Genomic DNA, 144,179 nt, shown 5'->3' with positions numbered 1-144,179 from the left:
GTCATACTGACTCACAGTATTGTTCCACTACCACAGTAGACTCCCTATGCGTGTTACTTCAAGGCACAGTGTTTTACACCATTATAAAGGCTCTCTGCAGCCAGGAAATAGCTGGTTTTAAATACGATTTGCCACAAATAAATTTGGATTGAACCAAATGTTTTTGATGAAATTCACTCATCTCTAGTAGTAGTAATTGTATTAATGGTAGTAGTAAAAGTGGTAATGGTGGTAGTTGTTTTAGTGGCAGATGCTTTGTGTTAATAGTGGTTCCAGTAGGGATTAGCAGCAAGAAGAAGCAGCAGGTGAGGCGGCAGCAGCAGCCATATGGTACATGTTGGCAAACAGACAGCAGCATAACAGAGGCAGCAGCCTTACAGAAGATGATGGTAGGCAGGCAGAAGTGCAATGAGCAGGACACTAGTACAATCCAGTGGGTCAGGATATGTGTATGAAAGTCTATGAGTAGTTTGTGACGCCAATTGCAGCTTGCGCAGGAACTGTAGCAGGGCCCTTTAAGATGTTATTACTCACGTACCAGGTAAGGAATGCCAGAGGGGGATAATGTCTCTGTATAGCAGATATGTTAGTGTCAACGGTGTCTCCTACCTTGGTGCGGATGGACTCCTGGATCCTGGCTTGCTTGCAATAAATTGAGTGTTGTTAATAGGAGGAATGATTGAGATCCAGACAGGAGATATAATCCAACTTGCCTTTACTGTATAGCAACAGGTATCCATACGAGTTACAGCTTTAGTCTTGGGTCCCAGCAGGTATTAGCAATATGGGGCAGGAATTTATATATATTCTGCTTCTTGTCATATGCCTAGTGAATCTGGCAGGTATCTATCTTCTGCTCTGTCTGTCTTCTGCTTGGTTTGGGCCTGACTAGCTGAGGAGGAATTTGACTTCTCCTGGACTCTGGATAAGTACTCACAGCACTGCTCGCAGGGAATGATGTCGTCCTGGAGATCTGTAGTTCTGGAGGGTTGCTTGCTTGTCACCAGCTGAGGTAGATGACTCAGGCTGGGAAGAGTGATCCTTGGCCTCAGCCGAGGCTGGATCCTAGGTTGGGATCCCTGTAACTGGGAGCTCCTACTAACACAGCCTTCCCCTAGCAGGGGTAGCTGGAACACTAACTTAACTTTCTTCTCTTCCTTATGAGACAGGACATGGGAACAGACCACTTCTGCTCAGACAGGGGAGACTAGGCTGGAATAAACTATTCCAGGCCTAGATATACTAAACTAACTATATACCTGATCACACATTGCCGCCACCTGCTGGTGTACAGGGAAATTCCAGCGTGATATATGAAACAGGCATAATATATATATATATATATATATATATATATATACATACATACAGGAAAATGCAATTTTAGATTACACAAGATGACAATAAATATACACCTGACATGTTGTAGCAGGGAAACAGAGTTTAGTAACATACTCTGGGATGTTACAGAAGCAGTGGCATGAAGGTGGTAGTGACATGATGGAGGCAGCAGTAGCCTTATAAAACATGATAGTTGGCACTCCACACCAGTGGCAGAATGGAGGCAGGATGGCAGGAAGGCAGCAACAGTGGAATTCAGTGTCAGCAAGGCCAGATCTATCCATCGGCCTCAGCTGGAGGAGTGTGAAAATCCTCTCTAATCCAGGCTTGGTTCCTTTTGACAAAAGTGATGTTTTGGACACTGGCAGAAAACAATTTGGTCCATTTGCGTGTCACCATGCCCAATGCAGCACTGAAAACCCTGAAATCCATGAGGTCATGGAACTGGGTATGCACCAGAGACTGGCCAAAGTGTACTTAGGTCTGAACCTGGCCATTGAGGCAGGAGCTGTCAGCTTAATGATTTGCCTTAGCCTGGAACAGCACCTAGAAAAACTTCTCCATCATTTTGAGGAGATGGAACTGTCTGCTGCTAGTGCAGCTGCACTTCTGCTTGTGATAGCAGGAGGGGGTGATTTTGTGGGTGATTGGGTGTCCTGGATGGTGTGTTAGTCATGCTCCTGCTCCTCTTGCTGTGGTAGCTCCTCCTCCATGCCATATTCTCTTTGTAGATCCCCAAAAGCTACAGGTGGAGAGCAAGCATTAGTTGTTCTTCTGCCATCATCCTCTGCTGCATGAACATCAGTGTTTGTTCCAATGAGAGGGATGACATTGTTCATTGTCCTCTTTAAAGGGCTTCAGCACCCGACTAGCGCCTCAGATGAGCTGTCTCTGCCTGACCTCGAAGGAACACATGCTCCCTGCTTGAGGCGTTCTGGTGCATGACAAAATTGTTCACCGCTTTCCACTGCTTGTACAGATGTTTCAACATGTGCAATGCTGAATTCCAGTGAGTTTACACATTGTAGATTAAGCAGTGTACCGACAGGCCGTTCTGTCGCTTCAAGTCCAGGAGAACATTTCTTGCCACGTAAGAATGTCTGAAATGCTTGGACAGTCTCCTGGACATTGCCAGCACCTTGTGCAAGCCAGTGTACTTATTTAGAAAGCATTGCATAACTAGGTTGAGTATGTGTGCTATGCAGAGAGCTTTAGTTATTTCCCCCTTGCACAACATCGTCGCTGACCATCTTGCCCAGTTGGAATCGGTGGGGTGGCAGCCAGTGGGATCTTTTCTGCTTGATGCAATTTAGCACCTGCTCGCTGGTGTGGCTACTCTCGCCATTGCTGATCAGCATCATTTGACTTGACACATTTGATAAGAAGGAAGGGTAGTACAAGCAAGGATGTGCCCTGCTGCTGTTTTGGATGGGCAAGCATCCATGGCGGGGGAGGAGGCAAATAAGTTCTTAGTGTGGGAGCCAGGCAGAAACAATCATGGGGAGGTCAAAAGAACCTGGCCTCAATGCCAGGGTGCTGCCTCGCCCCTGCCACAAAAAACATTGACCCAATGGGCCGTGAAAGACATGTACTGTCCCTGCCTGTAAGATCTGCTCCAGGTGTCTACCTTGGCATGAAGCTTGCCGCACAGTGAATCGCAGGGAGCAGGGCACAGTCACTTGAAAGTACAAGACAGGGATGGCTCTTTGGGAGAAATAATGTAAGCTAGGTATCGTGCAGTGAGGCTAAGCGTAAGCCATCAGCTCCCTAAAGGCAGAAGACTTGACTAAACGGCAGCAAGTGCCCTGCCATCAACTTGGCCAAGTGGGAATTAAGCTTGCTCACCTGCGGATTGTTGGGCGTGCATAGTTGTTTCCTGCCGTGCATATCATTATCAATGGCTGACGATGGAGCGGAGGAGGAGTAGTCTAAGCAGGAGAAGTGGAAAGAAATGGTGATGATGCGAAAGAAAACGTGTTGCCCGTAAATGTGACTTGACTGCAAATCCTCCTGATGAAGCATTAGCAAAACGTACGTCGAGGAGTACTCCAGATAGAGACAGCCCACACGCACACCACTGAATATCGGGTAAGTGAGTAATTCAGATCGGTCCGATATATTCACTATGACAGTGTATGATGAACTAAATTGTTTGGATGGTTAGGATCAGAATATATGGATGCTATGTACACTCCATATATTAATTTATGCTTGATTCGCCTCACAATTGAGATAGTTGTGCTTTTATGGCTAGATATAGCTTTGAATAATATATGCTGATCTAGACCCTGCACTCACAACATCCTCACTGTGACTGAGGGGATCAAACGATCTAATATCTGCTAGTGGTGGATTTATTGTGGACTGCCCCTTGAGGCACGCTGTATGGTCTCTACATTTATGTTTGTATGTGGTTTTATGTCATAATAAAATTTAACTTCATTGGGTAATACATTGTACCGATTCTCTTTTTGTTGATATGCATATTAAGGAGGTACACCCTTGCTAACACAAGGCTGTTTTGATCCAGTTGAAGAATAGGGAACAGGAGAAGGGGGGAAATCCTGTTGCGGTAGCTGGCTGACAAATTTGCTTGCCCATGGGATGGGGTGATGCCGCTTCATGTGGTTCGGTAGAGCTATGGTTCCTTTCCCATGTCTTACTGTGTGGTGGAGTTTTCTTGCCACTTCTTAGGAAAAAAGAGAAAAAGGAAAAAAGAAGGGGCAGCGAAGACTAAGAGGACTCCACTGAAAGCCTTCTCTGGGGATGCAAGAAGAAAGGGAGCAGAAGGAATGCTGTGACCCCTGGCTCTATGACACGGTGTCAGACTCCGAAGTAACCTCCATGTCATTCTGCTGCAATTCAGAGGAGGAGTTAGCTATCCAATCCACATTCTCATCTTCTTTCTCCTCAAAGATAATGTTACACCTTTCTGAAGCCAGCAGGTACAACTGTGGCCTACAACTACTACTACTACTTCTGGCCAGATAGCTGGTGCTGCTTAGAGATGGCCTTGCGGATATTCGCGCCTGCCATATTCTTTTACATTGTGAAGAATTTTGACCCATGACACATCCATCAGGTGGTACAGGACAGCCAATTGAGACGTTTCAGCACATGGACATACCCCCTACCTTATAAATAAACCTGATCTGGCTGCCATTTTACATTCTGTGTTTTGCCAGTGTAGGGAGAGGTTGCTGTGTGGAGCAGGGACAGGCTGTTAGGGACACCAAACGCTAACTAATAGGGCCACAAAAGTCCTTTTAAGGACTGGTATAGATGTGCTATCGATAGGTGTGATACACAGAGGGGTGCGATATACTTATAATATACTTTTATAATGAGTCAAAAACGCATAGATCTATATAGTGATCACCTGGAAGTCAGGGTCTAGGGGCTAGGGGCTTACTAGAGCCATTTGTATATAGGGTAAGGTTCCGAATGGGGTCGCTCTTATTAGGCCGGTGGTCTGTGGTTAGGCTATCAGGGCCAGAATGGCACCCCCCTGTAGGGCAATATCAAAGACAGTTCTTTGCCCACCCTGTCCTTCAATACCACATCATCATCTAGCCCAGGGATATATGTTTTTTGCTTTCCCTCCGGGATTCATGGATGTGCAATGGAACCCCCCGAATTGTGGTAGGACATATGGTTTCTGATTTGGTGCCACCGAGCACCTCATTTAGTGCCGCCGAACACTTGTTATTGCCTACCACATCTATGCCTTTTGCTTAACTTTATTAATTTAATTTCTTTTCATTTTGAGGGATATCTTTTCCATTCACACGTCCGCAAAATGGTTCCGCATCCGTTCCGCAATTTTGCGGAACCGATGCAGACCCATTCATTTTCAATGGGGCTGAATTGTGCTGTCCACATCAGCATTTGCGTATCCGCACTTCCGTTTCTGCAGAAAAATAGAACATGTCCTATTTTTGTCCGCAATTGCAGACAAGATTAGGCATTTTCTATTATAGTGCTGGTGTCCGTGTTTTGCTGATCCGCAAAACACTTATGGACGCGTGAATGGACCCTAATAGTAACATTATTAAAGGTTACGTTTTATCTTTATGTATATTCTAATGGATTGCCTTCCTTGTACAATGTTATCATATACTTTCTATATTAGAAAGTATATTATAGTGCATTTGTATTGTGCGGCAGTTGTGTGCGGTTCTGCTGCGATACTGCAGGTATATAGAGGGACAAGCGTTATTAGAACAAATAATTTCTACTGGTGTAATATACCAGTCGCCCCCCAGAAAAACTGATTGAAGCGGGGTGTTATATATCAATATACTTTATAGTGCATTTGGGTACTGTATAGTGCATGCGCGTACGTGAAAATTATATTGCCAATATTGAAAAAAAAAATTTGAATGGAGATCGCAAATTCGAATAATACATCTGGTATGTCACTTTCCATGTTGTGGGACTATTTGTGCACTTATAGTAATTATTTCTTGGCTGCAAATATGAGCTGAAGGTTTTTCAGGTTCGCCTGCCATTAAAATGAATGGGACCCGCCGCAAACTTGCGGTTCGCGAACATTTGATCGTGTTCTCGCGAACTGTCCTGGCGGATGTTCGTCCATCACTAGTGCTGATACTACCCACATTCTGGCTCTGGGTCTTTTATTTGGAACCCCTCTGTAGCCATGACATATTGGGCCTCACAGATAATGTTGCGTGTCACCCTGTGTATTGGTGTAATAATCATGTACCGTATATGCTGGTTTGAATATATTCAACAAACCAAATCATAAAAATTGGAACCGCGAGGAGACAAAAATAGCCGAAAATGGATTTAGGCCTACATTCATTTTTACACACAAATAATTTTGTGCGCTACCCTGTGTATTGTAAGACACGTAATCACCTACATGCTGGTTTTAATAATTTTAACAACCCCCAAAATAATTTTAAACTGTGTGGAGATAGAAATAGACAGAAATGGAATAAGAACTAATACCAAGTTATTACATACAGATAATTTTGTGCGCTACCCTATGTATTACAAGACACATAATCACTTATATGTTGGTTTTAATAATTTCAACAACCCAAACCAAAATTTGGAACTGTGCGTAGATAAAAATAAATGGATTTAGCCCTAATATTACACTATCAATCCTGATGTTTTTGTCAGCTGCCCTGCGTATTTTATACAGTTTTTCAAACTTGAACAAAAAAAATTAACTATGTGGAGATGCCCAGATGTGGAGTTTGGACTACTATTTCAGGTGTTTTCACAAAGATTTCAAATGCTACATTGATGGTAGAACACTTGTACAGTTTTGAGCTTATCCAACCCCCCCGCCCCCCAAAAAAATTGTGTTAAAATGGGGAAAAAAATGAAAGTAATGTCCTTGTAGGTAGCTGCTTTTGAGGTTTCAGAAGCTTCAGTTGTGCTAGGAGGCAAAACCAGTCTCAGCTCCTCACTTCTCACTTCCTGACTGACAGATTTTCCTGCCTGTCCCTATTCTAAATCCACAATTCTTCTTCTTTGTGATTCCAGCCTTTTCCCTCAATGTCCCTGGCAGTAGAATACAAGCTTGATTGTGGATTTTGATTGTCTCTGACTCCCTAAGATAATTTTTCTGGCATACAGGGAGTGCAGAATTATTAGGCAAATTAGTATTTTGACCACATCATCCTCTTTATGCATGTTGTCTTACTCCAAGCTGTATAGGCTCGAAAGCCTACTACCAATTAAGCATATTAGGTGATGTGCATCTCTGTAATGAGAAGGGGTGTGGTCTAATGACATCAACACCCTATATCAGGTGTGCATAATTGTTAGGAAACTTCCTTTCCTTTGGCAAAATGGGTCAAAAGAAGGACTTGACAGGCTCAGAAAAGTCAAAAATAGTGAGATATCTTGCAGAGGGATGCAGCATTCTTAAAATTGCAAAGCTTCTGAAGCGTGATCATCGAACAATCAAGCGTTTCATTCAAAATAGTCAACAGGGTCGCAAGAAGCATGTGGAAAAACCAAGGCGCAAAATAACTGCCCATGAACTGAGAAAAGTCAAGCGTGCAGCTGCCAAGATGCCACTTGCCACCAGTTTGGCCATATTTCAGAGCTGCAACATCAGTGGAGTGCCCAAAAGCACAAGGTGTACAATACTCAGAGACATGGCCAAGGTAAGAAAGGCTGAAAGACGACCACCACTGAACAAGACACACAAGCTGAAACGTCAAGACTGGGCCAAGAAATATCTCAAGACTGATTTTTCTAAGGTTTTATCGACTGATGAAATGAGAGTGAGTCTTGATGGGCCAGATGGATGGGCCCGTGGCTGGATTGGTAGAGGGCAGAGAGCTCCAGTCCGACTCAGACGCCAGCAAGGTGGAGGTGGAGTACTAGTTTGGGCTGGTATCATCAAAGATGAGCTTGTGGGGCCTTTTTGGGTTGAGGATGGAGTCAAGCTCAACTCCCAGTCCTACTGCCAGTTTCTGGAAGACACCTTCTTCAAGCAGTGGTACAGGAAGAAGTCTGCATCCTTCAAGAAAAACATGATTTTCATGCAGGACAATGCTCCATCACACGCGTCCAAGCACTCCACAGCGTGGCTGGCAAGAAAGGGTATAAAAGAAGAAAATCTAATGACATGGCCTCCTTGTTCACCTGATCTGAACCCCATTGAGAACCTGTGGTCCATCATCAAATGTGAGATTTACAAGGAGGGAAAACAGTACACCTCTCTGAACAGTGTCTGGGAGTCTGTGGTTGCTGCTGCACGCAATGTTGATGGTGAACAGATCAAAACACTGACAGAATCCATGGATGGCAGGCTTTCGAGTGTCCTTGCAAAGAAAGGTGGCTATATTGGTCACTGATTTGTTTTTGTTTATTTTTTGAATGTCAGAAATGTATATTTGTGAATGTTGAGATGTTATATTGGTTTCGCTGGTAAAAATAAATAATTGAAATGGGTATATATTTGTTTTTTGTTAAGTTGCCTAATAATTATGCACAGTAATAGTCACCTGCACACACAGATATCCCCCTAAAATAGCTAAAACTAAAAACAAACTAAAAACTACTTCCAAAAATATTCAGCTTTGATATTAATGAGTTTTTTGGGTTCATTGAGAACATGGTTGTTGTTCAATAATAAAATTAATCCTCAAAAATACAACTTGCCTAATAATTCTGCACTCCCTGTACACTGACAAAACAATTCGAAAATACGTGCAATACAAATAAATAGTAAAAGTCCATTGATAATCAGGAACGTTGGTCCCTCCAAACCATATGGTGTGTGGGTAGGTACAAAAGAGTTATATTCGGATCCTTCCAAAAGTACATGAAGCTGTCTTCAATATTCAAGAGTGAATCAATGTTCATATATATCCATAAATTCGTATAGTTAACGGTTATTCGTGTGCGTTAGCGGCATCCCTAAGTAGCTCTAAATACACAAGCGGCGTCCCGCTTTCCAGGAACTTGATAAAATAGACTCTAATTGCTGGTCTTATTCTTGTATAATTTTGAATACAGTCTTAACTAGAATATCATGAGATATCTATTAATTCGTGAGAATTATTCCACTTTAGTGCGATTGTTGAACTCATGATTTGGCGTCCTCACCACTTTTCTCTCCCACTCTGACCTCTGTCTGTGTTCCTGTGCCGTTTCACGTATAACCGATGCTTTCTTACATGCAGGTAAATCTGTGTTGAGAAGTAAGGATGGTTTTTCAATGTTTTTCAATAGCAGAAAGTTCTCATTGAATTGGGTTAATAGACCAGCAATATTGAACAGTAAGAGTTTTCCTAATCTTTCATGGGGGATTGCACCAAACATTTCCCAGGGAGCATGGGTCTGAAGGAGTACACTGTGACACAACACTTCATCAAGGTCACTATCACTCCAATCCTCTACACAGGCTCCTCCAGGACTCTCTCCCTCTCTAGAGGGCCCAACATTCATTGCACAGATATCTCATTGAGTTTAATGGGAATAATCTATTTCCCCTGTGGCTGCACTACAGAGGAATTACACACTTGCTGCTGTTTTTTTTCATAGATTACAGTTTACGTGTGGGCATCCCAGAGTGTGAAAAACTCAAGACTGGGTTATCTTTATGCAACTTTTCTAACAGGAAAGAGATTATGTTATGTTCTGATAAAATCAGAATCAAACAAACTTTATTATTTACATTTTCACCCTTGTTTAGGATCACTGCTAACAGTACTAGTTACAGAAGACATTTCCTCATTCACATCCCTACTGGTCTTACATGCTAGACGAAATTCCTTATCACTCATCAGTGTGTACACTACAGTGATGCTAATGTCTGTAAAGCCCTGCAGAATATACAGTAATAAAATGTATTGTTTGAAGCCAAGGCGCCCGGTAAAATGTATAAGGGACTCGTCTACGCAGATGTTTTGCTCAGGGGTATACAAATCTGCAAATTTCTAGTTGAAGTGGTCTATGAGGGGCCGAATTTTGTGGAGCCGGTCAAAAGCTGGGTGGCAGTCAAGAACAGCTCAAAAAATCCCAGGGCCAAACCGATCTGAGCTGTCTCAACCCGAACTCCAGACTGGGCGGTGAAAGGGGGAACTACAGGTGCGGCTGAAGTTGGGGACTGCCAATCAGGGTTTGCCAGCACCTCAGGGATTCTAGGGGGTCTACGGGCCCGTCTTTGCGGTGGCTGCGACGGGGTAACTAATGCATGTGCCACTGTACCAGCTTCAACTGCCCTTCTGGTGCTCGCCACTTCACAATGTTGTACGGCAGTGCTGGTACTAGGTCCAGGATGGGCTGCGCTGCTGGTGTATGCCTCACCACGTAATCCGACAGCGCCAGCCCCACTCTGCTGCCCTTGAAACGGATCCTGCGCAACCTGTGGTCTAGCGACACGGGGCCGGGTACGCCTGGTGCTATCAGGGACCTCAACCTCCTCATCCGAACTTTGGGTCAGACTGCCACTGCTTTCTACAGGTTCATATTCTGACCCGCTAGATTCATCAGATGAGGGTTCCCATTCCTCATCCGACTGGGACAGAAGCCTGTAGGCCTCTTCAGAAGAATACCCCCTGTTAGACATTTGGGCAACTAAATTTAGGGGTAATCCCTGTGACTACCCAAGAAAAAAAGCAAGCCTGTCTTACAAATGGGAGGCTAGCGAAGTACCGGAGGCCGCTGCGGTTGATAAAAAAATATCAAAACAGATTTTTTTTATCGCCGCAGCGCAAGTAAAGTGAATGTGCAGTGATAAAAAAATAAAATAATTTTTGTCACTGCGGTGGGGCGGGCGTGGGTGAACGCACGTGTGGGCGACCGATCAGGCCTGATCGGGCAAACACTGCGTTTTGGGTGGAGGGCGAACTAAGGTGACACTAGTACTATTATAGATCTGACCGTGATCAGTTTTGATCACTTACAGATACTATAAAAGTACAAATGCTGATTAGCGATACGCTAATCAGCGAATCAGTGACTGCGGTGCGGTGGGCTGGGCGCTAACCGATCGCTAAACTACCTAACCAAGGGACCTAAACTATACTAAAATCTATCAGTCAATACCAGTGAAAAAAAAAAAGTGACAGTTTACACTGATCACTTTTTTCCTTTTCACTAGTGATTGACAGGGGCAAGAAGGGGTGATCAAGGGGTTAATTGGGGTGCTGGGGGGTGATCTGGGGGCTAAGTGTGGTGTTGGTGGGTACTCAGTGATGTGTGCTCCTCTGCTGGAACCAACCGACCAAAAGAAGGAGCAGAGGAGCACAGCAGCCATTTAACACATCATATTTACTAAATATGATGTGTAAGGGCTCTTTCACACTTGCGTTCTTTTCTTCCGGCATAGAGTTCCGTCGTCGGGGCTCTATGCCGGAAGAATCCTGATCAGTTTTATCCTAATGCATTCTCAATGGAGTGAAATCCGTTCAGGATGCATCAGGATGTCTTCAGTTCCGGAACGGAACGTTTTTTGGCCGGAGAAAATACCGCAGCATGCTGCGCTTTTTGCTCCGGCCAAAAATCCTGAAGACTTGCCGCAAGGCCGGATCCGGAATGAATGCCCATTGAAAGGCATTGATCCGGATCCGGCCTTAAGCTAAACGTCGTTTCGGTGCATTGCCGGATCCGACGTTTAGCTTTTTCTCAATGGTTACCATGGCTGCCGGAACGCTAAAGTCCTGGCAGCCATGGTAAAGTGTAGCGGGGAGCGGGGGAGCAGCATACTTACCCTCCGTGCGGCTCCCGGGGCGCTCCAGAGTGACGTCAGGGCGCCCCAAGCGCATGGATCACGTGATCGCATGGCACGTCATCCATGCGCATGGGGCGCTCTGACCTCATTCTGGAGCGCCCCGGGAGCCGCGCGGACTGTAAGTATACCGCTCCCCCGCTCCCCGCTACTACTATGGCAACCAGGACTTTAATAGCGTCCTGGGTGCCATAGTAACACTGAAAGCATTTTAAAGACGGATCAGTCTTCAAATGCTTTCAGTTCACTTGCGTTTTTCCCGATCCGGCGTGTAATTCCGGCAAGTGGAGTACACGCTGGATCCGGACAACGCAAGTGTGAAAGAGGCCTTAGCTGGCTTCTGATTCGTTTTTTTTGAAAATCATCAACCTTCCAGCAACGATCATTGCTGGCAGGTTGATGACGAACTTGTCTTTTAAATTTTGCCGGCCCGCGATGCGCATGCGCGGGCCGGCTTTACCCGAAATCTCGCGTCTCGCAAGAGGATGCACCAGCGCGTCCACCCAGAGAAACAGGACCGCCGCAAAGACGCAATCCTGCGTACGGCGGTCCTGAGCAGGTTAAACACCCTTAATGACCAGACCACTTTTTACAATTCTGCACTACACTACTTTCACCGTTTATTGCTCGGTCATGCAACTTACCACTTAAATGAATTTTACCTCCTTTTCTTCTTACTAATAGAGCTTTCATTTGGTGGTATTTCATTGCTGCTGACATTTTTTCTTTTTTTGTTAATATTCGAAATTTACCAAAATTTTTGCAAAAAAATTTAATTTTTCACTTTCAGTTGTAAATTTTTTTTTTTAAAAAGACATCTATATATAAATTTTTCTCTAAATTTGTTGTTCTACATGTCTTTGATAAAAAAAAATGTTTGGGTAAAAAAAATGGTTTGGGTAAAAGTTATAGCGTTTACAAACTATGGTACAAAAATGTGAATTTCCGCTTTTTGAGCGGCATTGACGTTCTGAGCACCTGTCATGTTTCCTGAGGTTCTACAATGCCCAGACAGTAGAAAAACCCAACAAATGACCCCATTTCAGAAAGTAGACACCCTAAGGTATTCGCTGATGGGCATAGTGAGTTCATAGAAGTTTTTATTTTTTGTCACAAGTTAGCGGAAAATTATGATTTTGTTTTTTTCCTTACAAAGTCTCATATTCCTCTAACTTGTGACAAAAAATAAAAACTTCCATGAACTCACTATGCCCATCACGAAATACCTTGGGGTGTCTTCTTTCCAAAATGGGGTCACTTGTGGGGTAGTTATACTGCCCTGGTATTTTAGGGGCCCTAATGTGTGAGAAGTAGTTTGAAACCAAAATGTGTAAAAAATGCCCTGTGAAATCCTAAAGTTGCTCTTTGGAATGTGGGCCCCTTTGCCCACCTAGGCTGCAAAAAAGTGTCACACATGTGGTATCGCCGTACTCAGGAGAAGTTGGGCAATGTGTTTTGGGGTGTCATTTTACATATACCCATGCTGGGTGAGATAAATATCTCGGTCAAATGCCAACTTTGTATAAAAAAAATGGGAAAAGTTGTCTTTTGCCGAGATATTTCTCTCACCCAGCATTATTCGCGATAATTAGAATAATTACGAATATTCGATTTCGACAAATATAACACGAATATTCATTCGAATATTCGCGAAATATCGCAAAATCGAATATGGCACCTCCCGCTCATCACTAGTAGGTATATTAGATGCTTTTATCAAAACAGCGTCTAATATACCTGTTAGGGGTTAAAAAAAAACGCATCTACAGCCTGCCAGCGAACGATCGCCGCTGGCAGGCTGTATATCCACTCGCTTACCTGCCGATCCTGTGAACGCGCGCGCCTGTGTGTGCGCGTTCACAGAAAGTCTTGCGTCTCGCGAGATGCCGCGCCAATGCGTGACTCTGCCTGAGACAGCCGCCTCCGGACCACGATCCTGCGTTAGGCGGTCCGGAGGCAGTTAAGATGTGTGACATCCTCATCGCTGTCACTGCTTGCTCTGGTGCTCTCTACAGCTGCAACTTCGGCAGAAACTTAATCTGCGATCTGGTGGCCTTCTGTGGCAGAACTTGGAATTGGAGGATCACCGTCTTCTGGAGGATCGTCTGTAAACCTTGGGCTTTTCTTGGAAGGTGACAGGTTCACCAGACTGCAATAAAGGATAGACCCTTGGTCTTTCATAGCAAGAAGCTCCGCATTCGGTGGTGATTCCGGAGTGCATGGAGCAGTATCAGTGGACTCCTTACCAGTGAATAGGTCACTTTCAGTGGTTGGAGGCTCTGGTAATGTCATACCAGTTGTGTTGTCTTCAACAGGCGGCTGAGAGGAAGTCTTGAAAGCTTCATGCAATTCCCTTTCTCTGCGCTCTTTCTCCTCCACTATTTCTAGATCTTTTTATGTGTTTTCTTCTTTCTGTTAGGTCACCTTTTCCACTAAGCATCCTCTCTTTCTTTTTCCTTTCTTCCTCTTTCTTTATCAAGTCCCGTAATGCACTCCTTCTGAGGGTCTTCCATCGGGCAAGGTCAATCTGCCATGTGTCATCCTTCTCTCTAAGTAGATCACTGACATACTGCAGATGTTCTTGGTGGGCTTCTCCTGAATAATATGAGAGCCAAGGTGTTGCAAAGTATTAGGGCATAGTAAGATGCATGATGCATTTGGCTGCAGCTGCTGGTGGATCACTGCAGTCCCAGTGAGTCTAGTACCAGACTAGAGGGGTCAGTGTAAGCTGAAATGTGATTTGCTATGGGCAACGGCAGCAGAATTGGTGCATGGCTCCTTTAAGAGTCGCTCCAACTGCTCAATTTTGGGGAGAATGATGCTCCGGCAGGCATATTATACCCACTAACAGTCTCTAGCAAGGTTATTTTCCCCAGCAGTAGTCACTCAGACCTCTGGACATTGCTTCTCAGGATCCAGGGAAGAAGGAACTGTATTTTCTCTTTTCTAAGATGGCCGTCGCTTCTATTTCCTGTAGTGGGTACAGTTGGTTTCTCTGTCCTCCTGGAACTTTTACTGAGCACTTTAGTTCCTTCTGCTGTAAGAATGGTTCCTCTGTGGAGGCGGGCTGTTTGATTCCCTCCCCTCTGCTGGGTGGATGTCTTCCTCTCAACACAGAATGCCCAAATCCAAGATGGCCGATTAACCCCTGTTTTGCCACAGTGCTGCAACTTATGCAGATTCACACTCTCCAGCAGTAAGTAGATGCTATAAAGTCTCTTGTAGGGGGTTTTACATATAGAGGGGGCCTTCCAGGCGCAAAAGTAGATCCTGTTTAGTGACACCAAAATTGCAATGGGCGCCTCCACCTAGGGCCCTCTCTGTAATGCGACCCAGAGGGCCCGAAGCAATAAATAGGGGGAATAATTGAGGGATTTGAAAGAAAGATTGAGTCCAGAACTTGTATGTAGTTGAACAGCAGCTTCACTTTGCATAGACGTTTGTCAGAAACAATCTTCAAGCTTTGTCTTGGTCCCAGCAGGCTATAGCATGAAACTAGCAGGCAAACTCAACTCTGCTACATCTGTTTCTCTCTGGCTCTGCTGTACTGACAGACTGACTGTATGACGTTGCTTTTTCTTGAATGCTGCACTTCCCTCTGTAGTCTGACTCTTAAGTTATGCCAGGGAACTATGTTCTTTGCTTCTGAGGCTTTAATCTTTGGCCTCCATGGCCAGCAGAGCTAAGGGTGCTCTGGCTGGCTTGGGCACGTCTAGCAGAGACGTGCCCTGCACACCTGTCCCCTAAGCTAGACTACCTGGACTTCTGCCCCACCCTTCCTGTAGGACTTGCCCACTTCTCTCCAGGGGGTAGAATGGAATGGAAAGCTCCATTCTACCTAACTGTAGCTCTGCCATGATTGCTGCCACCGGTGAGCCAGGCACATTACATGAGAACATAACAGTGTATAGGACCTGAACAAAATACATAAGATTACGCATTCTTAGCCCATTAGAGATAAAAACAGGGTGCAGAAGTAGTAATGCCACTCTGGGGCATTACACATTGCATTGCGATCCAACAAACATTTCAAATCATAATATGAGTTCCCGACTCACTAGAATTTCCATCACATATGGAGTAAGGAAACGTTAAGGATTACAAAAAAAAAAAAGTAGCAGTGATGTTTTAAAGGAGCAGGAAACATTGATTGTGGCACATTTATTAAGACTAGTGTTTTAGACGCCCATCCTAATAAAGCCCTATAGCTAGCAGAAGATCTGCTGAAGTTATGAAGAGGCGCCGGCCTCTCTATTAATTTGGCGCATCTGGCGGCAGTCCAAAATGTAAGACAGCTTCCTTGCTGTCTTACATTTAGACCATTTCTACGTCCCCTTCCCCACCCACACCACGCCCACAATTTTAGACCTGGCGTGAGCGGGGAAAAGTCGTAGATAGCGGCACAATGTTTCACTGACGTCTGCGCCTGAAAAACACCTAATATAGGCGCAGTTCAGAATAATAAATGAACCTCTATGTACACCTTTGGGGGCATTTTTATTTATTTATTATTGTATTGTACTCATTTTGAGCTAAAAATCTTTTTTTCAACAGGTCTTTATTAAAAATCTTGAACTATTTTCTCTGTACAGCCTTGAGATTCTCTAGAAACAAGCTCTGTATTTTTACTGTTTCCCATCAGTTAGCTTCTGTCCATCAGGCAGCCTTTGTCTCTGATCTCTGACCTTATAAACACTCAGTATAACTCAATTCTTATCTTACGTATCAGAATGTGGCTTTAATAAGTGTTTATGACCTTTTAGTAATTTAGAGATAAGGTTTATTAGATGACTGTCATGGTCTTACCTTCTTGCTGTTCTCCTTCGTTTGACATGTGCTGGCGGCCATCTTGGTTTCTGGGTTTCTTGTAGCCTCCCACCCTGCGGCTTCTCCTTCCCACTGGGAGGAGCTGGATGCCTAGCTCATATATATAGGAGGTCTGTGGCTTCAGTTCCTTGCTTGGTCCTCCTGTGTTCACATGCTTCTAAGACTGCTGCTGCTTCTGGTTCCTGATCCTGGCTTCGTCTGACTACCCTGCTGGTTCCTGATCCAGGCTTCGTCTGACTACCCTGCTGGTTCCTGATCCAGGCTTCGTCTGACTACCCTTCTGGTTCCTGACCTCTGGCTTCGCAAGACCCTGCTTCGGTTTAGCCATCCGTTTGGACTTTTGCCTCACAGCTTGATTTTCAATAAAGCCTTCTTATTTCCACTTATCTCTTGTTGTACGTCTGGTTCATGGTTCCATGACAATGACAGGTACAAATTGAAAGTAGGATTCACACAGCTAGACAAACATTTAAACCTTTGTGACAAAAAAGGATGAATGTTTGTAATAAAGACCAATTTAGGCCCCCTGCACACGATCAGGATTGCGTGCGGATTTTCCGCGCGGATTTGCGTGCGGAAAATCTGCACCGTAGGTCATGTACATTGTATTCTATGAGAATTTGAAATTCTCAATGCACATGATGCAGATTTTTTCCGCGCGGATTTTGACCTGCGGTGCGGATTTTAAAATCCGCGACATGTCAATTAATTTTTTTTTTCCTGACCGGATTTTCTTCATTCACTTAGTGAAATCCGCATGTGGAAAATCCGCACCGAATCCGCACCAAATCCGCACGCAAATCCGCATGCAAATCCGCACCAATTAATGCGGATTGACCGCACAGATTTGCCTGTGAACACCTGCGGATTTCAGTGCGGATTCTCCGCACATGAATCCTGAACGTGTGCATGTAGCCTTAAAAAATTATTTTTAGCTCAAAATAAATAAAATGTAATTATAAAAAGAATTCCCCCCCCAAAGGTTTACATAGCCTTTAATGTTCTCTTATAGCATTTACACTACGTGCAGAATTATTAGGCAAATGAGTATTTTGACCACATCATCCTCTTTATGCAAGCTGTATAGGCTCGAAAGCCTACTACCAATTAAGCATATTAGGTGATGTGCATCTCTGTAATGAGAAGGGGTGTGATCTAATGACATCAACACCCTATATCAGGTGTGCATAATTATTAGGCAACTTCCTTTCCTTTGGCAAAATGGGTCAAAAGAAGGACTTGACAGGCTCAGAAAAGTCAAAAATAGTGAGATATCTTGCAGAGGGATGCAGCACTCTTAAAATTGCAATGCTTCTGAAGCGTGATCATCGAACAATCAAGCGTTTCATTCAAAATAGTCAACAGGGTCGCAAGAAGCGTGTGGAAAAACCAAGGCGCAAAAAAACTGCCCATGAACTGAGAAAAGTCAAGCGTGCAGCTGCCAAGATGCCACTTGCCACCAGTTTGGCCATATTTCAGAGCTGCAACATCACTGGAGTGCCCAAAAGCACAAGGTGTGCAATACTCAGAGACGTGGCCAAGGTAAGAAAGGCTGAAAGACGACCACCACTGAACAAGACACACAAGCTGAAACATCAAGACTGGGCCAAGAAATATCTCAAGACTGATTTTTCTAAGGTTTTATGGACTGATGAAATGAGAGTGAGTCTTGATGGGCCAGATGGCTGGATTGGTAAAGGGCAGAGAGCTCCAGTCCGACTCAGACGCCAGCAAGGTGGAGGTGGAGTACTGGTTTGGGCTGGTATCATCAAAGATGAGCTTGTGGGGCCTTTTTGGGTTGAGGATGGAGTCAAGCTCAACTCCCAGTCCTACTGCCAGTTTCTGGAAGACACCTTCTTCAAGCAGTGGTACAGGAAGAAGTCTGCAAGGTAAGAAAAACATGATTTTCATGCAGGACAATGCTCCATCACACACGTCCAAGTACTCCACAGCGTGGCTGGCAAGAAAGGGTATAAAAGAAGAAAATCTAATGACATGGCCTCCTTGTTCACCTGATCTGAACCCCATTGAGAACCTGTGGTCCATCATCAAATGTGAGATTTACAAGGAGGGAAAACAGTACACCTCTCTGAACAGTGTCTGGGAGGCTGTGGTTGCTGCTGCACGCAATGTTGATGGTGAACAGATCAAAACACTGACAGAATCCATGGATGGCAGGCTTTTGAGTGTCCTTGCAAAGAAAGGTGCCTATATTGGTCACTGATTTGTTTTTTTTGTTTTTTGAATGTCAGAAATGTATTTGTGAATGTTGAGATGTTATATTGGTTTCACTGGTAAAAATAAATAATTGAAATGGGTATATATTTGTTTTTTGTTAAGTTGCCTAATAATTATGTACAGTAATAGTCACCTGCACACACAGATATCCCCCTAAAATAGCTAAAACTAAAAACAAACTAAAAGCTACTTCCAAAAATATTCAGCTTTGATATTAATGAGTTTTTTGGGTTCATTGAGAACATGGTTGTTGTTCAATAATAAAATTAATCCTCAAAAATACAACTTGCCTAATAATTCGGCACTCCCTGTATACAATAAATATATTGTTCTATTTTTTCATATACATTACAGTTTTCTCTCTGGCGCCCCCTGCTGTTTATCCTTCTGGTCCACCTTCTCCTGCATTCAGAGGTGTACTAACAGTAGCTTCCCTCCCTCTTCTTAGTACTGGCATGGTGATTTCATAATAAATAACGTGAAGTGGCCCAGACATCGTTTATTCATTCATCCCTCTAAATTTATAGGAAAATAGGGGGTCATTTACTATACTGAAATTCGCCCCGCTCATGCCACGTCTAAAATAGTCGGTGAGGTGTCGGCAGGGAATGGAACGGGCCAGCAGGCCCATCTCATTCATCATTTTCTACTCCTGGTTTAGGCATAGAAAAAGGTCTAAATGTTAGACAGCCTCTATCTAACTATGGTGGATCCACCGCCTTCACAGGGCCTTTATTAAGACCGGCTTTCCATACGCTGGTTTTAAATTGGCTGTCCAGGTTCAGAGCTGAACCAGGACATATCCCCATTTTCACCCAGGCAGCCCCCATGACTTGAGCATCGGAGAGGTTCATGCTCCGATGCTCTCCTTTGCCCTTCGCTAAATCGCACAGGGCAAAGGCATTCTCAGGAGTTCCGGTGACAAACTGGGCTCTCCATGGGGCTGCCAGGAAGCCTGATGACGTCACCGACACTGATGTGCGGGCCTTAGCGCTGGCTTAGCCAGTAAATCGGCTAGGGCAGCGCTAAAGCACACCCATCAGAGCCAGTGACGTCGCCAAACACACTGCCGGGTAGAAACCTCCTCCCGGCAGTGTTTTATTGTAAGCAAAAGAGCCCATGCCCTGCGCAATCTAGTGCAGGGCAAGGGAGCGCATCAGTGCATGAGATGCTCCAATGCTAACATCAGGGGTGCTGCCTGGGTGAAAATATGGGTATGTCCAGGTTCAGTTCTGAACCCGCACAACCCCTTTAATAAATGTGCCCCATATAGTTTAGTAGATATGTCTAGCAATAATAGCAGCAAGTAGTTAGTAGTTACAAATCAATCAGGGCTGCCATTCTGAGTACAAAGCCTACATTTCATAGAAAATTCATATTGTGTGGAACTCACTATAGGATGGTAAAAATAAAAAATAAAAATTTAATTATGTAAATCACTTATCCATAGCAATGTAGTACATAGGAAACCCTTTACCTTGAACTCTGTGTATCTCTCTATCTATCTCTATCTGTCTATCTATCTACTTATCTTTTTCTCTAACTTTTTTCTCTCTCTCGCTTCATCTCTAGTTCTCTCTTCTCTCTTTTCATTTCTCTATCTCTCATTCTCTATCTCTCTCGATCACTTTTTCTTTATTTCTGTCTCCATCTTGGTGTCTTTACAGTCTCTCTCCCTCTCTCTTTCTCTATATCTATTACTCATTTGGTGATGAAGGTGCAGTATACAGTGTAGCATAACACAGAACTAATGATATATTACCTGAAGGCATTTATATCATACATTGGGTATAAGTGATGAGCGGCAGGGGCAATATTCGAATTCGCAATATTTTGCAAGTATTTGGAAGAATATTCGTCACATTTTCGCGAATTCGAGATTATTTTCTTGATCGCGAAAAATCGGCAATGTAATATTCACTTAATGCGTGCAAAATACAGGCGTGGGTCACTATAGCTACATTTTTCAAGTGGCTAGAAAATGGTTGGCACTTCAGAGCATTACAATAGCTTTATATGCAGATAGAGTGCTCCAATATATTTGCGATGCAAATATTTTGGCGCAATACGTGCAACTTCACATTTTAACAGGTCTGACTACATATTAATGATTGGCGCACTAAGTATTGTTGTGAACTTGTGACATCACAGCACTATGTATGTAGCATGTATGTATGGACAGAAGAACCAGCTACACTATATCACTATCTAACCTACACTGACTATCTCCCACTAACTATCTGTATTATATATAAGCTAACTAACTAATAACTAACTAACTATCTCATGTAATGACACAGGAAAGCACAGAGCACAGCAATGTCACTGCTGTCTCTCTGAGATCTTCAAAATACTGCATAGGGCTGCTGGGGAGGTTCTTATATAGTAAGGGGTAGGCAACGTTCCTATTGGTTGCTAGGGATGTTGCTAAGCTCAGACAAAGATTGCAGCCTTCTCATTGGCCCACAAGCAAGAAGGGAGGTTACTGATGAAAAAAAAAAAAAATCTACAATATTCTAAATTACGAATATATTTGACTATATTCTAAATATTCGCGAATTCTCGAAGTGCTGATATTTGCGATTAATGTTCGCGATTCGAATATTCGTGACCAACACTATTAGATATTATCAATAACATGAACACAATTGATGTATTAGGTTAACAAGATCACACTCTATTGCTACAGACCATCAAACCCATATCCCTATGAGGCATGCACATAGTCAGACACAAGCGTAGACTATACATTCCACACCTAATTCCAGCATCCTTCTGTACACATGTAGTAAGAGGAAATACCCGCAGCTCCTCCCATGATACCTATCTGGAGAAATCCTGGCACAGTGCCAAGCTGTGTGACAGGTGTATATAAGACTGACCATCCTGTTCCCTGCCTACCCTCCACTGAACTGTCACAGCTACTGAGAAGATGGGGGTTCTACTGTGGGCCCTACTAGTCCTCTTGGCCCCATTGAAGGGTAAGTCATCTGTCTAGATACAAATAGCAAATATTCTTTATAACCGAAGCTATTGACTGCAAATACTGTATTTTTTCCCAATCATCAATTATAGCTGATGTTGATTTTATTTGATAGTAAATAGATCATAAATCTTCTGATATATGTCACATTAGAAAATTCATACATTTGAAATTTGTTAAAGGAATGTCTATATAACAGCTTCAGTTTCCCACATACGTATAGATATGTCAAATATGGGGTGCTTGTATACATTGGATATTTTCTGATATATGTGCTCCATTTTGTTATACATTACTTGGTACATGACTTTTAAATGTTCATCATGTATGATATTTAAATATTGCTTGTATAGTTTGTATAGATATAAAAGGATATTTTTATATTTTTTTAATGACCACCAGTGAATATATGCAGGCATGGACTGGCCCACATGGGTACAGATGAATCCCCGAGAGGGAGCAAGGTGGGCCGATTGTCTTCCACCCCCTGCACAAAGTGGCACATAACATAGTAAACTTGCTGCACTACATATAGATTGGCGGTATACAGCATCTCAACCAGCCTAAGTTCATGTAAAAAACTGGGTAGAATATTTAACCACCTCCCGTCCGCCCAGAGACTATAAACGTCCGGGAGGTGGTCCTCTATTTCTGAAGTTCAGAAACTGCAGCTGCACGCTAATCGTGCAGCTGCTGATCGGGTTGCCCGCTGTCAGTGACAGCAGAGCACCCCAGAGAGAAGGCAGTGACAGTGCCCAGGTGTCCCTGCCTTCTGGATAGCTGCATACACCGCTATGCGCTTCCCGTTCCGGCCCGGCGGTCAAGTGACCGCCACGACCATAAAGTGCAGGAGCTGTGTGAGGTCTTTCACAGACCTCGATCAGCCCTGCACTGAGGCTGTACAGTGCTGTATTGCGCTGTACAGCCTCTCTAGGGGGTTCATTTCTCCTGTAACTGGGGCTACTATGTCAGCCCCAGTTAGGCTACTTTCACACTTGCGTTAGGAGCGGATCCGTCTGGTGTCTGCACAGACGGATCCGCTCCTATAATGCAAACGCTTGCATCCGTTCAGAACGGATCCGTTTGCATAACTGTTTATTTCAGATCTGATTTTTCACTTCGGAAAACTCAGATCCGACAGTATATTCTAAACACAGAAGCGTTCCCATGGTGATGGGGACGCTTCAAGTTAGAATATACTGAGAACTGTGTACATGACTGTCCCCTGCTGCCTATTATGACCAGTGAGGCCTCCCCTCTCCCCCCCCCTAATTAAAATCACCCCCCCCCCCATCATTGGTGGCAGCGGAGAGTACCGATCGGAGTCCCAGTTTAAATCGCTGGGGCTCCGATCGGTTAGCATGGCAGCCAAGATGCTATTGCAGTCTTGGCTGCCATGGTTACTTGGCAATAAATACAAGCATTATACTTACCTGAAGAGCTGCGATGTCTGTGTCCGGCCGGGAGCTCCTCCTACTGGTAAGTGACAGGTCTGTGCGGCGCATTGCCTATAGCACAGACCTGTCACTTACCAGTAGGAGGAGCTCCCGGCCGGTCAGACATCGCAGCTCTTCAGGTAAGTATAATGCTTGTATTTATTGCTAAGTAACCATGGCAGCCAAGACTGCAATAGTGTCTTGGTTGCCATGGTAACCGATCGGAGCCCCAGCGATTTAAACTGGGACTCCGATCGGTACTCTCCGCTGCCACCAATGATGGGGGGGTGATTTTAATTAGAGGGGGGGGGAGAGGGGAGGCCTCACTGGTCATAATATTTGGAATCCGCACTGGCCACCAATAAATATAGAGGGAGGGGGAGGCCGCACTGGTCATATTTAATACTGGGGAGGGAGGGGGAGGCCGCACTGGTCATATTTAATACTGGGAATCCGCACTGGCCACAGATGAATATAGAGGGAGGGGGGCCGCACTGGCTACAATTAATACTGGGGAGGGAGGGGGGGCCGCACTGGCCACCAATAAGTTAATTACAGGAGGAGGGGGGGTCTGCCCACTGCTACCTGGCAGCATCTGCCAGGCAGCAGGGGGCAGTCATGTACACAGTTCTCAGTATATTGTAACATGAAGCGTCCCCATCACCATGGGAACACCTCTGTGTTAGAATATACTGTCGGATCTGAGGTTTACGATGTAACTCAAATCCGATGGTATATTCTAACATAGAGGCGTTCCCATGGTGATGGGGACGCTTAAAGTTAAAATATACCATCGGATCGGAGAAAAATCCGATCTGATGGTATATTAATAGGGACTCCTGATTTTACATTGAAAGTCAATGGGGGACGGATCCGTTTGAAATTGCACCATATTGTGTCAACGTCAAACGGATCCGTCCCCATTGACTTGCATTGTAAGTCTGGACGGATCCGTTTGGCTCTGCATGGCCAGGCGGACACGAAAACGCTGCAAGCTGCGTTCGGGTGTCCGCCTGCTGAGCGGAGCGGAGGCCAAACGGTGCCAAACTGATGCATTCTGAGCGGATCCACATCCACTCTGAATGCATTGGGGCTGTACTTAAAAACCATGTGGAGTTCCTTTTCTTCTGCGCCCTGCCGTGTGCCCATACAGCAGTTTATAACCACATGTGGGGTGTTTCTGTAAACCGCAGAATCTGGGTAATAAATATTGAGTTTTGTTTGGCTGTTAACCATCGATGTGTTAAAGAAAAAATTGGATTAAAATGGAAAATCTGCCCAAAAAGTGAAATTTTAAAATTTGATCTCAATTTTCCTTTAATTCTCGTGGAACGCCTAAAGGGTTAACAAAGTTAGTAAAATAAGTTTTAAGTAACTTGAGTGGTGTAGTTTCTACAATGGGGTCATTTATGGGGGTATCCACTATGTAGGCCCCACAAAGTGACTTCAGACCTGAACTGGTCCTTAAAAAGTGGGTTTTGGCAATTTTCTTAAAAATTTTAAAAATTGCTTCTAAACTTCTAAGCCTTCTAACGTCCTAAAAAAATAAAATGCCATTTCCAAAATGATGCCAACATAAAGTAGACATATGGGGAATAGCTAACTGTTACTTTTCTAAAAATCTGAAAAAGTACACAGAAGGCATATAGAGCAACATCTGGTATAACCAAAAGGACCGGGGTATAAAAACCCCTTACCTTGGGGCATTGTACTAAGTACAACCCGATGGGCCAAACAAAAACTTTTTGTGGGTGCTGCTTGTTGAAAAAACTTTCAACTGCGTAGTCTTGGTTTACACATTTATGTAGAATATGTAGCTATGGCTATCAACCAAGACTACGCATTTTATTTTGAAACTCTTCTTTTTTTGGTATTCATAGTTTTGAAATTAGCTTTTCATGTAGACCAAATGCATACATTTCCTTTCTTTTCCCATTTTGTTAAACATATACTTAGGGCTCTTTCACACCTGCGTTCTTTTCTTCCGGCATAGAGTTCCGTCGTCGGGGCTCTATGCTGGAAGAATCCTGATCAGTTTTATCCTAAAGCATTCTGAATGGAGTGAAATCCATTCAGGATGCATTAGGATGTCTTCAGTTCCGGAACGGAATGTTTTTTGGCCGGAGAAAATACCGCAGCATGCTGCGCTTTTTGCTCCAGCCAAAAATCCTGAAGACTTGCCGCAAGGCCGGATCTGGAATTAATGCCCATTGAAAGGCATTGATCTGGATCCGGCCTTAAGTTAAACGTTGTTTCGGCACATTGCCGGATCCGACGTTTAGCTTTTTCTGCATGGTTACCATGGCTGCCGGGACGCTAAAGTCCTGGCAGCCATGGTAAAGTGTAGTGGGGAGCGGGGGAGCAGCATACTTACCCTCCGTGCGGCTCCCGGGGCGCTCCAGAGTGACGTCAGGTCGCCCCACGCACATGGATGACGTGATCACATGGCACGTCATCCATGCGCATGGGGCGCTCTGAGGTCACTCTGGAGCGCCCCGGGAGTCGCGCGGACTGTAAGTATACCGCTCCCCCGCTCCTTCTATGGCAACCAGGACTTTAATAGCGTCCTGGCTGCCATAGTAACACTGAAAGCATTTTGAAGACGGATCTGTCTTCAAATGCTTTCAGTACACTTGCGTTTTTCCGGATCCGGCGTGTAATTCCGGCAAGTGGAGTACATGCCGGATCCGGACAACGCAAGTGTGAAAGAGGCCTTAATCAAACCATCATTGTAGTAAAATTCATTACGACAACATGTCAGAATGAACATTTGCATATACTCTGTCAATAGTGCTGATATTAACATTGCTCTCCTAACTTTTCATTAATTGTTTGCAGTTTCATTAATTGGGCCTCCAAAAATATCAGTGATCTCTACAGCAAACCCTGTAGTAGGAGGTAAGTCAATAACATTATTAGTAGGAAAGGTACATTATGCTAGAAGATCATTGCCATATCCTCTCCCAACATACAGATAGTCCATGGGACTTCTCTGGAACCAATTCCAAGAGAGGCCAAATCAAGGTTGGCCCCATCCTCCCTGATGTTGAGAACCTGTAAAGGATGCCTTTCTCTCTAGGAGGGCAAAAAAAGCACCAGTCTCAATTGTCCTGGCTGCCAGCACCCAGCACCGTAAGGGTTGGCCCCATATATTGTTGTTAAGTCTCATTCATACGTCAGTGTTTTTGTCAGTGATTTCCATCAGTGATTATGAGCCAAAACCAGTGTTATGCAAGTTTTATGCAGACTGACTGGCTATACTCTGGAGGGACGTGACTAAGCAACTACCTGTCTTCATTAGAGCCTCTGATGGTGAGGATAGGATTAGGCCATTAGGGTAAGTTGCCAGGTGCCACTCCAGAGCAGTCCCTGAGTCAGTGGCAGCTGGCCAGGGGGTCAGAGATACCAGTGCAAGCACTGAGGGGAAGTACGTGGTCAGGAAGTCTGGGGTCAGGGCAAGCCGAGATCAAGCAAGGTCCGTAAATGAAGTCCGAGGTCAGAGGCAGGCGGCAAACAGGCAAAATTAATAATTACAAAAGCAGGGTCCGGTAAACAACTAAGCAGAACTTGAAAAATACCTTCACACTTGGAACTAGACAAGCTAGTGACTATGAGTTGCTCAGGGATCTTCCTGTGGTAGGAAGCGCCTTTAAATACTTCCTGCAATCCAGACATAGGCTGGTGAGACAGAAGACGTGTACGTGCTGCCTCACAAGTGGGGAGAGACACACCCATGCAAGCCCTAACAACAGTACAGGTCTCCAGCAGGAAAAAAAAAATTATTGCATGAAGCAAAGATGCAACAGTTAAGCTACCTGCATCCATGCGCCATGCTGAGGGAAAGAGGGAGCCCGGCGCCCGTGCCTGCGGTAGGGGCAGCAGCACCATCACAGACCGCTGAGCTAACAACCAGGATTGCAGCCTCCATAGAAATAAGGTATAAGGAAATATCTGACCCTGTTCTGTGTTTAGAGCTGCACCTGGTTTTGGCTCAAAATCACTGATGGAAATCATTGACCTTAACACTTACATGTGAATGTGGTATCATGTGCCCTCAATCCTCTGCGTATGTCCATCCTGATATTATGTAATAGTAGTTGTCAGATTGCCATTGATACTGAGGTAATGCACTGTACAGTACCTGTTTTTGCCATTTTTCAGCTTATTGGTATTGTGCTATTAGCCACAAGCAGAGTCACTTTAGGCTTTTTTACTTGCAGCTATCGACACAGCTCACAATAACAGAGTTTGCAGCACCTGGGGCAACTTTCACTTCAAGAACTTTGATGGAGACATATTCTACTTCCCCGGTACTTGTAACTACGTCTATGCATCTCACTGTAAGAGCGCATATGAGGATTTCAACATCCAAATCCGTCGTACTGTAGTGGACAATGTTCCAGTCATTGACAGGATCTTCATGAAACTTGATGGAGTTCCAGTGCAAATCAAAAACAACACTGTCTCAGTAAATGGAAAGATGTGAGTTTGTTGATTTATACATTGTATTAAATAGTGTTTAGCGAATCAAAGTGAAACAAATTGACTTCGATCCAAATTTTAGGAAAAATTAGAGGAGAATTTTGTTGTGCTTCATGGTAACAATTTTTTTCTGGAATGGTTAAAAAAAAAAAAAAATCAAATAACCAATTTGCTCGTGTAGAGGCCGTCGTGGCCATCTTGATTGAAAAGCTCACACATGCTGAAGTGTTACGTCATCAAGTCATCATGCTGGCGGGGCATGGTGACCGTCCTCACTGATGAGGTCGCACGCTCAGCGAGCGTAACGATGTGGTGATGTCACATGTCAGCATGTGTGAGATTTGGAGCATTTTCTTCAGTCAAGATAGCTGGGACAGCCTCTCTGCGAGCAAATGGATGATGTATTTTTTTTATTTTTAAAGCCTGCTTACTGTCTGATGTCACAATCAGCATCTGAGGGGTTTAATGACGACAGGTGGCACGATCGCTATTTCCCATCATTGCGCCCGCTGCATACAATGGAATGCGATTTGCGACAAAGTAATTTGTAACAAATCAAATTTCTGTGGGAACTTTTGATAACTTCTCTCATCTCTAGTATTAGTAAACAAAATTGCAAATGTGTTTTATTAACTGATGTTTCTCCTCAGTGTCCAGCTGCCTTTCAGTGGTTCTGGCATTCAAATTGCAAAACCTGATGTATATCTCTCAGTGACCTCCAAACTTGGTCTTGTCTTCATGTGGAACGAGGATGATAGTCTTCTGGTAAGATCATAGAATCAGTATCTTTACCATTATGGAAGATTGACCAGTGAATAAGATTTAGCCTTGGTTTCTTATATTTTACATACAGTAAGACTTTCTTTTTCTCTTTTTGCACAGCTGGAACTGAATGAAAAGTATGCCAACCAGACCTGTGGGTTGTGTGGGGACTTCAATGGCATCTCAATCTACAATGAGTTCATTTCCAATGGTTAGTTTTTATGTCTTCTATGTCAATATTAATCGTTTTGCATACATTTTATTCATTTTCCAAATAAAAAAAATAAACTATCAAAAAATTAATATATATATATATATATATATATATATATATATATATATGTATATACACAATACAGACCAAAAGTTTGGACACACCTTCTCATTCAAAGAGTTTTCTTTATTTTCATGACTAAGAAAATTGTAGATTCACACTGAAGGCATCAAAACTATGAATTAACACATGAGGAATTATATACATAACAAAAAAGTGTGAAACAAATATGTCATATTTTAGGTTCTTCAAAGTAGCCACCTTTTGCTTTGATTACTGCTTTGCACACTCTTGGCATTCTCTTGATGAGCTTCAAGAGGTAGTCATGAAAACTTTCCTAGTCATAAAAATTAAGAAAACTCTTTGAATGAGAAGGTGTGTCCAAACTTTTGGTCTGTACTGTGTATATATATATATATATATATATTCGTGTCACCACCTATCCCTTGGTTGAACTTGATGGATTTATGTCTGTTTTCAACCGTATTAGCTATGTAACTATCCAATATACTGTATGTAAGTATGTAGGTTGACAATATCACATGTATTCCTGCTACCTTATTCCAAACTCCTCTTACTATTACACAAACCCACCACATGTGGTTTAATGTTCCTTAACGTTCCTTACTAACCACACCCTCTATAATATTTGTCCTCTTCAAAACTTTAAATCCGAGCTGATTGATCTGGAGCCCACAATCCACAATAAGCTAATTTTCAATGATTAGTTATTATGTCTTCTGTAGTATGTCAATTTTACACTACATTCACACAACCGTATGTGTTTTGTGGTCCACAAAACACCGATCCACAAAAAATACAGATTACTTCCTTATGGCATCTGTATTGCATCCGTTTGTTTTGCGGATCCATTGTAACAATGCTTATCCTTATAATCAAAATGGACAAGAATAGGACATGCTCTATATTTTTTGTGGGGCTGTGGAACGGACATTCAGATGCAGATAGCACATGTTAAAAAAAACAAAAAACGGAATGGACACGGAAACAAAATACGTTTGTGTAAATTCAGCCTTAATCGTAAATCAAACACAGTGGGGGACATTTACTAACCTATTTACAACACTTGTGGTGTATATAGGTTGCACATTTTGCTGCATGCCATTTGTGAGTCAAAATGTGCAACATTTCTTTCTTCATGCTACTTTTTAGAAGTAGAGAGAAGCGGGAGAGTGTCGCTGACGAGGACGAGCCCGCCACATTTATCTTTCTTTACACCAGTTTTCTGGTGTGAAGAAAAACTTAACTCAACAGCAGCTAGGAGACTGCCATAGATTTAACACAGAACGGTGGAAAGATGCGCCAAATATATCAAAGGTGTACACCTCGGTAGAAATGTGGCCTATCCTCCAGCAGCACAGGGGAAATCAAGCCTGGCAAACAGTCAGTGATATGTTCTTAAAGTGGATTAAATACTTGATGAACACTCTAACATTCCTTAGTAATGACTTCCATAAAAATTGTAAGTTCCTTCTAACAGAACATTTGGATTCCTCTTTTCTGTAGGGATCCAAATCACAGAAGCTCAGTTTGGAAATCTACAGAAGTTGGATGATCCCACAGAACTATGTAATGATATGCCTCCTATAGCCAAGAGCAACTGCACTGATTATGTAAGCAAAAAACTCATGACTTTCACCTTTATTGGACAACAGCATATCCACTACTAGAAGAAGGTCTGCTATGACACTTCAGAGTTAAACCATAACCCATTTCATCAAAAGATCAGCTTATATATATATTTAGTGATATGACAAAGTGTATAAAATATAATTAGGAAATGACAAAACAGTTATAATGATTTTTTTAGAAGTCTAAAAGCCTCTGTTTGCTTACAATAGGAAAACATCTGTGCGTCAATCCTTCTGGGTTCGGCATTCTCCAAATGCCATTCATTGGTGGCTGTTGAGCAATACATTGAAGCTTGTGTGCAAGACCTGTGCCGATGTGATAGCAAAAATACTGCTCTATGTATGTGTAACACATTTGCTGAGTACTCAAGGCAATGTGCTCATGCTGGAGGGGAACCAGAGAACTGGAGAACTAATGATCTGTGCCGTAAGTATCTTCAACAGCTGTGTCTACAAAGTGGTACAACGATGTTCTACAATGTAAATAAATAAGTAATATAAGACCTATGATTACTGTAGCACAGTGTATGTAAGATCAGAGTGGTGGTGGTGGTGGTGGGGTGCAAGCAATTAAAGGGGAACTAAAGCCAGAATACAAAAAAAAAATAACATAACATAATCTCCTTATGTGTCTTTCTTACCATATGTGCCCTTTTTTGGTCAGTTATCACAATTGCAGATGCCAAACCTATGCATTTCTACCAATATATGGTATTAATCATGGTTTAGGGGTTGACACCCACAAATGATACTTTTATACAGCATCAATTAAATGAAATTAGCAACAGACGTCACATTAACCCCTTCAGGACCTAGCCATTTTCACTTTTTTTTGTTTTCATTTTGTACTCCCAGCCTTCCCAGAGCCATAACTATTTTACTTTTCTATTCACGTAGACATATGAGGGTTTGTTTTTTTGTGGGACAAGTTGTACTTTCTAATGGCACCATATAGTGTAGGGAAACTGGAAAAAAAAGTTTAAATGGGATGGAACTATAAAAAAAAATAAAAAAAACAATTCTGTCATAGTTCTATGGGTTTTGTTTAAACTGACCTGTTAACATTGTGCTCTGGGTCAGTATGAGAATTATATATATATATATATATGAAACTTGTTTTCTTTGCATCGCCATATTAAGACCTCCATTTATTTTTATGTCTATGGAGCTGGGTGGGTGCTCAATTTTTGCGTGACGATCTATAGTTTTTATTGATACCATTCTGGAGTGTCTTTTCATAAATTTTTTGGGGGAAGTGAAGTGACAAAAAAATGGTGGAAAAAAAGTGACAAAATTATTTTTTTTCCATTGCACCATTCACTGTATGGGCTAAATATTCTATATTTTAATAGTACAGGCATTTTCACATGCAACAATGCCTATGACTATGGAGCCCTGCCGCAGGATTATTCAGGAGGACCGAAGCTGCCGCACAAACCATCCGGCTCCCCCAATCCCCACTAGGGGGATCTGATGCTTGCCCCTTGGGCATGCACTTCCGGGTTTTTAAGCTTCCAGATGCCGTAGTCACATATAACCATGCCATCTAGGGGGTTACATGTGTGCAATCAACGTTATCTTCGATCGCATACATTAGACCTGGGTGTCTGCTGTTTAAAACAACTCCCAGTATTGGAGAACTTATAGAAGGAAAATAATAACATGCCATACACACAGTACAGGAGCTCCGCCCACATGGTGACATCACTAGGGTCTTTAAAGATCCTTCATCACTTCTCTGCACTGCTGAGCTCTCAATGGGTAAATGGGATGGAGTGGAGTGAACAAGTTGCAAAGACTAGAGGATTTTGTGAGAAGCTACTGAAATTTTGCAGCTCTCATACTGTTTCAGAGTGTCTGGCAGCCTGTTAAAGTGAACGCAGCATTAAGACTCGCCCCCGGCTGAACTTCCTTTCTGCCTATGAGTCGGTCTCCTGCCAAACATGAAGCTGGAGGGATTAATGATACTCTTCACTGATTGTAGGATACCTGTTCAACTGGTTTCTGCAGCAGCTTGACATGACAAACAGGGTTTTACGGTTTAGTGGCCCTTTAGGAAATGTATCTGCCATTTAAAACCAGATAGTAACACATATCCTTTATTTCTAATCTGTTTTTATTTTCTGATTACGGATTTATTAATTCTATTTCCTGAACATGATTATTGGGGAAGCCATCTTGCCTGAGCTGTAAAATTGCTTTTCGGCAGCCACATGTGCCATAGACACAATAGTCTGGAGGGGACCTCATTGACTTCTAGGGCAGAGTTTTCTAGCCATGCTCTGTGACCTGTGCATAGACCGTTGTACAAGGAAAGAATAGATAAGCTTTGACAATCACCTATTGAATGGTGGATCCTGTCTTATCTATACACAGAGGCACTATCATTACAGACAGGATTAGAATAACATAAGCAGATAACGGCAGTAAAGTGATCTGCACAGACCAAGAAGTGGCGTCTATTATTATTCTTAGTAGCCAGTGCAAAAACTGCAGGAATTTTTTTGTTTTTTTATTTAGTTTCAAAAACCATTTATTTGGGTTTTTTGCATAGTAAAGAAGGAAGGCAATTACATGAAAAAAGTTCACATAACAGGTGACATATTACAAGTACGTCTCTTGGGTTTACACATAAAGCATGGTACATTAAGCAATGCATGTTATTGCAGATTATGCAAGAATATATCAATCTGACATACAGAAGCTCAATTTATAGGGAAATACTATATCTGACGTCTGGTAGTTTTTTTATTTAAATATAGATATTGACATGGAAAAAAAAATGATTTAACACATTTCCTTTAAATCTTGATTCTACATTTAGATAATATAATCTAGCAATTTCATAGCACTTTCAGGTGTAATAGATAAAGTATTTACACAAGTGTTTTACGGTAGATTCTAAAAAGGGCTTTACAACTAAGAAGACGATTGTCTGAAAGGTAGTGTTCCTATAGCCATACTATTAGTACTGTGGATGGGGTCTAATGTAACACTTCTTTACTTTCAGCTAAAACTTGTCCTTACAACATGCAGTACCAGGAATGTGGATCTCCATGTACAGACACTTGCAGCAACCCAGAGAGAAGTGCTTTATGTGTAAATTACTGTCTAGAAGGATGCTTCTGCCCTCCAGGTATGTATTTCTATATTTTGGTTTACTTTATGCCACCATTTTGCACCAAAAGTTGGTACATTTTTAGGAATATATTATTGCATTGTAATCCACATGCCTTTCTATGTAAGGCATGCCCCTTGTCAGGTGAGGGGAAAAAAATTAAAGCACAAAAAAAGCATGCATGCCATTTTTTTGCAACAGCATTGACTAATTTTGATTAGTAAATCTTCCTCAGTAAGGTTGTGTTCACATCTCAGTTAGAGATGATTCGGCAGCCTGATCCGGCATAAATGACGGCCGTCAGCTGGACAAAAATCTCTGCGTGCAGTGGTATTTGTGCAGCTGAAACCCGGCATTTATGTTGGAAAGCAGCCAGAACACTGCCCGATTCCAATAGAGTTAATATATTGTTCTCTGCTGGAACAGTCTGCCAGAAATGTTCACCGAGAATGTGAATGCAGCCTAACTCCAAACCAGTTTATATCATGGTGGGATCCCTAAAAAAATGTTTGCCCTACTGAGGAAGCCCTGTAACTACTTCCTGCCGTTGTCTACTGATAAATTGACAGTCACTGTTGTTGCTGTTAATCGAAACCTTTATTTAGGTTCCTCTGAATCCTGTTTGAAAACACCTGAAGCCTTTTTTAAGAAAAATCAAGTCATTTTGCTGTTTCTTGCAGGGACTGTGTTTGATGACATTAACAACTTCGGCTGTATTCCACTTGATGAATGTTCATGTACTTTCAATAATAACAGTTATGCTGCTGGGACATCTTATAGTACCACCTGCAGCACATGGTGAGTAAATCATTTTGATAAAAAAAAAAATTATTGGACTTGTATTTAAAGGGATTTTTTTTTTTTTTTTGTTAGGGTACTTTCACACTTGCGTTTTTCTTTTCCGGCATAGAGTTCCGTCACAGGGGCTCTATACCGGAAAATAACTGATCAGGCATATCCCAATGCATTCTGAATGGAGAGTAATCCGTTCAGTTTGCATCAGGATGTCTTCAGTTCAGTCGTTTTGACTGATCAGGCAAAAGAGAAAACCGTAGCATGCTACGGTTTTATCTCCGGCGAAAAAAACTGAAGACTTGCCTTAATGCCGGATCCGGCATTTTTTTCCATAGGATTGTATTAGTGCCGGATCCGGCATTCAAAATACCGGAATGCCGGATCCGTCCTTCCGGTCTGCGCATGCGCAGACCTTTAAAAATGAAAAAAAAAACAAAAAAAAAACGGATCCGTTTTGCCTGATGACACCGGAAAAACGGATCCGGTATTGCAATGCATTTTTCTGACTGATCAGGCGTTTTTCTGACTGATCAGGATCCTGATCAGTCTGAAAAATGCCTGATCAGTCTGAAAAAATGACATCCGTTTGCATACAGTTTGCCTGATCAGGCAGTCAGTTCAGGCAACGGAACTGCCTGCCGGAATCAAACAACGCAAGTGTGAAAGTACCCTTACTGATAAACTATCCTCCATGACATGCTGTAAGCATGTGTCTTCTTGCCAAAAGCTGTGGCAAGATACATACACAGTATTTCCTGGAAATAAAGAAATGTGTCCTCCCTTTTGGCAGGAGGAAAATATTCCCCCATTTTGCTTTCATAGGGTCTAAAAGTATGGCTATCCAGTAGTCATCAGACTGCTTCATACAAATGATACGACTGTCATCGCATCAAGCATGCAACTATACAGCTTGCCATTGTGGACAGCATACTTTAGGAGGCGGCTGCACCCTTCACTGAGACGATTGGGTGTCGTGGCCAGTGCCATTCTCTTCATCATCCTCCTGCTCCTCCACCTCCAAATCCTCCTCCTAAAATGGTAGCTCTTCATTAGCCTCCTCAGTAGGAATTTCTCCTTGTGGGTCCCCAATGGCTACAGGGCAGACAGCAAGATGCATTAGCTGGGTGGGTGAGCCAGGGGGTCAATAAATAACCGCCATTGAAAGAGTCTAAGGGTGTGGACCTCAAAAGATGGGAATGAGAGTGATGGTACTGGGGGAATGCCCTGGAAAGTGCATTGTGGGGAAAGAAGCACACCTACTCCACCTCCATGGCTGTTGTCTGGGGTATGTGAAAAATGTAGGCCACCGTAAGAGAGCAGCAGAAGAAGCAGTGTCAGAAAGGTGAATTCAAGTTTCAGTGAGAGCCAGCAGGTTTAGAGAATTAGTAAGAAAGATGTTTTGAATGTATGGAAGCTTATTAGACACTAACCGCAGATTCCAGAGTGCACAGTTAGGCCTCTTTCACAGGAACATATTGGTTCAGTTCTGTGCATTGGGGACCCCAATTTGTGGTCCCCAATGCATGGGCAACGTCCGTGCGGTGGCCGGGACAGATCCAGACCCATTTAACTTGAATGGGTCCGTGATCCGTCGGTTCTGCAAAAAGATGGAACAAGTTCTATTTTTTTCCAGAACCATAGTGCAGTGCCTGTAGGCTGGATGTCTGTGGGCATCCCTTGCCCCTTAGGAGGTTTCTACAAAATATGTTCCTCTTAAGTAGTTGTGGTACCAGTGGCAGTTAAGCAACGAAGACATGTAGTCCCCTTTATAGGTGGTAGTGTTTGTACCCAGGGTGGGATTGCCAGAGTGGTGTAGAGTGGCCTACAATGTCTCTGTAAATGTTGTATGCACGTGTCACGGTGCTCCTACGTGTATCTCTTTGGATCCCAGACACGGTCGGGCAAAGTAGTGCAAAAAGGGATGAATAACTGGATGAGGGAGGAATAATTGAGTCCAGACTTGTAGTAACGTTGAACACAGCTTTACCTGGCATAAACTTCATCAAGTAACAAACTTCCAAATTGATCTTGGTCATCAGCAGGCATTGGCTTAAATCGCAGGCAAACACTTCTGCAACAATCTCAGCTCTGCTATACTGTAGCTTTCTCAGCTCTGTTCTGCTAGCTGGGTTAAATATGAACTTTTCCTCTTCTGCTGGAACTTAGCTTAGCTATAGTCTGTCTCTTACTTTATCTTTAGTCCTAGGAACTTCTTTCTGGCATCAAGCTCACTTTAGCTTGGGGTTAAGGCAATGCAAGCCCGGGAGGGGACAAGCAACCGTATACATATCGCAGGCAGGGCCTGCAGGCCTAGCAGAGCAGACAGTGGTCTGCTAGCCAACACACAATCTTTCCCCAGGAGGGAGTAGGCTTGACTGACCTCACTAGCACTGGACTCCTCCCTCTTTAGAGAGGGGAATAGAATGGACGGAAGTTTCCGTCCTAGTTAACTCAGCTCTGCCAGAAATGCCACCATCTGCTGGTGAACCAGGCACATTACATGTTAATCAGTTACTAAACCATAAATACTTTTACACAGTGTGCAGGACCTAGGATAAATACACGGGCTACATCCTTAAGGATAGTGGAGGGGCATAAAGAGTGGTAATGGCTTTCTGGGGCGTTACAGAAGCATGGATCGGAACCCCACGGAAGCACTCTATAGTGCTTCCATGTGGTTCTGTGCTTCTGTTCCGCACCTCAACTCCGGATTACGGCCGTTTGAAAGAGACCCTAAAAGAGACAGGACAGACAGTGGATGCTTGAGATTAGCAGGGTTTCTATGGGAGATGGAGAAGGGGTTGATATGTGAAAATGGTAGGCCAGGGTTAGGAGAGATATCCTCTAAAGTCAGCAGCAAAAGTAGAAAGAGCAAAAAGTTGTGATTTGTAAGAGTGCTTGTTGTGCTGCACCCTGAGACATAATGGGTTGAGCTGATTCAGAAAGGTGAATAAAGCATGTGAGCTGTAGACAGGGGAGAAAAGGAGAGAGCAGATGATGTGGAGAGAGAGAAATGGACGGGTAAGGCATAGGATCTCAATAGTGGAGGAAAACACTTCAGTTTTGTCCCCATTCATTGTCAATAGGGACAAAACTGAACTGAAGGGAATGGAGGGCACTAGAATGCATTCCGTTCCGTTTCATTGCGTTCCCAGGATGCACACAAAAGCACTGCAAGCAGCGTTTTTGAGTGCGTACTGGGATGCGGAGCAAGATGGATCCGTCATCACTCACAATGTAAGTGTTTTTTGTCACTTTGCCACCCAAAACAACATAATATCAAGTCATCAAAAAGTCCTATGTAACACAAAATGGTACCTATAAAAAGTACAGTCTATTCTGCAAAAGGCAAGCCCTCAGACATCTATGTTGGCAGAAAAATAAAAATGTTAGTATATGGCGATGCAAAATGTAAAAAAGTCATTTTTATTATGCAAAAGTACTAATTTTTGCCCACCTTACATCCCAAAAAATGAGATACAAAGAGCTCAGAAAGCCAGGTGTACCCCAAAATGGCACCAATAAAAAAAAAGCTAAAACAATTTTAAAAGTTATGGGGTCTTAACGATTGAATTAATTTCCATGTTAGAAAATCCGGATGCCGCTCCTTCCCTTTGGAGCCCTGGCATATCCCCAAACAGTAGTTTCAAATGTTACTTTATTCAGGAGAAAATGGGTAGCAGATTTTGGGGAGTTTTTTTCCTTTTACCCCTTGTAAAAAAGAAAGTTTGGGCACAAAGCAACATTTTTCATTTTCATAGCCCAAAGTGTTATAAATTATATAAAATGCCTGTTGGGTCAAAGTGCACACTAGAACCCTTAAAAATTCCTTGGGTGGTGTAGTTTCCAAAATGTGGTCATTTTTTTTTTTGGGGGGGGGGGGGGGGGGGGGTTCACTGTAGGGATTCCTCAGGGTCTCTTCAAATGCAACATGTTGCCCAAAGACTATTCCAGCAAAATCTGCCCTCCTAAAATCATATGGTGCTGATGTGTGCTGATGCAGCAGTTTATGAACACATATGAGAAGTTTATGTAACCTGTGGAATCAGGGTGGTAAACATTGAGTTTTTATTTTGCTGTTTACTGTTGATGTGTCATAGGAAAAATGGATAAAATGTATTAAAATGGAAAATCTGCAAAAGAAAAATTTGAAATGTCACCTCCATTTGGCTTTAATTCCTGTTGAATACCTAAAGGGTTAAAAACATCTGTAAAATCAGTTTTGAACAGTTTGAGGGGTGTAGTTTCAAAAATGGGTTAATTTATGGGTGGTTTCTATGTAAGCTTCTCAAAATGACTTCAGAACTGACTTGGTCCTTAAAGTTTATTTTAAAAAATTTCTAGAAAATTGTGAAAGTTGCCTCTAAAATTCTAAACCTTCTAATGTCCACTTGTCAAATTATGACACTTTGCGAACGACAAACATGTCACCCCACGCATGAGTGTCATCGATTGTTCTAAGATAAATATGAGGGGGTGAGATTGTTCATGCCGCAGTTGCCCATACTGACAAATTTTGAGGCCTCTTCAAAGGGCTTCAGTGAGCTGCCACTGCCTAACCTCAAAACAACACATGCTCCCTTCTGGGGCGGTCTGTGCGTAACAACATTTTTCATGGCTTAATGCTGCTCAAAAAAATGCTCTAGCATGTGCAAAGTGGAATTCCAGAAAGTTGGAATGCTGCAAATTAAGAGGTATAACAGTAGACTGTTCTGTTGCTGAAAGTCCAGGAGAGCGTTCCTTGCCATATAAGAATAAATTAAATACAGGTAGTCTCCTGGACACTGTCAGCACCTTCTGCAAGCCAGTGTACTTTTTAAAAAAAAGTTGCACAACTAGGTTAATCATGTGCACCATGCAGAGAACATATGTTATTTCAAATGGTTCAGCGCTGCTGTGCTGTGGCTATTGTCGCTAACCAACTTGCCGAGTTGGACTTGGTGGGGAGACAGCCAAGAGGATATTTGCTGCCTAATGTAATTTGGCAAATTATATGCTATTTGGCTATTTATGCCCAGGCCGATCAGCTCAAACACAGCCTGCAATTCTTGACTTGACACATGTGATAGGAGGGAAGGGGAGTAGGAGCAATGCTGTGCCCTGCTGCTGTTGGGGACAGGAGCAAGTCCATGGAAGAGGAGGCAGATGAGTTCCTGGTGTGGGAGCTAGGCCGACACAATCATGGAGGTGTCAAAAAGACTGGGCCTTGTTGCTGGGGTGCTGCCTCACCGCTATTACAAAACCATTGACCTAGTGGGCCGTGAAAGACATGACATGTCCCTACCTGTAACAGCTTCTCCAGGTGCCCACGATGGCGTGCATCTTACGGCACAGCAAGAATTGCAAAGAGAGGGCCATGTTCTCTGCCATGTGAGAGTACAATGCAGGAATGGCTTTTTGGGAGAAATAATGCCAACTAGGTATCTTCCATGGAAGCTTAGCAAATGCCATCAGCTCCTTGAAGGTAGCAGACTCTAGTAAATTGGTATGGCAGCAATTGCATCGCCAGCAGCTTGGACAGGTGGGAATTAAACTTGTGCACCATCTGATTACTGGCCATGTAAAGTTGTTTCTTGGCCACCCATACCACCCAAGCAGTAACAAGGACACCGTACTGCATGTGAATGCGGCTTGACTGCTGCAAAGAAGACCAGGAGAAGAAGCAAACTCTTGTTGTGCTAGCATCTACCTTTGTTTCCCCACTGGATCAGGTGAGGCTGCTTTATGTGGTTCAATAGAGCTGTGGTGCTTATGTTTGTGTTTGACTGCCCACGGCTTATTTTACGCCATCTATCAGTATGGAGAAAACTGCCAGACGGGATATACTGTACTTGTGCAGACGATGTGGCAGCCAAGCTTGGTTTAGCTCTGGCATATTTTGGGCCTGCTGCACCCACAGTATCTGCGGCATCACCAGTTCCAAAAGTAGGTCTGGTCCTGTTAGTTCTTTGGGAGGTTCTGCCCATACTTCACCTCTGTTCTTTATTGCTGCCACTGACCTCGTCCTCAGAAGTTACTTCCACCTCATCACCCTGATCCAGCTCCCAGGTCTAGTCCAACACACAATCATCATCAGAGTCCTCACCTTCTCCGCCACTTTTATCAGTTGCAATGCAGCTGCAATGACGTACATTCAATGAAAGCAGAACACTCAACTCTTTGAATTCTGAATTTTTTTGGCGTGTTTGATGCATGTGTACTGGAAAATTGGTGGTATGGGGGGCTATACTAAGCTTTGCTCTGGGGCCCTATGAGATTTGTGTATACCCTTGTACATATGTATATTAGGTCTCAATATGGTTACTTATATTTTGCATAGTGTGTGCTCTGGAGGAAAGTGGAGCTGCAATGAATTGCTTTGTCCTGCAACCTGTTCCATTGATGGAGGATCACACATCACAACTTATGATCAAAGTCATTACAACATACATGGAGATTGTGACTACGTGCTGACTAAGGTAAGGAAATATGCGTAGTCAAGTAATAAGTCTCTTTAAGATCTGCACAATGGTAATTGACAATATACTGGAGACATTTTATACAGATAGTTCTGTTGCACATGTTTTATTTAAGAGCATCATCACTTCATCATTAAATTTCAGTATTCTCCTTCTCCATACAGGACTGCAAAGGAAATTCATTTATTGTACTGGCAGAGCTACGTAAATGTGGTCTGACCGAAAGTGTGACCTGTCTCAAGAGTGCCACCCTTTTCCTTAATGGACGAGAAACAGTAAGTGCATGATGGTCTAGATGTGTTTCCCTACAAACAGTGATATATCTATGTATATCTTCTAAAATCTGATCAAAATAGGTTGCATACCAATTAGTCCATAAGCAAATAATGTGTTTAGAGTTGAGCGGACACCTGTATGTTCGAGTTCGATGGGTTTGGCCGAACTTCACAAATAAGTTTGAGTTCGGGACTCCGAACCCCATTGAAGTCAATGGGAAACCGAACTTTTGAGCACTAAAATGTCATGGGAAGGGCTAGAGGGCTGCAAATGCCAGCAAAATGTGGTTAAGAGCATGACAAGCAAGGAAATGATTTTAAATAACATAAAATACGTAAAAATAAAAAATAATATTCTTGATCTAGGAGGACGAGGTCCATATGGAGTAGGAGGTTAAGGAGGCGGTGGATGTGGTGGTGTAGGAGGAGGAGGTATCCTACACTGCTTTTTGGTTTTACATTTATTTTTATTTTTTTAAATTAGGATACACCCCAAAACATTGGGAAATATAACCTTTGATAATCCCCTCCAGTCATGCTAAACACACGTTCATACAATACACTGGCTGCAGGAAAGGCCAGAACCTCCAAGGCATAAAGGGGAAGCTTAGGCCATGTGCCCAATTTGGAGACCCAGAAGTGGCAGGGGGCAGAACCATCAGTCAGTTTGTGTAGGCGTGTGCAAACATACTGCCCCACCATGTCACACGTCCCCATGATGTTCACAATCTAATTGGATATCTGCTCTATCAACTTTCCATGTTCTTTTCTGCGCCTACCATGTTGATCACGGTTAGCGGCGAATCAGGGTTCCACGCCAGAGAGGGAGCATGAGAAAGAGAGACCACATCCAAGGGAGATTAATGGAGGAAATTTAATTGTGATCGAGTGGAAATGTGGGAGAAGCTATTAAAACGGTAGAATTGAAGGAAAGGAGGGGGCGTGAGGCAATTACCCACTCCCGACTCGGGGAGGTAGTGACGATAAATAACAATACAGGACTCTTAAGATGTTATTGGAATGATTAATAAAAAATTATAGGGAATGTCACTTCGGTATTTTGGATTTAGAAACATTAGCCAGGAGAGAACCTGCTGCCGCTTTGTTGACTCTAGATAACTTCTGCCTGATCGCACGTCCCTGTGATGTCAACCATCCATTTGGATATATTCTCTATCAACTTTTAATGTTCTTTTCTGAGCCTACCATGTTGATCACGGTTATCTGTGAATCAGACTTCCACGCCGGAGCGTGAGAAAGGGAGACCTCATCCAAGGGAGGTCAATTGCTGTAATGGGATGAAGCGGAAATGTGGGACAAGTTATTAAAGCAGAAGGATCGAATGAAAGGGCCAATTAACCACTTCAGCCCCGCTAGGTGAAACCCCCTTCATGACCAGAGCACTTTTTACACTTCGGCACTACACCACTTTCACCGTTTATCGCTCGGTCATGCAACTTACCATACAAATGAATTTTACCTCCTTTTCTTCGCACTAATAGAGCTTTCATTTGGTGGTATTTCATTGCTGCTGGCATTTTTACTTTTTTTGTTATTAATCAAAATGTAACGATTTTTTTGCAAAAAAATGACATTTTTCACTTTCAGCTGTAAAATTTTGCAAAAAAAAAGACATCCATATATAAATTTTTCACCAAATTTATTGTTCTACATGTCTTTGATAAAAAAAAAATGTTTGGGCAAAAAAAATGGTTTGGGTAAAAGTTATAGCATTTACAAACTATGGTACAAAAATGTGAATTTCCGCTTTTTGAAACAGCTCTGACTTTCTGAGCACCTGTCATGTTTCCTGAGGTTCTACAATGCCCAAACAGTAGAAAACCCCCACAAATGACCCCATTTCGGAAAGTAGACACCCTAAGGTATTCGCTGATGGGCATAGTGAGTTCATAGAACTTTTTATTTTTTGTCACAAGTTAGCGGAAAATGATGATGATTTTATTTTTTTTTATTTTTTCTTACAAAGTCTCATATTCCACTAACTTGCGACAAAAAAATAAAAAATTCTAGGAACTCACCATGCCCCTCACAGAATACCTTGGGGTGTCTTCTTTCCAAAATGGGGTCACTTGTGGGGTAGTTATACTGCCCTGGCAATTTAGGGGCCCAAATGTGTGAGAAGAACTTTGCAATCAAAATGTGTAAAAAATGACCGGTGAAATCCAAAAGGTGCACTTTGGAATATGTGCCCCTTTGCCCACCTTGGCAGCAAAAAAGTGTCACACATCTGGTATCGCCGTACTCAGGAGAAGTTGGGGAATGTGTTTTGGGGTGTCATTTTACATATACCCATGCTGGGTGAGAAAAATATCTTGGTCAAATGCCAACTTTGTATAAAGAAATGGGAAAAGTTGTCTTTTGCCAAGATATTTCTCTCATCCAGCATGGGTATATGTAAAATGACACCCCAAAACACATTCCCCAACTTCTCCTGAGTACGGCGATACCAGATGTGTCACACTTTTTTGCTGCCAAGGTGGGCAAAGGGGTACATATTCCAAAGTGCACCTTTCAGATTTTGCAGGCCATTTTTTACACATTTTGATTGCAAGGTACTTCTCACACATTTGGGCCCCTAAATTGCCAGGGCAGTATAACTACGCCACAAGTGACCCCATTTTGGAAAGAAGACACCCCAAGGTATTCCGTGAGGGGCATGGCGAGTTCCTGTAATTTTTTATTTTTTGTCACAAGTTAGCGGAAAATGATGATTTTTTTTTTCTCTTTTTTCCTTACAAAGTCTCATATTCCACTAACTTGCGACAAAAAATAAAAAACTCTAGGAACTCGCCATGCCCCTCACGGAATACCTTGGGGTGTCTTCTTTCCAAAATGGGGTCACTTGTGGCGTAGTTATACTGCCCTGGCAATTTAGGGGCCCATATATGTGAGAAGTACTTTGCAATCAAAATCTGTAAAAAATGACCGGTGAAATCCGAAAGGTGCACTTTGGAATATGTGCCCCTTTGCCCACCTTGGCATCAAAAAAGTGTCACACATCTGGTATCGCCGTACTCAGGAGAAGTTGGGGAATGTGTTTTGGGGTGTCATTTTACATATACCCATGCTGGGTGAGAGAAATATCTTGGCAAAAGACAACTTTTCCCATTTTTTTATACAAAGTAGGCATTTGACCAAGATATTTTTCTCACCCAGCATGGGTATATGTAAAATGACACCCCAAAACACATTGCCCAACTTCTCCTGAGTACGGCGATACCAGATGTGTCACACTTTTTTGCTGCCAAGGTGGGCAAAGGGGCACATATTCCAAAGTGCACCTTTCGGATTTTGCAGGGCATTTTTTACACATTTTGATTGCAAAGTTCTTCTCACACATTTGGGCCCCTAAATTGCCAGGGCAGTATAACTATGCCACAAGTGACCCCATTTTGGAAAGAAGACACCCCAAGGTATTCCGTGAGGGGCATGGCGAGTTCCTAGAATTTTTTATTTTTTGTCGCAAGTTAGTGGAATATGAGACTTTGTAAGGAAAAAAGAAAAAAAAAAGAAAAATCATCACTTTCCGCTAACTTGTGACAAAAAATAAAAAATTCTAGGAACTCGCCGTGCCCCTCACGGAATACCTTGGGGTGTCTTCTTTCCAAAATGGGGTCACTTGTGGCGTAGTTATACTGCCCTGGCAATTTAGGGGCCCAAATGTGTAAGAAGTACCTTGCAATCAAAATGTGTAAAAAATGGCCTGCGAACTCCGAAAGGTGCACTTTGGAATATGTGCCCCTTTGCCCACCTTGGCTGCAAAAAAGTGTCACACATGTGGTATCGCCGTACTCAGGAGAAGTTGGGCAATGTGTTTTGGGGGGTCATTTTACATATATCCATGCTGGGTGAGAGAAATATCTTGGCAAAAGACAACTTTTCCCATTTTTTTATACAAAGTTGGCATTTGACCAAGATATTTTTCTCACCCAGCATGGGTATATGTAAAATGACACCCCAAAACACATTCCCCAACTTCTCCTGAGTACGGCGATACCACATGTGTGACACTTTTTTGCAGCCTAGATGCGCAAAGGGGCCCAAATTCTTTTTAGGAGGGCATTTTTAGACATTTGGATCCCAGACTTCTTCTCACACTTTCGGGCCCCTAAAAAGCCAGGGCAGTATAAATACCCCACATGTGACCCCACTTTGGAAAGAAGACACCCCAAGGTATTCAATGAGGGGCATGGCGAGTTCCTAGAATTTTTTTTTTTTTTGCATAAGTTAGCGGATATTGATTTTTTTTGTTTTTTTCTCACAAAGTCTCACTTTCCGCTAACTTAGGACAAAAATTTCAATCTTTCATGGACTTAATATGCCCCTCACGGAATACCTTGGGGTGTCTTATTTCCGAAATGGGGTCACATGTGGGGTATTAATACTGCCCTGGCTTTTTAGGGGCCCTAAAGCGTGAGAAGAAGTCTGGAATATAAATGTCTAAAAATGTTTACGCATTTGGATTCCGTGAGGGGTATGGTGCGTCCATGTGAGATTTTATTTTTTGACACAAGTTAGTAGAATATGAGACTTTGTAAGAAAAAACAAAAACAAAAACAAACAAAAAATTTCCGCTAACTTGTGCCCAAAAAAATGTCTGAATGAAGCCTTACCAGGGGGGGGGGGGGGTGATCAATGACAGGGGGGTGATCAATGACAGGGGGGTGATCACCCATATAGACTCCCTGATCACCCCCCTGTCATTGATCACCCCCCTGTAAGGCTCCATTCAGACATCCGCATGATTTTTACGGATCCATGGATACATGGATCGGATCCACAAAACACATGCGGACGTCTGAATGGAGCCTTACAGGGGGGTTATCAATGACAGGGGGTGATCAGGGTGATCACCCCCCTGTCACTGATCACCCCCCCTGTAAGGCTCCATTCAGACATCCGCATGATTTTTTACGGATCCATGTATACATGGATCGGATCCACAAAACGCATGCGGACGTCTGAATGGAGCCTTACAGGGGGGTTATCAATGACAGGGGGTGATCAGGGTAATCAGGGTGATCACCCCCCTGTCACTGATCACCCCCCCTGTAAGGCTCCATTCAGACATCCGCATGATTTTTTACGGATCCATGGATACATGTATCGGATCCACAAAACGCATGCGGACGTCTGAATGGAGCCTTACAGGGGGGTTATCAATGACAGGGGATGATCAGGGTGATCAGGGTGATCACCCCCCTGTCAATGATCACCCCTCCTGTAAGGCTCCATTCAGACATCCGCATGATTTTTTACGGATCCATGGATACATGCATCGGATCCACAAAACGCATGCGGACGTCTGAATGGAGCCTTACAGGGGGGTTATCAATGACAGGGGGTGATCAGGGTAATCAGGGTGATCACCCCCCTGTCACTGACCACCCCCCCTGTAAGGCTCCATTCAGACGTCCGCATGTGTTTTGTGGATCCGATCCATGTATCCATGGATCCGTAAAAATCATGCGGACGTCTGAATGGAGCCGTACAGGGGGGTGATCAATGACAGGGGGGTGATCAATGACAGGGGGTGATCAGGGAGTGTATATGGGTGATCACCCGCCTGTCATTGATCACCCCCTGTAAGGCTCCATTCAGACGTCCGTATGCTTTTTGCGGATCCGATCCATGTATCCGTGGATCCGTAAAAATCATACGGACGTCTGAACGGAGCCTGACAGGGGGGTGATCAATGACAGGGCGGTGATCAGGGAGTTTATATGGGGTGATCATGGGTGATCAGGGGTTTATAAGGGGTTAATAAGTGACGGGGGGGTGTAGTGTAGTGTAGTGTGGTGTTTGGTGCGACTCTACTGACCTACCTGAGTCCTCTGGTGGTCGATCCTAACAAAAGGGACCACCAGAGGACCAGGTAGGAGGTATATTAGACGCTGTTATGAAAACAGCGTCTAATATACCTGTTAGGGGGTTAAAAAATTCGGATCTCCAGCCTGCCAGCGAGCGATCGCTGCTGGCAGGCTGGAGATCCACTCGCTTACCTTCCGTTCCTGTCAGCGCGCGCGCCTGTGCGCGCGCGTTCACAGGAAATCTCGCGTCTCGCGAGAAGACGCGTATATGCGTCCAGGAGGAATAAAGCAACCACCTCCCGGACGCATATACGCGTACAGCGGTCGGGAGGTGGTTAAAGACAAATTTTTGAAATGTAAGTCCCTGTCAACTATGCACAGCAGGGTTTTTTCAATCGCCAGAAATGGGTTAATGTAACCCACCAATGTAAGAGATTATTTTTTAAAAATTTCGGCCCCTGTCAACTATGCAGAACAGGGGTTTATTCACGACAAAAATTGCAAAATGTTCACCCAAGAATGTAAGTTATTAACGTAATATAATTTATTAACCTGTCTATTACGTAGAGCAGGGGATATCACAGCCATAAATTGTTGAATGTCACCCGAAAATTTAACAAATTAGTGTATTTTTTTTACCTGTCTACTAGGTACAGCAATGGTATATCACACAAAAATTGATGAATTTCACCCAAAAATGTAACAGACAAATTAGTGAATTTTGAATACCGGTCTACTAGGTATAGCAGTGGTATATCACCCAAAATATTTTGAATTTCAGTCGAAAAATTAAAAGACAAATTATGAAATGACAAAATAAAATACATACAAATAATAATAAAAAAAATAAACTTGATTTAGGAGGTGGAGGTCCATATTGAGTAGGAGTTTGAGAAGGTGGTGGATGTAGAGGTGGTGGTGGAAGCAGCAGTGGAGAAGGATGAGGTATTATTAATATATATATATATATATATATATATATATATATATATTTTTTTTTTTTAGGGTACACTCTAAAAGAATGTGAAATATCCAAAATACAAGATCCATGCCTGGTTCATTTTAATGAACGTGAGCTTGTCCACATTGGCTGCGGACAGGCGGCTGCGCTTGTCTGTGATAACGCCACATGAAACACATGTTCAGATAATACACTGGCTGCAGGGCAGGCCAGCACCTCCAAGTTGTAAAGGGCAAGCTCAGGCCATGTGCCCAATTTGGAGAAGTTGAAGAGGGCAGACCCGTCATTCAGTACGTGTAGGCATTTGTACACATACTGCTCCACTATGTTGGTGAAATGCTGCCTCTTGCTAAGATGTTCCATATCAGCTGGTGGTGCTGGTTGTTGTGGCGTGCTGACGAAGCTTTTCCACATTTCCCCCATGCTAACCCTGCCTTCTGAGGTGCTGGCGGTGCCCCAGTTGCATTGGCGACCTCTGCCTCCTCCTCTGCCTTCACCTTGTGCTTCCACTGTGCCCCTGACGTCAGGTGGGAATGCAACCAGCAGCTTGTCTACCAGCGTGCGCTTGTACTCGTGCATCTTACGATCATGTCCAGTGAGAGAATTAAGGACGGTACGCAGCAGCAAAACTGATACAATTGAACAACCTATCAAGATTGAATGTGTGCAACACAACATGAATAAATACCAAAACCAAGACACACATATAATGTATTAGCACATTTGATTACAAATCAATGAAATATTACATATAAAAAAATAATAAAAACTAGCAGCAATGTTGGAGGTGCTGATGCACAACATGTTCACCTCGGACCCACTCGGTCAGAAAAATGACAAAAGAAAAGGACACTAAATATAGTAAAAGACTGGTACCAAAATCATATGAACAAACCAATGTCTTAATGCAGCTGCTAAACAATACTAGGTAAGATGCCTAGAGGGTGCTGTCATGGATAAAGTATAACAATCCATCATAAAAGCTATAGCTGTAACGTCAAAGAGACCAGGAGTACCGCAGGACACACCAACCCCAACACACTTTTCGCCTAAGCTTCTTCCTGGGGGCATTTCTATATCTCACACCCATCCCACCCTTTAGCCTGCACCCAATTGGACAAGCCCATGTCATTAATGCTTACATCTGATGTCTTGAGGATGCCGATTGGTCCATCAACAAAACCCCATTATGGCCCACAGTCTCGCGAGAGCAGTCCCGACCATGTGATCAACTGCCGATTACATGATCAGACTGACCCTTCGCTAGCCACGTCTAATGGATCCAATTCAAGACAGTCCGAAGATAAAATGTAACCTTTAATAATGTTACTATTAAAAGACATCCCTCAAAATGAAAAAAAGCAAATTATTAAAGTTAAGCAAAAAGCATAGATGACAATAATAATTGTTTGGCGGCACCAAATCATAAACCATATGTCCTACCACAGTCCGGGGGGTTCCAGTGCACATCCATGAATCCCGGAGGGAAAACAATAAACATCCATCGCTGGGCTAGATGAAGATGTGGTATTGAAGGACAGGGTGGGTAAAGAACTGTCCCTGATATTGCCCTACAGGGGGGTGCTATTCCGGCCCTGATAGCCTAACCACAGACCACCTGCCCTGATAACAGCGACCTCGTCCGGAACCTTACTCTATATAAAAATGGCCCTAGTAAGCCCCTAGCCCCTGATTTCCAGGTGATAACTATATAGATCTATCTATGGCCTCATGCACACGACAGTTTTTTTTCACGGTCCGCAAAAACGGGGTCCGTGGGTCCGTGATCCGTGACCGTTTTTTCGTCCGTGGGTCTTCCTTGATTTTTGGAGGATCCACGGACATGAAAAAAAAGTCGTTTTGGTGTCCGCCTGGCCGTGCGGAGCCAAACGTATCCGTCCTGAATTACAATGCAAGTCAATGGGGACGGATCCGTTTGATGTTGACACAATATGGTGCCATTTCAAACGGATCCGTCCCCATTGACTTTCAATGTAAAGTCTGGAGTTCTTTTATACCATCGGATTGGAGTTTTCTCCAATCCGATGGTATATTTTAACTTGAAGCGTCCCCATCACCATGGGAACGCCTCTATGTTAGAATATACTGTCGGATATGAGCTACTTCGTGAACCTCAGATCCGACAGTATATTCTAACACAGAGGCGTTCCCATGGTGATGGGGACGCTTCAGGTTAGAATACACTACAAACTTTGTACAAGACTGCCCCCTGCTGCCTGGCAGCACCCGATCTCTTACTGGAGGATATGATAGCACAATTAACCCCTTTAGGTGCGGCACCTAAAGGGGTTAATTGTACTATCATATTCCCCTGTAGGAGATCAGGGCTGCCAGGCAGCAGGGGGCAGCCCCCCCCCTCCCCAGTTTGAATATCGTTGGTGGCACAGTGTGCTAACCACCATCGGCCCCCCCTCCCTCCCTCTATTGTATTAAATCGTTGGTGGCACAGTGTGCCAACCACCATCGGCCCCCCCTCCCTCCCTCTATTGTATTAAATCGTTGGTGGCACAGTGTGCCAACCACCATCGGCCCCCCCTCCCTCCATCTATTGTATTAAATCGTTGGTGGCACAGTGTGCCAACCACCATCGGCCCCCTCCCTCCCTCTATTGTATTAAATCGTTGGTGGCACAGTGTGCCAACCACCATCGCCCCCCCCCCCTCCCTCTATAGCAGTAACATTGGTGGCAGTGTGCGGTCTCAACAGTAGAAGATTCATACTTACCGGCTTGCTGCTGCGATGTCTTTGTCCGGCCGGGAGCTCCTCTTACTGGTAAGTGAAAGGTCTGTGCGGCGCATTGCTAAAGAACTGTCACTTACCAGTAGGTGGAGCTCCCGGCCGTTCACAGACATCGCAGCAGCAAGCAGGTAAGTATGAATCTTCTACTGTTGAGACCGCACACTGCCACCAATGTTACTGCTATAGAGGGAGGGGGGGGCGATGGTGGTTGGCACACTGTGCCACCAACGATTTAATACAATAGAGGGAGGGAGGGGGGCCGATGGTGGTTGGCACACTGTGCCACCAACGATTTAATACAATAGAGGGAGGGAGGGGGGGGCGATGGTGGTTGGCACACTGTGCCACCAACGATATTCAAACTGGGGAGGGGGGTCTGCCCCCTGCTGCCTGGCAGCCCTGATCTCTTACAGGGGAATATGATAGTACAATTAACCCCTTTAGGTGCCACACCTGAAGGGGTTAATTGTGCTATCATATCCCCCTGTAAGAGATCGGGTGCTGCCAGGCACCAGGGGGAAGTCTTGTACAAAGTTTGCAGTGTATTCTAACTAGAAGCGTCCCCATCACCATGGGAACGCTTCTGTGTTAGAATATACTGTCGGAAATGAGTTTTCACGAAGTGAAAACTTAGATCAGAAAAAGCTTTTATGCAGACGGATCTTCGGATCCGTCTGTATGAAAGCAACCTACGGCCACGGATCACGGACACGGATGCCAATCTTGTGTGCATCCGTGTTCTTTCACGGACCCATTGACTTGAATGGGCCCGTGAACCGTTGGCCGTGAAAAAAATAGGACAGGTTATATTTTTTTCACGGCCTCGAAACACGGGTCACGGGCGCGGTGTAAAAACGGTGCACAAGCCGAGTTTTCTACGGCCCCATTGAAAGTCAATGGAGCCGCAGAAAAAAATGGAAAACGGCACAACGGCCACGGGTGCACACAACGGTCGTGTGCATGAGGCCTATGTGTTTTTGACTCATTATAAAAGTATATTATAAGTATATCACACCCCTCTGTGTATCACACCTATCAATAGCATTCCTATACCAGTCCTTAAATAATACTTTTTTGGCCCTATTAGCTAGCGTTTGGTGTCCCTAACAGCCTGTCTCTGCTCCACACAGCAACCTCTCCCCACACTGGCAAAAGACTGAATGTAAAATGGCGGCCAGATCTGGTTTATTTATAAGGTAGGGGGTATGTCCATGTGCTGAAACGTCTCAAATAGCTTGATTGATGTATCATGGGTCAAAGTTCTTCACAATGTAAAAGAATATGGTGGGCGCAAATATCGCCATATGTTCGCGTGTTCGGCGAATCGCGAACACGCAAAGTTTGCTGCCAAACGACGGCCGGGCGAACCATAAGGCCATCTCCAATGGTGGCGGCCACCACATATATCTGACATTCTTTTAACCTGGAGAGTGTCATGGAACTTTTCTGTGGATTAATAGGGGTTGAAGAACTTTCTAGAGGGCATCACCTAATATATTTGGTGTGCAGTTTCACCTCTCTATACAATTGCTCCTTCTGCTCATTCAGGTGCTGTGAAGGTAATGCAACTCAGCTCCATTCAATGCCTTGGTTCTTTGTTCTTTTGATCCCTGCACTCCAAGCCATACAATTGAGGAAGGATTAACAATATGCCAAATTTTCTTCTACTGGAATAACTCTTCAATGCTCTTTATTTAGTATTAGAATTCTTCTTCAAATCTCTTCTGTCTTGTTACCCAAACAGATAATTGTAATCAAGCCCTGCGGTAATGTCTTTGTGAACAGTGTCTATACTCAACTGCCAGTATCTGCAGGTAGGATATGACGTTGCAATTATTTGACACTTGGTGACAGTTGTAGTAGCACATGCCATGTTTTTATCCATAATTGTGTCACATGTAATTCCAGCCAATGTAACCATCTTCAGACCTTCATCATTCTACATTGTTGTTGAGACAACCTTTGGGGTACAAGTGGTGGCTCAGCTGACACCATTTATGCAGATTTATGTGGCTTTGAATCCTTCTTACAAGGGCCAGACCTGTGGTAAGTTTGACTTAATAGTTTCACTTTCTCAATCATTTAATGCAAAGTGGTATCTCCCAAGAAAGAACCATCTCACCAGTGCCACCTATTGAGATTGGCTGTTTATGGGTGAAAATCTGGCTTTTCAACAAATCTTGTATTGAAGCATTGCCAATACATCTCCAAACCATGGAGTACTTCCAGTAAGTCTCCATAAACGTCTGGTCTCTTTAACCCCTTAATGCGATATGACAAATATACTCATCATGGAGCATTGCTACTAATGCTTCTAAGTGCTTGATGACAAATATTTTTATCATGGCACTAAACTATCACTATGTCTATACACATGGTGACAATGGGATCTCAGCTAACCGGCACGGGACCAATGAGGGTGGTCCCAAGCTGGGGACCGCTCTGATTGGCTAGTCTCGCCAAAAGTTCGTGACTGTGGAGATCAGAATCTGTTGAAGTGGTTTCATGGCTCCCCTGCAGCCTTCAATGTGCCCAATCGACCCCCAATTTGATGCTGGAGTTGCCCATTCTATTTTCAGGATGGCAATGCGGCCTCAGCAATGAGTGCTGGCACTGGGTTGCTGTGCTGTTTTGTCAGCATCCCAAAGGTTACTATGGCATCCAGAGACCTCAGAAAAGCTTCCAGACTTGTCAATGTACCCTAAGCCTGCCAGACGCCTGATCAGGCTTAGTGTCAGTGTCAGGCAGACAATACACAGCAATACACTATTGCAGTGTATTGTACATCCATCAGACACACTGGATCTTCAAGAACCAAATGGGTCTGGGTACAAAAAGTGTTTAAAAAAGTTTAAAAAATAAAATAAAATCCTATTTCTACTGCCAATATAAACTGCCGCCCATCCCGCAAAAAAACAAGCCCTCAGAGAGCTTTGATGGAAAAATCTTTTTTTATTGATGTTAGTATGTGGTGATGCAAAATATAACTTACTTTTAATAAAAAATGATTTTACGCAGAGAAATTAATAAAACATGAAAAAAAACTATGTGTAAATCTGGTATCGCCATAGCCATATCAACCCACACTATAAAGTTATCATATCATATACCGCATGGAGAACACCATAAAGAATAAAAATTAAAAACACTGTCTGAATTGCAATTTTTGCCCACCTCACCTTCCAAAAATGGTATAAAAAAAGTGATCAAAAAAGTTATTTGTACCCCAAAATGGTAAAGAAAAAAAAACTACAGCTTCTCCCACAAAAAAACAAGCCCTCACACAGCTCAGCCCCAAAAAAAAAGTTATGGTCTGCCTAATCATTTTATGAAAGGCCTTTTTTTTCTTTTTTTTAAAAAAAAGAAGTTTGTCTTCTCAGGTCTCTGTGGAAACTTCAATGACAAACAGACAGATGACTTCCAGACCATCAGTGGTGTCATTGAAGGCACAGCTGCATCCTTCGCCAACACATGGAAGACCCAAGCAGACTGTCCAAATATTAACAATGTTTATGAAGATCCATGCTCTGTTAGCGTTAAAAATGGTAAGACTTGTGTTTAGAGATGATCAAACCTTTTGAGATTCAGTTCATTTCAGGTTCGCCAAACTTTTCAAAAAGTATGCATTTTTGCATTCTCTCCCTCCTCCCTAAGCTCTTGAACACAATGACAGCAAGAGCAAATAATGTCACAGTGACACTGACATACATATCAACGTATTTGACATGTCACAAGAAACAGTGGCTTGTTGGTACAAGCAAAGCCTCCAAAATGTATGTGATAAAGAGGGCAGAATGCTTGTCCATATTTATACATGCAAAAGTGATAATTGTCCGAAGAAAAAGTGGTTGGTTCTGAGTGAGCCTAGAAAAGTTCTCTCTTTGAATTGGTAGCAGCGGGAGAACAGTGTGAATGCAGAAAGTGTAGGGTAATAGTGGCACGTAGCAGTAACAGCATAGCATGGAATAGACAAGGCAATAGAGTGGATGTTTAGGGGTAGGAGTACTGGCGGCTACGTAGCGTTAAAAGTGGCAGTAAATGATTTGCCACAAGGAGCAGCTGCAACAGTTTTGGCAGCATTCATATGGTACGGAACAAGTTAGCAGGTACGCATACAGCGGCAATGGCATGATAACAGCAGCAGCCATATGTAACATGATGGTAGGCAGCCAGACAGCAACAGCGGCAAGATGGGGCACTGTCAGCAAGGCCAGATCTATTCATCAGCCCCAGCCGAAGGAGTGTGAATATCCTCTCAGGTCTATGACTCATTTATTTTGACCTAACTCATGTTTTGGACACTGGCAGAGGAAAGCTTGGTACAATTGGGTGTCACCACACTTTCTGCGCTGCGGCATTGAAAATGACCATAGAGGCTGGGCAAGAAAGAACAGAGGAATCATACTGGGCCAGTTCAGGCCACTGTTCTAGTCTGCCTGCCCAGAAGTTCATGGGTTCAGAGAAAAAAGATGTGCATTGGAGAAAGGCCAGAATACAGGTAGGACTGAGTCTGGGTGTTCAGGCAGTAGGTCTACATTTGCTGAATTGAATCAGCCTAGCACATCACATAAAAAAAAAGTCTGTTTCATCATTTTGGAGATTTGGAGACTGAACTGGCTGCTGTGACTTGTAATGTGATTATTTTTCCCCTTCCACAACACTTATATAACAAGTAGGACACACCATTGCAAGAATTAACTGCTGTTAACAATGCAGTTTCAAAAATACTTTTCTCTACTGTAAAACACACATTTTAAATTTGCAATGTGATTACTCTGAAACAACAACACCCCCCACAACACCAATACAATGTAAAATTTGACTAATGTGCTATTTGCATTTAAAGCAGATTCAAAAAAGATTTGTAATGCAATTTTTCTCCCCCCCCCCCCCAACAACACCAATGTAAAGATGCAGGAAAGTTGGATTGAAGATTTAACTACTGTGCTCCTAGAATTTAAAAACTACCTTTCTGTACTCAAAAACACATGTTGCAGACTTGAAATGTAAATATTCTCCTTCCCTATAATACCAAAATAACCAAGCAGGAAAGGCTGTTGTAGGATTTTACTGTTGTGTTGCATGCTTTTCAAGACACAGTTTAAAAAAAAACAACAACATTATTTAGGTCTGGTTAGGTAGGTTTAATGGTGCAGAACCCCAAACAACCAAACAGATATTAAACAATAGTGGATTTATTAAATAAACGTCAGTACAGTTCAAACCAGTAAACATATACAGGTAACCAACCTGAATAATAACCTGTGCAGGGAAACACCACGGGGACAACCAGTGACAAGGCTAAATTTCATATGTGCAGTATTAGTCTGTGTAACGTGGTACCTAGGGATGAGACGTCAGGATTTCCAGGGTCCGATCAAAGGTCATTGTCATGGAACCATGAACCATACGTACAACAAGAGATAAGTGGAAATAAGAAGGCTTTATTGAAAATCAAGCTGTAAGCAAAAGTCCAAACGGATGGCTAAACCGAAGCAGGGTCTTGCGTAGACGGAGGTCAGGAACCAGAAGGGTAGTCAGACGAAGCCTGGATCAGGAACCAGCAGGGTAGTCAGACGAAGCCAGGATCAGGAACCAACGGGGTAGTCAGACGAGGCCAGGATCAGGAACCAGAAGCAGCAGCAGTCTTAGAAGCATGTGAACACAGGAGGACCAAGCGAGGAACTGAAGCCACAGACCTCCTATATATATGAGCTAGGCATCCAGCTCCTCCCAGTGGGAAGGAGAAGCCGCAGGGTGGGAGGCTACAAGAAACCCAGAAACCAAGATGGCCGCCAGCACATGTCAAACGAAGGAGAACAGTAAGAAGGTAAGACCATGACAGTACCTCCCCCTCAAGGGCCCCTCCTCCGCGGAGTAAGGAACGGTTTCTGAGGGAAGCGTGCGTGGAAGGCTCGGAGCAAAGCAGGAGCATGGACATCTGCGGAGGGAACCCAGGAACGCTCCTCTGGACCATAACCACGCCAATGGACCAAAAACTGCAACCGACCGCGGACCAGGCGTGAGTCCAGGATATTGCTCACCTCATATTCCTCACGATTGCCCACTTAGACCGGACGGGGCCGAGGAACCGAGGAAGTGAAACGATTACACACCAATGGCTTCAACAGGGAGACATGAAACACGTTGGAGATCCGCATGCCAGGAGGAAGCGCAAGGGCATAGGCTACCGGGTTTACCCTGCAAAGCACTCGGAAGGGACCAACAAAGCGAGGCGCCAGCTTGGGAGTGGGCACTCGAAGGTTGAGGTTGCGGGTAGACAACCATACACGGTCTCCGACCTGGTAGGAAGGAGCGGGCGCTCGTCTGCGATCAGCCTGGAGTCTCTGGTGCTGCGCAGAGACCTCAAGGGACCTCTGGATCGTTACCCAAGAAGCACGTAGGACGGAAAGGTGATCCTCCACAGCCGAAATATCCTGGGGAGAGAATACCTCCGGTAACACGGCAGGTTGGAACCCATAATTGGCCATGAAGGGAGACGTCCCAGAGGAAGAGTTCACCGCCTTGTTCCTGGCAAACTCAGCCCAAGGCAGGAGGTCAACCCAATTGTCTTGGTGATCGGAGACATAGCAACGAAGGAATTGCTCCAAGGCCTGATTGGATCGTTCTGCGGCCCCATTGGACTGAGGGTGGTAGGCCGAGGAGAAAGAGAGATGAATCCCCAACTGGGAGCAAAAGGCGCGCCAGAACCTGGACACAAACTGACTCCCCCGATCCGACACAATCTCCTTGGGCAAACCGTGCAACCGGAAGACCTCCCTGGTGAAAATCGTGGCCAACTCTTGTGCAGAGGGTAACTTCTTGAGAGGAACACAGTGGCACATTTTGGAAAACCGATCCACAATCATGAGAATGACCGTATGGCCTCGGGATGCAGGGAGGTCCACAATGAATTCCATCCCCAGGTGTGACCATGGGCGCTCCCCGGTGGCTATGGGTTGCAAAAGGCCCAACGGAAGGTGCCGAGGGGACTTACTCTGGGCACAAACGGAGCATGCCGCTACATATGCGGCGATGTCGGAACGTAGAGAAGGCCACCAGAACAGACGTGAAACAGCCCAGGACAGCTGATTCTTTCCAGGATGCCCCGCAGCCTTGGAGTTATGGTAGGTTCGCAACAACCGAGTGCGCAACTCCTCAGGCACAAAACACCTGCCGTTGGGTCTCCCAGAGGGAGCACCAGATTGAGCCGCCAAAATCTGCTCACCCAGGGGAGAGGTCAGGCTGGTGCGAATGGCGGCCAGGATCTGATTCGGAGGTATGACCGAAGTCGGAATCGACTCCTCCCCGGACAGCTCGGAGTACTGCCGTGATAAGGCATCCGCTCTGATGTTCTTGGAACCGGGTAGGTAGGAGACCACGTAATTAAAACGTGACAAGAACAGAGCCCATCTGGCCTGACGTGGTGTCAATCTCTTGGCCTCAGAAAGGTAGGTCAGATTCTTGTGGTCCGTCAGGATGAGAACCGGAACCACCGAACCCTCGAGCAAGTGCCTCCATTCTTTAAGGGCCTGCACGATGGCCAATAACTCCCTGTCACCAATCTGATAGTTGCACTCCGCGGAAGACAGTTTCCGGGAGTAAAACCCACAAGGAAGCAGAGGACCCTCTGGTGTTCTACGCTGAGACAGAAGGGCGCCTACTCCCGTCTCAGACGCGTCCACCTCGAGGACAAAGGGCAACCCAGGGTTGGGATGCGACAGAATCGGAGCCGACACAAAGGCGGACTTTAGAGCCTCAAAAGCTCGGATGGCCTCGAGCGGCCAGACCTGGAAATTACTGCCCTTCCTGGTCAGATCCGTGAGAGGCTTGGCTAGCATAGAAAAGTCCCTGATGAACTTCCGATAATAATTGGCGAAGCCCAAAAAGCGCTGCAGGGCACGGAGACCACTGGACTGGGGCCACTGTAAGACAGCCGAAACCTTCTCAGGATCCATGGAGAACCCCTCAGCGGAAATGATGTAACCTAAGAAGGTTACCTGGGATCGGTGAAATTCGCATTTCTCAAGCTTACCGAACAGCCTGTTCTCTCGTAACCGTTGCAACACTCGTCTGACATCCATAATGTGGGCCTCCATGGATTCAGAATATACCAAGATGTCATCCAAATAGACCACCACACACTGCTGCAACAGGTCACGGAAAACATCGTTGTTGAATTCCTGGAAGACTGCGGGCGCATTGCACAACCCAAAGGGCATAACCAAGGATTCATAATGACCGGTCCTGGTGTTAAACGCGGTCTTCCACTCATCGCCCGCCTTGATCCTTACCAGGTTATATGCCGCCCTCAGGTCGAGTTTGGTAAAGACCGTGGCCCCTTTGAGGCGATCGAACAGCTCGGAAATCAAGGGTATCGGGTAAGCGTTCTTGATCGTGATGCGATTGAGACCCCTGTAATCGATGCAAGGCCTCAACTCACCGCCCTTCTTTTTCACAAAGAAAAATCCAGCCCCTGCCGGGGACGAGGATTTGCGAATGTGTCCGCGTGAAAGAGCCTCCCTCACGTACTCCTCCATGGCCTCATTCTCCGCTACCGACAGTGGATAGACTTTGCCACGAGGAGGAACGGCACCAGATTGTAACCTATGGCACAATCGTATGGGCGGTGCGGAGGTAGGGCAACCGCGCGCACCTTATCGAATACATCCCGGTACTCTTCGTATTCAGGAGGCAACAGAGAGTCCGAGGAAGTACACAGCAACTTGACAGGCCCATGGATGCAACTAGCCCCACACTGCGGTGACCACGAGAGGATCTCGGCCGATCTCCAATCGAAAGTCGGATTATGCTTCTGGAGCCAGGGGTACCCCAAGACCACCGAGTAGTGTGGAGACGAAATCACCTGGAGACAGACCGACTCTCTGTGAACGGCACCAATGGCTATCCCCACTGGAAGGGTCTCATGAGTCACGTGTGGCGGCAGAAGGGGTCTGCCGTCTATCGCCTCAAGAGCCAGTGGGGAACCTCGAGGCTGCAGAGGAATGGAATTGGCGGCAGCGAACACACTATCAATGAACAAACCACCAGCACCAGAGTCCACCAACGCCTGGGTCGTCACCGAGCCCCCGACCCAGGAGAGGACAACAGTGATCAGTGGTTTGTCAACACGGGAAACCGGGGACGAGGAGACTCCACCCAAGATCTGCCCCCGACAGGATCTCAGGTGCGAGCGTTTCCCGGACGGTTCGGACATGCCAACCGAAAATGCCCACCGAGACCACAGTACATGCATCGGCCCTCACGTCTCCGGAGTACCCTCTCCCCCTCGGACAGGCGAGCAAACCCCAGCTGCATGGGTTCACCCCCAGACAAGACATCCCCAGGAGGCGTCGGAGGAGAGGGAGGCACGGGTGGGACAGCAAACGTAGGCGCCAATCTGTTAGAAGACCTCCGCAGGCTCTCCTTAAAGGAAGGTCTCTCCCTGAGTCTGGTGTCAATCAAAATCAGGAAAAAAATAAGAGACTCGAGCTCCACTGGTAGGTCCTTAGCTGCAACCTCATCCTTCAAGGCATCCGAGAGACCATGAGAGAAAGCAGCGACCAGAGCCTCATTATTCCAGCCCACCTCTGCTGCCAGGGTACGAAACTCAATGGCGTATTCAGCTACGGATCGTGAACCCTGTCTGATGGACATAAGGAGCTTCGCAGCAGAGGCAGCACGAGCCGGCACATCGAATACCTTCCGAAGAGAAGCAACAAAACCGGAAAACTCGGCAACCACCGGATTGTTGTTCTCCCATAAAGGGCTGGCCCAGGCCAAGGCCTTGTCCGAGAGCAGCGAGATCAAGAAGCCCACCTTTAAACTCTCAGTAGGAAAGGCATGTGGCAGCAACTCGAAATAAATGCCCACCTGGTTAAGGAAACCTCGGCACTGAGTTGGCTCTCCCCCAAAGCGCTGTGGAAGGGGGGCAGAACCGGTCATACCCCGAGACACCGCAGGCGCAGCAACAGGTGTCGGGGTAGACTCTGGCGCAACAACCAGAGCGGCAGTAGGAGCGGGCCCAGGAGCGACAACCGACCCATCGGCAACGGAAGCGAAATGAGCCGTGCGTTCAAGCAGGGTTTGCAACGCCACAGCGAACCGACCCAAGTCTGGCAACCAGCGTAGGTAGCGAGTATGGCCCTGTACCGTCAGAATTCATGGCTTGGTCCTAATGTCATGGAACCATGAACCAGACGTACAACAAGAGATAAGTGGAAATAAGAAGGCTTTATTGAAAATCAAGCTGTAAGCAAAAGTCCAAACGGATGGCTAAACCGAAGCAGGGTCTTGCGTAGACGGAGGTCAGGAACCAGAAGGGTAGTCAGACGAAGCCTGGATCAGGAACCAGCAGGGTAGTCAGACGAAGCCAGGATCAGGAACCAACGGGGTAGTCAGACGAGGCCAGGATCAGGAACCAGAAGCAGCAGCAGTCTTAGAAGCATGTGAACACAGGAGGACCAAGCGAGGAACTGAAGCCACAGACCTCCTATATATATGAGCTAGGCATCCAGCTCCTCCCAGTGGGAAGGAGAAGCCGCAGGGTGGGAGGCTACAAGAAACCCAGAAAACAAGATGGCCGCCAGCACATGTCAAACAAAGGAGAACAGTAAGAAGGTAAGACCATGACAGTCATACATGGGACAAACTGTTCAGAAAAGATGAGGTATCCAGAGACAGTCTCTAGAGATAAATCGAGGAAGGCAGAGGTCATGCACAGGTAGTCTGGGAGAATATGAACCGCAACATACACCCGGGTTGTCAAAACAACAGTGGGCAGTGACCAGCCAGGGAGATCACCTTTTAAGTGCCATGTGTCTTTGCCTCATAGGTCATATAATTATCCTAATCCCTGACACTTGTGCGGCCTAGGCTGGGCCTTAGTCACTTAACCCATGCCTGCCCTCTAATCTACTAGAATTTACGTACAGGTATTTTCTCCATCAGCACCCGGCGTAGCGAATAAGATGCACGTACGTTCGGCCACTTTTGCGAACCTCCTCTCAAGCATGCACACGCATGCTCGAGCGGCCCAGCATCAATACATGATCGCGCCGGAACGGAATTCGCAGGTGAAACCGGAGACAGGACCGGCTGCCGCGTGCTGCCACCAGTCCGTTCAATCTGTCTCCGAGACCCCGGCGGTCTTCCTCTCCGGCGACCATGCAGACGCACCACCACGTCTGCCCGCAAAGGAGTCGGAACCGAAGATTCCCCAGGCACATGCGTGACCTGTCCTGCTACTCCAATGGGGTCCCCCGCAGGCCGAGCCACACAAGGACCCCTGGGGGCCCCAGTGGTTCCCGTAACAGGAGAGTGTCTTACAGTAGGTATTTAGCATAGTAAATATACCTGCATTAATGATTTGAAATGGATAACTACAGAATGGTAAGATTTAATGTCTATTTTTTTGTTTCTTGCCACACTACAGAGGAATTTGCCAAAAGCAGATGTGGTCTTATATCTGACCCATCTGGTCCATTTGCTTCCTGTCATGCTGCAGTCAATCCAGCGGTTTACAAACAAGTAAGTTCACTACACATTAAAGGTGTTATCCCACTTTGCATTTTCATACTTACCTGCTGCCAGCGCGCCGTTCACTTCCTGGATAATGGCTGGGGGCGGGCTTCATCTTGATTGAAGTCTTCTCCCAGCCGAGCCACGCGCTGGACTGAACATGCTTGCCGCCGCGCATGCGCCATGATGACTTATTCCTGGCCAGTATAGTACAGAGTCGGCGTGCGTGTTCGGGGCTCTGTACTATTCTGGCCAGGAAGAAGTCACCATCGCGCATCCGTGTAGGCCTGCGCGTTCAAGACAGCAAGCCGGGAAAAAAGGAGTCTTCTGCGCAAGCGCAGCCACCGGGATTCCGGAGAAGAGCGGTGGCCGTGACCAGGGGAGACAGAATGACAACAATGAGGTAAGTGGGGATGAATTTTCTCCTAAACGGTTGGAATGGGTTAATCAAATATATTTACAAAAATGATCACTGCCAAATCATTAACAGATTTAACAGTGATCAATATGATGGGATAACTCCTTTAAGACATCTCTAACATGAGGCTATCAGGTTTGGTAAACCCTTGTCAATGCCCGTTGTTTGCTAATAATATGTGGTCCCAGTGCATAGACTGTGGGTGATCAAATCCTAACTACCAAGGAAAGTAAACAGTACTTAGGGACCACTGAAGGCAACAGCCTGTTAATGGAAACCATGCACTTAAAGTGTAACTGTCATGTTTTCATAAAAAAAATCTATGTTAGCATGTGTTACTCCTGCTGCAGCATTATGCATAAAACAATCTTTATTTACTTCACATACCACTGTTTTCCTTGAGTTTTTCCCTTAGTTAAGGCAGTTTTAGGCTTCTACAATATGAGGATCTTCTCAAGATGGCTCCCCTGCCAGTTCTCTGAGACCAAAACTGCATTCCCTCACTTCCCATAGACACTTGCTGTAGCCAGCAGTTTCCTGCTAGCCAATCAGATTGAATTACTGAGAGACACGCCTCCTCACTCTGAAGCCCAATGCAGGCATGCAATTCCCCGTCTTTCTTCTGTTTATACGAAAGGGAAGACAGAAAAGCCCTAGCAACAGTCTTTTAGGGGACCAGTGGAAAGGGACAGAAGACATTAATGAATCTTTTGACAATCATTGACAGACTGACTCCGGTATACATGCCTAGCTCTAATAAACTAGCAAATAAAAAAATATGACAGTGACACTTTAAGACCATATTGGGTTGTCCAAGGCAAAAGAGGGAAAATTTATATGTGTTTTTTATGCCCAGTGCAAGGCATGAGGAGGCAGTCATGTCACAATGATTACCTCTTTGATATTTTTTAACTCCTTTGTCACACACCACCTCCTCAGGCACAGACTGGTTTTTCCCAGAATGCTCTTTCAAAGAATAACTAAGGAGGAGATTTATAAAACTGGTGTAAAGTTAAATTGGCTTAGCTGCCCATAGGACCCAATCATATTCCATCTTTCATTTTTCGCAGCTCCTTTGGAAAATGAAAGGTGGAATCTGATTGTTGCTGAAACCACAAGGGTACAACAGCACTTCTCAGAGTGTTCTGCACCTTCAGCTTTCTTTGGCTCTGCTAGGCTTCTTCAGTGTGTGGATACAGATCTACAAAAAACATATAGAATCCATCTTCCACAGGCTATAAAACTTGAGCAAAGCTGATGAAAGCCAAAATGGTCTGAGAAGCATTGTTGCACCTTCGTGGTTTTAGTAAAGGTTTAGGTCCCCTTTAGCAGTAAACGTTGTATTTGTGTATACCTTTTTTGTATATATTGTGCAATGTATTTCATTGTAATAACCTAAAACAAGCTTAACAAAAATTTAACATATAGGAAACCTGTCACCATGAAAATATTATCTAATATATCAACATACTGCAGGGTGTGCTGGGGCAGCTGAGCAGATTTATGGATAAGTATGAATTGATTGTAAACTTTCCTCTTTCTATACTTAGGAGTCCAATGCTAAGTAAGTCCGCCCAATAATGCCTTCTGCACATGTCTGTATGCATTTTGCGGTCCATCTTGCGGTGGATCTTCAAACACAGATACTAGCCATGTGCATGCCACATTTTCCTAATAGAACTGACTATTCTTGTCCGCAAGAATAGGAAATGTTCTATTCTATAATTTGCAGAACAGCCATATAAATGCAGACATCAAACAGATGACTCCTTTGCTTTGTCCTTATTTTTTTCATACCAATAGAAATGAATGGGTCCTTGTTCTATCCCCCCCAAAAAATGCAGATCGGATGCAGACCCAAACAATGGTCTTGTTTCTAAAGATAGAAATAGCAGAGATTTCAGTCACTATGTTACATGTAGGGATGAGCTCGCTCGCCGTACAGTATTAGAATGTATTGGCTCCGATGACCCGAAGTTAACTTCATAAATCAATTTCTACTGTAAAAAAGAATTTACCGAACTCGGGTTCAGTTCCAAAGTACCACTTGGAACTGAACCTGAGTTTGGGAAATGTTTTTTTTTTTACAGTAGAAATTGATTCATGAAGTTATTACGCAAAGTCTTGCGAGACTTTGTGAAGTAATAACTTTGGCTCATCTAAGCCAATACATTCTAATACTGTACAGAGTATTGAAACAAAGTTTTATGTGAATCGACTGAAAGTTTCATCCGAAGTCAATTTGCTCATCCCTAGTTACATGTTTTCATCCGAAGTCAATTTGCTCATCCCTAGTTACATGTTTTGCAGAATGTTTTCTTATATCAATCTGCTCAGCTCCTCCTGCTCTATACATGTGCATATACAATGAAACAGGATCCCAACAGTGAAGGGTATAATTATGCAGATTTTAAAAATAATTTATAGTGACTTACAGCTGTTTTTTTTAATTCAGAACTGTATGTTTGACACCTGTAACTGTGAGAAAAGTGAAGAATGTATGTGCGCATCCCTGACATCCTACGTCCGAGCCTGTGCAACCAAAGGAGTCATAGTGAGTGGATGGAGAAGCACTGTCTGCTGTAAGTCTATAAGAGAAAAAAATATATATACTGTATGCATTTTTAAGAATGTGCTGAGAGATCCAAACAGATTTCCTGACAGTTTTCAAAACAATCGGTATACATTTTTTAACATAAATAAAAATGGCCACTAACCTTGCTACTATTTTTTATGGTTTACAGTATGTCTGTTATTGCAGCTAAACATCATTTACCATATTTTTCACCCTATAATACGCACCTTTTACCCCCAAAAGTGGAAGAAAATGTCAGTGAATCTTATAGGTCGAGTACTAATTAACGCTTCCATTATGGAAGCGCTCATTAGTACAGTAGGACTGGGGAGCGGTGAATACAGTGCTCCATGTGCTGGCTCTGTATTCCCCTCTCCCTGGTCATCTTCTGCTGGTGCCAAGCTGTGCTGTGCTCTCTGCATAGCAGGCGCGATCTGTGACCTAATGCTGTGCAATGTTGGGTCACAGAGTGGAAGAGTTTTGGATGTCAGGAACGGTGGTGGTGTCCGGAACAGGAGAGGTGAATGGATTTATTTATTTTTTGTCTGATCTATGGTCTGATTAACATTGGTCGTGTGATCTAAGGTTTTATTGGGGATCTTTTTATCTAAGGTCTGATCGGGGGTATAAGCTTGGGTTACGGTAATTAATATAGGGGGTTCAAATCTGAGTTCTAATTGGTTTCTGATCAACATTGGAGTTCTGATCTGAGGTCTGATTAAGGGTCTGAGTTGGAATATAATTAACATTGTGGGTCTGATTTGAGGTTTCATTTTATGGTCTGATTAACATTGGAGGTCTGATTCTTATTTTCCTCCTGTGAAACCTCTTTCTGGAAGAAAGAAAATCATTTTTTTTTAATCTTATACAGCTTTTAAAGCTGCACCTTCCTGGCACACACACACACACACACACACACACACATATATATATATATATATATATATATATATATACAGATGTGTTCAAAATAATAGCAGAACATGGTAAATTAAATGGTGCAACTAAAAATACATCTTACCCCACAAAAAATAAATCCTCATATGGCTATATGAACTAAAAATTAAAAAAGTAGAATGTGGGGAGACAAAAACAAAAATGCAAAAATGAAAATTGGCCTGGTCTCTAAAGGGTTAAAAGAATGAATGTTATGTGTACTATATTGCTGTGTTCTCAATCCATATTCTATGGGATACTTTAACATATACTTATTTTTTATGTCTTACAGTACAGTGCAAAATGTGTATCCGGCTGTGTGTGTCCTGCAGGACTGGTCTCAGATGGCAAAGGTGGCTGCATCCAGGAAGAACAATGCCCATGTATTCACAATTATGCCACCTATCAACCTGGAGAGAAGATTAAAATGAAATGCAATACCTGGTATGATAATTTAATATTGGTCAAGCATAGAAAAACAACAATAAGCCCAGATATCTTAAGGTCAGAGAGAAGGCTCATTTCTAGTGTCCTCTTTATTCTAATAGTACCTGCAAAGATCGTATGTGGCAGTGTACAAATAACCCCTGCCTGGGCACTTGTGCTGTATACGGAGATGGCCATTATATTACATTTGATGGAAAACGCTACAGCTTCAACGGAGATTGTGAATACACACTTGCCCAGGTAAATAAACCTGCATGACAGGAGTTAGCTGATGCATATACAGTGCGGATCGTGACTTTGTTGATGGTAATTGTCTACTTGTGAAACTTTAGGATAATTGTGGAAAAGGAGGAAACAGCAGCTTCTTCAGAATCATGACGGAGAACATCCCATGTGGAACCACTGGAACCACTTGTTCTAAGAGCATCAAAGTTGCTGTGCTGTGCTCTCTGCATAGCAGGCGCGATCTGTGACCTAATGCTGTGCAATGTTGGGTCACAGAGTGGAAGAGTTTTGGATGTCAGGAACGGTGGTGGTGTCCGGAACAGGAGAGGTGAATGGATTTATTTATTTTTTGTCTGATCTATGGTCTGATTAACATTGGTCGTGTGATCTAAGGTTTTATTGGGGATCTTTTTATCTAAGGTCTGATCGGGGGTATAAGCTTGGGTTACGGTAATTAATATAGGGGGTTCAAATCTGAGTTCTAATTGGTTTCTGATCAACATTGGAGTTCTGATCTGAGGTCTGATTAAGGGTCTGAGTTGGAATATAATTAACATTGTGGGTCTGATTTGAGGTTTCATTTTATGGTCTGATTAACATTGGAGGTCTGATTCTTATTTTCCTCCTGTGAAACCTCTTTCTGGAAGAAAGAAAATCATTTTTTTTTAATCTTATACAGCTTTTAAAGCTGCACCTTCCTGGCACACACACACACACACACACACACACACATATATATATATATATATATATATATATATATACAGATGTGTTCAAAATAATAGCAGTCCAACATCACTAACCTGATCAATCACTGTTTTTGGTAGATATTCCTACATGGCAAATTATTTACTAGCAGGTGTAGTAGAGTAATAGAAATCCAACAGATCCGACAGTCATGACATGCATGCTGCTGATTCATTCATTAGTCATTCATTCTTTGAAAAAGTGATTCATTCTTTGAAAAAAAGGGGACAATTATTGCCCTTATTTAAGGAAGGAAGGCAGCAAATGTTGTACATACTGGTTACAGTGCATTCCTCTCAGAAATTCTGAGGAAAATGTGTTGTTCCAGACATTGTTCAGAAGAACAGCGTACCTTGATCAAAAAGTTGAATTAAAGAAGGGAAAACATATAAAGAAGTGCAGAAAATGATAATCTGCTCAGCTAAAATGATTGCAAATGCTTTAAAATGGCAACCAAAACCTGAAAGATGCGGAAGAAAGCAAAAAACTACCATTCAAATGGATAGAAGAATAGCCCAAATGGCAAGGACTCAGCCAACAATCAGCTCCAGGAAGATCAAAGAAGGTCTAAAGTTACCTGTGAGTACTATTACAATTAGAAGATGCCTATGCAAAGCCAAGCTATCTGCAGAAAGCCCCCGCAAAGTCCCACTGTTAAAAAAGGACGTGCTGACGAGGTTGCAATTTGCCAAAGAGCACATTGACTGGCCTAAAGAGAAATGGCACAACATTTTGTGGACTGATGAAAGTAAGATTGTTCTTTTTGGGTCTAGTGGCCGGAGACAGTTTGTCAGACGACCCCCAAACACTGAATTCAGGCCACAGTACACTGTGAAGACAGTGAAGCATGGGTGGTGTAAGCATCATGATATGGGGATGTGTCTCATACTGCGGTGTTGGGCCTATTTATCGCATACCAGGGATCATGGATCCGTTTGAATACATCAGAATACTTGAAGAGGTCATGCTGCCTTATGCTGAAGAGGAAATGCCCTTGAAATGGGTGGTCCAACAAGACAACGACCCCAAACACACCAGTAAACGAGTAACATCTTGGTTCCAGTCCAACAAGATTGACGTTATGGAGTGGCCAGCCTAATCCCCGGATCTTAATCCAATAGAAAACTTGTGCGGTGATATAAAAAATGCAGTTTCTGAGGCAAAACCCAAAAAATAGAGAAGAACTGTGGAATGTAGTCAAATCATCCTGGGCTGGATGGTTGACTCCATGCAACACAGATGTACAGCAATTCCCAGAAACAGTGGTTATACAACTAAATATTAGTTAAGTGATTCAAAGGAAAGCAAAATATTCAAACATTTTTCCATTTATGTAGTGAATGTTTGAGTTTGTAAAGAAGAATACAAGCACTGATATTTTTTGAACAGTCTAATTTTCACTTTTCTTTAATTTTATTTAGAGGAACAACACAAATTTGACCCACCCACCCACACCTTCTTACAGTCACTTCTCATTAGGGTGTCCCCCTTTAGGCTGCCCTACCACAGCAGTTATGGCATAACTCTACTGCTTGTAGATAGGGTTAGCTAGGTTAGATTCACCTTTCTGATAGTCGATCCGACCACAAATATGTATATATATATATATATATATATATATATATATATATATATATATTTAGTTTTGTTACTTCTAGTATATGCCAATGTAATTAATGCTTCTATCTTACACAGCTGAATACATGAACAACTGCCCAGAAACACTGAGCTACGCCTACTCTACCAGCACTTGCCAGCCCACATGTCGTTCCCTCAGCGAGCCTGATGTCACATGTAGTATCAAGTTTACCCCTGTGGATGGCTGCACATGTGCTAAAGGCTTGTACATGGATGACAGTGGTAAATGTGTTCCTGCCGAAGCTTGCCCGTGTTACTTCAAAGGTTCTGCTGTGCCTTCTGGAGAAATTGTCCATGAGAATGGGATCATGTGGTGAGTGTGAACAAACCACATGGCTGAGCATTTTACCTTGCTTGTCATGCAGCTGATACGTTTACTTTTATATGTTTGTTATATATGACATACCTATTCTCTAATTTACAGCACTTGCACTCAGGGGAAACTCAACTGTATTGGAAACGTTAATCAAGGTAACAACATTGACAGGTTGATGACCTTCTTCACAACCGTTTCTAGGCTTTGCTTGAACTGGGGCAAAAGTATAGCTTGCTGCTCTAGCCCCGTATCTAATATCTAATATTAAGCCCACAACAAACTGGCTTGTTTATTTTCCTCTTCTGGCATGCGGGACCTTAGGCACATTCTTAGCATATCTCCAGCTACACATATGACGTTGCTTGCTATAATGGTTTTTGGTGCTATAATGGTTTTCACTAATTATCTGATATATTTTGAATGAAGATGATTTTCACAGTTGAAATACTTACATTATACTTATTTACTGGTTTCAGAATGCACCGCTCCTATGGTTTATTTTGATTGCAAGAACGCTTTAGTGGGGACCATAGGCACAGAATGCCAGAAGAGTTGTCAGACTTTGGATATGGCTTGTGTGAGTATTCCTGACAATTGAGATAAAGACAAACATGAAATAGATACCATAATAAATGAATATGAAAGTTCCTATTAGAAGTTGATGAAGCTGTGTCTGCTTCATTTTCAATTTTAATTGCTGAATTCTTAAACCTTGTAAATGTCCACCTTTTATAGCAATGTTGGTTTTAAAGAGGACCTTTCATTACAATAAAAAATCTAAACTAAGTATGCTGACATGGAGAGCGATGCCGAGGGATCTCCCTGCACTTACTATTATCCCTGGGCGCCCCTCCATTCTCCCGGTATAGGCTCCAGTATCTTCTGATTTTCGGCTCAACTGGGAGGAGCCTGCTCTTGTTCTCCTGGGCATCTCCTCAGGCTATGAGCTGAGCGCTGCAAATCGCCAGTGCTACAACCTGGGAGAAGGAGACGCCCAGGAGAACAAGAGCAGGCTCCTCCCGTTTGAGCCGAAAATCTTAAGATACCGGAGCCTATACCGGGAGAACGAAACGGCGCCCAGGGATAATAGTAAGTGCAGGGAGATCCCTGCCGCTCTCCATGTCTGTATAGTTCGTTTAGATTTTTTATCGTAATGAAAGGTCCTCTTTCAATTTAAGTGTAAGTTTTACAGTTATGTTTTCCTTAGTGAATTATTAACACTATTTAACATAGATAAATAATATCCACTAGATCAGACAATATGAGGTTTTTCCACCAGTATAGAAATGGATTCTTTATTGTAGAAGCTGTGAGACTATCTTCTCCCAGTTGTTGGTTCAGTTGTTAAACGTTCAACCCCTTCAGCCGCATTGATGTACCTGTACGTCATTATGACTGAAGTAATGTATTCAAATATAGAAATATTTTTCCAGTGTGATGTACACCATAATGGGAAAAAGCATTTTTTGTCACCTTGCCCCCCCAAAAAAAAATTGGAATCACAAAGTGATATGTATGTCATAAAGGATACCAATAAAAACTAAAGTTTGTCTCATAAAAAACAAGCCCCATGTAGACAGAAATATAAAAAAGTTATGGCTGTAAGAATATTTTAGATTTTTATTTTCAAATGTTTTTAAGTAGTAAAAAAAAAACACTTTGCAACTTTATTAGTGCTGTAATCAAATCGACCCGCAGAATAAGAATCTTGTGTCATTTGTAGTGCACAGTGAATGCTGTCATATTAAAACCCCAAAAACCATGTCGGAATTTCTTTTTGTTTTTCAATTTCCCCCCACAAAATAATGTTTTCTCGTTTTCCAAAACAGAACATGGTAAATTAAATGGTGCAACTAAAAATACATCTTACCCCACAAAAAATAAATCCTCATATGGCTATATGAACTAAAAATTAAAAAAGTAGAATGTGGGGAGACAAAAACAAAAATGCAAAAATGAAAATTGGCCTGGTCTCTAAAGGGTTAAAAGAATGAATGTTATGTGTACTATATTGCTGTGTTCTCAATCCATATTCTATGGGATACTTTAACATATACTTATTTTTTATGTCTTACAGTACAGTGCAAAATGTGTATCCGGCTGTGTGTGTCCTGCAGGACTGGTCTCAGATGGCAAAGGTGGCTGCATCCAGGAAGAACAATGCCCATGTATTCACAATTATGCCACCTATCAACCTGGAGAGAAGATTAAAATGAAATGCAATACCTGGTATGATAATTTAATATTGGTCAAGCATAGAAAAACAACAATAAGCCCAGATATCTTAAGGTCAGAGAGAAGGCTCATTTCTAGTGTCCTCTTTATTCTAATAGTACCTGCAAAGATCGTATGTGGCAGTGTACAAATAACCCCTGCCTGGGCACTTGTGCTGTATACGGAGATGGCCATTATATTACATTTGATGGAAAACGCTACAGCTTCAACGGAGATTGTGAATACACACTTGCCCAGGTAAATAAACCTGCATGACAGGAGTTAGCTGATGCATATACAGTGCGGATCGTGACTTTGTTGATGGTAATTGTCTACTTGTGAAACTTTAGGATAATTGTGGAAAAGGAGGAAACAGCAGCTTCTTCAGAATCATGACGGAGAACATCCCATGTGGAACCACTGGAACCACTTGTTCTAAGAGCATCAAAGTTTTCCTGGAGGTAAGAAATCAATATATAGGTAAAATGTAATAAATTAAAAGGGTTGTCATATCGAGACAATCGGTGTCCATGTATTATACTGTAGCCTAGGGATGTTATAGAGCAGGCATCCTCAAACTGCGGCCCTCCAGCTGTTGTAAAACTACAACTCCCACAATGCCCTGCTGTAGGCTGATACCTGTAGGTTGTTTGGGCATGCTGGGAGTTTTAGTTTTGCAACAGCTGGAGGGCCGCAGTTTGAGGATGCCTTTTATCGAGGATAGACTATTGTTTGGCGCAGTGTAACGGACTTTCATGGATATGGTCTTTCAGGGTATGATATGGTCAACAATTTCAATGGCAAGTAATATTGCTTTGTATTCACTACGATATAACTTGACGGAACATAAGTTTAAAGAGTCCACTGCACCAGCTGGCTATGTAGGTTTGGCTATTGATATTGGACCCTATGTCGGTCTGTCTGCATTTTCAATTCTAGTGGTCTTACCTTACCTTACATTTGCTATATGTGATTTATTGTATTGTTTTATATGCTGGTTGATAATGCATACATTCAGATGTGATAACTCAGTGGACCTGTATGTGTCGGTTACATATATTTTATTGCATACCGCACTTTGTTCCATATTGTATACAATTTTTTAATGCGTGTGTGTTGTTGTGTCTAAATAAACTTTATATATATTTTTGTATCCCTTTATGGTTGGATGTGCATTTATGGGGTGGCCCTTTTGACTCTCTCTTGGGTCAGATTATTTGTCATAACTTGACGGAACCACTCCACAAATAATATATAATCCAAAAACAGTGTAATACAGCTCCTTTAAAAAATAAAATTTACAAACTTTATTGTAATCAATAAAACATGCATTAATTCAATTTCAAAATAATTGTAGTAGAATCAAATATGAAACACCATCAGCCATATTCCTCGCTGGATTACTCTAATTAGCATCAATAAAGATATAACAAAATTGCCCTTTACCCTAGCCACAAAATATGAAGTAGTACTAAACTATTGGTTTGGAACTAGTGACCATTACTGAGTTAAATAATCTCTAATGCCCAACATATACTCCAAATATCTTGTGATGAAAAGTCTGCTAGCTGTCTAATTTTGTAAAGTAACCACCTAATAAGTAAATGTCTAGTAACCCATACCAGTGGAGAAATGTCGATGGTGTGCCCTCTCCATGGCAAGTAGCTTCATCTAACAATAACAGCTGATCACTAGAGATACCCAGAGTTAGACCTGTGCAATCAGCTGATTTAGCAAATTTCTAGTGTACTGATTGCCAAGCTAGGAATGTTACAAAAAGTAGTTGTTGAAGTGGTTGTCTTCATTAGGCAACCCATCAAATGAAGTGGGTGTTTGTATGTGTTGCCATAAACTAGAATTTAATTTTCCATTTGCAGAGCTATGAGCTGATCCTCACAGAGGAACACATTGAAGTGGTAGAGAGAGGAATCGGAGGAGTTGCTCGTTACAAAGTCAGACATATGGGCATTTACCTTGTCATTGAAGCTGATAATGGCCTCATCCTGATGTGGGACAGAAAGACCAGCATCTTCATCAAGCTCAGTAAAGGCTTTGAAGTAAAACTTTTTTTTATGACTATTTGACTGACAATGTAGACAGGACTATAACTGCTTAATGTCAATGGTTTTACTGTACACAATACATTATAATATAATAAAATATGTCAATGTTACAGGGTCAAGTTTGTGGTCTGTGTGGAAATTATGATGGAGACGGTAACAATGACTTCACCACAAGAAGTATGTCTGTGGTTGAAGATGTTATTGAATTTGGAAACAGCTGGAAGATTTCGTCAACATGCCCTGATGCCAAACAGCTCGAAGATGCATGCAGTGTCAACCCATACCGTAAACCCTGGGCACAGAAACAATGTAGTATCATCAACAGTGATGTCTTTTCTGCCTGCCATGCCAAGGTACGGGGCCCCTGTTGTTACATTGATTTACTTGCTTACTGTAATTCTATACTTAGTTATTTTCCTTTTAGATTACATTTAAGTTGGACAGGAACATTAGCTAAAACTCATTCGAACCCACCGTGATTGGTGGATTGTTCACCATTGAATGAGTTCGAGTCTTCCTTCATAATACCTGGTGGGGAAAAAAGGGATTGGGCATGTGGAGTTGAAATTGCCCAATCCTTTGTTCCTATGAGGAATAAGCTCCTGAAAAATAGATGTTTATTCCCCTTTTCCAATCGAAAAAAAAACACTGAACGTGCTTGAGTTGAGAGAAATATTTGTTTAGCTGAGAACTACCCATGTGTCTTAGTTATGAGGAAGGATTGAAAGGTGGACACAATAAACTAGCAAATATATAAATAACCAGTGCAAAAATATGGTGAAAAGCTGTTCCATGGAAAATCCCCTCAAAAGACAAGGAGGCACTGGCTCCGCCTGGAGAAGAAAAAGTTCAGTCTCCAGAGGCAACAAGGCTTCTTTACTGTAAGAATAATGCAATATTCCACATAAAATTATAAATTAGGAACATAAGTTATGTATTGTTATTGACTCTGCAGGTTGACCCCTCCAAGTATTATGATGCTTGTGTCACCGACTCTTGTGCTTGTAATTCCGGCGGAGACTGTGAATGTTTCTGTACAGCGGTGGCAGCCTACGCTCAAGCATGCGGAGAAACCGGAGCCTGTGTTTCCTGGAGATCTCCAAACATCTGTCGTAAGTAGCCTAATTATACATATTACCATCTTCTACATTACTGTACCTCTGACTGAAGTCATAGTATTACAATGTCTATATTAAAGGGATTTAAAGGGATTTTCTCACTTTAACAAATGGCATTTATCATGTAGAGCAAGGTAATACAAGGCACTTACTAATGTATTGTGATTGTCCATGTTGCCTCTTTTGCTAGCTTGATTAATTTTCCATCACATTATACACTGCTCATTTCCATGGGGTGACGACCACCAGCAATTCAGCAGCCACGGCCGTGCTTGCACACTATAGGAAAAGGCACTTTTTCCTAAGTGTGCAAGCATGGCCACGGATGCTCGATTACAAGGTGGTCGTAATCCCTAGAAATGAGGAGTGTGTAATATGATGGAAAAATGAACCAAGCCAGCAATGGAGGCAGTATGGACAATCTCAATACATTAGTAAGTGCCTTGTATTAACTTGCTCTACATGATAAATACAATTTGCTGTGAGACAACCCCTTTCACTATGGCTTTTTGCTTTGCTCTCCAGCTGTTTTCTGTGATTATTACAACCCTGAAGGAGAATGTGAGTGGCACTATAAATCTTGTGGAGCTCCCTGCATGAAGACCTGTAGGAATCCAAGTGGGAAATGTATGCACGAGCTATCTGGCTTGGAAGGTATGAGAACATTTCACGAACAATCTAGTTGAGGACATTTCACGAACAATCTAGTTGAAATAGTTTCACATAGAATAATTTACAAAAAATATAATTTATTCCATTAAACTGATCACAAAAACTTGTCAGCCAAACATTAGGCCAAGAGACCAGCCTCCAGTCTAAACTCTATAAGTGTACATTTCCAGTCAACAGGTCCATGCCTACTTCTAAAGTGGACAGCTATGGCACTACTTATCTCCAGAAAAAACTCAATTGTTTGCCAGGTCCCATAGATAACAGATTGTAGGTTGAATTGGTAAGATCTGGCAGACAATATTTTATGCCTATGTTCAGCGCTAAGTACCTGGTGAAGCACCAGTTCCAAACTGATCTGATTTTACATTCTAACCTGACTCTTGTGTTCTTCTGACTGATTAGGGTGTTACCCCAGTTGTCCAGCAGATAAACCATTCTTTGATGAGGATGACATGAAGTGTGTGGCCCAATGTGGCTGCTATGATGATGAAGTAAAACTTTACAAAGTTGGACAACTCGTACCTTCCAATGAAAACTGTAAGACTTGGTGAGTGATCTGGCTGACGATTCAAAAAAAGTAGGATGCCGTATTACCGTGGAATTATTTAGAAACTTATAGGGCAAGAGTCCTATTTAATATAAGTACTATGGTTCTCTATGTTAATGTTCACCCTAAAACATACAGTAGAATCAAGACCTTGTATTGTGCTGTTGGATCACCAATCCTAAAATAATCTCACTTCATCACTGAAATTAAATATCTAAAAACAACCATAACTATAGTGACATTGTAGACTTCATCTTGAATTTTTCTATCTACAGCACATGCAGTATGTCAGGAATACAGTGCAAGTATGAGATAGAAGGTAAGTGCTTGTATTTCCATAAGGATACAGAAATAATATTAGGATGAATTTGGATCCAGCACAGAACAATCACAATCATATATATTATCTTAGATTACAAAGATATTGGGTTGACTCTGATATTTACAAATGTGTCCACCCGTATCTTAGATCAAATTTGCTTAAGGACACAGATTTCTCATGAAACTAATTTAATATATTATCACAACATGTTACCAAAGCCCTTGGTAGGCCTCAAGTCACAACACAGACATAGACACCTATAATAGACAACTTATGACACAGTATCACAAAATCATGTTTTGTGAAACAAAAATTAATTGTCATCTCGTGCCCAACATCTCTGGATATATTGAGCCAAGAGGAAAGATATGGAAGGACGCATCCATGCAGGGTTGTTATTCCGAAAGATCTTACAAAATCAATGTATTAAACACTGGATTTGGGCAATGACTATAATATAATGTACTGTGATAATTTCCTGTGACATTTACAAATGTCAAATTTATTTATTATGCTGTTTTTTCATATTTAAAATGCTTGTTTTTTAGTTCACTATAGATTCTCTGCTTTCTTAACCTTTTGCCTACCACCGCATGACTTTATACGTTGGGGTGGTAGGCTCTTATCTGCAACCCGACTAATAAAATGCAATGCAAAAACGTGCCGGGTTATATGGTGATCTGCTGTCGCCCAGTGGCACTGCAAATCGCCTCAGCTGCACTGTCATTAGACAACTCCGGTCACAGTAAAGAGTGCTGAGACCATCAGAAGTGGTCTCGCTTTGTGGCATCCTTGTAGCACCCTGCCACAAGGATCCATAGCAGTGAGAAATGTAAAAGCAGGCAGAGAGCACTCTTCTTGATGTAAGAGCGCCCCCTGCTGGCTGTAAAATCAACTGAGAGGCTGTGAATTAACCCATTTCTACCCTGACTGTGTCAGAAAGGGGTCAATTGATTTTTTTTAAATAGATAAATAAAAAGTAAAAATAAATTAAAAAATTTATTTAAAAAATCATAATTTTTTTTAAAGTAAAATAAAGACAAAAAAAATGAAACATTTATAGCAATAGTATAGCAGACTACGCACACATACAACAGTTTTTCGTTTATAAAAATAAATAAAAATAGCAATAGTATAGTGGAATTTTTGTGTGTACAATATAAAACATACTCACATTTTTCCCCTTTTTGCTTTCTTAAAAAAATGTTAAAATCTAGGTATATATATTTAGTATAGTGGGAGGGTTGTTCTGCGTAAAACATACAAATGCACAAAAAATGCATTGATGGTGAATCTTTTAGAGACTGAGTGCCCAAGCTGCAACCCAAAACCCATGTATTTATTGCCAAGTGCCAACATAGCAATTTAACCTGAATACTACAGTCCAATATCTTCTATGTACTTTATCACTTAGCTGTAATAGCCTGACTCTTTCCATATCAGCGTACAGCTCACAGCCTGGGAGTTTTTTTTCTCTCAGGATGTCAGCTGTGCGCTGTGATTGGCCAGCGCTGCAGCCTAGGAGAAGGAGACGCCCACAGGACAAGGGCAGACTCCGCCTACTATAACTTACAGAGCGAAGATACCGGAGGGCATAACGGGAGAACCGAGCGGCGCCCGGGGATAATAGTAAGTGCAGTTAGATCCCCGGGCGCCGCTCTACATGTGAGCATACTTAGTTCACATTGTTTTTACAGGTGAAAGGTCCTCTCAAACTAAAACCAAAAAAATCCAACAGTTATCCCACTGGCCACTAAGAATAATAAATGGCACCACTTCTTGGTCTGTACAGATCACTTTACTGCAGTTACCTGCTTATCCATACACAGAAGTGATATTATTACATGCAGGATTAGAATGACAGATAATACTTTTACACCAGGTGATTGTCAGAGCTTATCTATTCTTTCCTTGTACAGTGACCTCTGCACAGGTCACAGAGCATGCCTAGAAAACTCTCTAATAGAAGTTAGTGAGGTCCCCTCCTGACCATTGTGTCTATGGCCCATGGAGCTGCCGTAAAGCAATTTTATTAATGCTGTTAGTAACAGCTCAGGCAATATGGCTGCCCCCATAGTCATGATTAGGAGAAGGATCTGCAATAAGAAAAAAAACTGATTAGAAAAAGAAGATTATTTACTATCTGATTTTAATTTTCAGAAAACATTTTTGGTGACAAATTTCCTTTAAGATATAAGTATGCTTTTTGGGACTTTTTGGAGCACAGTGATAACACACAAGGCTCAGTTTAGAAGCTAAAGTTTATAAGTAAGACCTTAAATGAGATGATAATTGATCGGTGCAGGGGTGTAGCTGTAACGGCTGTTTCACACGTGCAAGTCCATTGCAGGAATCACGCTCATTGTGTGAGTGTGATCCTCTGCTCTGGACTTGCAGGAGCGCCCGACATTATCACGATTTATAATGCTAGACCATATTTCTACAGAATCATACTGACAGCTTTATGTCACTATGATTCTGTGGAAAAAAGGCCATGCAGAGACACATAGCATTATAAATCATGATAATGCCGTGCGTTCCTGCAAGTCCAGAGCGGAGGATCACACTCACACACGGAGCGTGATTCCCGCAATGGACTCGCTCGTGTGAAACAGCCCTAAAGGAAGTAGAGCTAGCAGTTTCACCAAGGCAATGGTTCCTGAGGAGGTCCTAGTGCCTTGTGAGAAGACACCTATGTGGTACATGGTAGGTGGGGCCCTGTTACAGACTTTACATGAGGAGTTGGAGCCTTAAGTTATGTCTCGGAATCTATAACATATTAGTCTTAAATTCTGTTTATATGTTATTTCTTCATATCTTTTAAGTGTTGCTAAATCTTTTTCTGTTCTGTTTTTGCAGCATGCCATTGCGAATACCAGGGAAAAATGTACAAATACAATGATGTTATCTACAACACTACCGATGGCATTGGAGGCTGTATCAGTGCTATCTGCAAAGAAAATGGCATTTACAGAGAAATTCGGGATTGTGATGTTGCTACAACCACACCCTTTGCATTTACCTCAACCTCACTCACTACCTCTACAGGTATACCTTTATAAACTGAAAAAATGAATCATTTTCCTTATAATACCCATGTTTCCAAATAAAATGTTGAACTGGTATCCATTATGCCAAATTATTTTAGACCTTAAAGGGATTATCCCATGAGTAATGTAACAAAAATTTAAATCAGATATCATACAGTACATGACAGTTTATTTCTAATAAACCTAAAACCAGCCTCATAGCTCACATAGATCTTCCCTTTCACTGCTGCAATTACTCTGCTAGATTTATTTCAAGCTGGCACCTCAGGGGTTAGGACATGCTCTTAATCAGGGGGCATGTCCTTTCTGGTCCTTCTGCTGGTGGCAGTTAAAGGATGGATCTGAGCATGTATGTCAACCTCAGTGAGCTGGACAGAAAATGTTGAAAAAGTGCAAACAGCAAGTGGCGCTATACAAAAAGATTTATATGAATAACTCAATGGCTATAATAATTTTTTTATTGCATGCCATTATAAAAGAATTCAGATGCAGGAGTTGGTTTGAAAAATGTAGAATATTTTTGTGGGACAACCCTTTTAATGGCCTTCATGTATAAAAACTGGTCTAGCAAATTGTTATCTGTGCTCCTGTCAATCAATCTGATTCTACCTGTCTTTTTTATGGAAGTGATCTGATTTTTACTGGGTTGTCTGGAGAATTGGCCTACCAAATGTATAAATGTATTTTATTTTTTCTTATTCAATTTATACCTTTTTGTTCCATAGGCACAACAGTACCCCTGACTACAATATGTGTTAAGGAGGTCTGCCAGTGGTCAGAATGGTTTGATGTCAGTTACCCTAAACTAGGAAAGAATAATGGAGATTTTGAAACATATGAAAATATAAAAGCTAATGGGTCTACCATATGTGATCATCCAAAAGGTATTGAATGCAGAGCTCAGAAATTCCCTGATACCCAATTATCAGATATTGAACAAAATGTACAGTGTAATGTATCATTTGGACTGATCTGCCTAAACAAAAATCAGCATCCACCTATCTGCTATAATTTTAAAATTAAAGTTCTGTGTTGTAGTTTTGAAAGGTGTGATATACTAACTACATCTACAACCACCATAAGTACAGCAGAATCATCCACAACTGAAACATCCCCTAATACCACAGTTATTACAACTACTCCAGTGCCAACAACCACAACAGAAACTACAAGTACAACCACCATAAGTACAACAGAACCAACCACAACTGAGACTTTAATGCCTACAACTGAAACATCCACATCCCCTAATACCACAGTTATTACAACTACTTTAGTGTCAACAACCACGACAGAAACTACAAGTACAACCACCATAAGTACAACAGAACCAACCACAACTGAGACTCTAAAGCCTACAACTGAAACATCCCCTAATACCACAGTAATTACAACTACTCCAGTGCCAACAACCAGGACAGAAACTACAAGTACAACCACCATAAGTACAACAGAACCAACCACAACTGAGACTCCAACTCCTACAACATCTATACAGACTACATGCTCCTGCCATTATGATCACCAAAACTTCTCCCCAGGTAGGTGTTTTGTATTCAATTTATTTGATTAATTAAATGGCCACTGTTGTTTCCTATAACTTTGCATAAATCAGTAGTACAGACTAGTGCTCGGGCCGAACACATCAGGATGCTCGGCTGCTCTACTGAGCACCCGAGTATACTGGAAGTCAATGGGAGAACCCAAGCATTAAACCAGGCACCCCCTGCTCTGAAGAGAGGAGGGTGCCTGTTTCATAGGAAAAGGTCAGAAATTTATGGAAACACCAACGGAATGGTTCGGGAACAGCATAGGGAGAATGTCTCGATGTATCTTGGACTCCCAGGTCACTGCTGGGAGCGATGTTGTCCGAGTAGTACGCCACTTTTAAAGATTGACAATAATACGCACAAAACCAAAGGTAAAATCGATTTTAGAGGAAAAAATTTTGGGAAACATTCTTTCCTGTATATTTACTTGTATATAAAGTGCAAGTGCTGCCAAAAATTACAAGCAAGAGGAACTCCAATCTAACCTGTATATCACATAAAGGAGAACCTCATTCACATTGTGGTACAATTATTCCTGTAGTGAGACTCCTACATTCATATAGCCTATGCACTAAGTGAAAGGGCTGCCAAAAATTACAAGGAACCGACACTCTACAATACACCCCTTTATTACACATAAAGACGGGCATCATACACACCCTTGAAAAATTATGATTGATGGCCTGCTGGTGACCCTCAAAAACATTAGGAGCAAGGGCCTGCTGATCTGACCATCATAAACATTAGGGGCGAGGGCCTGCTGCGGACCCTCTAAAACATTTGGGGTAAGGGTATGCTGCTGAGCTGACCATTGAAGAAATAATGCAAAAGGGCCTACTGCTAGTGTTGATTGCAAATATTCTAATTAGCAAATTTTTATCGCGAATATTGGCACTTCGAGAATTCACGAATATCTAGAATATAGTGCTATATCTTCGTAATTGCGAATATTCTATATTTTCTTTCATCAGTACCCATGATCCCTCACTGCTTCTTGCTTGTGGGCCAATGAGAAGGCTGCAATATCTTTGACTTGAGGAGTAGTGTTGATCGCAAATTTTCGTATAGCGAATTTTTAGCGCAAATTTTCAGATTGTTTGCAATCCAGAAAATAATGACTGGAGATCACAAATTCTCAAATTCGCTAATATATCATGAAATATTGCGAATTCGAATAATGCCCCTGCAGCTCATCACTGCCTACTGCTGATCTGACCATTTAAAACATTAGGGGTGAGGGTCTGCTGCTGATCTGACCATGAGAAAATTATGGTTGAGGGCCTGCTGCTGAGCTGCCCATTGAAAAAACTATGGGAGAGTGCCTGCTGCTTAGCTGACCATTGAAAAAATTATGGGCGAGTGCCTGTTGGTGATCTGACCATCGAAAAACATTATGGGCGAGGGCCTGCTGCCTCTTTGGTAACTCTAAATAACCTGGGGCGGATCACACGTCCCCGTGATGGCAATAATCCATTCAGGTGTCTGCCCTATAAACTTTCGATGTTATTTTCTGCGCCTACCATGGTGACCACGGATAATGAAAAATCAGAGTTAGATTCCGGAGAGGGAGCCTGAGAAACGGCTACGGCTACCACATCCAAGGAAGGAAGCAGGCGTAAAAAATTACCCACTCCCAACTTGGTGAGGTAGCGATGAAAAATAACAATATAGGACTTTTTCTAGGACCTGTATTTAAAATGAGTCAACTTTAAATACTTTAACGAAGATCTATTGGAGGGAAAGTCTGGTGCCAGCAGCCGACTCTCTCCCGGCATCCACAAGGTTCACCCAGTGTGCTGTCAGGGTGAGGATTGTGTTGATCAGACTCTTTGACTGACTTGTAGGTGAAGGCCTGCTGGTGAGCTGACCCTCTAAAAAATTGTAGGTGAGGCCCTGCAGGTGAGCTAACCCTGTAAAAGATTGTAGGTGAGTGTCTGCTGGTGAGCTGACCCTGTAAAAGATTGTAGGTAAGGGCCTACAGATGAGCTGACCCTCTAAAAAATTATATGCAAGGGCCTGCAGGTGAGATGACCCTGTAAAACATTATATGCAAGGGCCTACAGGTGAGCTGAACCTCTAAAAAATTATATGCCAGGGCCTGCAAGTGAGCTGACCCTGTAAAAAATGTTATGCCAGGGCATATATGCGATGAATAAGCATGTTGATATGATAGAAGAGGAGGATAAGAAAAGGAAGATTCAACCATATACCCTTTTTTCTGTTGGAAGGGGTGCATGAGAATACAGTGTATTCAGTAGAGATGGCCTTGCAGTTCACCTGGCGGTCGTTTCGTGGCGAACTTTGCTCATTCGCGGTTCGCAGAACAGACAAACATATGGCGATGTCCGCCGGCGCTATATTCTTTGCATTGTGCAGAACTTTGACCCATGACACATCAATCAAGTGGGACAGGAAAGCCAATTGAGACGTTTCAGCACATGGACACACCCCCTACATTATAAATAAACCCGATCTGGCAGCCATATTACATTCTGTTTTTTACCAGTGTAGGGAGAGGTTTCTGTGTGGAGCAGGGACAGACTGTTAGGGACACCAAACGTTAGCTAACAGGTCCACAAAAATTCTTTTTGAGGACTGGAATAGGTGTGCTATCGATAGGTGTGACATACAGAGGGGTGTGATATACTTTTTGTCGAATTTGCTCTGCTTTGTGGGTGCCTTAAATTACTGAAGAACAACTGTATCTTAACTCAGTGTTGGATTTATTTACAAATAGGGATATACCTACATTCTTAGGCCCGTGACCGTTTTTTCGTCCGTGGGTCTTCCTTGATTTTTGGAGGATCCACGGACATGAAAAAAAAAGTCGTTTTGGTGTCCGCCTCGCCGTGCGGAGCCAAACGGATGCGTCCTGAATTACAATGCAAGTCAATGGGGACGGATCCATTTGACGTTGAAACAATATGGTGCAATTACAAACGGATACGTCCCCATTGACTTTCAATGTAAAGTCTGAAGTCCCTTTTATACCATTTCTCCAATCCGACGGTATATTTTAACTTGAAGCGTCCCCATCACCATGGGAACGCCTCTATGTTAGAATATTCTGTCGGATATAAGTTACATTGTGAAAACTCATATCCGAGAGTATATTCTAACACAGAGGCGTTCCCATGGTGATGGGAATGCTTCTAGTTAGAATATACTACAAACTGTGTACATGACTGCCCCCTGCTGCCTGGCAGCACCCGATCTCTTGCAGGGGGCTGTGATCAGCACAATTAACCCCTCAGGTGTCACACCTGAAGGGGTTAATTGTGCGTATCATAGCCCCCTGTAAGAGATCAGGGCTGCCAGGCAGCAGGGGGCAGACCCCCCCATCCCCAGTTTGAATATCATTGGTGGCCAGTGCGGCCCACCCTCCCTCCCTCTATTGTATTAATAACATTGGTGGCCAGTGTGCGGCCTCCCCCCGGCCCCCCCTCCCTCCCTCCCTCTATTTTAATAAGATCATTGGTGGCAGTGTGCGGCCTCCCCCGGCCCCCCCTCCCTCCCTCTATTGTAATAAGAACATTGGTGGCAGTGTGCGGCCTCCCCCGGCCCCCTCCCTCCCTCTATTGTAATAAGAACATTGGTGGCAGTGTGCGGCCTTCCCCGGCCCCCCTCCCTCCCTCTATTGTAATAAGAACATTGGTGGCAGTGTGCAGCCTCCCCCGGCCCCCCCCTCCCTCCCTCTATTGTAATTAGAACATTGGTGGCAGTGTGCGGCCTCCCCCAGCCCCCCTCCCTCCCTCTATTGTAATAAGAACATTGGTGGCAGTGTGCGGCCTCCCCCGCCCGATCATTGGTGGCAGCGGAGTTCCGATCGGAGTCCCGGTTTAATCGCTGGGGCTCGATCGGTAACCATGGCAACCAGGAAGCTACTGCAGTCCTGGTTGCCATGGTTACTTAGCAATAGTAGAAGCATCATACTTACCTGCTGTCTGCTGCGATGTCTGTGTTCGGCCGGGAGCTCCTCCTACTGGTAAGTGACAGGTCTGTGCGGCCAATTGCTAAATGAACTGTCACTTACGAGTAGGAGGAGCTCCCGGCCGGACACAGACATCGCCGCAGCCAGCAGGTAAGTATGATGCTTCTACTATTGCTAAGTAACCATGGCAACCAGTACTGCAGTAGCATCCTGGTTGCCATGGTTACCGATCGGAGCCCCAGCGATTAATCTGGGACTCTGATCGGAACTCCGCTGCCAACAATGATTGGGCGGGGGAGGCCGCACACTGCCACCAATGTTCTAATTACAATAGAGGGAGGAAGGGGGGCCGGTGGAAGCCGCACACTGCCACCAATGTTCTTATTACAATAGAGGGAGGAAGGGGGGGGCGGGGGGGCACACTGTGCCACCAATGTTATTATTACAATAGAGGGAGGGAGGGGTGGCCGCACTGGCCACCAATGAAATTTAAACTGGGGAAGGAGGGGGGTCTGCCCCCTGCTGCCTGTCAGCCCCGGATCTCTTACAGGGGGCTATGATACGCACAATTAACCCCTTCAGGTGCGGCACCTGTAAGAGATCGGGTGCTGCCAGGCAGCAGGGGGCAGTCATGTACACAGTTCATTGTATATTCTAACTAGAAGCGTCCCCATCACTATGGGAACACCTCTGTGTTAGAATATACTGTTGGATCTGAGTTTTCAAGTGAAAACTCAGCTCTGAAAAAGCTTTTATGCAGACGGATCTTCGGATCCGTCTGTATGAAAGTAACCTATGGACACGGATGCCAATCTTGTGTGCATCCGTGTTCTTTCACGGACCCATTGACTTGAATGGGTCCGTGAACCGTTGTCCTTTAAAAAAATAGGACAGGTCATATTTTTTTGACGAACAGGATACACGGATCACGGAGGCGGATGACAAACGGTGCATTTATCCGAGTTTTCAACGGACCCATTGAAAGTCAATGGGTCCGCAGAAAATCACGGAAAACGGAACAATGGCCACGGGTGCACACAACGGTCGTGTGCATGAGGCCTAAATACAATTAAGAGAATTAGAGAAAGGATTGAAGGGGGTCAGGATCCTTGAGCTAGCTAGACCATTCTCTCTCTGTCCCACATGCCATTGGTTTTTCTCAGTCCTCAGAACACTACTCTCCAGCAGGTCTGAGCGAATTACATTCTTGATTGTAGAGTCCAGAAAGACTTGTCTTGTCCCAGAGGTCCCCAAGGTAACCATTGCTCCTACTTGTGAGCTAGGTTAGTGCAGATGATTGCACAGGAAGAAAGTTCTGTCACATATCCCTGCCCCCATCCCTTGCTGACACAGGTGTGGGCAGTAAATACCAGCAGGGGGTCGAGCTTGCCCCAGGACATGACAGTCCTGGCAGATCTTCCTTTCATCAGTGTCCCGCCACAATAACCCTTTGATAGTCCTCATTTGCATATCAAGCAGACCCGGGCTGATTCAGTTCAAGATATCAAGGAACATCTTTACATCAAAACTGTATCATAGATGTCAATTTTATCGGTTCCAACACTCATAATATACTTTCTAACATAGAAAGTATATAATAGTGCATTTGTATCATGCCGCAGTTGTGTCCGGTTCTGCTGAGATACCGCAGCTAGGTAGAGGGACAAACACAATTGGAATAAGTAATTGCAACTGGTGTGATATACCTGTTGAACCCCAAAAAACTGACTAAAGGGTGCGATATACCTTTTTCCACAAAATACTAATTGAAGGGTGTGATACACCAGCTTCCACCAAATATTGATTGAGGTCTGCAATACACCAACTTCCACCAAATATTGATTAAGGGGTTTGACATACTAGCTTCCAGCAAATACTTATTATTGGGTTCTATATACCTATTGCCACAAAATACTGATAAAGGGAATTGATATACCGGCTTCCACAAAATATTGATTAAGGGGTTTGATTCACCAGCTTCCAGCAAATACTCATTATTGGGTTCTATATACCTGTTTCCACAAAATACCGATACAGGGAATTGATATACCGGTTTCCACAAAATATTAATTGAGGCCTGCAATATACCTGCTTCCAGAAATACTGCTCTTCTTTAGGGACTTTGTCACAGGGTCATTTTGAAAATGATAGAGGGGATTGATATACTAGCTTCCACCGAATATTGCTTGAGGCCTGCGAAACACCGTCTTCCACCAAATATTGATTAAGGGGTTTGATTTAACGGCTTCCAGCAAAAACTTAGAAATGCTGCTCTTCTATATGGACTTTGTCACAGGGTCATTTTGAAACTGACAGGCAGAAGAAGAGGCAGGCCATTCAGCAGGGGTCATAGGGTTGGGCCTAAGTGGGAAGTTGGAGAAGGTGCGTGCAATTCCGTAAAAGGACGCACCAGAGTTGGTTTAGGGGCTCACTCAGCCTTCCACTTCTGCACCCTCCTCATTTTCTGTATCATCACCTTCCTAACTCTGTGCTGTGTGCACCCCCAAAGACAGCACCGCCACCACCATAGGCCCTCCACTCGAGTCAGAGGAATTATTTTCCCATCCATTCCCAGACCTTACCGATGCGCAGCCATTCTTGGCATCGGATGAGGAAGAGGAGGTAGCAACAGCCGCCACCTAGTGGTCTGACGACAGTACACAGATCAGCCCAAGGAGGGTGGTCCCCGCTGTTGCTGCCTACTCCAAGATCTATAATGTCAGTGGTGGTGAAGGTGACGATGATGACGTGTCGATGGACGTCACGTGGGTGCCCACAAGAGAGGAAGAGGAGGGGAGTTCAATGGGAGAGACGGAGCCGAAGATAGGGAAGAGAAGGAGTAAAAGCAGGAAGAGCTCGCAGTGCACAGGAGGCAAAAAGCAGACTGCAAATGTATCTGGAGCGAGCCATCCACCATGCACGGTCACATCTTGCGCTCCCAGGACACAGGCACATGTCTTCGCAGTGTGGGATTTTTTTTAACGTGTCAGCTGCTGACAATAGTGTTGCCATCTGCAGCCTGTGCTGTCAATGCATAAGTCCCGGTAAGCCCAACACTCACCTAGGGACGACCGCCTTAAGAAGACACCTGGCCTCCCATCACCGAGCCCAGTGGGAGCAACACCGTCAGAACCTGCAAAGCCACACTCCCGGCGCTCCACGTCCTGCCTCTTCTTCTCCTCCCATTTATCCTCCACTCTACCTTCCACCAAGCTGTTGTCACACTCATCTAGCAAAAGGCAGGCTTCCATGGACTAAATGTTTAAATGTAAAAAGTTGATGACACCGGATAACCCTCTTGCCCAACGGCTGACCGCCGGCTTGTCAGAACTGCTATCCTGCCAACTATAAACTGGTGGACTCAGAGGCCTTTAGAAAATTTGGGGCCATTGGCACACAGTAATGGAAGGTCCCCGGAAGGAAATATTTATTCCAGAAAGGGCATCCCAGAGCTATATAGCTATGTTCAGCGGCAAGTAAATGTATTTCTAGCACACCGTGTCGGTGACAAGATATATCTGACCACAGACACGTGGTCTATAAAACACGGCAGGGAAGTTACCGTACATACCTTATATTGCCCACTGGGTGAACCTTCTGACGGCTGTCAAGCATGCAACCCGTGGCACCCGTGTGGATTTGGTCTTACCGCCACAGACTGCATGCAGGCCTGCCTCTTCTTCTCCTACTACTCCATCCTCCGTCTCCTCCTCGCCTGACTCCTCCTTTTCTACTGCTACTGCCTCTTCCGCTGCACCCCCAATCTCCCCAGAACCTATTCGACGTGCCAGGTGAGACGTTGCCATGCTTTTCTGCGGCTGTTGTGCCTGGAAGCCAAGAGCCACACCGGTCCTGCACTGCTTTCAGCTCTGCGGTCACAGGCCGAATAGTGGCTAACCCCGCTCAATTTGACAGTTGGTAAAGCGGTGTGCGACAATGGTGCCAATTTGCTGAGCTCGCTGAAACAGGGCAAAATGACACACGTGCTGTGCATGGCACACCTCCTGAACTTAGTCGTGCAGCGATTTGCTGCCAAATACCCCGGGGTCCAGGACGTCTTGCGCAGGCCAGGAAAATCTCTGGCCATTTTAGAAGATCTTACAAAGCCATTGCTCGCCTTGCTGACATTCAGCGCCGACACCACTTGCCCGTCACACGTCTGATTTGTGACTGCCCAGCACGCTGTAACTCCACCTTGTATTTGCTTGATAGGTTTCTCCAGCAGAAACGTGCCGTTAACGACAACCTGTACGAACTCTGCAGCAGGACAGGTTCTGGGGAGCTAGTTTTTTTTCCACCGTGCCAGTGGCTGCTCATACGCGACAAATGCAGACTTCTGCACCCATTTGACGAGATCACCAAACTGGTCAGTCGCAGCCAAGGCACCATCAGTGATATTGCACCTTACGCCTTCTTTCTGGAGCGTGCACTGCGTCGTTTCATTTATCAAGCCGTCGAGGAGCAGGAAGATGAGGAAGTTGCAATGCTAAATGAATTTCCAGGGCCGGCTACTCCATCTGAGACAATTCAGCAGGAGTCTGAAGAGGAGTCAGAGGAGGATGGTACCTAAGGGGAGAAGGAGGAGAAGCAAGAAGAGCATTCTTTAAACTTTTCTGGGATCCCTGGTGTTGTCCGTGGATGGGGGGAGGAGACCGAAGATGACATTCTCTTGCGCGATGAGAAGGAGCCAGGCCGCTCCACTTTTTCCAATTTAGTGCAAATTAAGACCTTCATGCTCCAGTTTTAAAGAGGGACCCCCGTATAAAAGCATAAAGGGAAAGGACCAGTACACTGGGTGGCAACGTACTTAGTACAAACACAAAAGGGCGGACATGTTACCAGCATCACAGAGGGCTGTCAGAATGCAGCATTTTCAGGCCTTCCTGCGAGAGATGCTGCATTCTGCTGTTGTGGGCGCTGTGAGAAGAGAGGAACCCCTGGACAGCTGGGTGTGCAGGCTTCACCTGTGGCCAGAGCTGGCACAATTTGCCATGGAACTCTTGGCTTGCCCCTCGTTGAATGTGGTGTCCGAAAGAATGTTCAGTGCAGCAGGGGGGATCGTGGCCGATAAGAGCACTCGCCTAGCTCACGACAGTGTGGACTACCTCACATTTCTAAAAATGAATGAGGCATGGATCTCGGTGGAATTCAACACCTATGACGACCACGTTTAATTGAATTTCCTCATGACATCCCGCAAATATCCGCCAGATTAAATATTGGTTCCTTTCTTAGGTAAATACAGCGGCATAGAAGGCTTTTTCTGTCCGGTGAATGCCTAATGTTTGGGACCTCGGAGGAATTCAACACCTGTGACGAACACGTGTTATCGAATATCAACTATTATCATTTGGGGGGTTTTCAAGAGGGGGGAATTTCATTAGCCATGTTTTTAATCCAATTTGATATTTTTTGTTCTTTTAAACATATGTATTTGACATCTATTTGTTCTGGCCTGCAGTAAAATTGCTATCAAATGACCGTCTAATATACCTCCAGCCACATAATTACTTTTTTATTTCTGTCCGGTGAATGCCTAATGTTTGGGGCCTGTACTACACTGGCCTGCAGTAAAATTTATATTGAATGGCCGTCTAATATACCTCCGGCCACATAATCACTTGATCATTTATGTAAGGTGAATGCATAATTTTTTGGGCCTGTAATCTAACTGGCCTACAGTAAAATTGTTATAAGGTGACCGCCTGATTTACTTCCAGCCACATTATCAATTTTTCTTTTCTGTGCGGTGAATGAATAATTTTTGGGGCCTGTAGTCAACTGGCATGCAGTAAAATTGATATCCATTGACCGTCTAATATACCTCCAGCCACATATTCACTTGATCATTTATGTACGTTGAATGCATATTTTTGGGGCCTGTAATCTAACTGGCCAACAGTAAAATTGTTATATGTTGACCGCATAATGTACCTCCATCCACATTATCAATTGTTCTTTTCCGTCTGGTGAATGCCTAATGTTTGGGGCCTGTACTACACTGGCCTGCAGTAAAATTAATATTGAATGACCTTCTAATATTCCTCCAGCCACATAATTACTTGTTCTTTTCTGTCCGGTGAATGCCTAATGTTTGGGATCTCGGAGGAATTCAACACCTGTGACGACCACGTGTTATCAAATTTCAACTATTATTATTAGTATTTTTTTCAAGAGGGGGAGTTCGTTAGCCATGTTTTTAATCCATTTTTATATTTTTTGTTCTTTAAAACATATGTATTTGACATGTATTTGTACTGGCCTGCAGTAAAATTGATATCCAATGACCGTCTAATATAACTCCAGCCACATAATCACTTAATGTTTTCTGTCAGATGAATGCCTAATGTTTGGGGCCTGTACTCCCATGGCCTAAAATAAAAATTGTCTAGGCTCTAGCAGGGCACATTTCTGAGAATTTCCGCTTAAGACGCATAAAAAAGGCCCCTGATTAAAATACATATTTTTGGAAGAGAATTTTTAGCCATTGATCCCCCTCTGTTTTGTCACTGTACATGTTGTGGGATAATTTATGCACTTCTTGTAAGTATCTGGTGGCTGCAAATATGACCTGAAGGTTTTTCAGACAATAACAAAAAAAATTAATGGAATCGCACTCACCAGATCTTGAGGTCATCCGGTATGCAACAGCCTACCTGGAGTCCAAGATTCGTCAGGGCTCCTACATGATACGTCCAAGAAAAGAAGATGGAGGCAGCATGACCGGTATAAAAAGTCCCTTTAATGGGAACCGCCAAGTGAACAAGCGTGCAACAAGTTGTGACGTTTCGGCTGATCCACAGCCTTTATCAAACACCTAGTGTTTGATAAAGGCTGTGGATCAGCCAAAACGTCACAACTTGTTGCACGCTTGTTCACTTGTCGGTTCCCATTAATGGGACTTTTTATACCGGTCATGCTGCCTCCATCTTCTTTTCCTGAAGGTTTTTCAGGTTTGCCTGCCATTAAAGTGAATGTGGCCCGCTGTAAACATGGAGTTCACAAACATTTAATCGCGTTTGCGAATTGTCCCGGCCGATGTTCGTCCATCACTAGTATTCAGTACAATATAAATAACACCGTTCGTGCCACGTGTCCAGCTTGGACACCTAGTAGTTGTAAGGCACTGAGGGATCATTGAGGACGCTGACACGGTCTGCTATGTACTTCTCCACCATCTTCCAAAATGTTTCCCTCCTTGTGACAGTAGGCCACGTATCAGGGTGAGGGTGCTGGCGGAGTGTCATGAAACTGTCCCAGGCTTTGGAGAGTGTTGCCCTGCCTCTGTTGGAACTGCTGTGTTTTCCCCTTGTCTCCTCTCCTTGGTTGCCCAAGGAACTACGGACTCTGCCGCCAGCGTTGTCAGATGGAATTTTTTTTTTGCAATTTCTCAACAAGATCCTTCTGGTTTTGCAACATTTTGCTTGTCCTCTTCACCAGAGGCATGAGAGATGAGAAGTTCTCTTTGTAGTGGGGGTCGAGAAGGGTGAACAAACAGTAATACGTTTTGTCTAAAATGCGTATAAAGCGCGGCCTAACATGAAGTCAGCCATGTGTGCCAGAGTACCAACAGCCAAGACTTTGCTGTCGTTCTCAGCAGGATCACTCTGAATCTCCTCATCCTCTTCCTCCTCTTCTGACCACCCATGCAAAACATTTGGAATTCAACTTCCATGGCTACTACCCTCTGTAGCGCAGGCAACCATCTCCTGCTCCTCCTCCTCTTCATCGTCCAATTCGCGCTGAGAAGACGAAACGAGGGTCGTCTGGCTTTCATCAACCTGTGTAATGTCTTCCCCCATTTCCACCTCTTCCACATGCAAAGCTTTGTCCTTAATTGTGAGCAGCGAGCGTTTGAGTAGACACAGAAGAGGGGTGGCAACACTGATAATATCGTTATCGCCGCTCACCATCTGTGTTGATTCCTCAAAGTTTCTTAAAATCTCACAGAGGTCAGACATCAATGCCCACTCCTTGCTTGTGAAGAGCGGAAGCTGACTGGAAAGGCAATGACCATGTTGCAGCTTGTATTCCACTACTGCACTATGCTGCTCACAAAGCCTGGCCAACATGTGGAACATCGAGTTCCAGTGAAAGCTCACGTCGTACAACAGTCGGTAAGCTAGCAATTTCAAGCGCTGCTGCAGCGTTGACAGACTGGTTGAAGCTGTCGATGACTTGTGGAAATGTGCACACATGCGGAGCACCTTCACGAGTAGCTCAGGCAAATTAGGGTAGGTTTTGAGAAACTGCTGAACCACTAAGTTTAAGACGTGGGCTAGGCATGGGATGTGTGTGAGCTTGCCGAGCTCCAAAACCGGCACCAAGTTACGGCTATTATCAGACACAACCATGCCTGGTTGTAGGTTGAGTGGAGGTCTGGTCTCTTATCCCCTACCACAGCTCTGCAGCGGTGTGCTGTTTTTCCCCTAAGCATATCAGCTTCAGCACGGCCTATTGCTGCTTCCCCACTGCAGTGCTACACTGCTTCAAGCTACCGACTGATGGCTGACTGGTGCTGCACGTGGATAATTCGGAGGTGGAGGAGGAGGAAAAGTGGGGGTTGTAGCCACTAACGTAGGTGCTGGCGGAAACCCTGATAGATGTAGGGCCCGCAATCCTTGCCGTGTGCCAACCCTGTAACACCCCACGGTACGACTCGCTCCCAGCCTCCACAATATTCACCCAGTGTGCCGTCAGGGAAATGTAGTGTCCCTGGCTAAATGCACTTGTCTATGTGTCCGTGCTTAAGTGGACCTTCCCAGTAACTGCGTTGGTCATGGCACGTATGATGTTACGGGACACATGTTGGTGTAAGCGGGCACAGCACACCTTGATAAATAGTTGCAGCTGGGAACTGCATAATGCGGGACAGCCGCCAACCTCAGGCTGCGGAAGGCCTCTGTAACCACAAGCCTAAATGGCAACATTTCCAGGGCCAGTAATTTGGAAAGCTGCACATTTAGTGCTATTGCCTGTGGGTGGGTGGCTGGGTATTTGTTTTACGGATCCACTGATCCATGGATCGGATCCGCAAAACACATACGGACCTCTGAATAGAGCCTTACAGGAGGGGGGTGAGCACCCCATATAGACTCCCTGATCACCCCCCTGTCATTGATCACCCCCCTGTAAGGCTCCATTCAGACATCCGTATGTGTTGTGCGGTTCCGATCCATGTATCCGTGGATCCGCAAAACACATACGGACCTCTGAATGGAGCCTTACAGGGGGGTGATCAATGACAGGGGGGTGATCAGGGAGTCTATATGGGGTGGATCCACAAAACACGGACACCGCGGATCAGCAAAACACATACGGACGTCTGAATAGAGCCTTACAGGGGGTGATCAATGACAGGGGGGTGATCACCCCATATAGACTCCCTGATCACCCCCTGTCATTGATCACCACCCTGTAAGGCTCCATTCAGACATTTTTTTGGCACAAGTTAGCGGAAATTGATTTTTTATTTTTTTAGTTTTTTCTTACAAAGTCTCATATTCCACTAACTTGTGACAAAAAATAAAATCTCACATGAACTCACCATACCCCTCACGGAATCCAAATTCATAAAAATTTTTAGACATTTATATTCCAGACTTCTTCTCGCGCTTTAGGGCCCCTAAAATGCCAGGGCAGTATAAATAACCCACATATGACCCCATTTCGGAAAGAAGACACCCCAAGGTATTCGCTGAGGGGCATATTGAGTCCATGAAAGATTGAACTTTTTGTCTCAAGTTAGTGGAAAGGGAGACTTTGTGAGAAAAAAAAATAAAAAATCAAATTCCGCTAACTTGTGCCCAAAGAAAATAATCTTCTATGAACTCGCCAGGCCCCTCATTGAATACCTTGGGGTGTCTTCTTTCCAAAATGGGGTCACATGTGGGGTATTTATACTGCCCTGCCATTTTAGGGGCCCTAAAGCGTGAGAAGAAGTCTGGGATCCAAATGTCTAAAAATGCCTTCCTAAAAGGAATTTGGGCCCCTTTGCGCAACTAGGCTGCAACAAAAGTGTCACACATGTGGTATCGCCATACTCAGGAGAAGTTGGGCAATGTGTTTTGGGGTGTCTTTTTACATATACCCAGGCTGGGTGAGAGAAATATCTCTCTATAATGGCAACTTTGTATAAAAAAAATGGGAAAAGTTGACTTTTAGAGAGATATTTCTCTCACCCAGCATGGGTATATGTAAAAATACACCCCAAAACACATTGTCCTACTTCTTACGAGTACTGCAATACCACATGTGTGACACTTTTTGCAGCCTAGGTGGGCAAAGGGGCTCATATTCTAAAGAGCACCTTTAGGATTTCACAGGGCATTTTTAACACATTTGGATTTCAAACTACTTTTCACGCATTAGGGCCCCTAAAATGCCAGGGCAGTATAACTACCCCACAAGTGACCCCATTTTGGAAAGAAGACACCCCAAGGTATTCCATGAGGGGGATGGCGAGTTCCTAGAATTTTTTATTTTTTGTCACAAGTTAGCGGAAAATTATTATTATTTTTTCTTACAAAGTCTCATAATCCACTAACTTGTTACAAAAAATTAAAACTTCCATGAACTCACTATGCCCATCACAAAATAACTTGGGGTGTCTTCTTTCCAAAATGGTGTCACTTGTGGGGTAGTTATACTGCCCTGGCATTTTAGGGGCCCTAATGCGTGAGAAGTAGTTTAAAAACAAAATGTGTAAAAAATGCCCTGTGAAATCCTAAAGGTGCTCTTTGGAATGTGGGCCCCTTTGCACACCTAGGCTGCAAAAAAGTGTCACACATGTGGTATTGCCATACTCAGGAGAAGTTGGGCAATGTGTTTTTTTTTTACATATACCCATGCTGGTTGAGAGAAATATCTCTCTAAAAGACAACTTTTCCCATTTTTTTATACAAAGTTGTCATTTGACAGAGATATTTATCTCACCCAGCATGGGCATGTGTAAAAACACACCCCAAGACACATTGCCAAACTTCTCCTGAGTATGGCAATACCACATGTGAGACACTTTTTTTCAGCCTAGGTGGGCAAAGGGGCCCACATTCCAAAGAGCACCTTTAGGATTTCACAGGGCATTTTTTACACATTTTGATTTCAAACTACTTCTCACGCATTAGGGCCCCTAAAATGCCAGGGCAGTATAACTACCCCACAAGTGACCCAATTTTGGAAAGAAGACACCCCAAGGTATTTTGTGATGGGCATAGTGAGTTCATGGAAGTTTTTATTTTTTGTCACAAGTTAGTGGAATATGAGACTTTGTAAGGAAAAAAATAATATAAAAATCATCATTTTCTGTTAACTTGTGACAAAAAATAAAAAGTTCTATGAACTCACTATGCCCATCAGCGAATACCTTAGGGTGTCTAATTACTGAAATGGGGTCATTTGTGGGGTTTTTCTACTGTCTGGGCATTGTAAAATCTCAGGAAACTTGACAGGTGCTCAGAAAGTCAGTGCTGCTTCAAAACGCGGAAATTCACATTTTTGGACCATAGTTTGTAAACGGTATAACTTTTACCCAAACCAATAAATATTCACTTATTTTTTTATTGCTATCAAAGACATGTAGAAAAATAAATTTAGAGAAAAAATAATATAGAAATGTAGTTTTATTTGAAAAATGTTACAACTGAAAGTGAAAAATTTAAATTTTCTGCAAAAATTTTGGTAAATTTTGATTAATAACAAAAAAAGTATAAATGTCAGCAGCAATGAAATACCAAAAAATGAAAGCTCTATTAGTGAGAAGAAAAGGAGGTAAAATTCATTTGGCTGGTAAGTTGCATGACCAAGCAATAAACCGTGAAAGTAGTGTAGTGCAGAATTGTAAAAAGTGGTCTGGTCATTAAGGGTGTTTAAGCTAGGCGAGCTGAGGTAGTTAAAAGGCCTTTTGGGTCTGTACATTTTTAGCTATTTGCACAGTTTGCACTAAAAAAAGATATTTCTGCCACACACAATAGTCCTTAAAAGGAATTTTGGGTCTGTAAAGTTTTAGCAATTTAGCACAGGTTGCGCTAAAAATAAAGATTGCTGCTACCACACACAATAGTCCTTAAAAGGACTTGTGGGTCTCTGAAAAGTTTTGGTTTAATAATATTCTTAGATCAGTCCCTACACTGTCTGTCCCTTCCTCAGAACAGCTCTACCTGACTAACACTGAGCCAAACACGTGTCATCGGGTGCTATATAGCACCCAATGACACGTTCCGGCCAGCCAATCACTGTAATGCCAGCAGCCAACATGGCTACGGTATTACAGTGAGGGCAGTACTTACATGCACGTTTATTGGCTGCATAGCATGCAAGAAACGGGCGGGGATGAGGCTCGAGCATTGTGTTCAAGCACATGCAGTATTCAGCCAAACACCGCCATGCGCCGATCATCGAGATGCTCGAGCCGAACTAGTGTTCGGCCGAGCATGCTCGATGATCACTAGTACAGACAAATATAAGACACTTTATAATATACCTTATTATATTGTAGAAACATGCATTGTTCTCCAGTTATCACCAGTTTTTTCCTCCACATTTGCTAATCTATCATTGTCTCTGAATTCTGTAATATTTTCCAATGTTAAAATTAAGAAGGGCTGCTAGCTCACTGAAGGATCAAATTACATCATCCTATAGAAGTCTATGGAGAGGGAAGGACCACTGAGCAGCAGAGTGAAAGAGAAAAAGGCATGATATTTATTAGATTCAGCAGCTAATAGTTTTACATCTATACTACTCATTACTTCTCTATAATGTCCTATATGGTGCTCCTGCGTTAGTATGTGAGTGAGCGAGAGTTAGAAAGCAGAATTTCCTGTCTCTATGTTTACTGTATGGGGAGACATGATGTGCAGCTAGTTTACACCAACTAGCTCAGGGACATCTGAACACTATAGATGAAGTTTGCAGAGGGCAAAATGCCAGATGTAAATCGTAATATAGTTCTATCGTCAATGAATTCACAAATAACCACTTATTCTGAAAAGCCATTTGAAATGACAGGTACGCTTAAAGCATACTGAACATTAGAGGAGTTGTTTTAGTGACATTGGCGCTAACTCATAGTCTCATTTCCCATTGACATTTGCAATATATATTTTTTTTTTTTCAGGGGAAATCCTTTATGACAAAGTTGATGCAGCAGGTTGCTCCTATTATGCAGTGTGCAATGCCATATGTATAGTTCAAAGATTCACTGGACCTTGCATAACGTCTACAACCATAACAAGTTCCTCAACTACACCTGAAAAGACACCTAACTCCACAACTGCAACTGTTACAACTCCTATAACAGAAGGTTGCCCACCTTATAAGGTAACACATTGTGTTCAAATTCAATTGTACCTGATCACATATATAAATAAATTGCAGGAGATAAACAATTTAAATTAGATTAGATTATTATGTTTAGCGGCTCACCCCTTTGTTGTTATACGGAAAAAAGGTGCCCTGACGTTTTGCTCACTCTCTGACAAAATTGTGTCTTACTTGGTATCTAAATATTGACATTGACACTTTCACCTAGGCTATATCGAAGACCATCACCTATATATACATTTGACCATTTATTATAAAATATATAGAGAAAACACGGATAAAAAAAGAATCTCTTTCCTTCTCCCCACGTATCACATTATTGTACCCGTTATCACATTATTTGCTACACAGATATATATATAATCAATAAAACAATACATACCTTGCATTTATGATATTTGCATAATAATGTTATTTCATCTTATATTGATCCAGCTGAGATCACGTATTGTGGCATAATAGAGAAGAGTTGATTGGATATATGTCCCAATATAAATAAGATTATCCTTATTTTACTTCATGGAGAATAAAATTTAACTATGTAGATGAATAGGTTCCGTTTGGCCACACGCCAAGCCCATGTGCAGGCGATGCAGCTTCAAACACCACGTGGGACGCCACTGTGGACAGTGTAAGTCTATACACTGTAAGAACTGTACGGACATTATCAGTAAGTACGTACCTCCATTCCTTCAAACCCCAAACAGGGTTTGAAGAAAAACAAGATAAACAATTTGGCCTCATCCAAGGAAACTTTTCCATGTGCTGCAATACCAGAAAAAGACCATTTATGGTGAATGGTGAAAAAAAAAATATATAATATTAATAATAGGTTGATCCAATTGTCCTGAAAATTGGTATATAACACTCACTAGTCTTCTCAGACTTCTTTTTTTCTTTTAGAAAAATTTGCTCTCTCTTTTTGCTTATTTTTTTTATGATTTTTCTCTTTTTCTCTCCCCCACACCCCTACAAAAACTCTTAAACACTATGGGCTAGATTTATCATTACTCTGACAGCTCACTCCACTTTCACATATGGATAAAGTCAGTTTTAGCCAAGTCAGATTTATGATCGGCCCTTTAAGACTGTAATAAATGTGGTTTGACGGTAGCAGTTTATCCGATAGTAAGCAGCTTTACAAAAGTCGCACGTTTTTATGAAAAAGTCGCATGTTTTTATGAAAAAGTCGCATGTTCTATTAAAAAGTCTTATAAAGATAAGCATGGTCCTCACTGGAGTGAAATTGCGACTTTTTTGCAACTTTTTTGCGACTTTTTAAATAGTTCCAATAGTAAATCTGTCGAGAGATTCATTTACATAAGAAAACAGGCCCACGTTCAGAAAACTGGCGAGCATAGTGCAGAGCAGAAAGAAGTCGCACATTAGCGTTTGGGACTTTTTGGGGGACTTTTTCACTCCATTATTCTGACACTGACATTCATATCTATTGGTAAACGCATGTTTGACAGCGTTAGCATACAGCGTGTTTAAAAACACTCTGCTCTGGCACACATATCATATTCCAAAAATTTTCTTTTATCGGAGGCAAATAATGTTTAAACAAACCTGTGTTATGGGATTAAAAGGCCTTCAGGGACCAAGTTTCTAAAAATTATGCTTTGACAGAGTCAGAATGACTGACCATACGACACGCATGATTGTGAGAAGTAAAAGTGGCTTGTGAACTAGCCTAAAAAAATTCTCCCTTTTAATTAGGAGCTGCAGCAGTGCAATGTGGATCTGGAAAGAGTATGGATATAGTGGCATGCAGCCACAATAGTAGTAGCAGCAGAAGCAGCATAGAATGGAACATACAAGTCAGTAGGTTGGCTGTCTTTGGGTAGTAGTAGTAATTGTAGTAGTGGTAGATGCTGTGCATTAATAGTGGTGTCAGTAGGTGATTTACAGCAAGGAGCAGCAGTAGCTAAGGCAACGGCAGCAGCAGCAGCAGCAGCCACATTATACATGTTGGCAGGCAAACAGCAGCATGATGGAGGCAACAGCAACCTTAGGCCCCTTTCACACGGGCGAGATTTCCGTGCGGGTGCGATGCGTGAGTTGAACGCATTGCACCCGCACTGAATCCTGACCCATTCATTTCTATGGGGCTGTTCACATGAGCGGTGATTTTCACGCATCACTTATGCGTTGCGTGAAAATCGCAGCATGTTCTATATTCTGCGTTTTTCACGTAACGCAGGCCCCATAGAAATGAATGGGGTTGCGTGAAAATCGCAAGCATCCGCAAGCAAGTGCGGATGCGGTGCGATTTTCACGCATGGGTTCTAGGTGACAGTCTATTCACTGTATTATTTTCCCTTATAACATGGTTATAAGGGAAAATAATAGCATTCCGACTACAGAATGCTTAGTATAAGGGTGCTGGGAGGGTTAAAAAAAATAAAAAAGTTAACTCACCTTATCCCCATGATCGCCTAGTTCCCGGTCGGTCTCTTCTTTAGCTGTGGCTAAAGGACCTTTGGTGATGTCAGATCACATGCTCCATCACCATGGTGATAGACCATGTGATTGGAGCATGTGATCTGACATCACCAAAGGTCATTCAGCCCAAGCCCACAGCTAAAGAAGAGACCGACCGGGATCTACACGATCATGGGGAGAAGGTGAGTTAACGTTTTTATTTTTTTTTAACCCTTCCAGCACTATTATACTAAGCATTCTGTATTCAGAATGCTATTATTTTCCCTTATAACCATGTTATAAGGGAAAATAATAGAATCTTCAGAACATCAATCCCAAGCCCGAACTTCTGTGAAGAAGTTCGGGTTTGGGTACCAAACATGCGCGATTTTTCTCACGCGAGTGCAAAACGCATTACAATGTTTTGCACTCGCGCGGAAAAATCGCGGGTGTTTCCGCAACGCACCCGCACATTTTTCCGCAACGCCCGTGTGAAAGGGGCCTTACAGAAAATGATGTTCGGCACATAACAGCAGAGATATGATAGCAGCGGTGGCATGATGAAGGTAGCAGCAGCTGTACAAAACATGGTGGTTGGCAGACCGCAGCAATGGCATGATGGATGCAGCAGCAGCCATACAGAACAAGATAGTTGGTAGGCCCCAGCAGTAGCATGATGGTGGCGGCATGATGGCAGCGGTAACATGATGGAGGGAGTAGCAGCCATAGAGAACATAATGGTTGTCAGGCCACAGCAGTAGCATGATGATGGTGGTGACATGATGGTGGCAGCAGCAGCAGCAGCACTTGTAGAGAACAAGATGGTTGGCAGGTCGCAACAGTGGCACAATAGCGGTGGTGGCATGATGGAGGCAGAAGCAGCATCCATACAGAACATGATGGCTGGCAGGCGCAGCAGTGGCATGATGGGAGTGGTGCAAGATGGAAGCAGACAGGACCAGTGGCAAGATGGCCCAATACCAACCATGTTAGATCTATTCAGTGTGAAAATCCTTCCAAATCCAGGCTTGGTTAACTTTAACAAAAGTGATATTTTGGACACTGGCATAGGACAACTTGGTCTATTTAGGTGTCATAACGCCCATCGTGGCAATGAAAATCCTTTCAAAGATGTCACTGGAGGCTGGACAAGAAAGAATGCATGCTGTGCCAGTTCAGGCCACTGTTTCAGTCTAAGAAAAAGATAAAAGATAAAAAGTTAATTTGCATATATTTTACTAATTCATTGCATATATAATACACTAAATAATATTAATAACATTGGAATATACAAATGGAGACAATAAAAATATATCATCACCATCCCTTTTAAATCTTAAATTGTGGAGCTCTCGCATAAAAAAGTTCATATATGTTAAAAATACGGCTTGATTATGCTTGTAATTGATTGTATTGGTGTACACACTGCACGGTTAATTGTGCCTTATTCCAAATTAAGCATAGTATCCGGCAATGTCCGTATAAAATCTGAATGATATTATATATACTAGCGCTCCTGCGCTTAACCTGCAACTTGCAGTACTACAGTCTGGTTTGACAATCTACTGTTCCTGGTAGATTTAATAGATTTGCACTTCGTATCCTAGTGGTGTTTGGGGGAGTTATTACTCAGGAATCCTGCCGTGTTATTACTCTCCCTTCGCCTCTCAGTCAGTCACCCGCTCTGCTGTATGCCGGCTTAGATCGCTCTGCGAGCATGCGTTCTGAGAGTACCGGGACGCCAGGGCCGACTCAGATATTTAATAACATAGTAACATAGTATATAAGACCGAAAAAAGACATTTGTCCATCCAGTTCGGCCTGTTATCCTGCAAGTTGATCCAGAGGAAGGCAAAAAAAATAAAAAATCTGAGGTAGAAGCCAATTTCCCCCACTTAAGGGGGGAAAAATTCCTTCCCGACTCCAATCAGGCAATCAGATAACTCCCTGGATCAACGACCCCTCTCTAGTAGCTATAGCCTGTAATATTATTACACTCCAGAAATACATCCAGGCCCCTCTTGAACCCTTTTATTGTACTCACCATCACCACCTCCTCAGGCAGAGAGTTCCATAGTCTCACTGCTCTTGTTGTATCGAATATCTTCAGTTATCAATGTACACTTAATAACTGAAGATATGGCCAGAGTTTAGGCAGGCCTGGACCTAGGATTTGAGGCAGGAGTTGTCAGCTTGCTGACTGACCTCAGCCGGCGTGGTATGTGGAAAAAGTGCTCCATTATGTTGAGGAGACTGAAATTACTGCTGCGGCTTCTGATGCTGGTGGTGGCGGGAGGAGGGTGACTCTGCAGGGGGCAGAGAGGGGCTCTCTTTCAGACATGCAGGTATCTGCTAGCCATAAGCTGGAGCAAGCTGCTTACACAGTGGAGTTTCCAGGTAATATTGTAATTTGTTCTCCCTTTCGGAGGGAGGAAAACATTTCCTTATTTTCCATTGATAGTGAGGATCTAAAAGCATGGCTATCTAGTATTCATCAGACTGCTTGATTTCAATATGCCTGTCACTACATGAGTAAACAGGCATTGAGGTCACTATTCTGGCCAGCATGCCTGAGGAGCCAGTTATTTCTGGCTCTGCCCCCCACTGGGAAGATTGGATGTCGTGTCTGGTGCCATCGTCATTCTCTAGCTCCTTCGTCTGGGTGCTGCTTCGCCATTGTCATAAAATACATTAACCCAGTGGATGGTAAAAGACATGTAATGTCCCTGCCCATAAAGGCTGCTCCAGGTGTCCATCATGGAGTGAACCTTGCCACACAGCAAGAATCACAGGGAGCGGCCCACGTTGGCTGCCACGTCAAAGTACAAGATAGTGATGGCTTTTTGGGAGAAATAATGCCAGCTAGGAAACTTCCAGTTCCCTAAAAGCAGCAGACTCGTCAAAATAATACAGCAATTGCACCACCAGCAACTTGGTCAGGTATGAATTGGGCTTGTGCACAGTCTGATTACTAGGCGCAATGAGTTGTTTCCTTGCCATGCATTCCGTTATTGATGGCTGACAATGGAGCAGAGGAAGAGGAGGCTGAGCAAGAGAAGCAAAAAGGCATGATGATGATGGAAAGGCCCCATACTGCTCGTGGATGCGGCCTGGCTGCCACAAGCTCGACTGGGAGAAGGAGAGGACTGTCTACCATCTCTGTTTGCCTACAGGAGGGGTGATGTTGCTTTATGTAGTTTAATATTTTGTTCTTGTACAGTTTGCACAGGCAATGCCTATGCCTTTTGGCAGCGTGGGGAAAAACTGCCAGACACTAAATATTTATGCAGAACTAGAGGCAGACTGTTGGATCTCATGGTGAGTTCTTTGGCCCCTCTCCCTTGCTCTGCCTTTGCCCTGACTGCCATTGTTGCTGCTCCCAATGCCAATACCATGGCAACCGGTGACACTACTGCTACCACCAACATGGTTATGCCTAGTGTCTGCAGCCTCCTCCTTCACCATTTCCTCAGGGCATTAGAAATGCTGACTGCTCTCACACAAGTTGTCAAAAGGGAGACACTTTTGACTATTTGCCATAAGACATGGTGGGGTTTTCTTGCCACTTCTTAGGAAAAAGGAAGGCGCCCCACTGCACTGAAAAGACTGGACTGAAAAGTTTCTCTGGGGCTACAAGAAGTAGGAGGAATGCTGTGACCCTAGGCTCCATGACACCGTGTCAGACTCTGAAGTCCCCTCCACATCATCCTGCGGCAACTGAGAGGAAGAGTGAGCCATCCAATCCATAATCTCATCCTCTTTCTCCTCAACAATGTTGCACCTTTCCGAAGCCAGCACTACTACTACCACTACTAGTACTTCTACTTCTGACCAGATGGCTGGTACTGCTACAAACCACATTCTGGCTCTAGGTCTTTATTTTGGAACTCTTCCGTAGGCCTTATATTTTTGGGCCTCACAGATAATGTTCACATAATAATCACGTATATGCTTGTTTGAATATATTCAACAACCCCCCAACAAATTGGCACAGTATAGAGATAGAAATTAAAGGAAATGGATTTAGGCCTAAATCGTTATCACTCACAAATAATATTGTGTGCTACCCTGTGTATTGGTGTAGTGATTAACTATATGCTGGTTTGAATATATTTAACAACTCCCCCAAAAATATGGCACCAATTGGAGATAAAAATTTAGGGAAAATGATTTAGGCCTAAATTCATTATCACTCACAAATAATTTGGTGCCCTACCCTGTGTTTTGGTGTAGTTATCACCAATATGCTGGTTTGAATATGTTCAACAATCCCCCCACAAAATTGCTGCTGTGTGTGGAGATAAAAATAAAATAAAATGGATGATTGAAGCCTGACGTTTAATATCACGTTATCACTCTCAGATAATTTGGTGCACTACCCTGTGTTTTGGTGTACTGACCCCCCCCCCCCCCCCCAAAAAAAAAAAAGCTTAATATCACGTTATCGTTCACTACGTGCCATTTAAATGGATTCATCTGAAATTAACACGAAAAATTTCAGGTTTGTCTCTCATCCAAGATTTTGCAAAGTTGGTAAGAACTGGTTATCTCATTATATACCTGTTACATTTCTGGGAAGGCGATCTTGAATTTTCGTGCCTATGAGGATCTTTAAAAATCTATGAAGACTTTAAGACTTTGAATGAATTTATAGTTAGACTGAACTGAATTATCTCTAGCAATGATATATTCTTGTACTTTACTTTCTCCAGACAAATGAAACTTGGCTAATTAATAACTGTACAAAGGCCACATGTCTTGGAAATAATGAGTATACCATTGAGCCAGTAAGTTGCCCTAAACTGGAGCCATTGAACTGTGTTAATGAATTCCCACCTGTAAAGAAGACGAGTGATGATGGATGCTGTGAATATTACGAATGCCAATGTAAGTTTTAGGAAGTGTTCATTTTCAATGCGAGTAATAAGGATCTGTTCTTACCAGCATCCTGGGCTTTGTATATAATAAAGCCATGACAGAAATACCAGACCGGTTCTAGGACCCATTTTTGCATTGCCTTTATTGTACCATCTAAGGGGTTCCTGTATTTTTGACTGTAAAAATACTTGCCTTCAAAATTACCGGAAGACTCAACATTAGCTGTAACATACTTAATTAAGGCTAGTATAAAAAGTGCATACTAGTTATTAAAACGGCTGTTTTCTCAGGAAATAATATTGAATATATTCTAGGTTTCTTTTCTGAGTAAATATCTGAGATTATATTTTTTTTTATCATACAGTACATGAGCATTCAAAGACCAGAATCTGATTATATTATTTTTGACTTCTAATAGGTGTGTGCAGTGGATGGGGGGATCCTCATTACATCACCTTTGATGGAACCTATTACACTTTCTTGGAAAATTGTACATATGTCCTTGTGCAGCAGATCACTCCCAAATATGACAACTTCCGTGTCCTTATTGATAACTACTTCTGTGATGCTGAAGATGGTTTGTCCTGTCCACAGTCTATCATGATCTACTACAAATCCAATGAAGTTGTCTTGACACGTATGATGTTCCAAGGGAAAATGACAAACATGGTAAGAGAACTGAGCCATAAGTTCTTAAACCACCAATAAACACTGGCATCTCCCCAAATCATCCTGACCATAAAACCGTAAACTAACTTATATGAACAATATTGTTTGCATATTCTATCAAACTGTACAATAAGAAAAGTCTGATGTTAATGATTTGCAAGGTATTATCTGTTGTGTTAAGGTGCAATTACACCTGTCTAGGAGAAGTCGATTTTCGAGAAGGAAGCATTCCTTCCCAACATGCAGCAAGCACCTACACGGTATGAGGACAAGCAATTGTTATTGCGATTGCCTGTCCTCGTACAGCTGCATTGTTTCTGGACAGCAGATAACTGTTTAGACAGCACAATCTGCTGCCCAGAAACGATAAGTTAGGTGCCCGCATGAACGACAGGATCACCTGATGAATGAGCGTTTCGCTCGTTCATCGGTTGATATGTGACACCTTTACATGGGTAGATTGTCGGGAATGATAATTGAACCATGCAAATCCACTTGTCTGTAGTGTATTGCGGATCCGCAATACAACCGGCCGGCACCCCCATAGAACTGCCTATTCTTGTCCGCAATTGCGGACAAGATTAGAACATGGGCTATTTTTTTCGGGAGCCACAGACTGGAAGATCGGGGCCGCGCTCCAGAAATGCGGATGCGGACAGCACACTGTGTGCTGTCTGCATCTCTTCCGGCCCCAAAGAGAATAAATGTTTCCGAATTCGTTCCACAACGTTGCGGAGCAGATCCGGACCAAATCTACGGTCGTGTGAATGGACCCTTACACTGGGACTGACCACATTGACTATTACCTATTACTAACAACTTCAATACTTTTTCTACAGATTAGGTTCAACCATGACTGGGTAACTCCAGGGTTTACCAAAGATGGCATTACTATAAGCAGTACTGGCATTAACATGAATGTGGGGATCCCAGAAATTGATGCATTTATCTCATTCAGTGGATTGATGTTTAAGATTGAGCTGCCATTCAGCAAATTTGGTTACAATACTGAAGGACAATGCGGTATGTTATGTTAACATTAATTTCTCTTGTCTTTTAGAGTTGATATATATGCCCAAGATAGAGCAAGCATGAGCATTAAAGGATAACTGTCACACTTAGACCCTAATTTCAATTTTCATATATGTAGTTACTAATAACATGATATTCCAGAATCAGTTACTATTAGACTGACTTACCCCATATTTAATAAGATTCAGCCCTTAGCCACCAGTCTGCATAAAACTGCAATTTCACTATTCAGTTAAGATGGCCGCCACTGCCCTCACCCTGAGGCTAATCCCGCCTGCCCTCACTAGCCAGTAACAATAGCCCCCCAAAAGTGTCAGTAACCAGAGCCCTCCCCCCTAAAGGGTTAATCTCCTGCAGCACACGGGGTCCTCTTACCACATGTTGCTGTCATTTATACACTGAGCAGATGGCAGATCTCCCTTCCCTGGTCTGCGCTGCTCCAACTCTGCATTCTCCAGCTCTGCTGAGTGAGGGAGCGTCTGCCAAGCGCAGGGACAGGGAGAAGTGCACACAGCCCAGGCACTGTTATCAGCTGCTGGGGAGGACCTGGCTCTAATCATTTACTTACAGTCCTTGGCTGTCTGTAATCTGACCTTACAGGCTGCCTGCTTCTGCATCCGTCCTTCAACAGACAGACGGAGCCTGACTAGCAACCTGATTTTAAGCACAGGTAAAAGTAGGCAATACAGGGAACAAAACTGTGGAATTAAGGGGTAATTGAATACACAGTGAAAATTTTAAATAGGGCCACCAAGGAGATATCACCACAATCCAATACTCCCCAAAAAAAAAAAAATATGACAGTTAAGACATTTGTATGTTGTCCTCCAATACAGGTACTTGCACTAACAACAGCACCGAAGACTGCAGAATGCCAAGTGGCGAGATTGTGGAAGATTGCTCCGAAATGGCTGACCACTGGAAGGTCAATGTAACAGGCAAGCCTTATTGTAATGCTCCAGATCCTAACGTATCAAATACAACAACCCAACAACCAAAGTGCAAACCATCTTTACTGTGTGACATTATCTTAAGCAGGTAAGTTGGAACTATTTCATAGTTTTTTTATATTTTTAATTTAAATATTTTATAAACACAAAAATCTGTAAATATGGCAAAACCACTATTACAAAAACCATAAAAGACATTATTGCATATGCAATCTTTATCTAATTGTACCAATTCCCTGGAAACCCAACATAATTTTAAATTCACAAAGTTCTAGCATCAAAGTTTCATCAAAGTTTTAGCATCTCAAATAAGTAGCTCATGAGTTTTTCGCATCTTTCTCTTTATTTATAATTTTGTATGTGTATGTCCATCTATTCATTATTGTTTTTTTTAACTGTCCGTGGTATTAGTCATATTTAGAGATGAGTGAATTGAAGCTGACAAAGTGGAATTCTATCCGAATTTCAGGAATTATTCGATTCACACCAAATCCGAATTTCCTCACGCTTTGTGTTAACGAATCACATTGTTTCCTAAAATGGCTGCTGCACGTCTGAGGATATGGAGCAAGGAACTCTGGGAAGGCGGGATCACCCATATTGCCATGCATGCAGCCAATCAGCAGCCAGCCAGCTCTGTCACAGCCCTATAAATAGCCTCAGCCATCTTGGATTCTGCCATTTTCCAGTGTACTTAGTGTAGGGAGAGACGTCAGAAGGCGCTAGGGACAGTGCTAGGAAAGACTTCATTGTGCTGAAAAAACGATTTACAAGTTTAGGGAGATTGTTCAAGGTGTAGGGAAAGGATAGGGAGGAATCATTCCACAGCATTTAAGTAGAACAGGGTTCAGTAGGGGAGTTTACAGCCTGGGTATTAGGAACAATCCTATTACACCTTACTGCACTGACTGAGGATCCAAATTGCCATTATACAGCTCTGTAATTCCAGCAAACCGTTCTTATTGGGGTGCAAGTGCTGTTTGATACAGCCATTAACAGGGTTTATTACAAGGAAATATTTCTATGTCTTATTTCCCCTTGTGCGGCAAAGTTCTAAATGTTCTAAAGCATTTTTTTTGTTGTATTAGTGGGAAAAGGGCTTATTAGCCGTTGTGTGGCGAAGTGTGGAATTTACAGCCCTTTTTGGCGTATATTAGTGTAAAAAAAAAATATATTATTTGCCGTTTAGCGGTGCAGTTCTATGTTCTAAAGCTCTTTTTGGCGTGTATTAGTGGCACAAAAAAGTACTTGCCATTGTGTGGTATAGTGAGAAAATTACAGACTCCATACTCCACACTCTGTCATTGTGGCGCTCTGTGGCTTCCTCATGCTGTTCCCACCCTTCCCACTTCATGACTGGGCCACTGTTTTGCCTGGCTGACATCATGATTTATTTGACCCTTCTTCTGATCTGTCAAAAGGAAGGAAAAATGAGACGCATAACGTATCCTGTCTGTGTAGCAGCTGTAAGACCTGTATGGTCCCATCAGAATTGGCTTGTGATTTGGTAGCCATAAGCAGGAGTGGGTACAAAACACAGAAGACATGCAAATATTCCATTCACGTGTCATCTCTGTTTTGGATCCACTCCAGTTTTTTTGGGCTTTAGCAATACTGATGGATTACTGACCAAATGCTGACCGAGTGAAGGCGGATGCTCCACAGACAGGATCCGTTTTTTGGTGGTTACTGTTCTGACGGATCAGAGGAAGGGCAAAATAATCAGTGACGACAACACAAACTTACTGCTGACACCCTCTCCACTCTGTGGGGGGCTTTACTTGTATAAGCGTTTAATAGAACAGGTTCTGTAGACATCTATGTGGAATCAGCTGATGACAGTTTAAAAGGAGTGCGCTTCTTCTTGATGCTAACATCGACCTGTTATTTGAGTTATTTAGTCAGTTTTGGCCCCGTGACTGCCCAAATAAGTGAAGTGTGCAGTGATTCTAAGAGCAACGCCTGTCTTCTGCGTGTCATACTGACTCACAGTAATATTTCACTACCACAGCAGACTCCCTATGCATGTTACTGCAAGGCACAGTGTTCTACAACACTATAAATGCTATATGCAGCCAGTATATAGTCGCTATTCACCGCAAATAAATGAGTATCGAACCAAATCTTTTCGAAAAATTTGATAAACCGGCCGAATCTAATTTTTGTGAAATTTGCTTATCTCTAGTCATATTATACTTTTATCATTTGGTCCTGGAAAAAAAGTTTTCTAGATCTACATAGAAAATTAATATCCAGAGATCACGCTCAAGTGTTAGGCCCCATTTACACGTCTGTAATTTAGTTCCGCATTTTGCATAATGGAATGCAGACCGCATTTCCGTTCCCGAAAAAAATAGAACATGTCCTATTCTTGTCTGCAATTACGGACAAAAATAGGCATATTCTATTAGTGCCGGCGATGTGCGGTCCGCAAAATGCGGAACGCACATTGCCGTGTCCATTTTTTACAGATCCGCAAAACACGTTACGGACGTGTGAAGGGACCCTTAGGCTCATTGTATCATAAATTATTTTTCGAAACATCACTCCTGAGTTTTTAGAAGGCTAGACATTTCCATATGCAATGCCATAAGCCAGCATGAATCAAACGGCATTTTTGACATCTGTATTAGGGTTGAGCACATTTTTTTCAATTCATTTCAGTCCAGTATGGCATATTTTTGTAAAAGATTTTTTATGAAAAAGGTTCTAAATATCCTATCCTAAACATTGTTATACATATATGGCACTCTGAGGTCTCCTAGGCGTCAGCATTTTATATCTTGTTGTTCTCTCTATATCTGTCCAGCCATGAGGGGGGCTCAGATGGCCCCCTGGGCATCAACCCACTGTTGTTCTCTCTATATCTGTCCAGCCATGAGGGGGGCTCAGATGGCCCCCTGGGCATCAACCCACTGGGAAATTTCCCTTTAAGGTCTATAACCAGTCCGCCCCTGTGGGAGGAGTTGATCTTTCGTATCAAGCTCTAAAGCTATACAATGTGTGCGGAAAACAAAGGTGTGGCACAAAAAGCTGGCGGTGCACATTGTACAGATGGCACTGTATAACTCTTGTACAGTGTCTGTCATGTAGGGATCAGTGTGTCCCTGAACGTCACCCAAACCACTGTCCCTATCTACTTGCAAGATCCACCCTAGATAACAGCACACAACTGGATGGCAGTCTCTTCCTTACTAAGTGCAGGGGTCTACAGGAAATAGGCAAAATAATAAACGTAGTGACCATCCGACTCTTTACCAAAGGAGCTGGTTTGTGTATAAACCATGAAACCTCCTAATCAACTTGTCAGCATGCATCAGTGCAAGATATTTGTTTAGTAGGGATTTGTTAAAAACATTATGAATTTTCAAAGAATTTGGTAATTTTAAACAAACAGATACTAGGTTAATCTTGAGAATCAAATATGGACAAATTAATGGTTATGATAATGCAGCTTAGAAATTACGTTTTTGCAGTAAAACATGTACACTAAAACTGGCAATGCAATTTAGCAGTAAAATCATTTTGCTGTAACTACAAAATATCTTGAAGTAATACATGTTCACTAAAATGGGTATAACAGTAACAAGTTTTTGCAGTAAACCACAATTCCTAAAATGGGTACAATAATGTAGTTTTTGCAGTAGAACATTCTCAATAACTGGTATTCTAATACAGTTTTTGCTGTGAAATGCTTTGGCTATAACTGAACAGTATCTTGAAGTAATACAATATGTTCAATATACTGGGTATAATGCAGGTATAGTAATGCTGTTTTTGCAGTAAAATGCTATTACTATAACTGAACAATATCTGGAAGTAATACAACAAGTTTACTAAAATGGTTATAGAAATGCAGTTAATACAGTAACATGCATTTATTTGCAACTTTGCTGTAACTGAATGATATCTTGTAGCAATACAATGAATTGAATAACATGAGTATATTGATGCTCAATTATAAACAATAGATTGAAACTGTTTTTTAGAGAAAAAAAAGGGGCAATTGCACAGCGTTGGCAACAGAATGTATGCTATTCCTGCTGAAGGTGCTGGCTGGCAATAAGTCTATGAACTGCTGAAACTTGAGGTTTCTTTTTACAAAAAAAAAGAAAAGCAGTCTGTTCTTAGGGAAAAAAATGAGGTTCTTGCAGGATTTTTTAATTGCAAGCTGTAGAAAACAACTCACAACTCTTCAGTGACCAGTCCCTCACTCACTCTCTATGATTTCTCTGATGTAACCCTAAAATCTACCCAATTGTATCTTCCTATTCTCTCCCTATACTGTCCCTATCACACCTACAGATCAGACCTACAGTAGATTACTGGCTTGTTTTTGCAATAGATTTTTGGCAGACACAGCCAAAACACGTGCTATCAGATCACAAGCTCCACACATAATGCTCTGTAATGGCGTTCTCAGTTAAAGGCCCAGCCAGAATCCTGCCCCTGATTGGCTCATCAGGCTGTATGTCAGGCAAGCCCTCTGTATGTCAGGCAAGCCCTCTCATACCCAGTGCCATGTGATCCTTCATCTTCATCCTCCCTCCTGTTTTCCCCACCAATTCCCTCAGTAAAAGTGTGGGTATCAGTTTTGCATGATTTTCCTAAAACAAACTGTGCAAAAATACGGATTTGTTTGCAGAGAACTTTTTTGTAAAATTTGCAACCAATTCTATTAGAATCAATCATCTCTAATTTGTATATAACAGTTTACTTAGATGTATTCAAAAATACAAGTGAATCTGAATTGCACATCCTCATCCTCAGTGCAAATGATAGTATACCGCCTCCTATGTTGCATGCTATACATGTGGCATTAGTATACATTTTGATCAAAAAGCATAGGCCCACTCACCACGATAAGGTTACCTCTTAGAGTAGGAACCTACTCTAAATTTGGCACGCCGCCACAACACAGCACCAGAAGGAGGCGGGACCCAGCATCCAAACAGCCTTCCCGCTGCCTGGCAAAGCAACCTTGTTGTGGTGAGCGGGCTTATGCTTTTTGATCAAAATGTATACTAATGCCTCATAAAAGCATGCAACATAGGGGCCTGTATACTATTTCTGAGAAGAGATGTTAATTATGCCGAGAAGCAGTTATTAGATCAAAGCATAGCATGAGGAGGTGTGATCCAGGTTCATTCTTGTTTTTGAGTATACTTAGATGAATTGACATCGAACTTAACATTAGCAGCAATTTTTAACTTAAAGCAGATTTCAAGGACAACCATTTAGAAAATGGAGCAGAAAGAGCTAAAAATAACAAATGAGCACAAATTCAACTCACTAATACCCTGTAGCTGCTCCCCAAAGCTGCTCTCATCCCTGCTGCCATCCACTTCCTTATCCTGTGGTTAAAGGGGTATTCTGAGAATATATATTTTTTTTCATCAGGGGGAGGGATACTATTCTATGCGCTCACATAGCTAGCAAGAGATTAATTTCCATGCATGCACTGCAGTAAGGACTCACACGTTAATTTTGGGTTGTAAACAGGCTAGGATCATATGCACAATTTATGGCATATGACCCAGGAGGTGCCTCGAGCATAATTTGATGGAGCAATGCAGCAATGGCCTGGTAGGCAAATTTTAATAACTAATAGTTTTTTTGCAAGGGGAAAAACATGAAACAAAATTAAAAAAATTAAAATCTTAGAGTGTTCCTTTAACATCCTGGAAATAACGTGGACTGTCTGCTCAGCCAATGACTGGCTGAAGAAGGTCACTGCTGCATCCAGTGATTGGATGAGTTTGCAGTCCAATCTTGTAATCGGAATAGAAATATGTGATCAATATGACTTTATTACTCCTTTCAAAGGGTATTTGCTGAGTGTCACAAAGTTGTTCCTCCAAAGCCTTACCACGAAGGTTGTACCTATGATTCCTGTCAAATACCCACTGACTCAGTAGAGTGTTCCAGCTTGGAAATATATGCCTCTTTGTGTGCCGCCAATGGGGTCTGCATCGACTGGAGAAGCAAGACTAAAGGACATTGTCGTAAGTGTTCTTTGGGTTATTGCTTCATTGTGATTATCTAGTAATGTAGGTGCTATAGAAAATATAGTCCAAAGACAATTTGCCTAGCTGTTGTCTAAACCAACCAATGACATTTGAGCCTTTTTTCAATTTTTTAAGGCGCATAGGAAATTAAAGGAGCGATTTAATTGGTTGCTAGCATCAGTGTATTGAGTTTTCCTTAGCACTTTTATATGTCTTTGGTTGACTATACTTCTAAAATGTTAATATAACATGTTTCTATAATAATAAGAGTTGTATGCTGTCCAGATTACAATCCAATTTGCTCATTTTAGCATACAAATGTTCTGCCGGGAAGAAGTATGACCCTTGTGGACCATTGCATCCTAAGTCCTGCAACACCAAGTGAGTAATGTCTTTATAGTAAGTAGCAAGTAATGTCATGTCAAGGTATCCTCTTTCCATATTTCCTTTGTACATGGAGCACAGTCCACTGCTTGGAACCTCCTTGATTAGCCAAACGAAGCTTAACCATGTTTCACAGTGTATGGCTTGATGCAACGTCTTCTGATAATGGCTGGGAATTTCTGAGGGGAGAACTGTGGAAATGATCTGATTGCTAAATCAATGTGTAAATTGAATTATTGTCATGAGGCAACTCTTTACAACTAAGTAGACCGATATACAGTCACCATTATTAAGAGGTTGTCTTCTAGACAAAATTGATATTAAAAATTGAGTATAGCCAAGCTCACCAAGACCTGTGTCTATGAGGTTCTCTTGTGATTGGTGTGTTATTCATTGGCTAATATGCCCACATTATTTTTATATTATGCCTATATGTGTGGGTTATGTATGAAGACTTTAAAGGAAACGTATTACCATGAAAATGCTGTACAAATTACAGGCATCATGTTCTATTCAGGAGGAGCTGACTAGACTTATATTGTTATGTGGGAAAGATTCAGCATATTAAAGATGCTGTCCTTATTTTCCGTAGAACACAGAAAGTCGCCTCTAATATTAAATAAAAAATAAAAAAGACACAAAACTTTGTTAATAACCACTTATCTACTAAGTCTTCAATCATAAAATAGAAGAAAAAAGAATAGGAGTTAGTCCAGGATTAATCCAGCGGATGGTTAAAGGTGAAAATTTTAGCAAAGTCAAATATTAGTTGAGTTAACCATTCCTAAAGGGAAAAAAAAGGTACATAACATTTGACCATAATCCGGCGACTGCACCAGCAACTACACCCTCCACCTCCATACAGCCCGCTTCAATCTCGGCAGTCCGGCCAAACTCGCAACATTGATAGCAGAGAGACAGTGCTAGTAGCAGACCGCCGAACAAGTCAAAAAATCCAGGCAGTAGCGAGATAGTATCAGGGGGCGCTCCCAGCATATCCCCTTACCAGACCTTCATCTCAGCGTCTCAATATCTCCCAGGCCGGAACCCATAAAACAGAGGGCAGCACAAATAATTATTTTCTTTTTCTTTTTCTTTTCCCCCTTCCTCTCTTTAGTAAAGTTAGTATAACTTTGAACCCAAAATAGGAAGAGTTATTATAGATGCAGAAATAAGGTTAATCCCTTTTTAGAAGAACTTCTTCAGAGGATTAGAGCAGGAGTCTCGGGGTCGGGGTCGGAAAAAAAAATGGAGATAACAAATGAGGGCTTACGGACCAATAAACTGGCAGGTTCTTCTCACTCGTGCTTCTTTTTTTTTTTTACTCTATCCCTCCCAGTATTCCTCCAAGGATAAAAATAAGGTGCTATATACCGGAGATTATACCCCAGAGTCCACAGTGGTCAAAGTATCCTCGCCCGTATATCCTCTGCATGAGGTTTGAGACCAACAGCACGTATAGGGATCCTATACAGTCCAGCATACTCTAAAAGGGGGAGAACCACATCCCCACAAGAGCTCTAAACCAATATTGCAAGCACAAGCACACATGTGCAACTCACGACTTTCTCCAACACAAGTCCACCGCTCCACAGCACCTGCGGCTCATTCCTTGCCTCCTGGGGGTAACAATGGCTCCTCCTGTCACCAACAAACCCAGGTATCGATACTCCGGTCTCAGCGTCGGGTAATCTTCCACACCGCCTGCGGATCATGGCATCATGGCATCTCCATCCCCCTCTACGCTTCTTTCACAGACCAGGTGGCAGCGTCAGATCTCCGATATCAGCGGTAGCGTCCCCCCTGCCTGCCTTAGCATAGCGGCTTAGCTGGCAAGCGGGAACGAGCAGACGGAACAGCCGGCATGCCGGGGGAGCGGAGGGGCGGGGCCTAGCGTCTCACGTCAGACGCTCTCATGCCGGCGGGAAAGATTCAGCATAACTTGTAACTTATTAATTGAATTCCCTGCTTATTCTGCACCTAGGAGTCCAGTGAACTGTGCCTACAGAGATGGTTGTCAATCACTGATAGGACCGCCTACTGGACTCCTAAATATAGAAAGAACAGGGTTTTTAATATATAAAATACCACTTATACTGAATGTTTTCCCACAATGCAATCTATCAGTCTGCTCAGCACTTCTTGTTCAAAGATAGAGGTTCCCTTTAAGCAGTATGGACAATATGTCCTTTTAATCATGCAAGAGAACATATTTAGCACTCCAAAGGACATATAAACATGTAAGTTTTTTTGTGCTTTTATTACAGGGAAGTTCAAGAACTCGACAATACATATACTGAAGGCTGCTTCTGCCCTGAAGGAACCATGCTGTTTAACTCTTACACTGATGTCTGTGTTGAGAGCTGCTGTATGTATCCACATGTACAATTATCTACAATGTTTGCTAAAAATTCATAGACAAAAACAATCTATAGAACAATTTTCTTAGTCTGCGGCTCTCCCGCTCTTTCAAAACTACAACTCCCATCATGTCCTGATAGCGTCAGAGAAGATTGCCATAGAACATCTAGGTCCACAAATGGATGCAAATTCCAATCGTATACTGTACTCGGTGATTAAGCTCGTGATTATTTACAACATTTTTTTTCCTTGTTCCCTAGTCAATGGCTGAATTTTCAGTTTGTGTCTTACTATATTTTTTACAGCTATTTTCTTCCTACGACTACATATTTCTAGCTCCTAGGATTCAGGGTGGGCTGTTATGTCAGTTGTCTTGGGTCATGGGGCGCGGTGAAGCATCTAAGATAGTAAATTAGTAACCTACAAAACTGGACTAGAAAGAGCCACCTAAAATAACAAATCGGTTATAGTGTATGAGCATGCTGAAGGCTAAAATGAGTTGTAGTACATCTCTATGGAATACTTTTGATGACAAAAACTAATATGATAAATTTTCTTCCAGCTTGCGTTGGCCCTGATGGAATGCCCAAAAGAGTGAGTATATACATCAAAGGGGTTATCCCATAAATAAAAATATTAAAATCAGGCATCATATAGTACATGACAATCTCTTTCTATCAAATCTAGAACTAGCCCTGGACCTCACATGGATCTATATTTCCCAAATTCATTTCTCCAATTCCTCTTCTAGGTTTATTTCAAGCTCAAGTGTTTGCTTACTCTTTTAGCTCTCCGTATCACAGCTCAAGGAGGGCGTCTTTTTTCAGGGGCTGTGTGCTTTCTGCTGCAGGTTTCTCCCTGTAACTGTCACAGCTTCTAACAGAAGATACAATTGGTGATAGTTAAAGGATGGAACTGAGCATGTGAGTCTACCTCAGTGAGGTGGAAAGAGAAGTAAGGAAGAGAACAAACAGGTGGCACTATACAGATAGATGTTATTAAATAACTCAGTGACTGTACTAAATTCAGTTGCAGAAGTATTCAGATCCTGCTGCTGGTTTGAAAAATGTTGAATATTTTTTCACAGGACGACCCCTTTAAATCTTTATAAACTGAACAGAGCTATATAAAGCTGAGTGTATGTGTGTGTGTGTATGTCAGCTAAAGCAGTGTTTCCCAACCAGTGTGCCTCCAGCTGTTGCAAAACTACAACTCCCAGCATGCCCGGACAGCCTTTGCAACAGCTGGAGGCACACTGGTTGGGAAACACTGAGCTAAAGGAATCTGCACCATCGCATTTACAATCACGAAATTTGGCACAGAGGTACATCAGGTGTCCGGGAAGGTTTTAGACCTGGTCTCAGCTCTCTGGCACATACTGTTCATGAGATATTCCCAAAAAAATGCAAATATGGCATATCATAACCTAGATTAGCCAATAGAACCCTGCAGGTCTTTCTCTTCATATCCCAACTGTCATGCACATGGTCAGATGTCCCTGATCAGCCAATAGAAGCTCGCAGGTCCTTAACATACACACAATTTTACACCAGATTTCCAGAACTATCCAGCCATTTTTCTTCACTGCTGCAGGTCAGCTTTAAAGGGGCAGGGCGCTGTGGTTGACACTGTTAAGGGAGCATAGTACTGTAGAGGAAGATGGACTTAAAACCCCGCCCCGAGGTCCCGCTAAGTGACGCCTCCGATTCAGTTAGACCACGCTCTCTCACACTCCTCAGCCGACAGGGATTGAAAAAAATGAAGTTAAAAATCAACTTCTGTCAGCTGCATAGGTGTGAGGGACGGTGACTTTCTCCCTGCAGCTCACACTCAGACAGCACAGTGCTGCTGTCTTAGAGTGAGCTGTTCAAAAGGACATGCCCTCGATCCAGTTAGGCCATTTCCACTTCCACTCAGCCAACAGGGATTGAAAAAATGAAGTTAAAAATCAACTTCTGTCAGCTGCAGGGGTGGGAGGAATGGTGACTTTCTCCCTGCAGCTCACACTCAAACAGCACAGTGCTGCTGTCTTAGAGTGAGCTGTTCAAAAGGACACCCCCTGTTCTTGTTAGGCCACGCCCCCTCCCACTCCTCAACTTACAGGGATTGAAAAAATAAAGTTAAAAATCAACTTCTGTCAGCTGCAGGGGTGGGATTGAGGGTGACTTTCTCCCTGCAGATCACGCTCAGACAGCACAGTGCTGCTGTCTGAGAGGGAGCTGTTCAAAAGGACATCCCCAGGGTACATCCAGGCCCTGCACCAGACAGAGAAGAGGGACTCTGAAAGCCGGACTGTCTGGTCTAAAACTGGACTTCTTCCCACCCTAGGGGCAGGCTTCTGTGGAGGTCAAAGTTAAAGGAATGGTCCGCTATGGAGGTCAGCGTTAAGGGGAAGATTGCTGTAAAAGTCACTGTCAAGGGGCGTGGTGCGCTGTGAAACTTACTGTTAAAGGAGAAGGATGCTGTAAAGGTCAAAGTTAAGGGGGTGGGAGGTCTGTTAAAGGAGAAGGTGCTGTGGAGGTCCCATTTTAAGGGACGGGGCACTGTGGGGTTGTCAATGTTATGGGGTAGGGGGCTGTGGAGGTCACTGTTAAGGGGCTAGTTGCGGTAGATGTTACTATTACAGTGGATAGTGTGGATATCTTTTAACAACACACACAAACATTAAATAAAATAGATTAAATATACCCGAGCAAAGCCGGGTCTTTCAGCTAGTTTCATAATACAGACCAAAGCAGCCAATGGTGGCAAAGAAGGAGAAAACAGGACCAAAGGGTATCAGCAAAGTCAATGGGAGTTTCAAGAACGGTCAAGACCATGTGGTTGTCTGTTTCCTTAAAGAGGTTTTCTTCAATTCCTACAGGTCAGAAGATTTAATTGTCAACAAACTGATCAGAAAGGTTATGGCCTCACGGTCAGATTTCTGCGTGCAGTTTTGGATGCCAAAACCAGGAGTGTATTCAAAAAAGGAGAAGTGGCATCCTTTTATACTTTCTCTCCTTCTATGATCCATTCCTGCTTTTGGCTTCCAAAACTGCAGAAACCTGAATGCACGGCCATACCCAAAGTGTTCCCCAGCTATTATCAGTTAGGAAAACTAGCAGTTTAAATTACCTGCAGCGCCAACACAGGGGAAATTAAACATTTCAAATAGCTCATTCAAATAAATGAGCTGTCTGATTAATCCAGTACAGGACAGGTCCTCCAGATTCTCTTAGTCTCCATTCTTCACTTGACCAAGAGAAGAAAATCCAGAACATACAACCCTTTTAGTAAATCAAAGTTCCCTAATAATCTATCGAGCAATACACTTGATGAAAGACAACCACATGAACAAGTTTTAGTAGAGAGAGCAGCATAAATGTTCTAGATGCTCTCTCATCCCTCTTTTCCTGGCCAACATAAACAATTTGGCTTCATACAGCTTGTTGACTAGATCCCGTAATGCTCAATAGGGACTCCAAATATCAAGCAGTTATGATGTATCTTAAATGTTAAAGGTCAGAATGCCCCTTTAAGTGTAATATTAAAAAGTTACCAATTCCTTCTCTTAACAGCCTGGAGAGACCTGGACAAGTAACTGCAATAATTGTATATGTGAGAAGAATTCTCTTACTGTCCAGTGTAAGCCACTCTCATGCCCTCCATTGGCTCACACATCCTGTTCCAAGGAAGGATTCATCCTTAAGGAGCTTCCAGATCCCCTTCAGCCCTGCTGCATGAAGAATGAATGTCGTAAGTAGCACTTTTCTAACATGTTGACTGCTGAATCTTTGAATTGATTGTGAATGGTTTATTGATATTGACTCAACCACCCCTCTGTCCACAGAATGCAACAGCAGCTACTGCCTGCAGAAGGAGAAGAGCTGTCAGCTTGGATTTGAGGTTGTCTCTGTACTTTTGGAGGGTGATTGCTGCCCATCATTTGACTGCAGTAAGTGCTAGAGATAGTGATATCCTACATGCATCAGCTTTATGCATCCTTTTCTACTATTTTAAAAAATTTTAGTGGAGCCGTTCCACTTTAGGAGCTGACATGAACTCACTGACCACTGACTTTTTCTTGATAGAGTTTCTGTTAAATGTATCTCCAAATGATAAATTGAGAGAAAACATTGCTCTGACAACAGTGGCGACTCTAGGAACAATATACAAAGATACCACAGTCAAAAATGGCGGGGCAAAAACAAAATAAGTATATATAAATAAGATTACAAAATATGAGAGAATTGCGGTATGCAGAGATACATTTATAATAAAACAATTTACTTACAAATTAAGCTATTCAGTCGTCTGCTGTCTCTAATTAGCCCCATTATGTCTCTAATTAGCCCCCATTATGCCTCTCATTAGCCCCTATTATGCCCCCAGCAGCCTCATTTTTTATAAAATAAAAAAAACACTTACCTCTTCTGCTCCTGGATGCCGCCTGCAATTTTCTTTCTCCTCAGTCGACTGTGTTCTGAACTGGCACGCACAGCCTGAGGTCACAGAACGACATCACGCTGTGCGCAGCCCTGCACAGCCGACAGCCGAGGACCAGGAAGCGGTAAGTACATAGCGTTCACCACTTCCTGGTCCTTCGGTACTAATGAGCGCTTCCATAATGGAAGCGCTCAATAGAATTCACCGGCCATTGGGCAGAGCAGCTGCTTTAGGGAATCAGCGGCGGGCACCGGGGGGGGGGGGGGGGGGAGAATAACATAGGGGGGGCAATTTTACCCCCTCGCCCCCCTGTAGCGTCGCCACTATCTGACAAATTTCCCAGACTCTGCTTGCAGGAATACAGATCACTTTCATTTGTGGTTTAATGTATGGTAGATCTTTGTTCCATTGTGCAAAGCAATCCATGAAGAACAGGAAAGCATGCTTCTAGTGGAAAACAAAATGTGATGGAAATCTGAAATACAGTTGCAAGAAAAAGTATGTGAATCCTTTGGAATGATATGGATTTCTGCACAAATTGGTCATAAAATGTGATCTGATCTTCATCTAATTCACAATAGACAATCACAGTCTGCTTAAATTAATAACACAAATAATTAAATGTTACCATATTTGTATTGAACACACCATGTAAACATTCACATTGCAGGTGAAAAAGTATGTGAACCCCTAGACTAATGACATCTCCAAGAGTTAATTGGAGTGAGGTGTCAGCCAACTGGAGTCCAATCAATGAGATGAGATTGGAGGTGTTGGTTACAGCTGCCCTGCCCTATAAAACACACACCAGTTCTGGGTTTGCTTTTCACAAGAAGCATTGACTAATGTGAATGATGCCTCGCACAAAAGAGCTCACAGAAGACCTACGATTAAGAATTGTTGACTTGCATAAAACTGGAAAGGGTTATAAAAGTATCTCCAAAAGCCTTGCAGTTCATCAGTCCACGGTAAGACAAATTGTCTATAAACGGAGAAAGTTCAGCACTTCTGCTACTCTCCCTAGTAGTGGCCACTCTGTAAAGATGACTGCAAGAGCACAGCGCAGACTGCTTAATGAGGTGAAGAAGGATCGTAGAGTGTCAGCTAAAGACTTACAAAAGTCTCTGGCATATGCAAACATCCCTGTTAGCGAATCTATGATACGTAAAACACTAAACAAGAATGGATTTCAAGGGAGGATACCACAGAGGAAGCCACTGCTGTCCCAAAAAAAAACACATTTCTGCATGTTTACAGTTTGTAGAAGAGCACCTGGATGTTCCACAGCAGTACTGGCAAAATATTCTGTGGACAGATGAAAACAAAGTTGAGTTTTTTGGAAGAAACACAATACTGTGTGTGGAGAAAAAGAGGCACAGCACACCAACATCAAATTCTCATCCCAACTGTGACGTATCGTGGTGGGGGCATCATGGTTTGGGGCTGCTTTGCTGCATCAGGGCCTGAATTGCTATCATCGAAGGAAAAATGAATTCCCAAGTTTATCAAGACATTTTCCAGGAGAACTTAAGGCCATCTGTCCACCAGCTGAAGCTCAACAGAAGATGGATGTTGCAACAGGACAATGACCTAAAGCATAAAAGTAAATCAACAACAGAATGGCTTAAACAGAAGAAAATACGCCTTCTGGAGTGGCCCAGTCAGAGTCCTGACCTCAACCCGATTGTGATGCTATGGCATGACCTCAAGAAAGTGATTCACACCAGACATCCCAAGAATATTGCTGAACTGAAACAGTTCTGTAAAGAGGAATGGTCAAGAATTACTCCTGACTGTTGTGAATGTATGATCTGCAACTACAGGAAACGTTTGGTTGAAGTTATTGCGTCCAAGGAGGTTCAACCAGTTATTACATCCAAGGGTTCACATACTTTTCCCACCTGCACTGTAAATGTTTACATGGTGTGTTCAATAAAAACATAGTAACATTTAATTCTTTGTGTGTTATTAGTTTAAGCAGACTGATTGTCTATTGTTGTGACTGAGTTGAAGATCAGATCACATTTTATGACCAATTTGTGCAGAAATCCATATCATTCCAAAGGGTTCACATACTTTTTCTTCCAACTGTATATGTCAATTGGGATAAAAAATGTTTTAAAAAGTCCATAAAGGGCTACAAATCTGTAATATCCATAATGATCCTTTAAAATTGGAAGCCATGATGACACTAGAATGAATAGAGCCTGAACAATTAAAGGAGTTTGCCCATGAAATATATTATTTTTCTATCTGCTGTGTCCATTTAGCTTTATGGGATTTCTGGAAAGAACCAATCTTTGTACTCCACTATCTACAGCAATGGAATGGTAGTAGACATGCACAGTCACCGATCCATATAAATGGGGAACCCTGGTTCTCATGAATGCTGAGAGCCACAGCCACATTCCCTATCCTGTGTTTTGTTGTATATGCTGAACATTTCAGTTTCTACAAGGGTTGTCAAAGACATTTTACAGACTCTAGACTTGCAGATGTGCCTAGTTCTGCATCATACACTCTTATCCTGATGCTGATGTACAGATGCTGCAACTGCAGTGATGTCTTGAAGAGCCGGTGCAGAGGATGAGAGTAGTTGTAGACCTGATGAGGTTTTGTGTAACGGTCTACTCCCTTTAGGCCATAGTTTCCTGGGTTTGAACAAAATAAGTGCAAAATATAACTTATTGTACATCCAGCAGCAATAAATTGCTGTTTCTAACACCAGTTGAGATGGTATGGAAGCAAGTTGGATAACAATAGATTAGCAATAGAAGGCACTTTCTGGGTATAGGTATCCACTGTAAGAGTCAGACTTCAGCTTTGTCTGGCCTAGTGGTGGTATAGCTGAGATGTGTCTGAGCGTAGTCTCTCACCTTGCATTAGTGTATGTAAAGCTTTATTTCACTGATTACTCTGCTGTCTTGTTATACAGATGTTGAAGCTGAATTTTGTTGGTCTCTCATAAGAGAATCATACAGTTCTGATCAAAAGTTTAAGACCACTTGAAAAATGGCAAAAAAAAATCAAATTGTACATTGTTGGATCTTGACAAGGTTCCAAGTAGCGCTTCAACATGCAACAAGAAGAAATGAGAGTGAGACAAAACATTTTTTGAGCATTCAATTAATTGAAAATAACGATTAAACTGAAACAGGCTGTTTGTCAGCTGATCCAAATTTTAGGACCACATGCCTTTAATAAAAAAGGCAAAATCTGTGCAAAGATGTGGATTCATTGTCATTTTCTGTCAGGTAGTCACACGTTGTGATGGCAAAGGCAAAGAAAACTCTCCCTTTTTGAACGTGGTCGGGTTTTTGAACTGCATAAGCAGGGTCTCTCACAGCGCGCCATCGCTTCTGAGGTGGGACGCAGTAAGACAGTCATTTGGAATTTCTTAAATGATCCTGAGGGTTATGGAACAAAAAAGTCAAGTGGAAGACCCCCAGAAATTTTATCAGCACTGAGCCAGAGGATCTAATTGGCTGTCCATTAAGACACTGGACGATTCTCGACCCAAATTAAGGCCCTTACTATTGCTGACTGCAGCCCCATAACCATCATACGGCATCTGAGACTGATGGGCTTCAAAAAACATCTTCAAAGACCTTGCCTCCTTGAACGTCACAGAACTGCTCATTTGGACTTTGCAAGAGAGCACCAAACATGGGACATTCAAAGGTGGAAGAAAGTTTTATTCTCTGATGAGAATTTTTTTTACCTTGATGGTGCTTATGGTTTCCAACGTTACTGGCATGACAATCAGATCCCACCTGAGATGTTTTCTACGCGCCATAGTGGAGGGGGCGCCATAATGGTCTGGGGTGCTTTTTCCTTCAGTGGAACAATGGAGCTTCAGGAAGTGCAGAGGCGTCAAACGGCCGCTTGCTATGTCCAGATGTTGCAGAGAGCATTTCTCATGACTGAGGGCCTTCGTCTGTGTGGTAACGAATGGGGTTTTCAACAGGACAACGCTACAGTACACAATGCCGCAGGACAAGGGACTTCTTCCAGGAGAACAACATCACTCTTTTGGCCCATCCTGCGTGTTCCCCTGATCTAAATCCAATTGCAAATGATGGCCAATGGGATAGAGAAGGCGCTCATAGGGTAAGTAAATTCAAACAAACAAATTTCTAATGAAAGAAATGGTTTGCTCACCTACTGCGGTTGCATCAATTGGATGCAACTGCAATGGAGATCGAGTATAGATAAGGGATGGTTGGTGCAGCCAAGATCCGTCCTAACACCTTGGGCAGGGGCCACCCTGCCACTAGGGTAATGGAAATGAAGAGAAGTACGCTACACCTTTAAGTGGAGCGTGTGGACTGCTGGGGGCGCACGAGACAACCAAACAAGGACCGTGTTTTAATTTCGGCAGTATTCCATTTATTCGTAAGACAACGCGTTTCGGGGTAAAGTCCCCTTTATCAAGTCTGAGCCGGGAAGGTTAGGAGAGTGTCACGGCTCATCTGAAGACTGAAGGTCTGGATTTCTGAGTTGGAGGGGTTTAGTTTTTTTTTGGAGGTGTGGTCCTAAACTTTTGATCAGCTGAAAAACAGCCTGTTTCAGTTTATTCGTTGTTTTCATTAAATTGAATGCTCAAAAAATGTTTTGTCTCACTCCCATTTCTTCTTGTTGCATGTTGAAGCTCTACTTGGAACCTTGTTAAGACCCAGCCATGATAAATATGATTGTTTGCCATTTTTCAAGTGGTCTTAAACTTTTGATTAGGACTGTATGTTGTTCCCAGGAGTAGGAGCTCCCGACTGCGCTTTCTCTCCTTTCTGTAGCTACACAGGAACTCCCCTTCTGGCAGGAAACAAGACTAACCCACATCTACAAAAGAGGGAAGGAGCAGGGTGATTGGCCTTGTTTCTGCCAACTAATGTCAACCATACCTCTTCATTCTGGTACACATGGACACAAAAATAAAAATACATACCATTACCAATGACAAACTATTCACAATTGAGTATGACCCCAGGTCTGGGGTACTATACAACCGCTAAATGAACATTACTATTTTCATATCATTCCTATGCTATATATGTTGCACAGCATTCATACAGTTTGTATTAAAATACTACATTAATGGCATAACACGCTGCTGTATCTGTATAATTAGGCAAATTAGGGTCTCTTTTGTGAGCATGAATTCTGCATATGCTATTCTAATGCATTTTAATTGTCTTAAACAGGACCATTGGAAGTCTGTGCATTCAACGGGTCCCTGTACAACGTAAGTGAAACAATTTAACCATTTAAAGTCTGAAAGGAAATAATAAACTTGGTCAAAAGACTGTATTTTATTGTCTATTTTTTTATTTTTATTATTATCTTTTAATAGCCTGGAGAAAAAATCCCACAAATCAAAGACTCATGTATGGACTGTGTGTGCACAAATGAGACGGATCCTGAGACCTTACTGCACATTGTCTCATGTAAATCCATCCAATGCCAAATCGAATGTGAACTGGTCAGTTCCATCGCTACAAGCTTTCTGATACCTTTACAGTGGATATTAGTAGGGCGCCATATTTCCAATTCATTCATTATTTTGCATTTTTCAGGGATATGAACTTATATCTTCTGAAGGTGAATGCTGCGGCACGTGTAAACCGAATGCATGTAAAATTCAACTAAGTGACAACTCCATAAAGATTTTGAAGGTACGCTTTTTTGATAACGACTTTACAGTTGGGATGCAGTTTCTTTAAGTGTAGATTTATGAAGGGGCAAAGATGTTTCTGGCTCTCCCTGCTGTAAAAGCAGTTCACAGCATATATATATATATATATATATATATATATATGTGTGTGTGTGTATACAGTGTTTAGAGCTCACTTATAATAGTTAATAGATGTGCTGACTTCATTTTAAGCAAATCATTAAAAGTTACATTTTATTATCTGGGACAAGAAAGGAAATTAGTCTGTAGCTATGTGATTGTGTATTGTTAAATCCTTTCCCAGATAGGGTCTAATCTATTCCTGTGTTAATTTCAGCATACATATTTATTACTGAGAAACTTGTATAAATCCCTATGTAGGGAGCGCCCCCTAATGGCAGAGATATTTTTATCATTTCATTCAACATTTGTTTAAGGAAATACAGTGGATTTGGAGCTGTGTAGGATCTGCGTTTTAATTGTGTGTCCTTTTTTATTACCCTCCATGTGTCATCTGTATTCCACATACACTGCTAGGCTGAAAATTTGTTTACAGAGCATCTCCTACCAATGCACTATGAAAAAACACTGAAAGAATATGGGTGGGTCAGTGGTTTTCATGGACCCAAAGACTTCAATGGTCATGTTTAGTCCGCATCATGGACCAAAGTAGTGCATGTCTCCATGGCTTTTCCACTGACCCATGGTCATCACCAGGTAGATGGGCGGGGGTGCACGGTTCACAAGGGATGCCACTCCTCAATGGTATACACCAAAAAAAGGGAAAAATTAAGCCAGCACTTCCATAATGCATATAAATATAAAGGACACAGGTGCACGCTACCTTGGCTAAAATATATTACATACATAGAACTACAAGTAATAGCACACTGCTTAATGCACAAAGACATAAGTAAATGGTGAATTCATAGGGAAAAAGTATATTGCATTGTTGCTGCATCCTTATTTATATATGTTATGGAGGTGCTGGTTTAATTTTCCTCTTTAACATAGTGGCCCAGTCACAGAGTGGAAAGAGTGGAAACTGCATGAGGATTCAACATAGTAGCCCAGTGACAGATTGGAGAGTTGGAGGGCAACAGCAGTGGCAGTAACAGCACAAGATGGTGGGTGGCAGTAGTAGAAGGCAGCAGGTGTATGGCATCAGGCAGGTGGAAGCATCAGAAAAGTGGTTGAAACAGGCCGTCAAATGAAATTAGTCTTTTTTTCATGAAGTTTTAGTATGGCACTCAGAACGATTAGTCTGATGCATCAGGCACTGGTGTGTGGCAATCCTGTCCGATCCATGCTTGAGTCATCTTTAGAAAGGTCTCAACATTTTGGGTGGAAAGGCGAGTTCTCCTTGGGGTAACTATGTCGCCGCAACAAACACCAACTCTGATGCCACACTACTGGCCGGGCAGAAAAGCTTGTCCAGGGAAATTTGGCCAGTTGCAGCCACAAATAAAGTTTGGATGGACAGTAATGCCACCACCTGCTGGTTTAGGTTCTGCTCCATGTCCTGCTGGTGCTGTTGTTTGGTGGTTTCTTCAGTAGGCGGGTAAAGAAAAGTGGCCATTACAGACTCCAGACTTAAGTTGCTGCTGATGGAGCTGGTGCTGCTCCAGCCCCCTCCTCCTCTAGCACTGCGGGCCCCTCCGGTCAGACCTTCATGAGGATGGGCAATGGTGCACAAAGGCCAACTGACTACATAGTAGTTGAGTTCATCTTCTCTCTCAGCAAAAAATAGGAAAAATAGGAAAAAAGGCCCCCATTTTGGAGCAGTAGCAAGGGTAACATGGTGGAGAGCCAGTAGTCATCCCTCTGCCAAATGGTGATAATACGGCTGTCCCTACACAAGCAACTCAGCATGGATCTAGCCATTTGCAGAAGGGACTTGGATTAACTTCCTGCCTCCATCTCCACTGCATACTGCCACAGTGTGTCAGGGTCATCTGTCTGGCCTTCCTAATCAGCCTCCAGCTCCTCCTGCTCCTTTCCTGTCATTGTGCAGATAAACCACTTTCTGCATACATTGCTTTTATTTTCTCCTCTGTCTGATACAAAATTCTGGGCCCTTTTTGGAACTCTCGCGATAAATCACAAATTACCAAAAAAGTCCCTTTTGGGGTCCCAAATTATATTTGTAAAACTACATACTTTATTTATAATTTTTTTTAAAAGAACCAAACAGAAAAATAAACAAAAGTGTGGTTAAAACTATCAGGGACAATGTCCGTCTGATGTCAGTTCAGTTGATGTTGAAGTCAACCATTCAAGGACAGCTGGGTTACAGATCAAAACACAAACGCTGGATGACACTGGCAGCTCTGGCCTGTTGCTGCGACTGCTGCCACCACCCTTCCCCTTCTTCTGCTGCTACTTCTGCCAGCTCCAACACCATTGTAGCCACTCCCCGTTTCCTTTAAAGGGCCTGGCACCTGTCTGTCAGCCACACTGTATTTAACAGTAACTGTAAGTGTAAAACAGTAGCAGTGTCAGAGCGCAATTTTACCCCAAAAATATGGATGAATGGATGGGGCTGGATCTGCTAGGCTTCCATAGAAGGCAGGTCCAGATGCTTCTGCAATGCATCAGGCTGCCATCTCACCCATCGAGTCTCTGTCACCGCAGCGAGGGGGCTCGATGGGAACTCTCACCCTCTGAAAACACCTTCTTTGCCGGTTTATCTGCCGACATAGGCTTTTACAGCCAAGCTGGCGTACACAGCAGGGGCCCGGCTATCAGTGACTGCCGGGACCCTGCACTGATAAGCATGACATCAAATTGCGGGAAGTCACTTCCCACTATGAAATACTATCATGTCATTGGTCAGGAAGGGGTTAATACTTTGCTATACAATGGACAATCACAATACATTAGTAAGTGCCTTAAATAAAAGGGGTTTTGCTATCTCACACATTGGGGGCATACCGCTAGGATATGCCCCCAATATCTGATAGGTGCGTGTCCACTTTTGGGACCCATACCTATCTTTAGAATGGAGCTTGCCAAGTGAAGGAGGTTGCACAGTGCATTCACGGCCTCCCTCCATTGATTTATAAGGGAGTGCTGAAAATAGCCAAGCGTTGGCTCGGCTAGTTCTGTCAGGTCCATAAAAGTGAAAGGAACGGTGGCCGGGCTAGCGTGTCCGCTTCCTATTTATTTCATTGGGACTTTTGAAAATTCTCGTCACTCCTATAGAAATGAATGGTGGTCAGTCGGGCATGTGCGGTGTGGCCTCCCTCACTTTGAGGCTCTATTCCTTGAGGTGGACCTGCACTTATCAGACATTGTGGGCATATACTATTTATTTGTCCCCAAAGTATGCAATGTGACAACCCCTTTTACTTTTTCTACATGATAAATTCCATTTACCGAAGCGAGATAACCCCTGTAACCTCTAAACCACCTGTATACAAACACAACCTGATGGCAACTGTTAACCCTAAAACCAAGAATTCATTTTCTCTTTCTATTTACAGTCTAATAAAACATGGAGCCCACCTGTTAATCCGTGTGTCTACTATGAGTGTTACAACAGTGACAACCAATATGTACCTGTGGAAGTCAGAAGAACTTGTGCCATTAAAAATTGTGACATTGTATGATCTCTTCAATATAGCAACTTATACAAAACAGTCATAAAATTGACCAGTAGACTTTGTGAACTAAAATGATCTTGTTATCCCAGGGCTACGAATACAAGATAAAAAAAGCCGAATGTTGTGGAACATGTATACCATACGCCTGTGTGATCCAACTGAGTGACAATACAACAAAAACTTTGAAGGTAATTTTACTATCTGAATGTCTATCATTTCTATCTCTTTCTCTTTGCCCTGAACTGCCAGGCATGTTTTCGAATGGTCGTATAAAAAAAATCATAAAATGTTCTTATAATCTGATACTCCTCTAGTGGTAGTTTATCAGAGATATTTCCCCAACAGATTGATTAATTTACTGGAAGAAACAATGTGTGTTCCATAATGTCTTACACAAATGTTAAGGTCCTCAAAACTGGAGGTTGTTTTCTCCTGTGCTCATCTTCTACCTCAAGAAATGCATTATGTATGACCTTCCAAGAAAAGTCATAACTAAGCTTAATCAGCTACTGTATTCTACTTTAATAAACTGGATATTTTCCTACATTCACAATATAGACTGTAGTAACTATTGTTCTGTGCACATTTCCTAGAATATAGTAGATTCATCATAATATTGTTAAATAATTTGCTTTGCAGCCTGAAGAACAGTACACTCCACCAGAAGACAAGTGCACCACCTACACCTGCTCAAACTCTTATGATGTGGTGAAAAACAGCATTACGTGCCCACCTTTCAAGCGTTCTAAATGTCTAGAGGTTTGTTCTTCTATATAGTACTATGTTCTGATATTTATATATAGATTGAGTTAACTACACCTTACTGACACATGGATGACATCTTCATGATTTTTAGGGTTTGCCTTTGCTGCAGATACAACTATAAAAGCTGCACAAAACGGTGCAGTATGCTGCAGTATTGTTGTCCAGTATGATGTCAGTCATACGTATTGTCAATGGTCTCCATTAAACATCTGCAAGACCATTGTAACCATCTGTAACAGTTTTTTCAGTTACTGAATGCAAAGAGGTATCGCCCAAGGAAAAAGAACCATCTCACCAGCCCCACCTTGTGAAAGTTGCTTCTTATGAGTTAAAATCCAACTTTTTGACTCCTAGGAAGCCACTTCCACAAGATGGCGCTGGCAAAATGGTTCTCTTTTCTTAGGAGTTACCTCTTTGCATATTGTTTTCTAATGGAGTATTGTAAATAAGTCTCCATACAGGGCTGGTCTTTTTAAGGAGAGACAGTTGCTGAAACATATTTGTAGTCTTTCAAAAAAAACTAATCTAGAACACAAACATTATGTGCTCTAATTATCCTTTAAAAACTAATTTCTTTGTTAATAAATAAGTCACCATTTTCACTTGTTTTTTGTGCAGGGTACTATCAAATTTGACGGCTGCTGTCATACTTGTAAACGTAAGTCCATTTTTATCACTTGTACTTGTCTATGTAAATTAATTATGTTTCCCAAGCACTAAATGTGCATAATATAGTATGGAGCTTCATACATTATAGCTCTGTACAAGTTCAATATACGTAGTGGGTTATACAAAAATGAGCCTAAAAGAAGAGCTCAAGACTCACTTGTGTATTTCACAGCTTTAAAGGGCATCTGTCAGCCAAAATGATGTTTGAACCCCTTCAAGCGACAGCCAGTTTGGACAAAATGCAGGAGTGCCTTGTTTCAAATCTAACATGTCTCAGTTTATCTAGTGATAACTTTGGAAAGCTTTTACCTATCCAAGCCATTCTAAGAGTGTTTTCTCGTGACACATCATACTTCATGTTAGAATTTGTGGTGAATTTGAGTTGATATATTTTACCTATAAGATTTAAAAAAATCCCAAATTTGCAGAAAATCTGGAAAAATTAACTATTTTTAAAATGAGAATTTCTCTGTTTTTAAGACAGATAAATGATACTTCATTAAATAGTTATTACTTTACATTCTCCATATGTCTACTTTATGTTGGCATCATTTTGTAAATTTAATTTTATGTTTTTAGGTAGTTAGAAGGCTTAGAAGTTTAGAAGAACATTTTAGCAATTTTAAGAAAATTGCCAAAACCCACTTTTTTAAAGAGCAGTTCAGTTATGAAGTCACTTTGTGGGGCGTACATAGTAGAAACCACCCATAAATTACCCCATTTTAGAAAATGAACCCCTTAAGTTATTCAAAACTGATTTTATAAATTTGTTAACTCTTAGGTGTCCCACAAGAATTAAAGCAAATTTTCCATTTGTATTATTTTTTCTTGTAACATAGCAAGGGTTAACAGCCAAACAAACTGCAATATTTATTACCCTGAATCTGCAGTTTTACAGTAACACCCTATATGTGGTTGTAACCTGCTGTATGGGCACACAGTAGGGCACATAAGGAAAGGAGCGCCATATTGTTAATGGAGGGAAGATTTTGCTGGAATGGTTTCAGGTGCCGTGTCACATTTGAAGAGACCCTGAGGTAACCCTATAAAGAAAACCCAAAAATGTGACCCCATTTTTGAAACTACACCCCTCAAGGAATAAATCTAATGGTGAAGTGAATGCTTTGACCCAACAAGCATTTCATAGAATTTAGAAACGCATGGCTGTAAAAAGAAAAAAATAACTTTTATTTCCAATATAATGTTGCTTTAGCCCCAAATTTTTTCTAATAGGAGAAAATGCACCCCACAATTTATAAACTTTTTCCTGAATACGGCAACACCATATATGTGGTCATAAACCGCTGTTTGGTGACACAGCAGCATTCAAAAGGGAAGGAGTGGCATCAGGATTTTCTAACATATAATTTCCTGATATTGATTTAAGGGAAATAACATTTTTTCACCAATGTAGCTGTGTGAGAGCTTGTTTTTTGAAGGACAGGCTGTAGTTTTTATTGATATTCTGGGGTACATACATCTTTTGATAACTTTTTATAAAAAATTTGTGGAGGTAAATTGGGTAAAATCAGCAATTGTGTCAGTGTTTTTTATTTTTATTTTTTATGGGGTTCCTCTTGCAGTAAATATAATATGATAATTTTATTCTGTGGGTTGATATGGTTATGGTGATACCAAAATTATATAGTTTTTTTTTTAAGTTTTACTACTTTTTCAGCATAAAATCACTTTTGTGTTAAGAATAGTGTTGAGCGAACTTGTTTTTTAAGTTTGGCGTCTAAAGTTTGGGTTTGGGTTATCAAATTATCCTGTTATGGATTCTAAATTCCGTTATGGTCCGTGGTAGCGGAATCCATAACGGGATACTTTGATAACCTGAACCCGAACTTCAGACTCCGAACTTAAAACACAACTTCGCTCAACACTAGTTAAGAATAAATTATATTATACATTGTCATATACTAAAGTCCATATTTTTTTTATTTTTTTCACCATTGTACAGTAGCTGTGCGGGGGCTTGTTTGTCACTGGATGGGCTGTAGTTCTTATTGGTATCATTTTGGGGTACATATGGATTTTTGATCACTTGTTATTTACTTTTTTGTGGAGGTGAGGTGACAAAAACAGCAATTCCATCATTGTTTTTTTTACGGGGTTCCGGTAACTATGGACGCAGCAATACCAATTACGGTGTATGTGTATTTTATTTTTATTTTTTTTCCATTTTTTTATTACATCAGGGGGGCCTTGCCATTACACCTAGAGGCTCAGCTGTCTGTAACTACAGCGCCCTACTCCACTTTGATTGACAGGGCCAGGCTTGATGATGTTTTCACTGCCTGGCCCTGTCATCTGCTTCTAGATGTAACAACAACGCCCCTGTTGCTCCCAGAGACTCATTTGCATATATAAAATGTCATTTTTCTCAGCAATGCCGGTATATATCAACATGGGACCAACAGAGAAGCCTTCAGTTGCCATGCACACACATGCAACAGGTCAGCCAGTTTCATTGGAACAAATCTGCCGAAAGATGTCATTTAAAAGGGAACAGTTTGATGATGCCCAAACTAAGGGCAGCATAAAATGGTGACAGATCTTTTTAGCAAAATGCTAGGTCACTTTCTTTAACTGACTCATTTTGCTGAAATCATTTACTGATCAGCTCCAGCACATGCTGATGAGTCCTCCCATTCATGAGTTCCTGGCTTTCCCCACCCACATGCCGCGGATATCAGTAGGAAAAAAATGTCAATCAGCAGCATTGAAGCGGGGAGAGTCGGGAGCTGTTAGGATTCCCTTTTATTTTATTTATTTTAATCAATTTTATAGAGCTGATGTATTTCGCAGAGCTTTACAGGCTTTTCCAGAATCTGGTGAAATTTGCCCAAGAACGGTTGAGGAATGCGACAAAATTAGAGATGACGAAATCACTTTGTAATGAACCGGAATTCCCGAAATGTATCCTGGTTTGGCACTCAGTGCTATTATAATGCTGTCTCAGCTTGGGCGTATTCCCTTTAAGGCCCTTCCTTTCTGGTTTGCATGGGATTAAGGTGTGAGCAAGGTGGAGCTGGGTGTGGTCTCAGGTCTCTTCCTATTCTGTTTCTGTGAGACTGAGATCACATAGAAACATAGAAACATAGAATGTGTCGGCAGATAAGAACCATTTGGCCCATCTAGTCTGCCCAATATATCTGAATCCTATGAATAGTCCCTGGCCCTATCTTATATGAAGGATAGCCTTATGCCTATCCCATGCATCACTTTTATGTCTGCCTGGTATGAGAAGGAGCTTGCTCCTCTCTTGGATGCTTCTGAGGGCCATCCTAGTTTGCCATCGATGTCATCTGCAATGTCATTCCCTTGTCTTCCCTTTGTCTCTATGCCTTTGCCTATCCTCACTTGAGGAGAGAGTTTGGTGTGCTATGTTCAGGGTGATTGTTGTATGTCATTTGGTGTTCCATGTCTGGTCTATATTGTGTTGGTAGTCCAGCATGGTTGTTTGACATTTCACCTGTTGGTCTGTCTCCTCCGAAAGGGGATCTCAGGGTATCCCGGAGGGGGAATCACATGTCAAGTATGTGCAGTTGCTGGAGTGCTGGTTCCTGTGTGTCAGTACATACTGCGTCCGGATGGTGATCGGATTGCAGTGCGTTTGTATGGGTTCCAGTTTATTTCTGTGTGTTCTTCTTTGGTGCCTTCCAGCATCTGCGGCAGGTAAGCTACTAAGTATCCCATTGCTCTTGGTTCAGTGGTTTATTGCCACTGGTTACTTACCTGCCATTCAACTTGGCTTCATCTCCTTGCTGTTAGGCCTACAGAGACTCCTGCTTTTCTGTGTCTTAGAAGAGCAGGCCCTGACCTTACTCTTCCAGGGATCGCTAGGGTCAGTAGGGCCCAGGTTACATATGAATCCCCCCTACCATTGAGGCCGGCTCATACAGTTAGGAGGTCAGGGATTGGATCGGGGATGTGCTAGGAGGTTTCCCGCTCCCTTATCTATAGTTTTGGGCCTGGTAGCATCCAATTTATCCTTGACATTGTACGGTGGGTGGTTTCCCCCACTCCCCACCATGACAAATGCACATGTTAGTGGGAAAAGGGATGAAGGAGGAATAAGGATACCCACATGGTCTTGAGACAAAGTGTGTGTCACTGCCTTACAATTTAGCTGACTCTGCTGCCTTTAGGGAGCTAATGGCCTGCACCCCGTCATGCTAGAAGATCCCTGGCCAGCATTAGTTTTCCCAAAAAGCCATCTCTGCCCTTTACTTGCACATGCAGACAACATTGGCTGCTCCCTGTAGCTGTCCCTCTGCAGCACTGTGCACACCACAGTGGACACCTGGAGCAGTGCATATGGCCATGGGCAATACATGTCCTTCACAGCCCACTGGCTCAATGTTTTCAGCGGCAAAGCACCCCAGCAATCTGGCCAAGTCCTATTGGCACCACCACTTTTTTAGCCACCTCCAGACCAACCATTTATCCACCTCCTCTTCTTGTTTCCAACATCAGCAGGGCACAGCGTTACCCCCCCCCCCTCCTTCCTATGACATATGTCCAGTTAAGTGCTGCCATGGGATGTTGGACTTGATCTACCTTGGCAAAAGCAGCCACACATGCGAGCGGTTGCTGAAGCACATCAGGCCGCAAACAGCACTCTGGCTGTCTCCACACCAGCTCCAAGTTGGCAAGGTTGTGAGCGATAATGGTACCAACATAGTTGCCCCGCTGAACCTGGACCAAATGAAACATGCTCTCTGTATGGCACACGTAATTAACACTGTGGTCCAACTCTTCTTGAGAAAGTTTACTGGCTTGTGCACAGTTAAGAAAGCTGTGCAATCATTTCAGCCATTACTTTGTGGCACAAAATACTCTCTTGGACTTGTAGCATGAAAACGATCTGCCGGTACATTGCATGATCAGCGACATGCAAACTCACTGGAATTCGAGACTACACATACTAGAAAGGTTCTATAAGCAGCGGAAAGCAGTGACTGACTTTGTCATGCACCACCCAGTGGCGTGCTGAAGCCCTTAGAATAGGCCACAACATTTGTAAGCAGGTACAGCTGCTGCACTATTGACCTCATTTCCATTATATTTGTGCTAGAAAAAGACACTCATGCAGCAGGGGGTGATGGAAGAAGAAGGTCTTCGTAGTGCATCTTGCTGTGCACCCTGTCGCTGTTGGGAAGCCCCAAGAAAAAAAGTTCCATGGAGGAGAAGGAGGAGGATTAGGAGCTTCAACAACAGGAGGGGGATGAGGAGACAGTGTTGAAGAAGCATGAGGATGATGATGACACCGGCAACAACACACAATTGTTAAAGGAGGCGGAGAAGGAAAGAACTGGCTTCTCGGACACGCTGTCCAGGATGGTGAGCTGTATGCTCATTTGCTTACACACTGACAGGCTAATGATTACTGGATAGCCGTGCTTTTAGACCCACGCTATAACTCCAACATGTGGGACTATTTTCAGACATTAGCTTTCTATCAGGAAAAACTGTGTACGAACCTTTCCGCAGCTTTCGGCCAGAAGACGTCTGCCACCAGCATGTCCAAAAGCTAGGCACATCTTGGCCCCCCGCAGAGTCACCCACCTCCTGCCACAGCAGCAGCAGCAGCCAGTTCCACCTACTGAACATAATGGAGCAGTTTTTTTATGTCCCACACCAGGCTCAGGCAAGTCAGCAAGCCCAGTCCTACCACCTCAATGACCAGGTTCAGGCCTACCTGGACTCTGGCTTGCAAAGCCTGTCTTCGGACTTCTGGGCAGGCAGACTGCATAAGTAGCCTTCACTGGCTCATTATGCTCTTGGTCTTCTTTCGTGCCCAGTCTCCAGCATCCTCTCAAAGAAGGATTTTAGTGCCGCAGGGGCATGGGGGGATGAAACCCAAATGGACTAAGTTGTCTTGTGCCAGTGTCCAAAACGTCACCTTTGTTAAAATGAACCAAGCCTGGATTAGGCAGGATTTTCACACTCCTTCGGCCGAGGCAGATGAATAGATCTGGCCTTGCTGAAGGTGTTCTATCTTGCCACTCTTGCTGTATGCCTGCCTTTCTGGCTGCCATGATGTTGCCTGCTGACCATCATGTTTCTTACGATGACTGCACCTGCTGCTGTTGCTATCATCATGCCAAGGCCACCATCATGGCACTGCTGCCATCTGCCTGCCTGCCAACATGTACCATATAGCATCTGCTTTTGTTTTTGCCACCCACCACCACCACCATTGCAGTTACCACTCCATGCTGATGATCCTCCTACTGCAACCACTATTAACGCTTTGCATCTGTCTCTACTACTACTACTACCACCCATAAAAAGCCTGGCTAGGTTGCTACTGCAGCCACATGCCGTTAATACTTTACCCAGTTTTAATCCACTGTAGTTTTGCTTCTCTCTAGTAAAAGGGAAAACAAGCCAAGCTACCCTTTCTTCGTTCTGACATTTAGCACTGCGACTGCAAGCATCTGGCCATTTAAAGGTCTAATTTTTGAGGCTTTATTCAGCTAACAATTCCTCATTTTGTCAATTAGCATGGCGACTATGTGCATCTGGCCATGTAGAGGTTGATTTTTTTTATTCTGCATCCAGCCAACCATTCTTCCTTCTGAAAGTTAGCACTGCAACTATGAGCATCTGTCCACATAAAGGTTACATTTTTTGAGGCTGCATCCAGCCAACCATTCTTCGTTCTGATAGCTAGCACTGCAACTACAAGCATCTGGCCACATAAAGGTCTAATTTTTTGAGGCTGCATCCACCCACCCTTTTCTTCGTTCTGACAGTTAGCACTGCAACTATGAGTATCTGGCCACATAAAGGTCTAATTTTCGAAGGCTTCACCCATCCACCCACCCTATCTTCGTTCTGGCTGTTAGCACTGTGACTGCGAGCATCTGGCCCCGTAAACGTTAAATTTTTTGAGGCTGCATTCAGCCAACCATTCTTCATTCTGACAGCACTGCGACTAGAAGCAACTGGCCACTTAGAGGTCAAATTTTTTTGAGGCTGCATACATCCAACGTTTTCTTCATTCTGAAAATGAGCACTGTGACTACAACATCTGGCCACGTAAAGGTCAAATTTTTTGAGGCAGCATTCAGCCAACCATTCTTAGTTTTGACAGGAAACACTGCGACTACAAGCATCTGACCATATAAAGGTCTAATTTTTGGAGGCTGTCTCCACCCACCCTATCTTTGTTCTGACAGTTAGCACTGCGACTGTGAGAATCTGGCCATGTAAAGGTAAACTTTATTTGAGGATGCATCCAGCCAACCATTCTTTGTTCTGACAGTTTGCGATTACAAACATCTGGCTATGTAAAGGTCTATGACAATTATGACAATTTACACTCCAACTATGAGCATCTGGCAACGTAAAGGTAAAATTTTGGGAGGCTTGGTTTCCAAATAACACAGTGCGTGTTTAAAGTCCAATAAGGGACAATTGTTTGAAGCTTTGAAATAGGAACTGAATTTTGAAAGATTCACTGATCTCTACCTCGTGCCTACCATCATGTTGCCTGCCTACCATAGTGCTCTGTACAGTTATTGCTGCTGCTGGCATTATGCCACTGCCACTGTCTGCTTGCCAACATGTACCATATGGCTGATGCTGCCGACACTGCAAAACATGCTATTCCTTGATGCTAATTCCCTACTGCCACCACTGTTAATGCTATGCATCTGATATTACTACCAATACTACTGCTACTACTACTACCACTAATCAACTGCCTTGTATGTTCCATGCTGTGCTGCTTCTGCTGCCACTATTATTGGAGCCACGTGCCTCTAATACCCTACCCTTTCCACACCCACACTGTACTGCTGCTGCTCTCAATTAAAAAGGACAGTTTTTCTAGGCTCGTACACCATAAGCTAAACTTGTGCTTGTCGTATGAGCAGTCATTCTGACCCCATCAAGGCATAATTTTTAGACGCTTGGTCCCCCAACAATCCACAGTTTTTTTTTTTTTTTTTAATCACATAACACCGTGTGTGCTTAAACACCATCTGCCCCCGATAAGGAAACATTTTTTTGGGAAGCTTTAGAATATGAAAAAACATAACACATGTGATTGTGCTGTGTGTTTTTAAACAAGCTATTCATTAAAAAAAAGCACGTACTCATAGCTATGAATGTCAGTGTCACTCAGACATGATTTACTATTGCAGTTATAGCATTCATTGGTTTAGGGAGGGGGAAGGATGAGAGAAAAAACTAACATTTATTTAAAAATGTATAAGTTCTCAGCACAGTAGGCAGGGAAAACACATTTAGATGGTGAGCCCTAACTTGCACCCAACCTGCTGTCCCTGCCTAATTTCAGAGCTAGCCCTAAGCGGCAAGTCCACAACTAGTCGACCGTCCCTATGCTGGTAAGTGCAGGGAGCACCCGCAATAAAAACTGCAGGGACCTGTTCACACAAACAGACAAACACACAGAGAAAAGGTGCAGGAAAAGGTCAAAGCCAGGAGGTTAAAACAGTACCAAATCACAGAGCAAAGACAGAGGTCCAAGTCAAGCCGAAGTCAAATCCAAAAGTAACAATCCAAACAGCAAAATAGCAACAGGAGCACAGCAAGGAAAACTTATAACTGGCAAGAGTGTATTGCCAGCAAGGGTTTAAAGGGACACTGACAGGCCCAAAAAGCATATTTAGGTGTGTATATGACAGTACAGGTCATATAAAGTGTATTAGAATCATCTAAGTATCCCCCCTGTCCACCTTATAAATACAGTAAAAATAAGTTTTATAACCTGCTTTCATCGTGTTCAATCTGCCCAAGGGGCGGCGTTACATCTCAACTTCTCAACTTGCGCCCAGCCAGCCTCGCCACAACTGCCGTTTGAAGCGCCGCCCAGCTAATCAATATCCACTTCGCTGGGCGGCTACTAGTGTCCCCGGCCATCTTCAGCGCATGCGCCCGACACCCTCACTGGCCGGGATCGCATCGCGCCTGCGCACAGTCTGATTCCCAGAGGCCGATGCAGCCTCTGCTTAATGCGCATGCGCCGGGCACAGCAGCGCTTCAGAGTAGCCGCCCAGCGAAGTGAATATTGATTATCTGGGCGGCGCTTAAAACGGCAGTTGTGGCGAGGCTGGCTGGGCGCAAGTTGATATGAAACACCGCCCCTTGGGCAGATTAAACACGATGAAAGCAGGTTATAAAACTTCTTTTTACTGTATTTATAAGGTGGACAGGGGGGATACTTAGATGATTCTAATACACTTTATATGACCTGTACTGTCATCTATATACCTAAATATGCTTTTTGGGCCTGTCAGTGTCCCTTTAAATAGATTGCTGAGTCCATAGATCAGAACCTGATAGGTCCATGACTTAGTGCTATATTAGTCAAAACACAGCACACAGGAGAGATCAGCCAATCAGCCCACTACTAGTCTCCTCCAGCACACGCCCACTGCGGGAGAAAGAGCATAGCATTCAGTTGCTAATGATTCTGCCGCATCACCAGGTGGCGTGGCCTAGCAGCATGTCTCTCCCAGCGCATCTGCGCCGAAGATCTCACTGCTGGAGCCCGGACAGGTAAGTTTGTGACATAAGTGTTATATAACAATTTCCAGGGCAATTGGAGCCAATTTAGTTCAGCCCAAATCAATTCAGGTCTAAACCGAACTTTTAAAAAAATGTGGCGAATCAGAACCAAACCAAATCTCAACAGGTTTGCTAATCCCTGCTGTTCAAGTGCCACCCCATGCTTTGTTTGCTGATCTGAAGCAATGATGTCACATCAACAACATAGGACTTCTGCAGCCAACCACTGACCTCAGTGGTATAACCAATTTTGGAAAACACCTTAAAGGGGTTATCCAATTTCTCAACCCCCCCCCACATGTGCTGGCCCCTCACCGGTAATATACTTACCCCGCTCCCGGCGCCGATCCTGGTCCCCGCACCGCCGCTGCTTCTCTGCTTCTCCCTGCACATGAAAACATACGGTGTCGGGGGTGGGAACAGCCAACAGCGGGGGGGGGGGTGGGAACAAGCCTCCCTAGCACCGCTGTTGACGCTAGGGAGGCTTGTCCCCGCCCCCACCTGCCATTGGCTGCTCCCCCCCGACACCGGATGTTTTCCTCCGTGTGCAGGGAGAAGCAGCAGCGGTGGTGCGGGGACCAGTAGCGGCTCCGGGAGCTGGGTGAGGGCCCGGCACATGTGGGGGGGGGGGGTTTGAGAAATTGGGTAACCCCTTTAAGTTGTAAAATTATTCAAGAACACCCTAAAAATACAACAGCAATACCGTATAATATTTATGAACACAATCATAATCAATGCAAAACAATGGGAACCACTGATACTTGCTGAATTACAAAGCAGGTATAACTTTATATTTAACTTCGAATATTCATTTAATACTTTCAGTCAAGTAATTATATCCACTTTTCTATTAAAGCTGCTCTGTCAGAATGTCAGGTTCATAAAGAGTCTCAGCGTATCAAGACCAGCACGTGTGAATCAGATGAGGATGTGGAGCTGTCCTACTGCAGAGGAGCCTGTATGACATCATCCATGTAAGTTGCCACTATGAAACAACCTTATAGTATACCTGAGTTTTCAAAAAAAGTTTGCATAATGGCTGTGCTTTTTGTAGCATCATAAGTGTGAAGGAACAGGCTTATATGGCTTCCCTAAAATCATTATTTTTCAGCCATATTATTCCTTGTTTCAGCTGCATAGCTAAATGCATTTCACTCAGAAGCAGAGTTGGCATCCATTCTAAGAAACCTGCCAGCAGTGTACTGATGTGATATCCTTTCCCTTACTTCCCCCAATGTTTGTTTTCAGCTCCAGAGATCAGAAAACAGATAAGGAGGGGGGAATCACACTTACAGAAAGATAGGAGGTGCCTGGGAATTCAAAAGCAGTGTAAAAGTAATTAATCAGGCTCACAATCCCAGCTAGCTCTGACATGCCACCATTTCCTGTGAGACATCTTCTGAGTCTCTGATCTTATAAATCACAGAAAAAATGCACCAAACGGATATGCGACTGACTATACTAGCTGGTCATAAATGCAGATATTAAAAGCTGAGACTTTAGCCAATATATTCCTGTCAGGAAAATATCTGAGCCCATCATGCACCACGTCACGGTCACTCAGCATGGCAAGGGATCCTACCACTAAGCTACCTATGGTGTGAACAAGGTCTGAAGGTGATGTAATCCAGCTCACAGCCAGGTTTCCACACAACCGCATAGCAGGACAACTAATGCAATGTGAACAAAGCAAGACTGTAAGCCACACCCATATCAGACCATGTGATGGAGGTTACCAGGTGCAAAAGAGAGTGTTTTAATGCCAGGTAAAGGCACATACACTACATATAAAACAAGACACAAACACAGAAATATAGTGGCAAATCTGGGGGAGCTGCTCAACCCTAACACTGTAGCGTGCTTTTCATTGGGGGAGCAGCCCCACCGCATGTGGACCGCAGCAAACGACTATCCCCAGCGAAAAAAATGCATACGGTGGAGGATGTCGGCGCGGTCCACATGCACCACAAAGGCATCCTACACAAAACAGAGCTTTGTGCGGATGAAAATCTAATCATATAAATCACAGAAAAAATGCACCAAACGGATATACCACTGACTATACTGGCTAGTCATAAATGCAGATATTAAAAGCTGAGACTTTTGCCAATATATTCCTGTCAGGAAAATATCGGAGCCCATCATGCACCACGTCACGGTCACTCAGCATGGCAAGGGGTCCTACCACTAAGCTACCTATGGTGTGAACAAGGTCTGAAGGTGATGTAATCCAGCTCAAGAGTCTCTGATCTTGCCTGACTACAAATTGGTGGAAGTGAGACCCTTAGTGGTCATTACTTTACAGCTTTTTTTTAAGTGACACAAAAATGTGCTAGTTAAACCATTTTCTATTAAATGAAATTGTGTGAAAGAACAGTGACTCTTACAAACTTCCTTCTATAGTTTTTAGACACTTTCCCCTTTAGCCATATGATTTTGTAAGTCACTAGTGGTGGCAATGAGACATATCTACTGTACTGTATGTTGGCCAAGTTTCTTGGATTGGCCCCAATTGATTGTCTCTGTGATGTGTGATGAAATACCTTCATTTTCTTTTAGCTACTCTCGTATCATTTAGTCCCCTTATTGGCACCATATTGAGTTACAGAAGGTCAGAGACTTCTACTGAATTAGATCATGTTACCATTTTATTAAAATTGATTCTCTTTGCACAGGTACTCTGAGGAGGCAAACAAGATGGAGCACACATGCAGCTGTTGTCAAGAAGTAAAGACCAGAAAACAGGAAGTAAACCTTAA

General features: G+C 43.0%; 1 protein-coding gene across 1 annotated transcript; it reads left to right on the top strand.

Annotated features, from left to right (window-relative positions):
* Positions 1 to 24,869: 24,869 nt before the first annotated feature.
* Positions 24,870 to 132,363, top strand: LOC122920028 (mucin-5AC-like). Its single transcript, XM_044269238.1, has 46 exons — positions 24,870 to 24,920; positions 27,255 to 27,532; positions 28,183 to 28,297; positions 28,415 to 28,505; positions 30,096 to 30,202; positions 30,431 to 30,647; positions 33,231 to 33,356; positions 34,019 to 34,136; positions 40,453 to 40,591; positions 40,756 to 40,866; positions 52,163 to 52,232; positions 52,327 to 52,464; positions 53,799 to 53,963; positions 61,853 to 61,947; positions 64,812 to 64,938; positions 68,982 to 69,237; positions 69,349 to 69,395; positions 69,717 to 69,817; positions 71,318 to 71,469; positions 71,574 to 71,712; positions 71,805 to 71,915; positions 73,332 to 73,511; positions 73,631 to 73,870; positions 74,473 to 74,629; positions 75,161 to 75,289; positions 75,710 to 75,854; positions 76,130 to 76,173; positions 79,036 to 79,234; positions 79,959 to 80,767; positions 97,825 to 98,027; positions 105,167 to 105,341; positions 105,751 to 106,001; positions 106,841 to 107,024; positions 107,870 to 108,071; positions 113,810 to 113,988; positions 114,303 to 114,372; positions 116,643 to 116,743; positions 117,299 to 117,330; positions 120,294 to 120,471; positions 120,566 to 120,670; positions 126,363 to 126,403; positions 126,512 to 126,640; positions 126,735 to 126,833; positions 130,527 to 130,625; positions 131,077 to 131,196; positions 132,352 to 132,363. The coding sequence occupies exons 1-46, from the start codon at positions 24,870 to 24,872 to the stop codon at positions 132,361 to 132,363; spliced, it is 6,837 nt and encodes a 2,278-aa protein (XP_044125173.1).
* The last annotated feature ends 11,816 nt before the right edge of the window (positions 132,364 to 144,179 follow it).

Source organism: Bufo gargarizans, chromosome 10 (genome assembly GCF_014858855.1).
Source record: "Bufo gargarizans isolate SCDJY-AF-19 chromosome 10, ASM1485885v1, whole genome shotgun sequence".
NCBI lineage: Eukaryota > Metazoa > Chordata > Amphibia > Anura > Bufonidae > Bufo > Bufo gargarizans.
This window is presented reverse-complemented; position numbering and strand designations above follow the sequence as displayed.

Excerpts from the sequence above, each read along its gene's own strand:
- LOC122920028 (XM_044269238.1), top strand. The coding sequence starts at position 24,870 with ATGGCTATCAACCAAGACTACGCATTTTATTTTGAAACTCTTCTTTTT. Across the intron at positions 40,592-40,755 it reads GTGACTACGTGCTGACTAAG|GACTGCAAAGGAAATTCATT; the intron begins GTAAGGAAATAT and ends TTCTCCATACAG. Across the intron at positions 120,671-126,362 it reads CTGCCCATCATTTGACTGCA|GACCATTGGAAGTCTGTGCA; the intron begins GTAAGTGCTAGA and ends TGTCTTAAACAG.